The sequence below is a fragment of the Rhamphochromis sp. 'chilingali' genome, assembly GCF_963969265.1.
Source record: "Rhamphochromis sp. 'chilingali' genome assembly, chromosome: 19".
Lineage (NCBI taxonomy): Eukaryota > Metazoa > Chordata > Actinopteri > Cichliformes > Cichlidae > Rhamphochromis > Rhamphochromis sp. 'chilingali'.
In genome coordinates, this window is record NC_137946.1 from 30,149,717 (window position 1) to 30,283,538 (window position 133,822).

Below are 133,822 nucleotides of genomic sequence, written 5' to 3' on the forward strand. Positions count from 1 at the left end.
GCGACACACAGTTGTATCCGTGTCTGTCTGCTCGTGCCGTACTGTAACTCTGCTGGTTTGTGTGACTGATTGACTATATTCTAATCACAGCTGAGAGCTTTCACATCTGTCTGTCAATACATCTGGCAGTGAAAAGGACACTCTTCATTAGAAAGTGGTGTGTGTGTGTGTGTGTGTGTGTGTGTGTGTGTGTGTGTGTGTGTGTGTGTGTGTGTGTGTGTGTGTGTGAGTGAGAGAGAGAGAGTGTGTCTGTGCTCTGCACTAAATTAAATGTGTCACGTCCTCACTATGACTGCATGTCTGTAATGAATCACATGCGTGGAAATATTGCTAACCAGGAGCTCGTTGTCTTCTTTTTCTGAAAAAAAAGAAAAAAAGAATTGATCTCCTTAGTCCAGCAACCTCTAATCACACACACATATCAATCACATAAACTGTCCAGTGGGTTGATACTATAAAGAACAATACAATATAGCACACAGACTATTTATATACTGGTTCTGTTGTTAAATTGTAAATGAAAACTGTTCATGTTATTCAGGAAATATGTTAAATTATCTACTGAGGACTTTATGTTTTAAAGAATTGAATTGACATTTCAGAACTTGTTGTTCTGTAAAGGATATTCCTAAAAAAAACTTCAATAAAGTTTAAAGCCTGATTATTGGCTAAAAAGAGAAGAATATACAATGAAAAAGTCCAAATTTTAAGATAAAATAGGATTTTGGAACTCAAACTAAGTTCTAAATATAAAAGAAATGTCAGATTCAGGTGACTAAAATATCAGGTTAAAAATGTCTGCACACCTGAATGAACGACAAGTCTTTAGGATGAAGGAAAAAACAGAAACTGATAAATTATACACTGTAATAAAGAGTTCAGTAGAAAAAATTTTATTTTGTTTTTTTGTGGCAGTTGACAGACTTTTCCATAAATGATAAAACGGAAAATTCTGTAGATTTACAGTATACTCTCTGTACTATTTATGGACATTTCCTTCAGCTAAAAAAAACAGAAAACTAAATTTTCTGTATCACTAACTGATATTTTCCTTTAATAGAAAAATTGAAAGTTCTGTTTATATACCATTCTCAGGCACTTCTTTTCACTGTAACTCATTAAATGTACTTCTTTATATCCTATATTTCTATACAATTACAACCTAATACACCACTTGCGCAAAATTTTGTAAATTAAAACCTTTTACATTAATCTGTGCTTAGTACACAATAACATTGGTACAATTAATGTTAACTATTCTTCACTCTCCTCAACTCAAAAACTATACTAAAATATAATGACAGCACCCAACTTGTCATTAAATGACTCACAAACTTTCAAATTTGAGCATTTTTATTTCCTTGAAATCAGTTTGCCCAAATGTAAACGTGTTTATATACATTCATTCAAGTGGCTCCAAAGTGTTTTATTCAAACAGAACACCTGACAAACAAAAAATGTAATATTTAACGATATGTTTACATTTAATAATATCCAGAGTACCTTTAAGTTAGAATCACTGCCTTGTGGTTATTTTGCCTCAGCCAAACAGTTATGGTGTGGTTTTCATCCATGTCTGTCCACTCATGATACAGTATACACATGTAGTCAGTTATAGCCACTCACTTTTGATTACTGAATTGCATTTACTTCATCAACAAAGTGAATTTTTGTGAACATTTGTCCTGGATCAACTCTGTGGGGTCTTTACCTTACAATATAACAAACTTTGAGTCAAGATTTGTTGACTGTTGACGCCACACCAGAGTCTATTTAAAGAAGTTTAAAGTTTACAGTGGAACACCTATATCAATGATCGGATTTTCAAACACTATCTTTAACAAAGAGAGAGTAAATGATCAGGAAACAAATACAGATTAAAACACAATGGGAAATAAAACATCTAAGAGTAATCCTGAAAATGTCAGGAGTGAAGTCACAGCAAATGATATGAGGCTATTCCTAGACGAATTGCAGTGTTACACAGGAGCAGTGGCAGCAGTTTCTATCAGGTCACGCAGATTAAGCCACCACAGAAACGATTTGTAATTTTGTTGAGAACATCATCAATGTGCTCGCAGTCGGCAGGTGTGGAACTGACGTTTTGCCAGGACATCCCCTTCACTAAGAGAAAGTGGTCCCAAAAGAGACAGAGACAGCCCCAGAACTTGACTCTAGGTGCAAGAAAAAATGCAAAAAACTATATGCATGCTTGTGCATGTTCTGCATGCAGACTCCGAACACAGATGAAAGACAGTGAGGGGCAAAGTACAATAATAAGCGCTTGTCCGGATGAAGACAAACTGTAAACAGCGGCTAAGTGAAAAAAGATCATCTGTGTCCACAAATCCTCAGCAGTGACAACACTTAAACAGCATAGTTCAAAATCCTCAATGCACACCTTTTTTTGTTTTTTGTTTGTTTTCAAATTGTCTTAGCTGTTTAACTTTAAGTAGAGGAAAAAGTACATATTTGCACAACCACTAAATGTTAGAGAAGCCTCTGAAAACGAGGTCACAGTTACTTCCCAAGCAAAAACCTCTGCTTATGTGCACAGACCCTAAACTGCAACAAATAAGACCATAATAAGACAAGTGATTACAAAGTGACACCAGAGGGTAGAGGAAGAGCAAGCACAAAGTGACACGTTGTGTGTGCACACTTTCTCTTGGTACGACTTCATATGCCAGTGTGAGAAAGTCCTGAATGCAGCCTGCATCTTAGTCCATCAAGTTCCATCTGAGCTTTAAATAAAATACACAAATAAGCTTTTTCTTAGATTTTCTGAGTTGTTCAGTTCATACAGGAACTTATTCAGAGGAAAAAAAGAGAAACAAAAAGACATTTTAAAAAGTTGTTTTTTGTTGCTGTTGTTTATGTTTAAGCTAAAAAATGAATAAAAATACAAAGGATTATAATACACGTAGAGTTGCATACAAATAACATGCTGTTGCAACATAAGCAGTTTATAAATAAATTAAGATACATACCTTGAAAAACTAAACAACCACAACATTAAACTCACCTTGTATTTGTAGAGAAGGTGATCAGGCTTTTTCTTCATTTCCTGAGACCAGCTTGATCATCACCAGATTTTCTTGGCCATTTCTCTGACCTGGAAAACCAAAGTGTGTGTTCACAGACTAAATAAGGAACATTTTTCCACTGCAGGTTTTAGAGTGGTTCAATTAGTGATAGGTGTTGATCCACTTCTCAAATAATCTCTAAGGACTTGAATTTTTAAGAAAGACACATATATCTCTGCATATATTAGCCTAAAAGCTTGATACAGACATTACAGTTTATAATATGACAGCATCCCCCACAAGGCATATAACACCCCTGCACACCAGCACTGTGCTTATATTATACTTCAATCAAGATATAGTTATTATTTATTTATTTAGTTATAATTATTATTATTTAATCATATTAGCACAATCACATTAGCACAAGTACAAAAATATTCAACATACTTGAAATGCTGCTCAGCGTTACATAAATTACATTTTCAACAAATCTTGGAGTAAAGATACAGTTACAAGGAAAATGTGTCTATTTGCAAATATTAATTAAACATTTCTATGTGCTACAGAATGGACATAATGATAAATGTGCTGAGGTGAAAATAAACTTTTAATAATATTACCACTCTAGTCTGTTAATCGCCAAATTAATCTATGCTGGTCAGCTAGCTAAAAGCCTTTACTTTAGCAGCCCAAATAAGAGGCTAACATTAGCTTTTGTTAGCGTCAACCAGGAAGGTCTGAGGCTTAAACTAGGGTTAGTATAAGTTTTCCTGAAACCATTTAAAGTTTAAAGTAGAGGCAACCATAAAGCATATGTATTATTATAGTATTTGTTAGAGTCCTAAAATAATTTCTTCCTCTCTATACATTAGTAGAACCATGAAGTTTTCACTTTTCCTAGTTATCTACATAGACCCCGAGATACTTGAACTCCTCCACTTGGGGCAGGAACTCATCCCCGACCCGGAGTGGGCACTCCACCCTTTTCCGGCTGAGAACCATGGCCTCAGATTTGGAGGTGCTAATCCTCATTCCCGCTGCTTCACACTCAGCTGCAAACCGTTCCAGTGCGAGCTGGAGGCCTTCGCCCGATGAAGCCAACAGAACCACATCATCCGTGAAAAGCAGAGACGAGATTCTGAGGCCACCGAAGTGAAAGCCCTCCGCCACTTGGCTGCGCCTAGAAATCCTGTCCATAAAAATTATGAACAGAATCGGTGACAAAGGGCAGCCCTGGCGGAGCCCATCACCCACCGGGAACGAGTCAGACTTATTGCCGGTGTCGTGGCAAACTAGGTATCCCCGACAGAATTTGTTTCCCCTTGCGTCGTGAGCATACGCTGGACTGTCCAAATCACGGACAAACAGTATCCCACATTGTTGATTTTTAGTTTACAAACACTTCTTATAATGACTAACTACTCCTGACATTTTTGAGATGTTAGCTCTTTATACAACAAAGTTATAGTGGGATACAAATAATATCAGGCTGATCCTGCCACAATTTGTTCCCCCTGTGTAAATCACGGACAAACAGTATCCCACATTGCTGATTTTTCATTCACAAACACTTCTTATTATGACGCATTACTCCTGAAACTTTGGAGGATTTAGCTCTTTATATAGTAAAGTTACAGGAGAATAAAAATAGTTATTAGCCAAAATGTTTATGGTTTATTAAAATAATCCCATCTGATACCCCCTGGGGAATAAATATATAATTTTCTGTTGTAACCCTCTAACTGAATGGTAATGTAATGATACTAATTTTTCACTTTTTCACAAAATGAAAACATCAGTACTTCCTGCGTGCTCCCAGCACAGGGGAAACAAATTCTGTCGGGGATACCTACTTTGGCACGACAAAAGTCTCCGTTTCCCCTTCTGTCTGTCTGTGGGCGTGGCTCCTTCAGCTCGTTTTAGGCTCTGAACTGCACACCTGTCCCCATTCGAGTACTCATCAGCTGCAGTGTATATATACAGCAATCCTGTCATTCACTGATTACTCTGTCACACAATGCAGTTAAAAGTCAAGGCCAATAGTTTTAGCGTTTGTTCTCAAGTTCAGTTTACTCGAGCTACTAACGCAGCTTTCCAGTGCCTCAGATTTTCCATGTGTGCCAAGTAAAACCTCTTATTCCATGTCAAGAAGCCTTCCTTTCCTCTCTCCATCTGTTCCTCGAATGACTTCTGACGCTCACTTTTTCCATGAGATTGTTTTCAATAAGCTCTTTAGGTGAGCCTCCGGTCATGTTCTTGTCTCAGAATTTGAAGAATGCCAGTTGTTAAAGGTGCGGATATCTTTACTTTGAATGTTTTTGAAAAGAAATCTAAGTAGTGGTGGGCGTGAAACAGTATCAAAGTGATGCAACAGTGCGCTTTCATGTCCTCTTACCCAATTAAATACGTTTTTTATCAGGTTTCATTAAATCTTATCTTATCTTAAACTGTGAATCAAATAAACAAGACTGATTTAAATATATTTTGGACTACAATATTTATGTATACATTGTGTTAAATGTAAATAAAGCTGCTTTTAAGTGAAACTGGATGTGTACAAGTAGCAGCTGCAGCTTTTTTTGACGTTTTTAAAGGAATTTCAACATTTCTATCACAGGAGGTAATAAAATGGAGCTCATCTGGACAAATCCAGCATTGACATCATTGCACAAACCCTGAACATTTGCAGCTAATTGAAAAGACCGCATTTAGACCATATTTAGAGGAGTATTTGTGTCGTTCTAAAATTTAGTTGTAAAACTTAAGATATTTTAACAGCCAAACATAAATTTTAACTACTAATGTTTAAGCATCAGTTGGTTTTTCCTTCATTTGATTATGTACGCTGTTAATTTCTTTTTGACCCAGGATGATCAACACTACAGGATTTATTTAAATTAGCGCATTTATGAACAGTCATCTGTGAAGCAGTGAAAAAAGGTGATCCTTCTATGATCCCTCTGAATCAACTATGGGCCTAGAAATGAACTCTGAGCAACACCATATGCAAGAACTGTGACGGGGTTTGGGTTTTTAAAAGGTTGAGAGGTTTAAATCAGACCAGAGATTCTAAGATTCAGAGATGACTGAATATCACACTCACACTTTAGTGCAGAGCTATGTAGGCTGTAAACTAAATTCAATCTGATACAGCAGAACAAACCTGTTAGCAACTAATTTAGCAGTGAGATTGACAATATAATAACATTAGTTCTAGACTTTCTGGGAACTCTAAGTAGGTCTTTGTATTAAACCAGTGGTATTATTCCACATTTTGATTTTGCATGCATGTCATCCCCTTTAGTCCTTCATCTATGATAATTTGTCAAATGAACCAAAAACAAACTCTTTACTCATAAAGCATCCCAAGAAGAATGAATAACCAGTTTTCATGTTTCTGGGTTTGTCAGCACATACCAACAAAAGTTAAGTGTTCAAGAGAAAACTTTAACCTCACGAAGTAGTAGTTATCAAACATAACTCTGGTTCTATGCTTACATTTCAACATGTTTTGTTGTTATTTGCTGTATTTAGACTTTATTATTATTATTATTATTTGTTATGTTATATTAGCTTTGCAACATTTAATTTAAAGATCGGAAAATAAAAGATACTGCTCTAAAACAGTATCAGTGAGTAATAGCTTACGTTTTGTGGATCCAAGCCTTAATGTGGCACTGTGCTTACATGGAACCACAGTTATGTATGATTTGCTGGTGGATCGTGTGCCCCATGTCATTCATAGAGTACATCACCTAATGTCCTGCATCATCCTGTATCCACAGTTTCAGACACAGTACACTATGTTTTCTCCTGAAGGATGAAAGAGGAGCCTTTACGGGGTGAGGCCAAGGGTCGAGGCAGGAGCAGCCCCCGTGTCCTTTTTCATTACAGCTGGCAGAGGATTTTACTGCCTTGAAGTATACCGGAATGTCCATGGCTTGGTTTCCTGAAGGACATAATATTTTATTGCACCACGGACGCCATTTTTCCCATTCCTTCTTTGGCAGCTATGCCATGTGGCAACAAGTGGTTGTGTTGCTTTGGTGGGGCGTGGAATAGTGGCCCAAGGAAGCTAAAGAAGAGGACGATAAGTTGCTTGAACAGACCTGCAAGAGCCCAAAAAGCAGATAGAAGAGAAGCAGAAGACTCCACAGCTTCAATTCCAAATACAGGTAAGCAGATAGATCACTATCACTAAACACTGCAAAATCTGTTGTAACCAGTTAACTGTTTTGCAAATTGTTACAAATGTTGCTTTTTAAAGTAGTTTATTATTGACTTCAAACAATAATGTATGGTTCTTATTATATGATATATATTATTATATTTTATTTCGATTTGATTTTTTTTCTTAAATTGTTACTTTTATAGCTAAATGAGTTTGTACAGTCGAGGAATTTTTCTTATTGCTTCAGTGACAAACATCCAATGGGGGCGTGGGGTGAAAAAAAAAAGCAAAAAAATTTTAAAATACCAACTTTTAAAATATAAAAATAATCTATAAAAGATTTTCTGTTTATAAACTGATGGAGATATGCAGTAGGCTGCAATGCAAGTAAAAAATATGAACCGTGCACCAAATGTTTAAAATGAAAATTATAAGAACTATGTCCACTACTGTGAAAAGGATAAATGCACAGAAAAAAAAAACATCAATATAACTTACAGAGTTGGATGCAGTGGTTTTATTTTTAACTTGGAATAAGTGAAGCAGTACATTGGTACTTAGCACCCAGGTAAGATGTGGTTCTTCACAGTTACACTGGAATTTGAACTTGTTTACATGTAGTTATTCCTGAACTCTGCTGAAGTAACTCGGCATGAGTTGCAGTTAATAATAATCCTTTTGTATCTTATACTGGGCATTGGAATGGTTTATCCTTTTACCCCCTTTAAGATAAGCCAGCTTCATTCTGATTGGATGCTCTTTGTAAACAACAGATTTGAAGGGGGGTGGGTTTCCTGTGCTTACAGAGCCAATAATGATAATAATAATAATGATAATGATAATAATAATCAGTCTGGAAGGAGCATTTAGAGCCAATGTAAGTCTGAGCTTTTTTCATTATTTGAAGCTTAGTTCACATTTAATATAAACATCCAGCATTTTAGCAATACTCTATATGACGCACAATAATAAGCTAACCAGCCAACCAGAATTTTTATTTATTTTTTTCATAGCCATGGTGTTGTGACATTTCACTTTGCTGCTTTATTTAACCTGTGGTGTGAAAAGACAGAATCTCATTCTGTCCTGCAGTATTCTTAGTGTGTCGCATGCATGGACTGTACACAGCAGCAGTGTGTTAGCAGACACAGTGCTGATTGTTGGAGCTCTGTGGTCTGGACAGCTTTCAGAGCACAGTTAGAGCTGTTGTTAGATTTCATCTAAGTGTATTTTCAGCTGTATCAGATGACCTGTTAAACTACAACTGAACTGAACTAAATAATCCCCTCCAATTAAAGTAGTCACTCACCTATCTCAACCATCCAGATTGAAATTTATCCTATTACGTAATATAGAAAAAGGGTACAAAGGAATAGAACTTAAAGGAACACAGTAAAAGTCAACTTTAGCAACTTTGGCTGTTTCAGCAGTTGTCCAGAGAGCATTTTATGGTAATTTTCAAATGACAAAGACTCTTGAGGTTATGAAATTGTTATTAGAAGTAAAGAAGAAAGCAGGCTGATGTCACAAAGCAGCCCTCTGCAGAGATCTTAAATCTTCAGACTGCTGACTGCCTCCTGATTTATATCCAGTCAACAGCTGTTTCTTTTAATCATTCCTGAAGGAAGTAGCTTCCCTTTTACTTACAGTAACAAGGTACCATAACTCTGACCTGATTTTAATCCAAACAGCATTTCCTTTCCCCAGTTTGTATTTGCACAAGAACACTTCAAGATAATAACTCAAAAACAAAAAAGCTTTTAAAAAAATATTTTGCCATTGTGTTTTGTTAGGAAGTTATTGTGTTTCAAGAAGTGTTATTTGCACCTCATAACCCAACTGTCACGAGCTGAAAGCAGGGACTCAAGCGCAGAGCAGGTTGATGTCTCAGAACACGATTTATTTACACACCCGTGCAATAATATATACAGTGACGGGAAATTCAGGGTTCCAGGGGATTAGGGGAAGGCTCTCTCTCTCTCACGCTCGCTCACGTCCTCACACACGTTCGTACCGCGGGGAGGTCACAGGTCCGGGAAGATAAGCTGGAACAGGGAAAGGGAGACATCAATCACAAATCACGAAGGCATAAAGGTGTAAGACCACGGGAGCTGGAAAGGTAGACTAACGTCAGTAGCGCAATCATCCCGCGATGAGAGGATCTGTGACCCAGCCTCAAATAGAAGACGGATAATCAGCTGATCGCCAACAGCTGTGAGAGCCAAGGGCGGGAGCCAGCTGTGAGCTCCGCCCAGGCAGAGAGATAGGGGGAGAAAGAGAGAAAAAACACAAGTGTAGCCTTGTGAGGCCGGCTGGGCAGGCACGGGGACCATGACACCAACGGTGTTGTCAGTCTGAGGCCTCCATGGTTGACCTCCTAACATCAGTCAGGTGTTAACCATATTCGGTCAGGGTTAAGTTATTGTCCAAATTTTTTAACATCAAAATGTGCGCAATATAATTTGAAATCCTTTCCTAGCTTGTAAAAATGTGGCATATGGCTAAAACAAGACCCACACTGTCAGCACATCCGATCAGGAACACCTTGTACTTTGTTCTAGATTTAAAATTTAGGCAGTGAATTTTGTTTGGAGCAGTAAGAGAAGATCTTCTAAGAAGAAGATTTTGTTTTTCATGTCCAAAAATAGAGTTAAATTAGTTTTGTTAGAGAAAATAAGCAATTGGGTAATAATAAAATCACTGCCTAGCCAAAAATAATCAATCCCTATACAGATGACTACAGGCACAAATGACTGGCATTGCCTTTATGTAAACCAGCATGTTTTAAATAGATCATGTCTTGGTGGCTGCACTTTTACTGGGCCCTATCCTTCAGCTGTATTGGTTTCTTATTCTGCCTATCAGTAATTAGGAGTGGCGTACTCTGTGCTCCTGGCAGTGGCTGGTGAGTGAGTGTTGGATATTCTTAAGTGAGTGACAACGGTCCTACATGTTGTCAGTGAGAGTGAGCCATCCTCACTGCTGATTTACAGTCGATCAGAGACAGCCGACCCAGACGGGCACAGAGAGACAGATCTATGTCTCAGGAGGGAGGAAGAGAACCCTGCAAAGGAACACCTAAAAGCCCCTCAAGAGCAAAACTCCTCAACGTCTCATATGCGAAACCAAAATGCAGTTATTTCATGACGCAGTTCAAAAACACACTGCAGTAGTTTTGACTATTAGAAGTTTCACTTATTCTGAGTGACTGAATAAGCTTGGGGCTTCTACTACTCTTAGTTGACTAAGAAACTGCATATTTTGACAAGCATGAAGGATTTGTCTTTCAGTTTATATGTTTAAACAGCTGGTCACAATCTCCCATGGACCATTATGCTATCATGCTACCTACACATCCCTAACTTCACCTTCTGCACAGAACATCCTAATATAGGGTTTTCTAAAAGGTCAGTGATAAAGAACCAAAACCCTTGAGACTGTGTGCTATACCTCATGTTCTTAAAGTTAAGAATATGAGGTATAGCACGGAGAGCAACTATATTATTCCAAAAAACAGAGAAGAGTTTCTCCACTTCACTCTTAAGAGTGAAATTTCTCATTCAGGTGCAGCAACAGTAAATTATAATGCTCCTGACTATTTTTAGAAGCACTTTATGTTTACCAGCACAGAAAAGCATGTTGTCTGTGTTATATTCTACTCATGGAAAGCATTTTTAATGTTGTTCGCTACTTTGGTGATATAAATGTTAATCTATATTCACGAACAAAGTAGTCTATTCAAAGTACCAGAGATTTTTGGTTTTTTAATAAAAGCTACATCACTCAAGTTTCCACTGCTGCCGTTAGCCATTTTACATAAATAAAAACAGTTCATAAAATCATGAATATAGATATGCATAAATAACATATATATTACATGAGTGCAAGATTACATTCCCACTGCCTCGTGGGAATTTGTACTGGCCTCATGTAAGAGTAAAAGATCCTAAGCTTAAAATGCTGATAATGTGCCAGTAAAGAATTTCTATATTTGTATCGATAATGTTTGTACCGGTTTGTTTGGCACCTGTCATTCCTAAATTCTAGTACGATAACGCTGCCTCACACGTGTGTGTAAAGTTTAATGCTAAAGTGTGCGATTCACTCCTTAGTCTGTGAAGCTAAATGCGAAATGTCCTTTTTGCTTTTTAAAGCTTTCACAAAGCCTTTTTTGAAAATAAGTTCTCCTTACATTTGCAGACACTACCAGAGTGTGGAGAAGAGGCCTGAGTCAGGTAGAGTGTTGATAACACTGCAATGGGCAGAAAGGATGACAACTCCGAGTACTGGAGAGGTAACGCTATTTCCTCTTAGGTTTTGGCCTTTAATAATATCTGTTACTGTGATCCTCATACAGGTTAATTATTGTCTGTGTTTCCTGGAACTGTTTTGAAGTCTTTCTCTCTCTGTCCTTTGGTAGATGGCGATGACTCCAAACCTGATCTACAAACGGATACAAAGACTGGAAGTTTCAACCAGTGCATCCACCGCACCACCTCAGAAACTCATAACTTGGTTGGATAATCTTCTTTCTGCTCAGTCCCCCTAAGTTTGCCTGAGGCTTTTTTTCCTTATTGTTAAGTACATTAACATTAGTTAATTAATTACATTATATACAGTGCATTACATTATATTATTTGTTGCTAATTCAGATGAAAAATAACAGGTGTGAATGAGTAACCCATCAAAACTAGGAGCATCATCTAATATGGCAACAGCAGGGTCTTGTGTAATATGATTACCCCAAATAATCCACTGTGATTCAGTCGATGAAATAGGATCTGTATATAAAATATATTTTTGTAGTTGAACTTTCGTCTTATTTTGAATGGGAACACATCCCAGAACATCGGCAATTAAATTGCTGTTTGGAAAACTTTAGCTTGCTAGACATTTCTTATATAATCTAATGGCTTCTCAACACTTCTATGATTTTATCTTAATATATAAAAAAGGACAGAACTGAGTCTTTTATGATTTCAAACTATCCCATTATTGGAATTAAATTCTATGAAAAAATGGACATTTTTCAAATTGACACTCTGTTTTTCTCTTTTGCTTCTTATCCATATATCTGACTGAAACACAACCAACGCTCAGGCTGATGACAACGCTGGCAGCGCCAATGATGATGAAGTGGAGGAGGGTCAGAGGGGAAAGAGCTGTGAGGATGATGAAGAGGGCCACCTGGCCTATCACATCGGCCTCGTGATGAAAGAAAGATGTACTTATCACATTCCCCCCCCCCCCCCCCCCCCCCCCCTTCCCCTTATGCTTTTTTTCTTCTAAAAGGGCAACTGACACCAGAATAGCAACTCTAGAAATAGTTTCCTGTTACCGTGATCACCTGACTACTTTCACTGGTACAGAGGAACTGGCTTATTATTTAATTCAATTCCTCTTTTGTACAATAAATGTACTCTCAGGCACTTAGTCCAGGATGCTAAACCTTTCACTTTTTAATTTGCTGGAATGCATTACTGAAAATTAACCAAATGGTTTGTGATTAAACTTGAACTGAACCTTATGCCATAATTTGGAAGCATCACACAATCGTCTGGCTGTGGAAGAAGAATGAAAGGAAAGCGACTAGTTGACTTTTCAAATGTGTTTGTGACAAGTCAGAAGCTGCAGGAAGTGTGTTTTAGAGTGTTTTAAAAGTGCTCTGCTCTGGACTGCACTGGTGATCCAAATAAATATCTGTCTGTCCTTTCCAGATGAAGTTGTCTCTGCACTTGGAGAAGGAGCATTTGGAAAAGTAGTGAAGTGTATAGACAGAGAGAAGTAAGCACGCATGCTGAAAAATCCTTGGAATTGATGGGTATTTCTAGTGCTTCGAGGTTATATGTTTTTTTTGTTTTCAACATTCAGAGGTCCATATCAGCTTTAAACCTCATATACACCTCTGCATGTCGTGTGTCTGTTCAACAGAGATGAGCACGTAGCTGTGAAGATAGTGAGGAACATTGAGTGTTTCTGTGAAGTAGCAAGGTCTGAGATCGCTGTGCTGGAGGAAATCAACTGCCTGGATGATGATAACAGATTGTAAGTGTAGCTTACATGAAATCCAGGGGGTTACATTTTTCCTTGACAGCATTCAGTTAAATCTTTTTTCTTCTTGTTTAACTGATGGGCTGCAGGAAAGAATAGCTGTGTTATTGCTGTTTGCATTCATTTCTCATTCTAATCTCCAGCGATTGCGTTATTAAAGTGATTTATCGTGTCTTCTGACAGCGCCTGCGTGAGGATGCTGGACTGGTTCGAGCATGAAGGCCACGTCTGCATCGTGTTCGAGCTGCTCGGCCTCAGTATCTTTGAGTTTCTTCGACAGAATGAGTTCCTGCCGTTCAGCGTGGAGCAGATTAGACGCATGGCCTTCCAGATCTTCAAAGCTGTGTGCTGTGAGTCGGGTGTTTACTTCTGTGAGACTGGGCGTTGTAGGTGACTGTTTACGTTGGCAATCTTGGGACTGAAACATCTCTTAGTTTCTAAAGACTTTTTTATTGTTTGTGGGTTTTTACATCATTTTAGGAGAGAAATCAAAACTAATGTAGTGTAACAAAGCGTAACCCTGTTAGCTTGTCTGCCACTATTTTGATCAACAGTAGCTGACAAACAGGCAAAATTACTGATTCATTTAAAAAAAAGGTTTTTTTTGCCTTCTAAATCAAATCAAAATCACTTTTTATTGTCACATCACATGTGCAGGCACACTGGCACAGCACATGCGAGTGAAATTCTTGTGTGCGAGCCCCACAAGCAACAGAGATGTGCAAACACAACAACACAAACGAGCAAAATACAAGAATGGCCAACCTGAAACTAATAAATATATGTACAATATATAATAGTGTATGCATTTCTGGATGTGTATACTAAATATTTTCCTACGTGTGTGTGTGTGTGTGTGTGTGTGTGTGTGTGTGTGTATACACATTTTTACAAATTAAATAGTAAAAAAATAAAATAATAATAATAATAATAATAATAATAAAATATATAAAATATACAGAGTTGAATATGTGCAAAACAAGTGGCATTTATATACAGTGTGGAGTGCATAATGTTGAAGTTCCAGTAGTGAAGCTGAGGTGTCTATGACGTGTTCAGCAGTCTGATGGCCTGATGGAAAAAGCTGTCTCTCAGTCTGCTGGTACGGGACCGGATGCTGCAGAACCTCCTTCCTGATGGAAGCAGTCTGAACAGTTTATGGCTGGGGTGACTGGAGTCCTTCTACAGGGACAGTCGAACACTGTGTTGCTCAGTTAAAAAAATTGTTGATTTCATGCACAATTGTATTGTGTATTTTTGTGTGTTTTGCAGTTCTGCACCGTAACAAACTGACCCACACAGACCTGAAGCCAGAGAACATCCTGTTTGTGCGCTCTGACTATGACCTGGAGTATAATGAGGACTTGGTAAGAGTGCAATATCACGTCATGGTTTTATTTTAAGGTTTGCTATGTGATGAAGGATGTTTACTAGAGAGTGTGTGTGTGTGTTCCTGTTTGTGTGTATGCGTCCATTTTTATGTCAGGAGTGTAAGGAGAAGAGGCTGAGGAGTCTTGATGTGAAGGTTGTGGACTTTGGCAATGCCACATTTGACCACGAACCCCATGAATCCCTGGTTTCAACGCGTTACTACCGAGCTCCAGAAGTCATACTTGGTACACAAACAACTGACACATGCACACACACTCCTACATGAACACTCAGAGAATTAAGCTCAGTTATCTACATTTCAGGTCTGGGCTGGAACCAGTCATGTGACGTTTGGAGTCTGGGCTGTGTCATGATGGAGTTTTACCTAGGACGCGCACTCTTCCTGGTACACACACACACACACAGACACACACACGTGCACGCACACAGACACACACATGTGCACGCACACACAGTAGTATAACTGCTGGTTTTGTTTCAGACCCATGACAGTAAAGAACATCTGGCCATGATGGAGAAAGTCCTCGGACCGGTCCCTCCACATCTGCTCAAACAGACCAGGTAGCTACACAAATAGCTACACACACACACACACACACACACACACACACACACACACACACACACACACACACACACACACACACACACACACACACACACGTGTGAATCAATTGTTCTTGTATTTTGATGTCAAAGACAAATGAAATCAAGAAGCTGGAGGACTGTGGTTGTTGAAAAGTCATACTTACAACTTACAAGAGAAAACACAGAACTAATAATAGGAGAGCGAATAAAGAAGAGCAACAAATGATAACTAAGGACATTTGAGAACATGGCATGAAACCATGACTAGACAAAAGGGCTCATAGAGCAGTCTAATTATGCATTGCCCCTACAAAGATCCTTCCCAAAGGGTTTTCTGCACCATTCTCAGGGTCTCATAGGTCGTTCGTACCCATGGAGGCTGCATAAAAGCATCCCTAATTGAGTCCCAGTTAAGTGCAGGAGTGCCTTAACTGGCACTCCTGCACTCAGCCTGCACTGCATACTGAAAGAGCACTTCATTACATACATCTGAACACTGAGGTGAATACTCTGAATGTAACTTTTCATATAGCACAAAGTTCAGCTGAATTTCCCCATAGTCTGCAAATGAATGCATATTTGCACCCACAGATGCAGATGATGACAGAGACACTTTCAGTGAAATCCAAAAGAAATCATATTAAACATGGCAGAAATGCTGCATTTCATTTGTGCAAACAGACACTGTGCATGTGCCAATAAACAACTCTTATATGCAGCATTTTTCTAAAGAACTGTCCAAGGAACTGTGCACAAAGAACAAAAAATATATAAAATAACACTTTGATTAAAAAGATTGTGCATCTGCAGGAAAATGAAATTTAGCAGCAAGGGTCTCCAAATGGTGATATAGAGCTTATCCATGATCTCTTTTGTGAATATGCTCTCCTCAGCTCCAGGTGTAATTTGAAGTAGTGTGTTGTGTGTGTTGACAGAGTGTTTTTGTCTGCAACTGAATATAAACACTGTGCATGTAATCTGTGTAGGAAGAAGCATTATGTGCACAGCGAGTGTCTGAACTGGGACGATGAATACATCAGGAAACACTGTCGACCTCTCAAGGTACCCGGCACTCACATCAACCAGTCAGCTTCAGCTGTGAGCTGGGACTGGTAGCTGTAGGAAATCTGATTATTTCTGTCTCTCAGCTGTACATGCAGACGCAGAACGAGGAGGAGAGGCAGTTGTTCGATCTGCTCAGCTGCATGTTGGAATATGATGTGTCCAGACGGATCACCCTGGAGGAGGCACTGTGGCACCCGTTCTTCAGCCCACTGAGGACGTAGAGGCAGCAGCAGTGCAGCTAGCTAATGCATGCATACACACACACGCACATACACACACATGCACACATGTTTTCATATCTTAGTGAGGACCAGTGTCACGTCAGTGGGAGGATCCGGGGGTTTCTCTGTGAATTTCACGTTCCCGTGGCAGCGTGCTCGGTGCTTGCTCAGATTTGAAGTTCAAGTTTTTGCTGTGGAAAGTAGCTTTCTTCCCACACAGACTGTACAGCAGACACTAATGTTTTTGTCACTTTTTACGGAATAAAACTTAAAGTAATGTAAGTACGTCCATGCTTTAAATGCTGCATGGTCAAACTCTCTCCTGCACTCCATATTATCCATTGTTGATCTACACACGTCTGTTGCTGCCACGGATGTCGCTCGTAAATCATTGTCATGTGACACTCTAACAAACAAAATCACGACAGTTTAGTAATGCAGTAATGCAGCGTGCTTACGGGAAAGTAACAGTAATCTCATTACTTTTTTACAATAGTAATCCCTTACTTTACCCGTTACTTTAAAAAAGTAATCGGATTACTTTGGAGGACTTTAGAGGTCCTCACTCTCATTGGCATAATGCTTTCCCTAGCCTTACCATCAAAAATGAATACCATACTATAACCCGTAGCCTAAACCTAACCATGACCTAATAGTAACCCTGACACTTTAACCACACTTTGAGCCTCAAAAATACCTTCAAACTTGTGTGAACAGGCATTTTGTCTCCATAAGTGACTGTTCGTCCTCACAAGTACAGTGGCATGCCAATTTTCTGTCCTCACAAAGATCTTTTAACATGTACACACACACACACACACACACACACACACACACACACACACACACACACACACACACACACACACACACACACACACACACACACACACACAAACATACAAAGAGGCACTAAACATCTACCTCAGGCTCTAACTAAAGAGTGCAGATTATTTGATTGCTTGGTTTTTAATTCTGAATTGAATTTTCAGCTGTATTTATAGATTCAAAGAGCATTCCTGTTTGAAATAATCCCACCATGATGTTATAATCCACACAGTATTTAATTCCATGTTTTTGATTTTTTTTTTTTGTCAGCTGTTTGTAATAAAGATTTCAGATTTGATGTGTCCGAAATTTATTCTGTCCCTGATTGCTGATCCCATTCAGGGTTGCAGGAATGGGCGGAGAATATCTGTGTAAACCCCGGAGAGGTCCCCAGTATAGAATTGCTGTTTTATATGATTAATTAATATTCTTTTTGTAAAAGTACTTTCTGCTCATGTGAAATCATGTTAATGTCTAAAGAAAAAAACAACACAAAATGTTGTTTTTTCAGAGTTTTTCAGATGCAAACTTGCATACTACAGTGTGTATACACACTGAAAGGATTGCATTTTTTTGCAGCAACTTCATCCTCAAAAGACAAAAAATAAAGTCATCGAGCTATATTAATATAAATAATATAATAATAATATAGAAAGAGTATTTTTACTCAGTTGTATATAGAATTTGTATTCTATTTTTATCCTATTGTATATTCTATTCTATTTTATTCTACTGTATATAGTATTTTATTTTATTCCATTCTATTCTGTACAGTTGTGTACAGTATATTATTTGTATTGTATTCTAATTTTTGCTATATAACTTTTGCACTGTCCACTTTCTGCTGTGTCAAAACAAATTTCCCACGTGTGGGACTAATAAAGGTTATCTTATCTTATCTTATAAGTTGGTCATAATGTCTAAACAAAAAAACGAAGAATGTGGAGATTCCTATTTCATCAAGAAGTTCATGTTTGGGTGTGTAAGTACGTAACACGATAAATTCGCATTTGAAAAACACACTCGGTATGTAAAGAACAAAAACTTAAAAAAGTGGGAATTTTATGTGTTTTGAACAGAAGGAGGGTGAACTAAAGTTTGTGGTAGTTGAGATTTGGGCCTTAGAGCTACTAAAAAAGGACGTTGACAGAGTCTCTCAGAGTCAGCCACCAATGACCATTTTTAACATTCACTGTAACTATAATGAGTGATGTCTACGGCAAAAGTAATCTGAGTGACCATGCTGGCACAGAGCAGCATGATGTAATGACAAATATTTGTTCCGATTTTTAGCTGAGCTTATTATGCTTAATGTAGATGCTGCAGCCTATCAGTCTAAAGTAAATGTCAGCTATCTAAGCTCATGCTGAAATCTCTGACATTTGCTGGTGTAACTGCCTTGTTGATACAGACTGCTGACATGTAAAGTGGACGGTAATTTCAAGATTTAAGTAGACAAGGAAGTCTCCATGACTGAACAGTTATCCAGGTATGAAATGTTACATGTGCAATAGCTGCTACTCCGAAAAACAGCCGGCTCATCGGCTATCTGAGAGTCATCAGCTGAAATTACATGGATGTAATAAAACAGGATGAAAACAAAATGTGTCCGAGAGAATTGATAACGTTATCAGTTCCGCCTGTTTCCAGACATGCAGCTGCATGTTGTTTATGATCCGTATGACTTCAGTTTACTTTTCACCAAAGAGACGCTGCATATCTAAAGCCATAGGCTGTAATTTTAAATGCAAGATAAGGTTGTCAATTTTGTTTTTTCCTGTGATAAATCTGGAAATTTCCATCTTTATCCAGTTGAAGATTTTGTCAGTAAAATTATCAAAATGATGGTTAAAAGGATTTTATAGCAACTAAGAGTATTTAGGTCCTAAAAAGATGAGAATTCTTCAGACTCTTGTGAATGTTGCCAGTTTAATAATCACTTAAGAGCTAACTGCACTACTTGTGTAATAACAGTGGCAGCACTTCAGCTCATTAACTGACTGTGTGGTCACTGTAACTGAAGACTGCTACATGTTCTGGTTGTAAATGGACCTGTTCTTATATAGCGCTTTTGTGCTGTACATTCAACTTGTACATTCACCCAAGAACTTTTTTCTACGCTGTTTCTAAGTGCTTCCTATCTAACATTCACACATATTCATACTCCGATGGATGCATCGGAGAGCAACGTGTGGTTAGTATCTTGCCCGAGACATACAGACTGGGATCGATCACCTGAGCCCCACTACACAACACTGTTGTGTTATCCCAAGTTCTGTAGTGAAGTTTTGATGTAAAAAGCTAATGTCCTTTTGGTACAGCTGCTTTGTGTGAAAGGTAAAGTGTAAACACTGTATCACTGGTCGACCTCTTGACCTTGGTTGTATCACAGGGCCAACTAACAGAGACATACAACCATTCATAATCACATTTACATCAAGGGCCAGTTGATGGAAGGAAGCCTGAGTACACCACAAGAACCCACACCGATATAGGGAGAACAGGACCTTCTTGCTGTGAGGTGGTAGTGCTAGCTACTGCACACATGTCCCTCCTGCCAGGACCTACCTGTGGGACAACTGTTTGTGTAATACTAAGGTCTGCTCTGTAGTTTTCTGTGCTGCAGTTTCATCCATCCACCTTCTTTTGCCCATCCAATTCAAGAAGCTTATTAAGGCACAGGAAAGCATGCAAACTCGAAACAGAAGGGCCCCAGCTACAAGGTGGATTTGAACCCAGGACCTAACCAGACCACTGTGATGTGCTCCAGAGTTTGTGAGTGAAATTCCAGTATTTTATCAGCATTTTGACAAATTATCAGTTAGTCTGATAACTTAGCACTCCACCCCGTCATCTAAATATGAACACTTCTGGCTAAAGAAACTGACATGGATGTTGGCAGAAATTATCAAAGTAAAAACATGGCTCCACAAACCACGGTGTGACATCAAAGTCATTTATAGAGAGCCAGGAGATTCCAGAGACTTCTATACTGACTTTCTAACAGGCTTCTCATCCCACGTCCTTGTGGGATTTCTCCAGGCTGTACACAGACAATGTCCTCTGTGAGTCTCTGTGGAATATCAGGCTTGCAGTAAGTGGGCATAAAGGGCGTAAATATTCGGTAATTATAGTCATTCTAATCTTGGGACTGGTCTGAACCCCTCCAGACTTATCAGGAGTGCACGTCAAAGTCTGTGAACTGAAGCACTGAACTTCCTGCCCCCTGCTATCACTGACCTCTGACCCCTCGTTTCACATGGAGCAACGGAATAAATATCCAAGTTATACATAAATGTTGTTGTGCTCACATTTCTCCCTCCTACAGTCATTCAGCACAGGGAGTACCAAAGAGAAGTACTGGCCTCACTCCTAAATATTTCAGGAATTACCCTGGTTTTTCATAATTTATCATAACTAATAAATATATGGTTAAAACCGATGACATAATAAACCTGATTTCCCCTTTACTGTCAGATGATATTTGTGATTTTTTTCCCTGCCAAAATATTATACAGATTAAGCAGATCAAATATGCATCAGAACTATAGCATAATTCAAATAATTAAATTAGACAAACAAAGAAAGCAAAAGTTTTGACTTGAACTTTATTAGCTCCGTGGCCTGTTCGTAGTCAGGCTTGAAGGAATTGGGTGAAATCACATTGAAGCCTGAGGTGTAAATATGGTACTTAAAAAAAGCATCATATTTAGTGATAATAATAATAATAATGTACTTCAGGGGTTACAAAGCCTATTAATCAATGCTTTATCCCTCAGAGAATCATTCACATGTGTTTTTGTAGTATATCTCGAGTTTCCCAGTTTATTTCACAGACTTGTTGTGGCCGTTTGTGGTCCTGCATGAGCTTCATCATTGGTGATTGGTTGCAAGAGTGCAGGGTTTAGTGTGTCTCTTCTAGAAGCAGAGGCTTGAGTCTGCACATTTGGTTGTGGGTCGCCTCTCTCTGTGACAGTTGCTCTGGCTGCCAATGAGCTGCCTGTAATGCAGGAAAACATGGCTACCAACTGCAGCCGCACTTCCCTTTGCCAAATGGCATACACTATAGGGTTGATTAGTGAGTTGGAGAGTCCCAGCAGCCATATATGATTCTCAATCACAGCTTTGAGAGCACAGCTTTTACAAAGAATGTGCACTATGGACACCACAAAGAAGGGGCACCAGAGGACTAAGAAGCAGCCCACGAGCACCGCCACCGTCCTCAGGGCCTTGACGTGACTCCAGTAACTGATCCTCAGATATGAATGGTGAGGCTGATGCTGGCTATGTTGCCTGTGGTGGTCACCGTTCCAGGAGCTTGCTTGCCTGACACGGCAGATCTGCTTCTGGTGGTTGCTGGCGATCTTCAGGATATCCAGGTAGATGTAGATGAAGATGGCGAGCACTGGGAAAAAGACGACGCTGAGGAAAATGACGATGGCCACATTGTGAATCACAGAGAAGAAGGCACAGAAGCCATCATAGCTTGATTCCACCTGCAGCTGCCGCACCATAACTGAGGACAAGAGGACATGAGGTGTTTTTTTAATATATTCTTTATATATTGATATGCTCAGATTACAAATCAAACAATGCAAAAACTTCATACATTTTAGAAATAACAAGGTGACTGTAATAACTCATTTCCTTTCTTTTTATAGTATTGCAGCGTATCTTGACCCTGGAGACAACACTACACTGGCTCCAAGAAAATAGTGACTGTTTTGAAGGGAAAAATATATGTGCAGTACAATGAGTCTGCACTTTTTCTATGAAAAAGTATCCTCTATAAAAATACTTCAACCCTGCATTGCCTACATTTGTTGAGTCTTTTTTTTTCTCCCTTTAACAGCACATAATTGCATTTCTTGGTGCATTACCTCCAAACGTAGGCCGGCTGAATGTAATGCAATAGAATGTAAAAGCCTTTGGCAGGGTTTTGCATCACATTAACTTTGTGTATTTGCATCAGGTTGATTGATCTGGCCAGTACAAACCCTTACATGCAGGTCCGCACCAGCCAGGGCCTTAATTAGGCATTCATCTAATTGGTATTCCTTAAGCTATCTGTTCAAAACAACACTAGCAGTGTTAAAAGATGGGTAGAAAAACAGTATTTAAGGGCTCATACTAAAAAATTAGGTACTTAGCACCGCACCAGGAGTACAAACAACCAGGTCACAAGCCAGTGTAATCCCAGTGCCGATCCCATGCCAGGGTAAATGTGGAGGGTTGTGTCAGGAAGAGCATCGGGCATAAGATCTTGGTCAAATCAAGCATGCAAATCATTCAGAATGAGATTTCCACAAATCGGTCAGGACTTGGATTAATAACTGCCTCTGGTGCTGTTGTGTGTGCAGGAGACCAGGTGAATTAGAAGCAAAGAGAGTGGTGGAAAAAAGAAAGTAAAAGGCTTAAATGAGTTGAGACTTGACCTCAAGGAAGGAAAAAAATGGCTTCCATTGATTCTCTGGAGAGATTCATCAAGCTGCAAAGGACGTGTAACAGGTTAGTGTGGTTAAGAATAGAGATAAACTTGCTAACAAGTAAAGAGAGTGTGTTGAGAAAATAGAAGGCTCGTTTCTGATGAATGAAAGAGTGGATGATGGATGGAGGAGTTAATGAATCAGGAAGTGCAAAGGACTGCTAAGGAGAAATTCTGGGAAGAGAAGGTGGTAAGGAAAGGTCAGTGGTGCAGGAGGAAAGGAGGAGGAGGCTTCAGAGGAGGCTCATGGATGTAGTGATGGAGGACATTCAGAGAGATGATCCACTGTGGCGACCATAAAGGCCCGAAGAAGAAGAAGACACGAGGAGAACATGCAGAAACAAAAGCTTGGACTGAGAGTTTCATATTAAGCAGTGACATCAGTTTTTGTTGCTTTTGCAGTTTAGATGAATGGAACACTTGCAAGAGGCCACTTATTAGATTTGCCATTGGAGAGGAATGAAACAATGGAGTTACATGATCTGTCTCACTGGACTGCAGCTGTTCAAATTTTACCGTGCATGCTTGTAGGCCTCTCATTACGGGAGTAAAACACCCTGAATACTCATATGATAGAAACGTATCGGTCAAAAGGAAGCCACACTCAAAAGTGCACACAGGCAATCTCAATGTGATCTGCAACATCCTGAAAAAGCCTTCCTCGAGGACTCTCGAGGTGAATACAAAGTAAATTTGTGATTTGTGTTTCTCATCCGTAAAGTCCAGTGGTATATAATTTGAACTTACAGTTTTGGAGCAGTGACTAAATCTGGGCCTTTTCTTTTCCAGGTAGAAATTTCAAAGAGGAGCATTTGAACTCTTAGGTCAAATCCAGAGTCTAAACCTTGTATAGCCCCTTCTTACATATGCCTTTAGATTACATAAAAGCACAGTCCTCTGCATATTTCAACACACTGATTGATCATTTCTGTTTCTCACCTGGCATGAATCCCATGGTGAGTGAAATGATCCACAGAACCAGCAAGGCTCCAGCTGCCGTCCCCTTCCCAGACAGCAGCGAGTATCGCAGGGGTATCTTGATGGCAGCATAGCGGTCCAGTGAGATGAGAAACATGGACATGATGGATGCTATGCAGGGTGATATCACAAATGCCATTCGCAGCAGGCAGCGGGTCTTGTCCTGGCCAGTGGAAGGCGTAGTGTTTGAGGGACGATCAGCAAGACTGACATTCCTGCTGAGGTCTTCTGTGGCCAGGCCAGTGATGGCTACGCCAACCAGACTGTCAGCGAGTGCCAAGTTGAGGACAAAGCACCAGCTCTGGCTACACTTCTTGAGGAGTAGCTTAAGTAAAGCAGCTGCCACGAGCAGGTTTGTGGAGATGATGAGGGAAGAGGCGACGCTGAGCATCATACCCATCACCCAAGGGGAGTGGCCAAAGGAGGTCACTGTGGGTTGGTTGGAGCCTATGTTGTCAGGAGTCATCCTAAAAGGCGCTAAGACGTATGCTTGTCCGGTTAAATTCACAAAGCCAGTGTATAGCTGCAATGGGCCAATATTGTTGTGATCACAATCAGAGATTTAACTCTTACAGTCATTGTACGTCAAAACACAAAACGTGAATCTAGCAAAAAAAAAAAAAAATTCGCAAAGATCCTTAAAAACAAGTTTTGAACTTTTTTTAGGCTGTTTAACGTACCAAATGAAACATCAGATATCACAGTACTCAGTCCAGTGGCTAAAAATGTGACTAAACTGAAGAAGCGTGCGTTCAATCACCGCAAGCAGAAGAATCTTCTCAACAATTCCCCATTAAATGAATCTAGCTTGCAGTAAAGAACTTTAAGAGAGTTAGCTTGTTCTGAAAAGCATCCATTGGATCTCGGCAAACTCGGCTGTATCCTTAAAATCCTTTCAACTAATGGAAGGAGGACAGAAATGCAACAATATCAGCAGGTCTCTCTTATCCCCTCCCCTCTCACACACAGTCTGCAGACACACACACACACCATCGTAGAGAGCACATATATCCCCTTCACTGCTCATCCGCTGCTGCTGTTGCCTCTTTGTGGTTGAACCTTGTCCCAGCTTTCCCCTCTTCTCTCATTCTCTCTCTTCCATGCCGGAAGATTCCTACTTTCATAATCACTTTATTGTATTTATCATCTTTAATCGAGAGGGTTGTTTTTTTTAACTAGGGCAGGTTAGCACTAAAGCTTCCTTTTAGGGAAGACATAAATCATTTACAGTGGGTGAGTAACTAATAATAGTAAACCACCAAATAAGATTTAGCTTTTTAGTTCGACTGTGAGAAACATGTAAGAAGAGGCTGTGTAATACAGTCTTTTAACTCAACTTTAAACTATATATATCACTATTTATAGCAAAAAACAACTAAAGGAAAAACACACATCCTAGTAACTGTGCTTTCCCACCTTATCGCTACTTGTGAAGCACATTTGTCAAAGCTAAGCTAAGGTTTAAAACTTCTGTACTTCTGTAAATTTGTTGGCTCGGGTATTAGTACTATTGCTCACTATTACTTGTGGTTATTGGAGGAGTGGAGCCAGACTTGGTGCCAACCTAAATAACTAATACAACGGCCTGTAGCCGGACAAACATTAATGGAATTAAATTAAATGCTCAATCACTTGCCAAAAGCAGAGAGTTTCTAAGACTTGGTTTCATACAGATGTTCTCTGCCTATGACTTCCAAACATGAACAAGAGGAACACACATTACTGGTTGTTGCACATATTTTTGGCACTGCCCTCTGGTGACAGCAAACAGCTACATTTTGTAGCACATGCCGGAACTGGAGTTACATCAAATAACTATTATTTTGCTACAGCGCTTTTTCAGAAACAAAATCTTAAAGTATGGAAACTTTTCATGGGTGGAAAAGAAAACATTTATTGGGGCATCTACCAGACAAATTTTGGGCTTAACATCTGTAAATCAGTGTAGATAATTTTGACAATATTGAGGGAAAAATGAGGTGCAAAAAACAAAAACAAGGTTGGGGTTTTTTTGGCAGAGGAAACGAGCTTCCACCTAAAACAGACCCTTAAAAGTTCCCATAAATTTGAACAATTTAACTGTAACTATAGATATCATAGGTATGTAAAAATGCTAATATTCCTAACATATTTATAATGAAACTTTCTACCACATAAAATGGTAAATATCTTTCCTATTTTAATAAATGAATGTGTTGTTTTGCTGAGCACCTGGGGTGTTTTTCCCTTTTGGTGATAGTGTTACAGAGAGTAAAAGGATGCACATGTGGAAATTAACTGTGAGCAACATTAATAAAACAAAACAAACCACATAAAGTAGATATTTACTTTTCAGTTAAAATGTAAGCAAAACAATGGTTTGGATTATGTTGATTCATCCAGTTTGCTCCTCCATAAAAAAGCCAGCAGCATACATTATATTACATTTCAGAGTACTGTGATAGCATATTATCACCACATGTATCCAAGCAAATTTTGCCCTGTGGACTGCCGGTTTATTGTTTGAGTGTCCAGAAGTGCAATAACACGGGGACGTGTGACAGCGGAGCTGAAAAGAGACACATTTTCAGACTTTTGTGTTAAGAATTAAGCTGTTGTTTTTTTCTGTTGATCATTACCTGTGACGCGGTAACATTAAAAGCAGAAGCAGCTAATGTGCAGTGCTGAATGGGCTTAGTTGAACTCCAACCCTGCTGGCTAGCATCCTATTTTGGCTCCAGAGTCCCCAGGAGAGACATCTGGCTTGATGGGACAATTTTCCACTAGGATTCACACACAAATAGATCAGACTAATGATGCTTTCTCTCTGCACACACTTCAAACAGTACCTGGCATCACACCAGCTTCTAAAACCTGCAAATGGCAGCTATATCCAGCTGAAGAAAAATATCACTATAATGCGATCAAATCTTATCAAAATATGGTAATGATTAGCTTCATAGTCTGTTTACCTGTTACCCATGCTTAATGTGTAACAGGCTTCATGTTTTTAATAAAGTACTGCCAAAAAGGCACATTTCCTTAATGATTATTATTATTTTTAAATATATTAACGTTAGATTTTATATATTTCAGCTGTGTTTAATCAAAGTTATTGCTGCATGTTTATTGAGGGTGCAGAATCATATTTTTGAGTGTAGAAGTGTAGAAGTTATCACTTTTAAGTTTGCAGCTGAGTTCAGTGTGACTCACATATATATACATATATATATAAAAGTCTACATTTTCAGATGTGCTGATGAGAGTTTTCATTAAATAATGCTTCATTTTTCACAATGCAGTGATTTTGAAAGCAGGCACTGTACGCATTAAAGGTTCTGGAGACGAGAGGTGTAAGTGACTCAGCTGCAGACTTGCAGTTAGCATCAGAATTTGCAGGAGCTTTTAGATATATAGAAAGACTGGATAGAAAGGTTCAGTGTACAATGATATGTCCAAATCACATTCATTAGTCATTTTGTTTATTGAAAATTTATTAGTGCAACTTAAATGTTAAGTTAGGCAAATTTATTTTCACATTCATTCAGTCCAATCTCCTCCTTATGGGGTGATCTTATGGTACTTTTGTTCCCAAGATTCAAAGAGTCATAGATTTATACATATAAACAAATAATGTTTAATGAAAAACAAGTCACAGTGTCATGATGATAAACTAGCACAGCCTGTTCCATGATACGTTCAGGTTTTACTTCTTCTTCTTCTTCTCCCCTATCTGTCTCCATAAATGCCTTACTAAGCTGCATTCACTCACTTTTGTTCATACATTGCTTGTGCTTTGCGTTTCGCTCTGTCTCAGCGAATATGCAGAACATATTATTACCTAATAGAAGAGAATAAATTTGAAAGGTTCTTGAAAAACAAAAAGAAGATGGGCATCAGTGTTTTCTTGATTGGAATGAAGTGGATAATCTATGTCGCCAATGTGCCTCTGCATCTCCGTGTGTGTCAGGGGCTCATGTGTCATTTTTGGTCATGCGTCAGGTTCATGTGTTTGTTGGTGTGATATGCTCCTGGTCCCTCGTTTCCCTGTGTAAACGTTTGTGTGTGTGTGTTGTGGTGTGTTAGTTTAGCTGCAACGCCAGGCCTGTAGAGTCTCCTGCCTTTGAGCCAGCCACACCTGGGATTAATCACTCACCTGTTGACGATCTGCCTAATCAAGGAGGCCTACTTAAGAGAACAGTGGAGTGGCAGTTGGGATTGTTATGCAGTTAGTTCTCAAACTCATATCACTGTGTTTTCATCTCCTGTTGGAATGGTTAGAGTGTTTTTTGTCAGCCGGTGGATGGGACTGTACTCACTGCGGCATCTCTTGTTTCTAGGTAGATTGCGGAAATGTGTGGTGGGAGCAGCACACTGTTGTACATAGGCACCAAGGAGGACAAAGCATCACCACGTATCAACGAGAAGAATCATGGCATCCAGATTAGGAACGCATGCACTGTGGATTATTGGCACTGTTTCATAGTTTCTTTTCATGGTAAACACGGTTTTTCCATTCAGAAAGTCATGCATTTGAGTCCTCCTTCAACCAACCCTGACAGTGCCAGAATATATGGATGGAATAAATCTTGTCTCCTTACGCAAAAAAAACAAAACAAAACAAAAAAACAATTACTGACATATTATCAGTCACCAGAAACAGCACCCCACTTGAGCTTTCACCTTACTCAGAGTTTTTAGAGAGGGAAAACATCAAAATAAAAAAGTGACTCCATAGTTTATTTTTCACAACTGTGCAGTATTTGCTAGTATGCAAGTATTTGCTTCTTTGTTTGTCCACCAAGGGCCATGCATGTTTTTGGGGTGTGGGATGAAGGGGGGGTACCGTGCATGCAATGAAATATTTACATCAGCTGATCCATCCACCCCTTCGGTCTAGACTACAACAAGGTGACTGTTGGATAGATTGCAATGAAATTTTTAGTACAGAGTTTTACATTCAGCCTGTCTTGTAACACTTCAAACTATTTTTATTACTTTTTCTTGCAATTTTTTACAACTTTAGCACCAAAGACTTTTCAAGTCAGATTTTGTTTATGGTTTTTGCAAAACTAATCAAATTCCTTTTATACTGATGAGTACCCTGTGTTTTCTGCTAACAGGAAAATGTTGCTGTGACTTGGGAAAACTGGGAACCGGACAGGAGGCAACAGCCAATCAGATAAGAGGCACAAACTGAGAAGTAGGTTGATTGCCAGCAGGTGTGAAGACTGCTGCTGGGCTTCATTCTGCAGATTATTAGTTTGGTTTATTGGAGTTCTGGCTGGAAAACAAAGGACTTTGATAACTCTTAAGAAATAAGAAAGTTAAGTGTTTAATATACATTTTATTAATTATAATCAGTTAACCTACAATCTGTTGTGGCCTCTTTATTGAAGCTCCTGTTTTATCTATTGCATGTTACATTTGCATGCTGACATTCATATCCAGGAAGATGAAAATTAATGTTTGGTTAAGCTTCAGGGATAAAGGGATCTGTCCAGCTAGGGAGCATAAACCAGTATGAATCCACTTCACCTGCTTTTAATGTAAATGAAATTAATGACAGGTGTGCCACAGAAGCAACAAGAAGCCAACCCCCAAAAGGGGGAATGGTTTCACAAGCAGTGACCAAAGACCATTGCTCTTTTCTTATTCCTAGTGATTTTTTTTTCTTTCTAATTTTGCTTTTTGCTTGTGGCCTCGTCATTGTATAGCAGGCAATGAGTTTCAGACAGTTTTAATGAAAAAAAGCACGTTATTGATGACAAAAGAGAAAATAAACAAAGTCTAAGAAAAAGATGGGAATGGGGCAAGAAAGAATTAAATTGTGGGATCAAGGAAGACAGAACAAGGGCATACACAGTAAAAACAAAGAGAAAGGGGAGACTCAAACAATAAATACACAAGGCAACAAGGCTAGGCCTAGACCCATATCTGCTCTTATGTGCAAGGAAGAACATAGGCACACTGTCAGAGGCCTACAAAATGACCGGCAGTGGGCTACTCATGGGAATGTTTCTAACCAAACTGTAGGAAACTAACTGCATAAGCTTGGCTTGTGGTCCCAGCATCCTTTAGCGGGACCTTTGCATCATACTGGTCTGTGAGCAGCTTGTCTGGCATCAACCAGAGAACACCAGAACTGGCAGGTGTGCCACTGGCACCTTGTTCTCTTCACAGATGAGCGCATATTTACACTAAGTACATGTGACAGACATAAGAGCCCGTAGACACAGTTGCAAACCTCCTGCAGGATCAGAACAGAGAACCAATAGCAGTGCAGAGTTCCTAATGTGACACAATCACTGGGTCTATACTGTTTTGTTATCCTCAAAAGCCTCTGTTGATACTTCCAAGGCCGACAAATCAGTGATTCTAAAATCATCATCTTACAACTTCCATATGTCCAGTGTGAACAGTCTCATGTTATACATGACAAATGAAGCTAACAGAGAGATCAGGACAGGAATCCTGTAAAACTATTTATATGTACTCTGCAAAACCTGATTTGAATATGTCAGTCCAGCCTGATTGCTGTCACACCTCGTCTGTGAGCCCACACCAGCAGGACACAGGTTCAACTAGCTTAGTCCACAGCAACCTGAGGGGAAAGAATCTCTCTTTTATCACATGCAACCCTCCCTCTCAACACACTAAAATAGCTCCAACACACACACAATGTGAGAATGTTATTCACTCCTGCTAGACCTTTCAGGACCGTTCAAAAACAAAGCGTGGGTCAGCAGTAATTGTGCCCAGTGCCCAGCAGCCCTCCCGCCCAGGGAGCTCTGATTGTGTTTATACTCCTACAGTCACAGCGAGGGATTTTCTCCATCTGGGGTTTGATTTGAAGGAGTTTCAGAGTTTTTTTTGTTTTCAACCAAAGCAAGGATTTTCTAAATTTTGGAATATCAGTCTGTCAGTAAAGATTTCTTCTGAGAACAACTCTTAAGGTTAGGATGGTGTTGTGTGAGTGATGCTGTCAGGATGATGGAGGACAGGGGATTTTGGGCTAATACACAACAGTGTGACCTTCAGTAGACTTTGAATTCCTGCATTAAGCTCATGATATAACATTTGTCACATATATTTTTTCACACTCCCTCCATCATTTAATATTTATTTATTTATTTTTATTTATTTATTTATTTATTGTCATTGTCAGAGAACAATGAAATTGCATTTGGGGCTTCCGTACAACCCGTAATACGTGAATGAATTATAGAATGTAGCATTCAAGATTAGATATTTGAACAGGTTTTACAAGCTTAGAGTCTCTAAAGAAGAAACACTTTATAATGTAATAATAATAATAATGTTACTTTTTTTGTTGCAATTTTTAACCCCGTGTGTAAACAGCATATTGGAGGTGAATGCCAAGTTTTCAAGTGTTACCTGTTGCTTCTGTGTTTTGCCAGACTGAAGATGTCTTTAAAGAGGCGCCTGCTGTCCATGTTGTTGTGCTGTGTTTACTGCGTGGCCTCGCTCTTCTGCCTCCATCCAAACCGCAACAACTGCTTCTCTGCCGGAGCTCGGTAAGTCTGCGTTTTCATATAGATCAGGGGTCGGCAACCTGTGGCTCCGGAGCCGCATGCGGCTCTTTAGTCCTTTTAGTGCGGCTCTGCGTGGTTTGGGAAAATAATAATTTTTTTTTTTAAGTAAGTAGCTGAAGTGTATTTTATTTCTGTTAGTACTTTTTTAACTTGTAGTTCTAAACTGGAAGATTATTGTGATATTGAAATATAAATATAAAATTATATTCTATTATTTTTTTTGATCGCTCAAAATAAGCGTCACACTTGCGGAAGCCGATATACCCACCGAAACGCCGTGCATTTATCGAGACTTTCAACCCCAGGTAAGACAATTCTGGATGTTCGGATCCACATTATGTCAGCAGCTGTTCTCCTCCGTGAACTATGTTAAAAACAAACACCGCTCACGCCTCACAGACGACAGCTTACAGTTCTGCGTAAAGATGAAAGTGACTTCGTACAGCCCCGATTTGCAGACGCTGTGCGCAGAGGTTCAGGAGCAGAAGTCCCGTTGTAAACATATCACGGCAGACCCGACGATGTTTCCATGAACATGCTTTTCAGCATCTCTTTATTGACTACTTTTCACACACGGTTGCTGTATGTATATTCAATTCAATTCAATTAAATTTTATTTAGATAGCTCCAAATCACAACAAAAGTCGCCTCAAGGCGCTTCATAGATACAGAGAAAAACCCAACAATCATATGACCCCCGATGAGCAAGCACTTTGGCGACAGTGGGAAGGAAAAACTCCCTTTTAACAGGAAGAAACCTCCAGCAGAACCAGGCTCAGGGAGGGGCGGGGCCATCTGCTGCGACTGCTTGGGGTGAGAGAAGGAAGACAGGATAGAAGACATGCTATGGAAGAGAGACAGAGGTTAATAACAGATATGATTCAATGCAGAGAGGTCTATTAACACATAGTGAGTGAGAAAGGTGACTGGAAAGGAAAAACTCAATGCATCATGGGAATCCCCCGGCAGCCTACGTCTATTGCAGCATAACTAAGGGAGGATTCAGGGTCACCTGGTCCAGCCCTAACTATATGCTTTAGCAAAAAGGACATTTTTAAGCCTAATCTTAAAAGTAGAGATAGTGTCTGTCTCCCGAATCCAAACTGGAAGCTGGTTCCACAGAAGAGGGGCCTGAAAACTGAAGGCTCTGCCTCCCATTCTACTTTTAAATACTCTAGGTAACAACAAGTAGGCCTGCAGAGCGAGAGCGAAGTGCTCTAATAGGGTGATATGGTACTACAAGGTCATTACAATAAGATGGGGCCTGATTATTTAAGACCTTGTATGTGAGGAGCAAGATTTTGAATTCAATTCTGGATTTAACAGGAAACCAGTGAAGGGAAGCCAAAACAGGAGAAATATGCTCTCTCTATACAGAGAGAGCATATTTACAGCCGGTATATATACAGCCGGTGTTAAAGCGCACAGCCCAATACATACCAACACAACAGCATAGATAACACAGACGTTAAGGCGACAAGGCGCCTTAACGTCTGTGCTAATTATTCCCAATCATTTTTTTAAAAGTCAAGTCAAGGCTCCAAAAGCCCAAAGGCGATATAAGGGTGGCGGCTCACAACAGTTTTTGTTTCCTACATGGATTATTTTAGTTCAGCTGGGTGTCTTTCCTTTTGTTATATTTCTTTAAGAGTTCAAAATGTGTTAATTACATAAATAAAATGTAATTTTCTCTGTACTTCATGGATTTAAGCAACACACCTTAATTGTTTACACAAAGCATAAAGGTAAAAAAACAATATATACAGTGTTATCTTCATTTTAGATGTCAAAAAGTATTTGCGGCTCCCAGTGTTTTCTTTTGCATGGAAATCGCGTCCAAATGGCTCTTTGGGTGTTAAAGGTTGCTGACCCCTGATATAGATGAAAAACAGCGGAGTAACCTCATACATATTTTTTTAAATAATGTTTTTAATCATGTTTATGGCTTTACAACAACCAGACAGTAGCTAAATGACAGGAAATGAGGGAGAGGAATGCAATTAAAAGTTCAAGCTTTACATATTAATCATTATGTCAAAGGATTTTGCTTAATCTTTGATTCACCCCTTATAGCCTGTGCTAGAAGCAGCTAAGCTGTAGGCTCAGTTTCTAATCCAGACTAATCTCTAAAGAAACACACAAAAAAGTAAATAAGTAATCTTCACTCCACTGTGGGTCTGAATAAAATAGTTGCTTAAGCTATAAACTGCCTTCATGCTGGACTGCTAAAGGAAGGGGGGGAATAAGGCAAAGGAAAGACAAAGACGCTTGGTGGTCCGCAGGATTGCATCAGTGAGTATCCATAAAACATACACTCACTGTTTACTCACTGCTCATCACTGCAAATATTTGATCGCCCAATCACATAGTAGCAGCATTCTGCGCACAGTAAAATGGAGACAAAAGGTGATTTAAGTCACTCTGAAGGTGAATGATATGGTTGCTGCTGTCAGACTATTTCAGAAACTACTGATCCACTGGGATTTTAACTCAAAACCGTGTCTAGACTTTACAGAGAATGGTCTGAAAAAGCAGGGGTAAATGCCTTGTTGATATCAGACAGAGGAAAAGGCCAGACTGCTACAAGCTGATTGGGAGGCAACAGTAACGTGACTAACTACTCATCACAACAAAGGTTTGCAAAGCATCCCGAAAGGCACAACACTTTGAATCTTGAAGCAGCAGAAGATGAAAAATGTTGCCTGGTCTGATGAGTCTAAATATCTGTGACATTCAGATGGTATCGTTAGAATTTTGTTAACAACTATGCTCAATCATCCAGGTAAGGAAATCACAAAAGGTTGATTCTGTTGATCTGGACGTAGCGGTTTCAGTAGGAAAACGTTTCGTCACTCATCCATGTGACTTCTTCAGTCTCTGCTGACTGCAGGTTTCCAACCTTATAAACTACATTTGCATAATGACTGAAACCAGCCCACTGACTAGCAATGCACTGTGAGGTCAGTGTCATGATAATTAATATGCAAATTGTAAACCGTGTTTTATACATCGAGGAAACCAAACTACCTCTGGCTAAGCGGATAGCAGAACACAGAAGAGCTACCTCGTCAGGCCAGGACTCTGCAGTCTATTTACATCTACAGGGCAGTGGACACTCTTTCAGTGGTGAGGATGTGCACATCCTGGACAGGGAGGAACGCTGGTTTGAGCGGACAGTCAAGGAGGCCATTTACGTGAAAAGGGAAAGACCATCTCTGAATCGAGGAGGGGGCCAAAGGGTACATCTTTCACCATCCTACAATGGTGTGATTGCAGCCAACTCTCTGTGAATGGTACTCGTGACTACTGATCAGTGGTCACTGGTCATGACAATTTGTATATCTATTTAAAAATCACACAGATGTTCAGATGGTAGATCTGAAAGAGCAGCACAGGTCACCAGTATGTACGACGTAGTGTTAAAGAAGTGAATCTACACTAAATTTTGGAGCGATTCTCTCTCCATCCTGTTTTTTTTTTTTCAAACTCAGTCTTTTCTCCTTTAGGAATCTGGTGTCAGTTGTCCAACAGCTTTACCAGCGAGCCATTCGGCTGCTGCGCACCACTCTGTGATTCCACACCACTTCCTGTGCCTGAACAAGTAAGGCTGGATTTCATCAAGAATGCCCTCTAGAAGAAGAAACAGAGGAAATGCATCCCTAAACTTTCGGACTGCAGAGTTTCCATTCACTCAGTTTCCCTTGAATTTGGCTCCAACTGCCCGTTTTTGTTTATTATTGATATTTTCCAACTATATTTTAAATGTAGAGGAGAAGAATACCTAGCCAATGTATATTTTTCTACTGATGAAGTTTAGCATTGTGGATATTTGCTGTTTGACATGTGAGTGATGTGGAAAGGACATCAGCAGTCCTCTTTTAAAAGCATTTAAGGGGTTTACTGCAGTTTTTTTTTTTATTTACATAAAAGAATCTGGGTAGCCAAAAATTTGCTGATTTAAATTCCGGGAGGCTCTGTGAGTTGTAATGTTTGAAATGCAAGCGCAAACTTTCTTCCCTCTGCTAATAACTACCAAAGAGCTGTTTTTGTGTTCTGTTTCTACTGTATCCTGTGATGTAAGTGCTGTCTTCACAGGTTCAAAATGCAGGAAAATCCACAAGAAACAGAGGAGCATGATGCTCCTGAAAAGGAAAGAGAATGATAAAAACAAGACAGTAGATCATAATCAAAACCCAGTGAATGCAACCTGGACTAACTACTAAAGCTTAAACACTGCAGTAACACTTGGCTCATTCATTGCAAATATGTGCCACGGTTGTACAAGAAACATAAGCCTTAGACATGTTAGCTGAACCATGTTGCCCTTATGCCCTTTACTCCTATTACATAAGTGAAACTGTAGATCAACATTTCATCATATGAAAAATTTCAGGTGTCATATTTTGAAAGGTAATGTCATTTGTGCACAGCATTTTTATTTGTGTCCCTAATGGAAGTATGTTTTCATGCTGTGCAGCTACCTGATGAGCAACTCTCAGGTGCTTAAAGCACCAAACAGATGCAGTTTGAGGGGGGTGGGTACTTTTTTTTAATGCTAAAGTAATGGGAGTGAATTTATTTTGTAACACTTGCAGGTAGTGAAGGTAGTTAGGTTGCATGGGTAAGTTTAAATACAACGGGTCAACCATGCAAACCAACAGCCATTAGACAATGCACAAGAGAGGTGAGGAAGAGAGCACAGGCAGAGTCGAGGAGGTGGGCGTAGATGACTGTCAGGGGTGATTTTTGGCTAAAGGATAGCAAAAAGAGTGAAAGGGAAGGTTTACAAGATGGTAGTGAGGCCTACTCTGATGTACAGTTTTGAAATGGTAGCACTGCCCGGAGGCAGAGCTGAAGATTTACATCAGGAATGAAAGGATTAGAAATGAGTAAATCAGAGTGACAGCTCAGACAAAGTTACAAAGAGAAGGCTGAGATGGTTTGGACATGTACAGAGGAGGGATAGTGCAAGTACTGGACAAAGGATGTTGAATATGGAGCTGCCAGGCAGGAGGGAAATAAGACTGCAGAGGAGGTAGTGAAGGCGGACGTGTAGAGGGTTGGCGTCAAAGACGAGGATATGGATTAGGTGAGATGGGGGCAGATGATCTGATATGTCAACCTCAAGCTGCTTCTTCTGGAGCAGCCAGAAGAAGAAGAAAACAAACACTTTAGCATTAGAGCAGTTAGGTGTGAAAGAATCCAACAGGAAATCATAATAAAATAAGAAAGAAAACTTTGCATCGTATGTAAAATCAATTTCATTAAGAAATCGGAAAAAAATAAAAACTTGGATTGTTTCAAGTTGCCGATTTTATGTTTTATTGAGAATGGAGTCTCTCATCTGTTGCAAACACGCAAGAAAAAAAAAAATGCCGAATATGTGTTGCCATACAACTGAGAGCACAAAGATAAAGGAGTAAGGGTTCATTAAAGAAATATGATGATGAAAACGCTAGGGTGTGATTAAATATATCACAGTTTGAATGCTGTGGATGGATTTTAATTTAATGTGCTACCTGAAAAGATATTAGAAAACTATGTACTTTTCTTACTTTTGTATGACTGCGTGTTTCACACTGTTCAGGGGAAGACCTGTTCCACAGTACAACTCCAATAAAACAAATTCAGCTTTCCTGAAGATCTATCAGCTGTGGTGGTTAATTATATATTTGTATAGATGAACACCCAATAAACATTTAGAAATAAGTGCAACAACAGTAAACCATCAGTAGCCTAGCTAAATCACTAGTTTAAAATTGTTTATTCCATGAAACTTTATTTTAAGATCACTGTTTTCATTTTTAGCCACCTGAAATTACATTTAGCATTACTTTGTTTATTTATGTTTTATTTGTGTAAACACTGCTTTAACCGTAACGACATAAATTACATTGCTTGATTACTTTAGTTAGACAAAAGGCGTTTTATTTTGAAAGTGTTAACGGAAATCCTGTTTTTACAAATTCTGCCACAGTTGGCGCTAGCGTAAATGGGAAGCTAACGAAAGGTGAGAAGTTTTCCGCTGGCATTTTATTAAAGTCAATGCATAGTTATTCTCTGACACATGGGAAACCAAGCTGCATAGAAGGTCGCGGACTTTATCTACAGCACAGGTACGTTCAGTTTGACAGTAACTGGTTGCCAGTTGGTAAATTTGCTAACAGACCGGCTAGTAATTTTTTAGAAGTAGCATTTAGCCTAGCAGCAGCCATCTGTTTCGAGGCGGAACGCTGGAAGCAGGTGGGCGATCATCTCTGTAAAAAAAAAAAGAAAAAAAAAGACCATTTTATAAAATGATTAAAACTGTATATATCATCATATGATTTAGATTTCATTAATAAAATAGCTTCTTTGTCATTCTATGACTAGTAGTAATAATAAATAACTTCATTTATTTCTCTTGGCACTGTTGCTATCGGTAACGCATTCCGTGCCCGCCTCTTGCACCCCAGCCAATCAAGACGCCGAAAATGTTATTGACTTTATTATAAGCCAATAGTAGGGTCACAACAAATATGACGGCTCTCCTCACCGCGTTCGATACTGCGGGGCGTCTCTTTCCGGCGCAGTATGCTGGGATGCTGATGCTGAGGCACTTCGTTGATCTGTAGCATCCTCTTTTACCTCAATGTTTGTCGACATGTTGTATTGTCTGAGGTGGCAGCACTGCGTTGACCTCTGTCTGGGTGGTCTTCTTCTATTTTTAGCGGGGCTGCAGCAGGTGGAAGCAGCAGCCGCCGCCACGGAGATGGCCAACTTGAACTGGAAGCCGTTTATCTACGGAGGGATGGCCTCGATTGTCGCAGAATTCGGTACGTGGTGCGCCGCAATATCCACACATTGACCATCAGGTGTATTTTTGGGGGTTTTTTTGTATATATTTTTTTGGGAGTCGGGGGTATATGCTTTAATGTAACACGAGTAGAGCGCGTTGTATGCAAATGGTTAACCGCCAGTATTGTAGGAAAATGCATCACTACAGATAACACTGGCTCCAAAAAGGGAAATGGTGCATGTAGCAGAGAAAATGTCAAAGCCATTTGGTGATAATTGTGTTCCCCATTCTGCAATCGCAGGTGTGTGGCATTCACAAAGTTCAGTCCAGATTGTTGAGTGCTGACAAAAGTCTGGTGTTTAGCCTCAGTTTGTGTCTCTCACACAATCATCACATTCAAAATCATATTTAGATTTTTTGCTCCATGCAAAAGCCCATTTAAATCACTCTTCATCAGCTACTCTTTGCTATTTAATCCTATTGTCTACTATTTATATATTTTGTTCCGGTACAGTTGGTGTGGAGCACCTCCAATTTCATTGTACATGTACAGTGACAATAAAGGGCTATTCTATTTTTTTTCCCCCCAGAGAACATGAGACAAAATTAAAACATTTCATCTGTTGCTCTATTTAGAGTCTTAAAGAATGAAGAAAAATACATTTCCTGTGTTTAAATACATGTTGCTTAGAATTGGGTTGTAAAACTAATAACACAATGACATTCTAAGAGCAAGTAACCAGTAGCAAGAGCCATGGAGGCATTCAAACTTAAATTTTAACAACACTTTGGCTTTCAGCCCATCATATTCTTTCACTCAAGTGTCTCCATAAAAGTTCAGATTTACTCTCTGCTCGGTTCTGGCAGGGTTAGTCCATTTTACATGGACCTGTTTGTTTATTTTTTTGCAACTGAATGAGAAGTTCTGCAACTAAAAAATACATGCTTCTTTTTAATATAAACAATAAGTAAATGTTTAATTCTGTTGAATAATCTGTGGTTTGAGTGCTGATTAAAGTAACTGTTAATAATAGTTTTGTCATAATCAATATGTAATTTTGAGGCGTTCATTTCAGACTAATCTTTTTTTGTTTGTTTGTTTTTGTTTGTTTTTTTAAACGCCAAAAATAAACTTTCTGGAAGTTATGCTTCTACCACTATCTTTCCTCTTGTAGAACTCATCTATTGACTTCAGTAGAAGATTTCTCTTTTAACATGATTGATGTTTACTGTATATGATATGAACATAGAGCTACATGATATACATTTGTTTCTGTATTCTGAGTCTTTTTAAAATAATAAAATAAATAAAATAAAATAATAAACCACATAAAATGTGTTTTTAATCCCTATTTATCATTATTTTTCATTCTCAGGCACATTTCCCATTGACCTTACTAAGACCAGACTACAGGTCCAAGGTCAGTCTCAGTACACAGAGGTGCGCTACAGAGGCATGTTCCATGCTCTGTTCAGGATCGGGAAGGAGGAGGGCATTCGGGCGCTCTACTCTGGGTATGGAATATTATCTTTTAGGCCACTCATTTGATCTGCATAACATGTCATAGTTTCACTGTAGAAAGGTTTTCCGTGATGCATCTCTCTAGTTTACATGAATGCTATTGCTTGATCAAGATTAAAAATTCCTGTCTTTGCTTAATACGTTTTTGTTTTCTGACTCAGCTGAGCCTTTGTAGGCTGACTGTGCACATAAGCAGTGTTGGCAAAGAGCCGGTGTTGCTTTACCTAACGGATGTCTTAGCATTTCCTGTATTTTCTGGGCCATTTGATGTACAGAAAAGTCTTAATAAATTTAACTCTGTAGCAACAATGTTAAAAAATCTGGTTTATATCTCTTTGGTGGAATGCCAAAACCTCATTGATTGGCTCCATCATTTCTTATATGTAGGAAAGTCCATTTGTATTTAATATTTTCTCTAATGTTATAAATAATTCTGCTATCTCCCTGTCTACATTGCTTGTGCTGCAGAGAAGCGACTGCCCCCCTCGCCAGTGTTTTTCATTTGAGCTTTACTGAGAGCTAATACACTTTGAAATAAGACTCCGCTGTAAGTTTAAGTGGGGGTTATTTGAATAAAGATTTCCTTAGAATTTCAGTTCTACCAGCTCTTATTTCCAGGGAGTGTGCATACAGTCCCAGGTAAATTATTGTTCCTAGAAGACAGGGAGATCTCATTTTCTTTTCTCTCATTGTGCAGTCAAATAGTCTTACTTGCTACTCACTTCTGATATCATATATGGGTGACGCAGGCTGCTGCTGGCTGCTCTGTTAAAGCAGTTTAGTATTCTATTTTAGCTTCATGATATTTTGTGGAAGGGGGGTAGAAGGGAGTCGGGTCACGTATGGTTAGAGTGGTCAGCAGCTTAGGTTGGTCGGGATATGAACCTCAGTAAATATGAATGCACTCCACTGGTTAAAAATAAACTCACCACTGTCAGTGTTTCTCACATTGAAGTTTCAAAGTGTTATTGTCATATGCACAAAATATCTGCATATAACAAAATATTTCCCAACATGTTTCCCTGTACAACTAAATTTTTCCTTTGCTGTCCACAACAGATGCAAAAAATGCTCATATAAAATGGAGAAATAGAATAAGTGATCATTTAAAGGAATAATAAATGTATAAAGACAGCATATGAGAAATATAGTAAAAATATATGATATGCAAAAAAATATAACTATATGAGCTGCAAGGGGTCTGTACACAGGGCTATGCAATAAATGAATTTGAATTTCAGCCTAAACAATATTTGTGCTGCTTCTACTTTGAAATAATTTTCTCTTTTGGCCTTCAACACATCTCTTTCCTTGATTTTTACCCCTTAATAAAAATCCCTGCCATGCTGCAGTATGTTTGGTTTAGTTTATTTAGCTTTTGTTAGGTAAGGTATAATAAAAGTTTAAGAAAGATGAAGATAAAATATTTTATTTGCCACTTGTACACATGCACGAGGTCCGGGTTCATAGGAAATCTAGTTAAACAACTCTTTTCTTATTCAATAAATCCCTTCCTTTTGAGTGATCGTGATGAATATCTATAGTCTTACTGACCAAAAAAACCCATAATTAAGCAACCCTGTGTTCACATTTGTGACTCCTTTCTTTGCACACATTTTCTTAAATGAGTTATTGAATAACACAGTTAATAAATTCTCCAGTGGAAATATTTGTGAAGTACTTTGTGGCCATAAATACCTGAACAATGTAGTCAGCTGTCTCTCACCCTGTGGATGAACTCCAACTCCACTATCTTGGATTGGAGCTGGTGGAAGGTCAGTAATATCATGGATTGCCAGAGTAGCTAGCTGGCGAGCTGTTAGGGAAACCACAAGGCGGGAAGAATTAATAATATACTTGGGTTGGCTGCCCAAGTAAAGCCTAAAGTCCTCTGAGTTCTCTAAATTATGCCTCCTTGTCTCTTCTGTCCTCTATCCTCCTGCCAGTGACCAGGAAATCGGTCTTTTTCCACCATACTGAAAAATGTTTGAATTCTTAAAATTCGTGTGGAGAGCATAGAGAACAGGCATACAGGGGAAGCTGCTAATCAGACTTTTTGCTCTTGTGTGTATGATTTCACATTTGGTCATGTTGCACCCTTCTCAATTTAACTAAGTCCTAAATGGTACCATGTCATGAGCGCTGTTACATCTGAGATCGTAGCATACATCAGTAGGTGGGCAGTAACAAACCAATTTATGATGAAGCTGCACCACATGCCCTCTTTAACTGAGGCGCAGAGGCAAATATGTTCTCATTCTGTTAAATTCATATTGCCTCCACTCCTCTGCTCACATTTCTCGTGGGTGGAATAAGACACAAGTTGAGGATGTTGCAGTCTGAGAAAAGCAAAAAGTGTGGGAAAGTGTGGGACTCATTCGCTTCTCATTTATCAGCCACACTCATCTTCAGCCCTTTGGTACTCACCTTCTGAAGGAGAAAAGCTGGATGGTTGTTCACCATGTGGTTTTTCTTAACTGTTTGCAATCATCAGAACAAATAGTTTAGAATGTGCCACAGCAACAACTTCATGACAAGTAAAGGCTGATTATTTGAACATGATAAGACACTGTGAATACTCTTTTACGTTTACTGATGTGGGGAGGGAAAAAAATTGAACATTAGTCTGGAGCCTTGATGTGCTCTACAATATGCAGTAATAAAGACTGAACGCAGAGCTGCTACACTTTGTGGGCGGCTGAGCTGAATTCAGCTGACAGCCCCGTGGGGAAAGTAATGCAATCCATTCTGAAAAAGATTTAAAAACAAGCTTCTCTTTGTTTTTAGAGCATTCAGGTGTTTTCAGAGCACTTTCTGTGTAACAGACAATAGCTAGAATTTCACAATCCTTAATAAGGCCGAAATGGTATTGACTTGCATTCATAGCCACGCAAGTAAGTTCTTGATATATATACTCGCTTTAGGAACTGACTTGAATCAAACTTTTTTTTTTTAATCTTCTCCTCACAGAATTTCCCCGGCTCTTTTGAGACAGGCTTCTTATGGGACAATCAAGATAGGAACCTACAATTCTCTGAAGAGGCTATTTGTCAGTCAGCCAGAAGGTTGGTACCACTATTTCTAACTCTAATATTCTTTTTTTTTTTTTTTTTTTTTTTTTTTTTGTGTCCCTTTACTAAGTTCTCCTTAAAAGGCAAATTTTAGACTGTCTTTAATTCACAGGGTTTCATTAGTTAGTTACACAGAACCCAGCTGAAAACTTGATAGTATTCTCACATTTACTCTAATCAGCTAAACCAGACAACTGGCCAACCATGTAGGTGTTTTAATACGGCATAAAATTTAGAATAACAATTATTCTGTCCTCACAGTAAACTGATACAATGTCCTTTAACATGCATTTGATTTGTAAGATTTTAGTTTGGGCTCAGCCAAAACCAGAGATTACAGTAAGCAAATGCTTTTTAAGCTATCTTGGATCTTCCATAATAAAAACAGAACGGACAGAGAGTCATTTTCTTACATTTGCATTTTAGCTGGTTAACTGATGCTGCTATTCAGAGTCATATCTTTGACCCCTTTAACATATGAAATGGAAAAACTATGTAAAGCATTTTAGTTAATGTGTTAATATAAAGACACTGGGCTGTGCAATAAATAGAACTTTGACTTTTTGGGAGGGGAATAAAAAAGAAAACCCAAGCAGTTATGTGGCACTTTGGTCATCTCTTTACAGCACTGATAGGCAACTCCAGTCCTTGAGGGCCGGTGTCCTGCAGGTTTTAGATGTGTCCTTGATCCAACACAGCTGATTCAAATGGCTAAATTAACTCCTCACCATGTCTTGTAGTTCTCCAGAGGCCTGGTAAGAACTAATCATGTGATTCAGGTGTGTTGACCCAGGGTGATATCTAAAACCTGCAGGACACTGGCCCTCGAGGCCTGGAGTTGCCTACCCCTGCTTTACACAGAGGTGCATTTGTATTGTGACGTCTGTTGTGATTTTTTTTTTTTTCTTTTTCTAAATTTCTCCAAATATCTAAACACCCTCCAAACTGTACTAATGAGAAAGTCTAAAACTACCACTGAAACAATAGAAAACTAAAACTAAACATTTTCAAATAATTAAAAGCTGAACACAGACAAGTAAACTAACTGAAAATAAAGTGAAATAAAAACAAAAAGTCTAAATCTGGGATTGTTGTGGAGGCTAAAAAGCTGAACTGGGTTCTGTTTATGGTGCAGCCCTCCCCTTCTTATGTTACCCACCCCTGCTGTAAAGGGTTTTCTTTTTTGTTGTTGTTGTTGTTGTTTTTTTTGTTTTGTTTTTTTAAAGGACCATCTTCCATTCAGCATACCCAGTAATGATGACTAAATGGATATTTCGGCTGCTCCTTTTCTACAAGGATTCACCATAACAAGTAGCTCATGGTTTGATCTGGCAGAGTTTTGAGCCCGATGCCCTTTCTGACACCCCTCCAAAGGGGATTTGTGTTTCCAACTGGAATCAAATCACCGTTGGAATACTTGAAGTAATATTGCATTGCATCTTGAGGATCAGTAAGCTTACAAAATGAACTCCAAATGGTTTAAACATACTATGTTATTGGCTTATATAGTACAGGAGAGGAAAGGGATCTGTCACAAAGGTAAAGGCCAAACATAGATGAGGTTGAAATAGAGATGCTCCAGAAAAACTGTTTTTAAACAGACTCCCTTTGCTTATTTTCTGCTCACGCAGGTTCTGTGCTGGACTTTATCAGCACAGTTAAAATGTAGGCAGCTCTGCATATGCACAGCAACAGGGAACCAAGTAAGGCAAAGATAATGTGTTACAACTACACTCATTAAGATGTTTGATCATTTTTTTCCCAGCAACGGCATCATTATTATTGACGATCCTTCTTCGTCGTCGTCTTCTTCGCTAGTATTCACTGTCTGACAATATCTAATTTAGTGGTGCGGGCACGGATGTAACAGAGGTTTGTGGTGTTAGCACTAGAAGCATGATGGAATTAGACAGGAGAAAGGGGAAAAGATTAATATTGCTGTTTATTTATTTATTTTTTAAATGGTAAAAACTCTGCTACACAAAGCGAGCTCTTTACAAGCCTGCCATGATCTTTAAGGCGAACTTTGAAGCTCAGTTAAACAGTCCAGAGTGAATATCAATAAATGTCCTTCTCTAACGGCTCCCTGAGACACAACAGCCATTTCTTCTTTCTTGCCAAGTGTTGAGTTGATCATTAAGATATACTGACATTGAAAAGGAATAGAGCATAACCAAAGCTGCAGTGCACTGATTTACCTCAATTTGACTTAAAGCCAGTATTTTTTTATTTTTTTATTTTTTTTATTACTATGCAAGTCATATTTCTAGGACAGCAAACCAAACAGCAGAATATCAGAGTCATTTAACATTGTAGTGTGGAATAATTAACACAAAATTCGGCTTCTAAAATGCTCTTGGCCTTCGATAAATCTGGGGCTGGTGCAGTTTCATAACTATAAAAGTCTCCATGGCAGGTGAACCAAAAATTGATTGTGCATGACCGTGCTTCTCTTGCTTTTCATTTTTTCATGCTCATTCTTTTTCTTTGTTTGCAATCAATGCTAGTTTTGTGCATCAAACATGAAAAAACCCCTTGCAAATCTTTTCTTCCTTGTTTGGATTGCAAAATATTGGATGTTGTGTTGTCACTTGTTTGAGATTAAGTGGATGAAAAGAGGTTAATGATGTTTGTATGTTTGTTGGAAATGGTTGAAAGTAAAGCAGTTATATGATAATTTGCCCCTGGTAATGAATAAAATACATTCACCTTAGCTGAGCGGATGTCCTTTATTTGTTAAAAATCAAAATCAGCCTTGATAAACACACACTGAGGTCCCAACATTTTACCCAGGTTAAGTTGGACATTTCTTTTTTCCAACATATTTCCTCTGAATAGAGCGACAGTACAACACCTGTGTTGACCCATCTGGAAGTGAGTGAGTTAACATCCCGGCAGTAATTTGCAAGCTAAACAACAGGCAAAGTGCGTCCAGTAAGGAAGGAAGGAAGGGACAGAAAGATGAGTGGGGATGGAAAAGGCAGGAAACTATGAAAGAGGCTGTTTTGATACTGATACTCTGATAAGCCTTTATCCATTTGTCAAACATATATTTGATATTAAGTGTGCACAGCACAAAATTGCATAATTTTTTTTTTTTTTTTTTTTTTTTTTTTGCCAGAAAAGGAAAGTGATGTTGTTTGAGACTGAAATTGGCTTCCTTTTTATATACTGTGGTATGCAAAAGTTTGGGCACCCCTGATAATTTTCACGTTTTTCCTTCATAAATCATTGGTTGTTTGGATCAGCAATTTCATTTAAATATATCTTATAGCAGACAAACACAATGATATTTGAGAAGTGAAATGAAGTTTATAGGATTTACAGAAAGTGTGCAATAGTTACTTAAACTAAATTAGGCAGGTGCATAAATTTGGGCACCCTTGTTGTTTTATTGATTTGAATACCTTTAGCACTAATTATTGAAACATAAAATTTGTTTGGTAAGCTCATTGACCCTTGACCTACATACACAGGTAAATCCAGTCACGAGAAAGGGTATTTAGGGTGGCCAATTGCAAGTTTTTCTCCTCTTTGCATCTTCTCTTGAGAGTGGCTACATGGGAGCCTCAAAACAACTCTCAAAGAGATTGTTCAACATCATGGTTTAGGGGAAGTATACAAAAAACTATCTCGGAGATTTCAGCTGTCAGTTTCCACTGTGAGGAACATAGTGAGGAAATGGAAGACCACAATTGTAATTGAGGCTGGAAGTGACAGGTCAAGGAAAATCTTAGATAAGCAGAGGGAAAGGATGGTGAGAACGGTCATAGTCAACCCACACACCAGCTCCAAAGACCTACAACATCATCTTCCTGCAGATGGTGTCACTGTCCATCGTTCAACTATTCAGCGCACTTTGCACAAGGAGATGCTGTATGGGAGACGAATGCAGGAGGAACAAGTACAATGTTCTGGAATGGCCATCTCAGTCCCCAGACCTGAATATTATTGAAAATCTATGGTGTGACTTAAAGCGGGCTGTCCATGCTCTGAAACCATCAACCCGACTGAACTGGAGATGTTTTGTAAAGACAAAAGGTCCAAAATACCTTCAACCAGAATCCAGACTCTCATTGGAAGCTATAAGAAGTGTTTGGAGGTGTTATTTCTGTAAAAGGAGGATCTACTAAATATTGATGTAATTTTTCTGTTGGGGTGTCCAAATTTATGCACCTGCCTAATTTAGTTTAAGTAACTGTCATCCAAAGACATAAGTGGGAGGGGGGGGGAAGGCACCATCCCAGCCACCTTGGCAATAGTTGTTGTGGTTTGATGCTAAATAACAAAAGTCAGTATAAAATATAATAAAATTGAATTTAGATGGCATTTGTCAGCACACTTGCCAGCTTGTACTTGCACTGACCTTATTTGAGACCACAAATCACAGGGAAATGTGTACATTTCTGTCCTTAATAAGCAACACAGCGATTACACTGTTGTACTGCTAATGTCAGATTTCTATTCCTTGATCCAGTGTAGACACCACATTTGGTTACTACAAATGAGATCAACCATCTGAATGTTTTTAAGCCAGTATGCACAATGTAGATTATAGAAAATATGAGAAAATTAGATAAGCCAAACAATGGTTACGCCTTTGATTTTCTCCTTCTCTCTTCTCTTAAAACTGACTGTGAAGTACTGTGTGCTTGATAAGAGCTCTGAATAGGAATCTGTAATTTCAACTTGGTGCCTTTTAGCATATTTTTAACCTTTCCACCTTCCAGAAATAGCTATCCTAATTTTGTAGCTTTTACTCAAAATTAAGAGAACTTCATTTCAGACAGGCTCTAGTTAAGAGACAGGCTAACGGCTAATGTTTCTTTTTGAGGCTAATAATGATTTCTGTGGAGTTCAAATAATTCCAGTGTATCATTTGCTACTGTTGATACACAATATTCTGTAGTATGCATTTAAAGAGAAAAATAGTCAGAGGTTGGGTAGGTTCTCACCTACTAGCAAAAGATCTTACAAGTTAGTTAGCAACTTGCCATTAAGGTGTCACTTGACTATGCATTGTCTGCTTAGCCGTGTTGCCTACTCCATTCTGCTTTATGTTGTTGTTTTCAGGCCATTTCCTTTTTTTAATTTAAATTTATTTTTGGCAACTTTGGGTTTCGTTTCTTTTTAGCGCATGCTCAGACTTTAATGGCTAGTACTGTTGGACTGCAAGAAAACTCTCATATCTGTCTAGAAACAGCTGTAAACACTGAACTGTGATAATACCATTTATACATTTTCATGAGGATTATTTTCAGCATTATAAGAAATGTAAAAAAGTGTGAACAACAACATCAACATTTACACTAATGCTGAAATGAGAGAGACTGATATATCAGTTGAGCTCTACTCTTGATTTGTCATTTTTTAAGGATGTAAGATATTTAAAAGGGTTGATTCTTTGATATGTCGATTTTTCTCATTGTGATCAGACGTTGATGTGAGATGTTGAAAGTACAAGGTGCAAAAACAATTGAACTTTTCTTCCTCAACAGATGTTTCAAAACAGGCCCTAAAATAATGCCAATATGTGGGGTTTTTTTTTTTTTTTGTTAATGTCACAAAAAGTCAACACTTTAAGTTAGTTTGCATTAAAGAAATTGTATTTATATTTTAAACTGTATACACTATACAGTAACTGGATCCTTGCAAAATTAACACTTTGTTCTGTAATCTACAGACATTAAGAAGAATAATAATAATTGTACTGAGTTGTCTCGGTTGCTGTTCTAAATAATTACACTGATGTTTAGACCCAGATAAGATGCAATAGTGTACCAAAACTGATACACAAAGCAAGAATTAAGTGTTCATAAAATTTACGTTATCTCTAGAAATAACCCTTTAGACATCAATTCATAGTTAATTATAGGATGATCTAGTATTTGCTAGTTTGCTGGTTGGTTTTGGCTCTGCCTTGACTCAATTTGTGTAATTTTGTGACAGATGAGACGATGGTCATCAACGTCTTCTGCGGTGTCGTGTCTGGAGTCCTGTCGTCCTCTTTGGCCAACCCTACAGATGTTCTCAAGGTGACTACTAATGTTGGCAGTAAGCCCTAGGATATTGGAATGTGTGTGCTGTCAATATCAAAGCACTGCTTTATTATTTATTAAACAGCAGTTGTGACACTGATATGCTGAGAAATACTCACTCATGAAACATAATACTAGTAACTTTATAGTTGAACCTTTTTCTGTTTTTAAACCTAATCCATGAGCCAAAAGTTTAGCAACTGTTTTGTGTTTCCATTTGTTTTAGATCAGAATGCAGGCACAGGGCAGCCTGCTCCAAGGCAGCATGATGTCCAACTTCATCAACATCTACCAGACAGAGGGCACCAGAGGGCTGTGGAGAGTGAGTGCTGCATTTCGCTGTATAGCTAGGTCAAGGTGTTTTTGACCATAAAAGTTACAGTAAGGTCTGGTCTAGCTCTTCACGTGATTTCTTTACAAATTAATCTGGTCCAATCTATCCACAGTTTAGCACAAAGCCTAAAAGCAACTTTTCTATGCCCCCAAGGAAAATAGGCACCCATCTTGCTTCATTCTGTTCACTGAGTTGCACTGTAAGTGTGTTACGGTCTGATTCATTTTCTCCATCCTTCACGTCTTCAGGGTGTCATCCCCACAGCACAGCGAGCAGCTATTGTTGTCGGAGTGGAACTTCCTGTCTATGACATAACAAAGAAGCACCTCCTTCGTTCCGGCCTCATGGGAGACACTATTTTAGCACATTTCATGTAAGTTTAAACTATTCTTAAAGTCTGTCTTTAGCTGTGCAGTGGCAACAGCTGTAGTTAATCTGCATTCTGTGTTTTTCTGCAGTTCAAGTTTTGCATGTGGCTTGGCGGGGGCACTGGCCTCCAATCCTGTAGATGTGGTCAGAACTCGAATGATGAACCAGCGAGTTTTGTCTGGAAACCCCATTTACAAAGGAACATTGGATGGACTGATGCAGACGTGGAGGAATGAAGGCTTCTTTGCTCTCTACAAGGGATTTTGGCCTAACTGGCTACGACTGGGACCTTGGAACATCATTGTATCCTTTAAAGTAAACAAAACTTGAACTTGGATCATTTCTAGTTCTTAGAAAAATAATTAATTCCATAAAAGACCTGGAATAGGATCAGAAATAGTAAATCTAGATATATAATATGGAAAAAAACTGCTAGTACTTTAAAATTTAGCATTTGGCCATCCCTATTAGACTCGGGCTATATCATGGTGTTATGGTATACCAGGGTAGTTATAAATCCCAGTGGACATGACTTCCAGTTTTTAGGCCTGCCACTTCTTATTTTGTCCATCCATCCATTTTCTTCCACTTATCCGGGGCTGGGTCGCGAGGGCAGCAGCCCAAGCAGAGAAGCCCAGACCTCCCTCTCCATAGTCACCTCCTCCAGCTTATCTGGGGGAACACCCAGGCGTTCCCAGGCCAGCCGAGAGATATAATCTCTCCAGCATGATCTGGGTCTGCCCCGGGGCCTCTTCCCAGTGGGACATGCCTGGAAAACCTTGCCCAGGAGGCATCCTTTTCAGATACCCGAACCACCTCAACTGTCTCCTTTTGATGTGGAGGAGCAGTGGCTCTACTCTGAGCCCCTCCCAAATGGCCGAACTTATCACCCTATCTCTAAGGGAGAGGCCAGCCACCCTTCGGAGGAAGCCCATTTCCGCAGCTTGTGTTCGCGATCTCGTTCTTTCGGTCACTACCCACAGCTCATGACCATAGGTGAGGGGAGGGACGTGGATCGACCGGTAAATTGAGAGCTTCGCTTTTACACTCAGCTCTCTCTTCACCACAACAGACCGGTACAGCGTCCGCATCATTGCAACCGCTACACCAATCCGTCTGTCGATCTCCGGCTCCCTTCTCCCGTCACTCATGAACAAGACCCCTCCAGGTCAGGGACGAGACCCTGACCCGGAGTGGGCACTCCACCCTTTTCCGGCTGAGGACCATGGCCTCAGATTTGGAGGTGCTGATTCTCATTCCCACAACTTCACACTTGGCTGCAAACCGTTCCAAGGCGAGCTGGATGCCATCACCTGATGAAGCCAACAGAACCACATCCTCTGCAAAAAGCAGAGATGAGATCCTGAGACCACTGAAGTGAAAGCCTTCCGCCACTTGCTACACCTAGAAATTCTGTCCATAAAAATTATGAACAGAACCGGAGACAAAGGGCAGCCCTGGCGGAGCCCATCACCCACCAGGAACGAGTCAGACTTATTGCCGGCTATGCGGACCAAGCTCTTGCAACGGTCGTATAAGGACTGAATGGCCCATAGCAATGGGCCAGACACCCCATACTGCCAGAGCACCCTCCACAGGACCCCCCGAGGGACACGGTCGAATGCCTTCTCCAAGTCCACAAAACACATGTAGACCGGTTGGGCAAACTCCCATGTGCCCTCGAGTATCCTCGAGAGGATAAAGAGCTGGTCCAGTGTTCCACGACCAGGACGAAAACTGCATCGCTCCTCCTGTATTCAAGGTTCAAATGTATAGAAAGCTTATTTTATCCTCAACTTAATTAATTTCACTGCCTCCATGTCACATAAATGCCTATGAGTTCTCCTCTCCTCGACCTTTGCATTCCATTACTCCATTAAGCAGAAGGATGATGTCCATCTCAGCCACTGTTCAAAACCAGTGCCCACTCCTATGTATTTTTATTGGATTCATTTTATGCATTTATGAGAATGCATCAGTTTCTTAGAGAACATAATTACACACTAATCAGTTTATATTTATGAGTGAAGTATGTTTCTTTTTGTTTGTTTTGTATTGCTAAATAACTTTTTTTTTTTTTTTTTTTGGTAACGGCTGGCCACTGGCTGTACTTTTAAAGAAAGTCTGGCTCCTTGAACGAAAAATATAAAGAAATTAAAGGAGGCTTGAGACTTTTGCACAGTACAAATTAAATTGACTTGTATGGCAATCAAGTAATGGACTTGGTGAGTTTGTTCAGCCTACCCCATGAACCATCGTAGTGCTGGCAATGATGCTCTCTGTCAGTGTTTTCATTGGTGCAATTTGAATACCAACTTTTTTTGCAAGGTAAATGCATTGAAGTATTTGTATCTGCCAATCCACTGTCTGTTTCCTTAACATACTTCTCAGTTCTTCATCACCTTTGAGCAGCTGAAGAAGCTCCCATTTTAACAAGAGCCGGTAGTGCGACTGTGTGGGTCGGTTGGACTGTGTCAGAGATAAGTGGGGCATGAGCATGGCACCAGGCGATTTGGCAAATCTATATTCACACTCCCTTTGAACGAAAACCAGTTTCATTTCAAGGTTGTTTTTTTTGTTTGTTTGTGGGTTTTTTTTGTTTGTTTGTTTGTTTGTTTTTTATTGTTACTGATTCTGTTTTAAAGACTGCTGTGGTTAATGATTTCGCTCACCATTTCACACTCCTCAGGCAGCTAAATGCGTAGTTCTAGCAAAAGAGGGAAAGCTTAGAGGACAATGTGTTTTGTTTTGTTTTTCTCAGCTGATGAGAAATAGATTAGTGTGGATTGCATGACTGGATTTTTAAACTTGGGCTTTCCGAGGACAGAGTGAAAATTTCTAATTATTTGCTCAGGATTCTTAGACACAGCTGATGCACGTACGGAGGAAAAAGGGTGTTAGATTTTAAAAAGAATGTGTAGAAAGCTTTGTATTAGGGGAAAGATGGTGCATGAAATTTGCTCAGAAAATCTCATTTTAACTGCTGAACAGAGGAATGGCGCGAATGAGTGGTACACGTGACAAAGTGACTGTTACTGGTAGTCACAGTAATAAGAGAGATGAAGGTACAACAGAGTTGACACTGTTACAGAGAGATGATGGCTCTTCCAGTGAGCTTTGTGTTCATCTAAAGGTTTTTGTTATTCATTTGTTCTGTTGTTTTACAGTCAGAAATCTGAACCATCTGAGCCTGTGAAGAGTAAATAGCACATCAGCTCTTATTAAGAAGTACTTGATTCAAAGCAGCAGCCAATCCTTAACAAAAAGGTTGTTTTGTTTATTTTTTTCAGTTCTGTTCACATCCATCTGAATCAGTATTAGGATGTAGTCGGTGGTGGGCAGAGAGCTTGCTGCCACACAAACAAGAGAACAATCAGTACATAGTGTAAATGTATGTACAGACACATTCACACTCAGAGGTGGATGTATTTTACCTGAGGCATGTTCCTGTACATACAAGGCATATTTGGTTCCTCTTTTAACCTCAGTTCCTGTGCCAAATTGCGTCCCGTCCCGAACTTGCACTTGGTCTTTGTAATAAGTCACTGTAGTTGATGTAGATTACTCGGTGACATGTGCACATTTGTAAATCACATTCTCTGAACTCCACCCATGTAAAACAGACCAGACATATTTACATTTATTTTTAACTGCTTGTTTAAATTTTATTTAAAATAAACATTTTTTTCTTCCTCATTTTGTGTCTGGGTGCTGGTCAAATTCAGTTTTTATTTATTTATTTATTTATTTTTTGCTTAATTTATCAAAATCCTTTAACAGCACTGTTATAGGCAGCCGTGCTCTTTAGGTTATATTTGACTAATATTTCATAAACCAGCACCACGTTGGTCATACTCATCCACATAGCTGTGCCATCTTTCTCTCAAATGCTAAAAAAAAACCTGATTGGATTTTGTGAATCTGTTTCTTCTTCTAATTGCATCACCCAGTCTCCTCTAGTTTTGATTAAAAGACGCACACGGTGTCCACTGGTACTGAATCATTGCGGCTGCAGAAATGTCTGGGTTTTGTTTTTTGTTTGTTTGTTTTTTTAGGCTGCATTTGCACTACGTACAGTAGTCCTCCTTTCCTGCCCTTTAATTACATGTGCTTAATAATCTGCCCCTGAGAGCGCTTTACTTTGTCTCAGCATCTCAACTCTTCTCTATCATGCTTGCTTGTCTCTTTCAAACACCTTTGGGCAGCACTCTTCCATAGGAGCATTAGGATCATAATTTTATGCATCTTGTAGTTTAATTGGAACAATTTGTTAACTGCGTAACACAATTTTCATAAAGGCAGCTGTTTAAGTACCCTGCTTAAGCCTGGGTCTCTGTGTACTCTAATGATGCTAATCAAACAAACGGGGCACATGGTACCCACTGAGTTCTCCTTAATTGAGCCTGACTTTAAAATCCTAAGTAAAACAGACAGTCTTCCAGTGTAAATGCTGTCGTCCTGTGCACAGTTTTTAAAGTGACTAATGGTGAATAAAGTTTTCCGAGGAGGAGTTGGTAGGTTTTACCTGTCCTCAAACTGCTGTAGCGTTTAATTTCTTTTCCAGTTTGTGCTCCAGAGTTTGTAGTGAGCCGTTTCACTTTGCGTCTTTGTACGTCTAAGTGTGACGTGCTGCTTTCAGAGGTCACTTTAAAATAGGTTTTCCTGGAGTCCTGGGAGCGTTGTGCTGTTACAGCCTTACACTGTACATCAATCACCTGTTAGAGATGATATTCTGTAATTATATTCTTCCAGTCCTGTTCTGACAGCTCATCACTGCACTGAGTGTACGGAGTACTGATTTTTGCACTTCAGTTTTATTTTTTGTCTGCACACTGGTAATCTGAGTACAAGGTTTAATCCACGGAGTGGGTTAAAGACTCAGGTGGAGATGCAGCTACACAGGGATGTTTTTCATAACATGGGTACATCTGAAAACAAAGATGTGTCTTCAGTTTTGGCTTCAGTCCACACTTAAGTAACAATGCTGCAGTTCTAAGTCTGTTTAATAATTTCTTTTATTAAAAAATATCAGCAGGGAATTCTAGGCAGAAGGAAAAAGTGCAGACCTGCCTGATTTCAAACTTGGGTTTTTGTTTTGTTTGTTAAATTAAATTGTTTTGTTTCCTCCTCAATAACTTCCATTAATATACTGAAGTACTATAAACATATGCTGCAGTATATGTTTATAATGCTTTTCTTGGATGGAAACCTTTGATGTGCAAACAGCATTTTCAGATGTATCCATGTAAATGTGGATAATATTGAACATTTAGTTAATATACAATTGTCTTCGATTCATTCAACATGATACATGTAAACTAATATTTTTTTTAAAATGATGAAATTACTGGAAAACCAAATTGTCATTTGGACTGAAGAACTTTAACTTTAATTCTCTTTGGACAAACCTTTTCAAGCTGTTAACTTGGGTAAAGGATGGTACACAAAAACATAATTATTTATTAAATCTGAGTATAACGGCTACTTTTTGCACATTGTTGTGAATGTAAATGTGATTGTGATACTCGGACAGGTAAATGATGAGGCTTTCTGTCGTGTACTTGTTCAGTTCAGCTCTGTTCATAAATAACAGTTGAAGGTCAGCTCATTTAAATTTACAGAACACGTTTTCATCTCACTCCTTCTAATGTTCTGTAAAACCAGGAGTGCTGACTGACATTCGCTCTCATATTTCATGTTTCCACAAATGTATGTCACAGTGGGGTAATTCACTTACTGCTCAACCTGTTTTTCTGCTTTCCAGTTTCCCCTGTGATATGTCTACAGTTCAGATGATGAATGCTCATAATAAACATCAGCAACATAGAAATAATCCCTGTAATTCAAAACCCCAGGCTTCAGATTGCTCTAAACAGCAAGTTTCAAGTCTTTTTTTTTTTTTTTTTTTTGGGGGGGGGTGTTCTCCTCAAATTTAAATGAATGATGTCAATCAGGGTGGATACCCCAAATATGGTCATCTTAGGTACAGGGCTCTGGCTGTGATCACAGAGGCCCCACCCACATGCTGCGTGTGTGTCAGGGACAGCCAATTTAGAGGGTTTGATTCAGACACAGGATGAATTGAGGGGCTGAGCAAGTGTCCAGTCTAAGATAAATGGGATCATTTGAAATTGAGAACTGTGTAAATCCACTCTAGTACAGTCCAACGGTAAAACCACGGAGCTGGAAATTCACTGTAATGTTCTGTGAACTGTTCAGCTTTTAAATGTCCAAAGGTTTCTCTTCTTTTCTGATTGTCAAATATTTAGAATCATGATTGTACAGGGTCATTTTATGTTTGAAGATGACATTTCAATTTTTTTATTTTTTTTTATTTTTTATTTTGGCTGATCTTATGTGACAATCTGTAGATTTGTCTATTTATTCGACTGTCTTCAGTTAACTTGAAGTCAAGACATGTTTATTTTATTTGTTTGGGTGATTTTATTTAGACTGTTCAGGTGCTATGTGTCAACCACATTATTTCACATTTTCGGGCCTAGTAATTTTTCCCACCGGTGTGTGCCATGTTGTTATTTATTTTTACTCTTATTAACAAAACTAAAACACTGTTACACTGACTTAACGGCCAATAATTTAGTGTTAAATTTTGAGCATTTGGCATCAATGATCTTTGTGATGCAGGGGAAATGGGTTTTTCTGGACACGTAGTGTATTGTTTTTATTGTTTAGTCATACTTCATGAAAACATGTAATTGAAGGCTGGATTTCATCTATTAAAGGCAATGTTTCTTGTCCTGATGGGTCCGGACACACTTAAATTTCATCATTTTACTGTTTAAAGTAACTTAATTATGAAACTTTGTAACTGCCAAATTTTCGTCTTCTTTTAAAGTCTGAAAGCAGAAGAAAATCTTTATTTTGTAAGTGTTCTCTTCACTCCCACTGATCATTTGCACATTTATTTGTGATTAGCTTGTATCATTGCTGTATAAAGACATCTTTCTTTCTTCTTTCCTTTCTTTCTTTTTTTTGACAGAATATAAACTCACTGTTCACTTATTATTAAAATATAAGCTGTGATTATTAATTTTGTGTGTTTGTCAGTTGATAAAATCTATTTCATGGATTTTTAAAAAAATTTATGATGAATAAAAATGTATGTAAAAGTAGATGATATAAGTAAATAACAGTAACTTTTTATTAGTATTGGTAAATATCATTTGTTCTCTTGGGGGAGAAAAGTTATGTGCTGTCACATTAATACCACATCTAAGAGTTAAAAATTATATAGAGAGATTTTTTTTAGATATTTAAAGTTTTAGGCAGGTGAGGGAAAAATGCTGTAAACAAAGAATGCTTTCAAAAATGGAAGTGTTAATCATTTATTTTCATTAATCAACAAAATGCAGTGAAGGAACAAAAGAGAAATCTACATCAAATCTATATTTGGTGTGACCACCCTTTGCATTCTTCTAGGTACACTTGCACACCGTTTTTGAAGAAACTTGTTTGGTAGATTGTTACAAACATCTTGGAGAACTAAACACAGATCTTCTGTGGATGTAGGCTTCCTTGCATCCTTCTGTCTCTTCATGTAATCCCAGACACACTCGATGATGAGATCAGGGCTCTGTGGGGGCCGTACCATCACTTCCAGTACTTCTTGTTCTTCTTTATGCTGAAGATAGTTCTTAATGGCTTTGGGTGTTTGTTTGGAGTTGTCATCCTACTGCAGAATACATTTGGGGCCAATAAACAATCATTTATATTTCTTAAAGCATTCTTTGTTCACAGCATTTTTTCACACCTTCCTAAAACTTTTGCACATATGAGAAGAGATATTTATATAGCGAGCAAGAGAGCAATATCAAAGGATCAGCAACATGGAAAAGACTAAACCCCAATGGTGATGCACACAACTGTGAAGCTTACTTAGGTCCCCAGTGATACATCTTCAAGGTTCAAGGACTGGATGAGGGATGGGGTAAGTGAAGCAGAAAAAAACTAACAAGGAGACAATCCCTGTTTTATTAGTGAGGTTAAAAGGAAAAGCAAAAATGTGTGTTTGAAGTAGATTGCATGACTATTTGTCATGTTGAAACCTGAAAAAAAAAAAAAAACAGATTTCCTTGTTAATAGGATAGTTGACCGATTAATCAGTTTATCAAGAGAATAATTTCCAGGCCTACTTAGAGGAAGGTTTCACTTGCGTGTACAAAAAAAGGATCTGTTTGTTTCACTCATTTTCCCCAAATTGAGGCAACAACCTTGGACCTGTCTGATAAACTGTTTGGAAAACTTACATTGGTATCTCACAGCTGTGTTCCCCGCCTCTGGCTTTCTGTGCACTGTAATGGTTTTTGCCAGGCCTGTGGCACAATTGCTTCGCTCATGTATGAAAAGACATGACGTGGCAGACGTGTTAATTTATCACGTTATTCCTTTCATCTTCATCATATCACCGTATATAGTCAGGTGACAAAATAGGCTGTTCGTGAACGCCAAACAGATGAATAACAAAAATATATGTATTGTTCTTTTTCCTTGCAAGCTACATATTTATTGTATAAAAGTAAATAATCAATTACAAGCATGATTAGAGTCACATTTAAAATACAAAATAGGCTCGATGTAATCACTGACTAACAACTCCAGAGGTAAATATCTTGCTAGGATTATGATGAGCTGCTAGTCTATCATGCATATTTCTAGAATCACTCTAGAAACATGTATGTCTCTGGACTGTGGGAGGAACCACGGAGAACACGTGCAGGTATAGAACATCCAAGCTCCACAGAGAACGGCCCCAGAACCGTCTTGCACAACAGTATCACCATAAATAAGTGAAAGTGATTTTAAATGAAACTGACTCAACAAAATAAATATAAGTTGTAAAAACAACTTTTTCAGTCTTGCACCATCATCAGAAATGCCTCTCTTCTTATGTGCTGATGAGCTGAGAAATGTAAATATTCTCTCTGCTTGGGCTTTATGGACAGATTTAATGTAGAAGTCTGTTCCTGCTGCACAGAACTGTTCACACATTTCATTGAATTTGGGGCATTTTAACATTGAAGAAGTGCAGACAGGGCGTTGTTTACATTTTAACCCTGAGAGGAGTCATTAAGTAAATCAGCATCAGCTGTGGCAGCTGGTCGCACAGCTGAACGGTGGTTTTATTAAAAACTCTTTTAGAATTTGATTTGAGTGAGGTTTCACTGCTGAGAAGGGTGCTGCTGCGTTTGCACATTTAGATGCATGTGGATATATTTGTGTTTTGGTGTCTTTGATGAAGCTGCCTTACAATTCAAGCTGAGTTCTCTGTTGAGCTTCAGCAGCAAATATGTTTGCTTGAATTGTTTGGTTTGGTTTCCAGTTTGCTCTGGATGTTTTTATTTTCTGTGGTACTAGGATCCCTACATGCGTTTTATCTGAAGAGATAATTTTTTTAAAATTACGGTTTCAGTTTGCTGTGCTCGGTAAGTGTGTCGCCATGAAGGAGGAAATTGCTGCCGCTGTGTTCTTTTTGGCTCGGCTGGTGAAGAGATACGGATGTCTGGACAATGACAGCAGAGAGCGCTTTGCTGCTTCCCTCACCTCCCTTCTGTTTGAGAACTACAAGAACCACTGGCACCCAAGTGCACCCGCCAGGGGTCAGGCCTACAGGTCAGTAATCCAAAAGCAATTTTTTTTTTTTTCTTTTTTTTTTGGTTGTTTCAAAATGGCTGAAGGTCCTGCTTCCCTTTTAAAAATGAAAAGTTAACCAAACATAATATTAAAAATTAAAACTCAATTAAATTTAAGAGGAAAAACTTTGTTTCAAAGCTTGAATGTGTATCCATTTGGCACTCTCCTTTTAAGTTGTATGGATTTACTATAAGACAAGTTGGTTGGGGACCCACAGGAAATCAGATTATTTGATCAGAAATAAATGGTTAAAAATAAAATGATTTAAGTATTTTTCAGACTGGTGGCTTATGTACATGTACTGCATCCAGAGTGTTATTGCAGGCATGTTAACTTTGAACATAAACTGCCTTGAGGTGACTGTTGTTGTGATTTGGTGCTGTATAGATAAAAATGAAGTGGCTGAGTTGGAGCCTGAGAACCTTTTTGTAGTGAACAGCTGTTTTGTAAAGTATCTATCCTTAGGTAAAGGTCTCGCTGCTGAAATAATGTTAAATGTTTCTCAGTCAAAATTCTTAATGAATATGTTTGCTTTAGTAACTTTATGTTATTTTGTATATTTTGATACAATTACTGATTTTATTTTTAATGAATGTCACTTTAATGTTGCAGCTGCTGATTGTATTAAATGTACTTGGCTATAAAGTATCCAAATCTTTAAAATTGTAAGGTTATGAAACTCTTTCTGCCTTCAGAAATGCAACAAATATTATGAACCCACTTTGTAATTGAAAGTATTGATTCTTTACTTAAAATACCAACTGTTATACTTGAGTTATTTAACCTTGTAAATGATCAAAACACCTGGAAAAACACTTGTAATGCTCCACTCTACTGGCCTCAGTAAGAAGCAGGACTGCAGCTCTCAGGTTTATTCACAGGAATATAATGGATATCAATCTAAATGTTGGCGGGTTAATTTTAAGCTTTGCTCAGCTGCTCAGAAAAATGCTTGACTTAGAATCTGCTCACTTTATCTGAGCAACCAAAGGAGAGGTCTGAAGACTCAAAGTACAAGACTCCTTACGGTGGTGCAGGGAGTAGAAACCAGCACAATAGAAATACATTTGCATTGCAGCTGTGCTTAAGTAAAGTACTGGAGTAAATGCACAAAGTTGCGTTCCACTGCTCACTTTGAGTGGTGCTAGACCCTGTAATATTAGGTGTTGTTGTGGGAAATACCCCCCCCCCCCCCTCTTTTTGTGCTCTAATTAAAATAAATGGGGCTTGCATTGCACACTACAGGCGACTCTATAGTTCAATATTCTGCATTTTCTCATTTGATTCGGGACATAAAGAAATCGTACAATTTTAGGATTCATGAAAGAGATCTTCAGTTTGTTTTTGTACCATTTAAAGAACTAATGTGCTGATGCTATTCCTAATTGTCTGGCTTTAAACCACCTTTAACTGGCACCAACTACTACTCTTCCATCTATATTTTAATTGGATTTTTACTGGACTTGATATCTTGGTGACATGTGAAATTGCAACACTATTAAAAAAAAAAAAAAAAAAAACCTTTCTTTGAGCTGCCCGGTGTTTTTCAGGTGTCTGCGTATGAACAGTGTTCGGCTACAGGACCCGGTGCTGGAGCAGGTCTGCGAGCGGAGCGGGGTGAGGTACGAGGACCTGGGCCTGCCCCAGGAGCTGACAGTGTGGGTCGACCCTGGAGAGGTGTCCTGCAGGTTTGCTTTAATCATTAGTCACCTTGCATTTGTGCGACGCTGCAGGTTACATTGTTTCAAAGTCCTCAGTCCTTTTTGGTTTCACATCTAACTTACTAACCAGATGGTGATATCATTAAGACATGAATAACCATTTATTTTAATGTCAGTTTAAAAGCAGAGTTTGAAGTAAATGCTTAATTATAATCTAATTATTGATCATCCACACAGTGACAAGACTTGAGGAACAGTGCAAATAAATTGGTCTAATCAACTTTTTTTTATATGGCTCAAACAGGTGGTGATATGATTAGTTAGCAGTGTCTTCATGCCAAAGCTAGAGCTAACAAGTGGTTCAGCGAGTTACAAACCTAATGTTGAATCAATAAAACGAGTGTCTTTCTATAATACACAAAATCTTTATCTCAACTTCTCCTAGACCACCAGGAGTTAACAGCCAAACTGAAGGTTCTTATCTATATCAATATACCATTGCATTGGCTGACAACCATTTAGCACGAAGATAAAATGACCTGTTTTTTGTTAACTATTTTACCTTGTGCATCTACCACACCTATAGTTGTAATTTCATTTTTACAAATAAGCATCGGATTACTTGTAATTAAGTTTGTCATGGGCATGTACTAATATATTCATAGTTGTGTACTTGATCATTGCTGCTAAGGGAAGGAATGGATTGTGACTGAAAAGGGCTGATTTGGCTTCCTTACTGGAGCTTTTTTTTTGTCCTGATTTCCTGCCACTAAACTAAAGATATGTGAAGCACATGAGTCGGGCTGATGTTGTCACAGCTCTGGCAGGTTTCTAGAACATTAGGACAAGGAGTGGTGGGGGAACAAATGTTTAGAGCAGTGTTAAGGTGGAACTTCTGGCCTCATAATGGAAAAGCCCTTTATTGTCATTGTACATGTACAAAGAAATCGTGAAACCTGAATTTGCCGTCAGTTTCTAATTTTCTTTTGAATCCCTGCAGGTATGGTGAACACAGCAGTCCATTCTGCGTCTCAGTGGTGGACAACTGTCGGCGCGGTGATGGGGAATTATCCCGCCGCATCCATGAAGCTGTGGAACGGGCGAGTCTCGAGGTCCCATCAGGAAGCTCATCAGATGAGGATGAAGATGGAGGTGGAGACAACAGCATGAGCATGAGTACCAGCAGCAGCAGCCTTTCAACCCTCTGCCCTCAAATCCCACCCATGAACAGTGAACCCAAAACCATTCCGACTGTTAGCAACCCCAACAGTGTTTACAGGGTGAGTTCAATATATGAAATGCAGGACAATTTAAAGCCTCCCAAGCTTGTTTTATGACGATGATGATGGTAGTGTTTTATATCTTAACATATTCATTCTCTGTAAGCTCATTAACATGAGACTTGGAAAAAGTAGGCTTCCTGAAAGTGCAAGTTGATTGACCATCTTCAGGAGCAGGTTTTTAGCCAAAAAAATAAATAAAATGTAATTCTGCTGAATAACATTTTTAAAGCTAGAGCTTTGCAAAGTATTTTTAGTAACTTCTCTAAGAGATCTCAGGTTTTCTAAATGACTTTGTTGTACCTGTCTTCAGTTCAGCGAGTTCTCTCCAGGTGCCCCTCAGAGCTGGCTGAGGGAGAAGCGGAAAGGCTTTCCAGGAGACATGTTCCCACCTCATGGCGCTCCTGCTGGAGCCCACTTCTCAAGCCAGAAAGGCTTCAGATCCTATCGAGCCACGTTCACCTTCACTGGGCCTCGTGTTGACAAGTACCACTGGGTCAGCAAATCGCGATCCTAGCCTTAAAGCTACAAACCAGAATCTGGTTCCTGCTGATGTCGGATTTAGGCCACACACTTTGTACATCTTTTAAAGGATAAGCTTATTTGTACCTGATTTAAAGTAATGCTGTTTAAGTATGTTTTTAAGATGTGAAAATTGATATTTTAAATAATTCTTCACTCTAATTGTCTTTTTTAAATTAAAGTGTGAATAAAGTAACATTGACCTGTCATTGAAAAGAAATAAATAGATTCATGCCAGCTCTACTGGCCATAACATGTCTTGTTTTGGTTTTTTCTCCCTCTCTTAAACAGTTTTAGTTGACCTAACATTTAGGACTTTTAGATAAAACATCCAAAAGTTCTTTGAAAAACACTGAATCTATATTTACCTGTAAAGCGGGTCAGTCTGGAAGGAAATACAGCTGCGCTGGTGTGTGTGGTGGTTGTACTGGTAGTGTAGTTAGTGATTAGCGTGTAAGAACAATCAGCTAACGACACTGCCTATACAGCCACCCCAATCACACTGACCATCAGAAACTTGTAATCTTGCAGTAAATGCTTGTTGTAATAAAATGTATATTTTTGTCCCCTTTAGCTTGCCTTTTGTCAGTTTCATTTTTACTCTTCATTGAAGGCCCTTGTGCAGTGTCTGGTCCTGGTGTCACACCTGCAATATTTTTAGCAGAAGTGCAGGAGACCCTTTTCTTGCATAAACCTTGTTTCTGATACCTTACGAGATTGCCCATCTGCATCACTGAACGGCACAGGAAATCATTCCTGAATTCGGCCATCTCTCTCTGCAACCCATCCAACTAAGCAGAGCGTGCAATAGATGCACAACCTTAACATTTGCACATCCTCTACAGTGAAAATAGTTATATAGTTACAATTCCAATGTCAATCATATATATATATATATATATATATATATATATATATATAATCTGCGTAATATTCTGAGATTTTTATAATTTTTGTTATATTTTGTAACTTTGTATTTAATTTAGTTCAGTCAGTTAACTGGAACCACATGTGATTTTCCCACTTCTTAAAAAACAAAACCCCCCACTCACACCTTCCTTCAGGTAACATCAATAAAGCACATCGTGGGATGGGGCAAAGTCTCACAGTGGTTTCACCTTTAACCCCCAGTGACGGTAATGACTCGTTTTTGTTTTGTTTGTTGATTTTGTTTTTTCCCCCCAGACCTTGGCTCATGTGATGACTCGCATGATGAATAGCAGGTCAACGAGCTGCCAATACCTGGGACTGTCTGCCTTTTATTTTTAGAACAGAAGTGTTTTGGATACAAAGTGAAATGTCTTCACAATCTCAAGCAGCCAGCTGCCCACTTTTTTCAAGCTCTTATAATAACCAATGCTTCCTCTGACAGGATTTTTTTTTCATAAATCCTCCAATGGTGTGCAGTGGTTATCCCAGAAAGCAGATTATGTTTATCTGGAAGTTGTTCTGGTGGTTAACATGTTTTACAATTAAACTGTTGCTGGTTCAATTCCGGCCAAAGACAAAAATGTCTTCATTATTCATTATGAAGCGTATCTGGCATAAAACTATTTGAATCAAACTTGCAGAGCTCCTGTAGTGAACCTTTGGGCAAAGGAGCAGCCAGAAGTAGCTTAAATATGTTGTTTAGGGCAAATGAGTACATGCAAATTACAACACAGTTTTACAATGTAATAGTGTGTGTCAAAAATAGCTTGAAGCATTAGCAAATGCCATTTTCATGTTTAGTAAATGTAAGGGTACAGGGAGCAGATTACTCAGACTGGAAAAACAGGGAATCTGTAACCCTGTTCTGACCAGAAGGTGCCGGATCTGTTTATCAAAACATCCAAAATCCACCACTTAATCCATACGCACTTTATAAATCCCGACAAGCAGAAGTGCAAAAAGCCTTTTTTTCATGTGATTAGCTCTGAGCAGTTACCAGGCAACCTTCAGACACTCCAGGAGGGAGCTCAATAAACTAGTCCTATACTTCTGTAAAAGAGTGAAGTCACCACTTTGCAAAGCCACGTCTATGCCTTCTAATGCATTTTTGCCGTGGAAAAAAAAGTTTGAATGAGTCACATGCAGTAAGAGATCATTATTAGAACAACAAAAGCAGTCACACTGTCTAAGACAACTTTTCTCACTCTTATACTTGGTCTTTGATAACAACGTATGGGCCTTAGCACCACAACCATACTTTTTGTGTGTGCGTATGTGCAAGAAACAGGTTGTGTCATGTTTTAATCTGTTTCTATAAAGCAATGACTTCTTAAAAAGTTAATATTTGATGTAAAGACAAAGTCTAATACGTAATTTTAGTTAAAATTAAATAACAATACCCACTCCAGTTAAGGATTTTTAACTTTTTTATTTATCCACATCTACAAATCTGGAAAATCCACATTGCAGGGAAAAGGAAGACAGGGACATAAAGCTCTAATTAGATTATTATTGCTGAGTGAAGATCCAAAAAGGGTTGAGGTTTGAGCCTGATGGCCTTTCCATCCTCCATTTCCAAAACAAACTCTTCAACTGGCATGTCAGTCATGTTACACATTTAGTATAGTGCATAATCATTACTTTGACACAACTGGATGGATTAAGTAAACTTGGAAAATATTTTTACTGAAAAAAAGTAGAAAAAGAAAGAATTTAGTCATGTTTAAAATGTGCTGCGTTCTTACCTGTCGTTGCTGCAGTTCTCGTTCTGTTTACAAGTGACCACTGCTGAAACATAACTGTCTCCACAGATACCCTTTACTGTGTGTGTGTGTATGAGTGTGTGTGTGCCCATGTTGTACGTGCCTCAACTTGCCCGATAAAGCAGTAAACAGTCGTCCTGACCACCAGGACTGGCACGTTTTGCCCTATTTACAAATCCCCAGCACTCTTGTGTTTTAAGTACATTTGTTTCTACCCCACATTATTTGGCTCTGGTGTAAATGAAGAATCACTCTCTGGCCTGTAACTATAGTTTAAACCTACTTTCCCTCAATTTCCTACAGATTACAAATCCTGAATGGAAAGATTTTCTTTAACACAGGGGTGGTGTTGCATGAGAACCTGGGGCTGTTGTGGAGGTTCTGCAAGAATAAGTTGACCTGAGTCCTGTTCACTATTATTTTTCTCTGTATGTGAGCTTTTTTGTGTGGGATGTGTCAAATGCTGAAAAGTGTGCTTTGTTGTATTAATGAATTATTGTGGGGGAAATTGACAGTGATACAGTAGTCATTAAAATTTGTTCAGAATTTGCTAATTTAATCAAATCAAATCACTTTTATTGTCACATCACATGTGCAGGTACACTGGTACAGGACATGCGAGTGAAATTCTTGTGTGCGAGCTTCACAAGCAACAGAGGTGTGCAAAAATACAATACCATAAGAACAAGCAAAATATAAGAATGGCTAAATCTGAGAGTTATATGAATAAATATATGTACAATATAAGAGTGTATGCATTACTGAATGTGTATACTAAATATGTTTTTCTACGTGTGTGTATATATAATAATAGTGTATACTTTATTGATCCCCGTGGGGAAATTATTTGTTTTTCTCTGCATTTGACCCAACCCCCAACCACTCTACCTACTGAACTATCCCTGCCCTCCTCGATTGGGCACCGTTCCCGGAGGCGCCAGTGGGTCAGTGCGCTGATCTCCTCCCTGTAAGCCGTCTCATCACCGTTGGTGATAAGACCCACCACTGTAGTGTCGTCCGCAAACTTCACAATGATGTTGGAATTGTTAGTGGCCGTGCAGTCATAGGTGTAGAGTGAGTACAGGAGAGGGCTCAGTACACACCCCTGTGGAGCACCAGTGTTCAGTGTGATGGGGGATGAGGTGATGCTGCCCAGTCTGACCACCTGGCGTCTGTCAGACAGGAAGTTAAGGATCCAGCTGCAGAGGGAGCTGCTCAGTCCTAGATCCTGCAGTTTCCTGTCCGGCTTCGAGGGAACGATGGTATTGAATGCTGAGCTGTAATCTACAAACAGCATCCTCACATACGTGTCTAATTAATGATGATTCATCTCATAAATCATGACACACTGCTCTCCTCTACATATGCTGCCTTTATAGGGTAAAAGTATTGGCATCAGCAATATTAGACCTATATTTGTATACGGATCAATGCTAAAATTTGCATTAGTGTAACACATCAATAAGTAACAGCCATGATCCACAAATGAAAAAACCTTCCCAGGAAGTGGACGGACAGTCCACCAAAATTATTGCAAGAGAGCATCAACAAGTCATCGAGGAGGTCACAAAAGAACCAAGAATAACCTCTAAAGAACTGAAGGCCTCACTTCCCCCAGTTAAGGTCAGGTCGTCATTCACCAATAAGAAAGAGACTGGGGGCAAAAATGCTATCCATGGCAGAGTTCCAAGACGAAACCACTGCAAAAGAACACAAAGGCTCGTCTCACATTTGCCAAAAACATCTTGATGATCCCTAAAACGTTTGGGAAAACATTCTGTGGATTGAGGAGACAGAAGATGAACTTTTTGGAAGGTTTAAGACCTGTTACATCTGGTGTAAAATTAACAGATTTCAGAAAAAGAATATCATACCAATAATCAAACATCGTGGTGGTAGTGTGATTGTTTAGGGTCACTTTGCTGCTTCAGCACCTGGAAGACTTGCCATAAAAAACCTATAGTTTGTATATATTCTGCATGTACTGTCTATTTGTGTGTGTGTGTGTGTGTGTGTGTGTGTGTGTGTGTGTGTGTGTGTGTGTGTGTGTGTGTGTGTGTGTGTGTGTGTGTGTGTGTGTGTGCACAAACTTGGCCAAAGACAGATGATTCTGATTCTCAGCAAGTCCACCTCTAAAAGGCTAAAAAAGAAGGAGAAGAAGAAGAAGAAGGCAAAGAGTGTGTAGTCAAAGTTCAGACTTAAACCAGATTCAGGTGCTTTGGCATGACCGTAAACAGGACATTCAGGTTCAAAAACCCTCCAATCTGACTACATTAAAACAATTCTGTAAACCAGCGGTCCCCAACCTTTTTTGCGCCACGGACCAATTTACGCCCGACAATATTTTCACGGACCGGCCTTTAAGGTGTCGCGGATAAATACAACAAAATAAAACTAGTACCGTACCGAAAAAAAGAAAATTTATTCATAACACACGTGAAAAGACCCAGGAAAACCGAGTAAACGATAAAAACGATAACAAAATAACGCTGAAAACCGATAAAAACCCTGAAAACTATACATTTCACACCTGAGCCTCAACTCTCGCGGCCCGGTGCCAAACGACTCAAGGACCGGTACCGGTCCAAGGCCCGGGGGTTGGGGACCGCTGCTGTAAACTGCTTGCTTTTATGTTGCTTTTATTCTGCTGTGTACAGCAGGGGCGTCAAACTCAAATACACAGTGGGCCAAAATTCAAAACTGGAACAGGGCTAACGTTAATATTTATTGAAATATATTTATTCCTCCAGATATAAGAATGAATCTTTTCTTATGGACTCAAACACGTTTTGCTGAAAAACTGAATATGGAACATGCAAAGCTTAATACTAAACAATATATATATTAGCTGTATAATACCAGTAGGCCAGCTCTAATAGTAATTTGGTATGGCTTCGCGGGCCAAATGTAATTAGGTTGCGGGCCAAATTTGGCCCACGGGCCAGAGTTTGACACCTATGGTGTACGTGACCTTGAGTGTTTTTGAAAGGCGCTTTCAAATAAAATGTATTATTATTATTAATTCTACAAATAATAATTGGCAAAAAAAACCCTCCACAGCAATGTGAAAGACTTATTAGTTCTCGCTACCATGGGTTGTACAACCAGTTATTAGGTTTAGGGGGCGATTACTAATTCTCATAGGGGCATTTTTCCCATTAATAAATAAAATCACCATTTAAAAACGGTATTTTTGTTTTTTCGTAGGTTATCTTTGTCTAATATTAAAATATTATTGATGATCTGAAACATGTTAGTGTGACAAATATGAACAGTACAAAATGTCTTCTTTAATCCCTGATGTCGCAGAGGATCGTAACAATGTAGCGAAGCTACAGTACAAACATCGGTTTCACTTTTAAAGCTATTTGTAGCCGACTAAAATGAAGCTACGGAAACACACATTAGTATTATTCACGCTTTTAAGCCTAGCATGTTTAAAACGTTTCTTTTGAGACGCCACTCTAAAAAGAAAGCAGAACACAGGAAGCAGGAAGGACGTTTGGCTACTGAATGTGGCTTTTGTCACAGCGGGCGAACAGTCAACCAATGATCCAACGCTTTTAACTTCAAAAGGGTCGCTTTCGTCCAATCACGCATGTCGACATTACGACGTGGTTGTTTCTTGGTCACATCCGGTCATATATATGTTGCCACGAGTTAGCGGCGAATTTGGAGCGTGTCCATTTTGAACAGCCACTCGGCGTCCCCGGTATTTTCAGTCAAAGTAAGAACACGTTTTTATTGTTATTTTGGGTAATAGCAAATATAAGAGTAGTAAATAGAAACTGTAGGAGTTCCGGTTTATATCGTGCTTATTTCCATCGTGATTCTTCTGCGGCGACCATTTTGTTCGTGTGCGGTGTTTTCTTGTTAGCCTGTAAGCATGGCTAGTTCGTTAGCTGCAGCGTGCTAATGTGCGTTAGCGCGGCTTTTGCACGCTATGAGTCTCTTGTTCTCTTAATGATTCTCATCCGTTGTGCATAATGGCAGTTTTTAAGTGCACTTTATATCATCTAAACGGTTTTTGTGTTTGGTTGGTTGCCCATCTGATAGCCGGGCCTGCTGTCTGCCCCGAGCGGTAACGGAGCAAAGCGCGGTCCGCTTAAACGTTTGGACAACATGGAAGACTCACGCTCTTTCTTTCCTTTCAACCGCGGCTGTGGGGTCACTGGTGCACGCACAACTGCGTGTAACTGTCTTATTACTGATGATGGTCGGTGGTGTGTAAATAATAAATAACCTGCCGATATATGGCGCCATTGCAATGATCGGACTAACGCTTTAACTTAAAATTAGCATTCAGTTAGCATTATGTATGAGGCTCTTTATTAGCATTCCGATTTATGCTCAATATTCTCTGAAAATAGGGACGAATAGAAATATCTTTAGGCCGTGTTTCGGCTCTCCTTATACAGTAATTTCCAAACTCTGGGAAAAAATAGTTTCTATTGCTACTTGAATTTAAATGAGTACACTCTTTGTGTGTATCTGTTTAGAGTTAATTAGTTTTTATCCCGGGTGTTTTTAAAGCCATGTGCCTATTCTGTTGTTTTGTTATGATGCTATTGGTTATGTTTAACTATTTTAACAAAGGACCTTTAAAACTATACATTTTAAAATGTAGGATCCTAAAAATCACTAGAAATTAAGATGTAAAGTAACAAATGTTTAAAATACTACACACTATTAGTTGATCACAGAAGATCAACTAATAATATAGGACTAAAACCATACATTTATTATACGCTAGTAAAAGCCATTCTGTAGTTTAAACGTCAGTATTTTCAGATGGGAAGTGCTGCCTCGTTTTTTGTTTTGGTTAAACTTTGCAGTTAATAGATCATAGAGGATCCTTTTGGTAAATAAATCAACAGCATTTTAGAAGTTCTGCCTGTTGCAGAGTATGTAATGTACATTTAAGTATGAGTGAGTTTAAAACCAATGTGAGAGCGACTTAAAGTCAGCATAAGTGTGGCTGAATTTTAAGCAGTCTTATTTGAACAAATTAGCAAGTGAGAGCAAAGATGGGATCAGGTAGTGATATGAACAAAAGGTTTCTTGTCCTTGTTGAAGAGTATTTATAAAGCATCAAAAACGTAAAGAAAACAATACCGCTTCCAGTTAGTGTTGTGCGTGAATTGATAAATGTTGGTTTAATGTAGTCTGCTACCTACTTCTCCAATCTCTCAAACTTTGTCCTGTCCCATCTCAGTCATTTGAAGATCCCACCGTCAGAATGGCAGACGCTGACAACCTGCTCATGGAGACATCAGAGCAGAACGGCAACGAGGGAGAGGAGGAGCAGAATGGAGCTGAGCTGGAGCAGATGGCCGGGGACGAGGAGCAGGACAACAACACAGATGGCGGAAAGATCGACGCTAGCAAAGGAGAGGAGGATGCTGGGTGAGTGTCTGGTTGGACTGTGGTTGGCCACATGTGATGTGTGCGAGGATCTCGTGCTGGCATGATGAGCCTTGGGAAAATAAACTGTGAAACCTTGTAAATGAAGAAATGTTAGCAATGTCTACATGTAATTTTACAGGAAAATGTTCGTGGGCGGCCTCAGCTGGGATACGAGTAAAAAGGACCTGAAGGATTACTTCAGTAAGTTCGGTGAGGTGTCAGACTGCACCATCAAGATGGACTCAAACACTGGCCGATCCCGAGGCTTTGGTTTCGTTCTCTTCAAAGACTCTGCCAGCGTGGATAAGGTGACTCCCCTCGTAACTGAGCATAATTTCATCCCGAACGGGCTCCAGAAGCTTTTATGGGAGAACGGTTCTTAGTAATATAAATGAATCATATGCTAATCAGCCACACTGCCTTGTCTGCATTATTAGTCATCTCTGTGATGATGACTCTAATCTCTGTGCTGTTATTGTCTGTTAATGGTAATATATCTGTATCCACAGGTACTCGAGCAGAAGGAACACAGACTGGATGGACGCAATATCGACCCTAAGAGGGCGATGGCTATGAAGAAGGATCCTGTCAAGAAGATCTTTGTTGGGGGTTTGAACCCAGAAGCAACTGAGGAAACCATCAGGGAATACTTCGGCGCCTTTGGAGAGGTTGGTTTCAAATAAAATGTATTTTAAATATCTGCGGTTAGAATGCAGCAACCACTGCATCTCTCTTGTATGTTGAGTCTTCTTGGTTAAGTGTTTCCAGAGTTAAACTTGGGTAGATGGCAGTATCATTTTTATTCTCCTGTACAAACTCCGTGGATATGTTTGAGAGCCACTGACTTGCCCAACTTTGTACACTCATGCAATTCAACACATTATTTACAGTTTTAATCCTGTTCTTACCAGCTAAACTGGTCTAAGCCATAAATTAACCACATGTACATCACCACTGGCCAGTAAACAACAAAGTTGTAGATTAATTTGAGGAAGTCATCCTGTTAAGGATAAATAATAACTGAGATATTCTGGCACTTGTTTGTGTGTTTGAAGTTTGACTAAATGATGTGGCCGACATTTTTAAAGCAGAGATAATTTACTCCTCAGACTGTCATACTACATGCACCGTATTTGTTGTTTCTGATCAAAATCTTTTCTCCAATCCTCCCTTTTTTTTCAGATCGAAACCATTGAGCTCCCAATTGACCCCAAATCAAAGAAAAGGAGGGGATTCATCTTCATCACATACAAAGAGGAAACCAGCGTAAAGAAGTGTCTGGAGAAGAAATACCACAACATCCAGGGTGGCCGGGTAAGCAGTTATTCCAGAAGTGCTGATGTACAGCTGGAAATCAGCTTAAATTCTTCTAATCAGCTACCTGGTGGACAGTGCAGCCTCACCTGTGATCTGCTTTGGTGAAGAGTGACAAAGATTAAGCCACTACAGATTAACTTGTTGCAAACTGATGTTTGACCAAGTCAGTAGTTAAACCCTGAGTTAATGCTTGAGATGTTTTTGAAATTTACAACTTTGAGTTTTCTCTGTATACACATGGGAAGTGGGTCACTCTTTAATTGCAAATGTTTTTTATAAATATCGCAAGGCGGTTTTAACGTTAGTTTTGTTTTAAAGGCCACATAAAGGAGAGAATGGATTTTTCAGTATGTATATCTCTTTTAGTGTGAGCTGAAAATTGCTCAGCCAAAGGAGGTGTACCAGCAGCAGCAGTACGGAACAGTGCGTGGAGGTGGCTATGGAGGAGGCCGAGGAGGCAGGGGCCGTGGAGGTAAATGACGATGATCACCCTCTTCCTTTCTGGATTTTCTTGTTTGTTTTGAATCTGTATGATCGGGTAAATGCTAAGAGGCTAGGTCACTGTTGACAGCACGTTTTAGTGGTAATGGGTATTAATATGTAATTTGGAACTTCTCGTGTACTTCTCGAGTTGGATGATATTGAAGTTTAGACCAAACTCATGTGCACTTTGTGTTTCAGGTCAGAGCCAGGGCTGGAACCAGGGCTATGGAAACTACTGGAACCAAGGATATGGCAACCAAGGCTATGGCTATGGTGGATATGGCAACTACAGCAACTATGACTACTCTTCTGGTTACTACGGATATGGTCCTGGATACGATTACAGTAAGTGCAAACATGCAGACGAGTTGTAACTTGGAGTAACAGTTAACACATCGAAGCCCAAACCTGAGGTGTACGCGTCAGTACTGATTGTGATTGTTTCCCCTTACCCCGCCCCCACTACAGCCACAGTACAAGAGTAAACTGCTTGATGTAGCCATGCCAGTACTTCTAGACCTTTGAGCTGTTCCACTTGCTCTGATAAACTTGCTAACATAACGTTTAAGATGTTCATTTTTCCCTCAGTTATATTCCTATAGATGCATAAAGTTGGTGCTGCATTAACCCTTTAAGACCTACCATAGAACCAAGTCCGCCAGAGCTTATATTATATTTTTACATGGTGTAGTGCCATTTTTGGGAGCATTTCAAGTTGCTATACATCAATACAACTGTTATAGCCCAGATTTTAATAATATGTATTCATTAAGTGCATAGTAATTACATAAATTGCAAAAAAGTGCAATAAACTACAAAAAAATTGAAAATCGTTTTTGCTTTTTTAACATATTTCTAGTTAGAGAAATTTAAGAGGTTTATCCCTCAAAACTGTAAATACAAAAAAGTTGCACAAAATAGTTTCCCACCACAGGAAATTTATTTTGAGTGTCTTCATAGTTTTATTTTTGAAATACACCAATTTTTATACACTGCAGGAAAAACGAAAATAAATATTATACTGCAAATTTGCAAAAAAGCAGCATATGCATCAAAATAAACTATTTCCAGCAGTGCAATATGAGTCCTAAGCATCCCAGAAACGACACAGAAAGTCATAAAGTCAAAGATAACTTTTAAAAACAGTATAGGCCCTGTGGCCCTGATGGTAAAAAAAAAAAAACCCACGAAAATGACGTCGCTTCCGGTTTCGGGCAGGTAATGGCGGACATGCAAAAGTTCGTGCTGACGTATATTCCAACATAGGAAGTGTTATGAACAGCTGATCGGCAAAGCGTGTTTCTGGAATATTATGTTTTTGTTGCTGCAAGTGCTTTTTATGCAGTTTTTGTAAAGCTATATGTGGGAGGAAACTGTGACCGAGGACAAGCTGATGGCATAAGATGTAAGTACAACTCCTCCGGTTTCATATGCAAAACAAATTATTGCGCTAGCTTACGTGGTTGCAGAGCTACCGGGATTTAAAAATAGTTATGCAAAACAGAGCGTGCCCGCTCCGACCGGCTCTAAAGGGTTAACAACCTAAAATTTGCCAAAACACATCTGGCTCGCGTTTCCTGGTTTGACTCTTGGAGTTTGCCTCGTTCCTGCCACCCATCTTTAGTGTTTAAGACATCATTGAGTGCCATGTTTTCTTCTCAAGCCTCTAGAGTGTAGTTTGGGGAGCCGGAGAACTGGGTTCCTGTCCTGCTCTTTACTTAACACTCAAACATCATCTGTCAGATGTTGAGCTCTTGCTTTAATACTGCGTCTCCTTCACAGACCAGGGCAATGCCAGCTATGGAAAAACCCCAAGGCGGGGGGGACACCAGGCCAACTACAAGCCATACTGATGGTCACTTGGCAGTGCAAGGTATGACATTGCTACAACGCAACATGTGCGACTGTGTCCTAGTGCTACGTATTCCAGTTTAAACAGTGGATAGACTTATTAGACCCCCACTCACACCTTGCTGTTGTAATTTCAAGTTCGCATGAGTTCCCCTTTGATTTGACCTGTCATTGTCCCAAACATAGCTGTGGGGTCAGTCCTGGCTTTCACCAAATGGGAAAACATTCCTTTCCAATCGTCACCAGAAATGCCAGGCAGTTGGATTAAATATTGTGTTTTAATAATAGAACACAGGTCCCCAAAATGTTAGCTGTTAGGCAGCCACCTGCTGCTGACTGACTGCAGTTAGCATAAATATCATTGTTCAGGATTGTTTTACTGCTGGACACAGATGCCTGCAGACATAACTGATGACTAGTTGCTCTTTTGTTTTTATTTTTGGTTTCTTTTTAATGCAACTCCATTTGAACACCTGGAGGACACATTTACAGTTGGCGCTGTGTCTCAGCTGAGTATTTGATCATAGTAAACTGGCGAACATGTGGACGTCCTCCTGTAGCCTCATGCTCGTGTTAGTTCCTGCATCTGTTTGGGTCAGAGTCTAACTATTTGTACTTGAGTAAATTGGCTGCCAGGAGCATCTCTGCTGTTGAAAGTGAAATAGAGAGCACTTAGATGTTTCACTTGGCACTGAGCTACTAATAGCTGCTGTAAGTGGAGAACAGATTGAAGTTTTCAAGTTAAAATACTCATAGAAAGCTGTCTTTTTAAAAGTTTAATTTCCCTTTGAAAAGATTAGACTTTGAATGGTTTGTTCCAGCTGTGTCATTAATGTGTTTCACCCCTCAGTGATCCAGTGAGACGGACGGCTGGACGGACACACACTGGGCCAGACTCGACCTCTTTTATGACAGAAGACCATTTGTACAGAAAACACCAGAAATGTAACTTTTTTCTTTTCTTTTTTTGTTTTTTAAACCCTATCAGTTTTAGTTTTTATTTTTCCCTCGTGTTTTTGTTTTTGTTTTGTTTCCTCGTCCCCTTCCACATTTCCACCGGAAGTGTAATTTTTACTGTACTTTTTGGTACCTGTTTTGATTCTATTGTATTGTAAGGGTTGTATTTTACATGTTTGATGGCTTTACAGGTTGAAAATCTTGGCGCTGTAAAGGAGCTTTTTTGACAAATAAATACAGTTTTCAGTAAATTTTGTTCTGATGCTTCCAGGTTTTGGGGAGGAATATGAAACATTGAGTGGGTTTAGGATTAAAGTTCAAATGTCAAGGATAATGTTGATTATGGAATTCTTTTTCCCCCCCTCCCCCCCCTTTCTTTCCTCTTTGTCCCTCCTTACATGGATTCCAGTGTACCTAAGAAGGATTTTTAACTTGCCAGATTTCATCAGTTGTAAAACACAGGTTAAAAGACTGTTCCAGGCTGTTTGAACCCAACATCTGGAAGCCTGCGGGGTGTGTGGGATGTGCTGGGAGGGGAAATGTTTTGTCACTTTAGATCGTGTTCTTCATACGCCGTTGGTTTTAGAAATGACCGTTTCTGAAGTTAAATGTCTTTTTTTCTTTTTCTTCTTTTCTTGACGGACTTGAGGGCCAGTGTCGTCGTCTCAGCCAGTGTCTCTGGCATTTATTAGTAATAAACATTCTGGTTTGTAATGATCTTTGTATTTTTAATTCTTAATGTTACTGTTAATGGTCCAAGTCATTAGATAAAACTGTTTCAATAGAAACTGTCCAAAAAGGAAAAGGAAGTTTCCTACTGAACTACAATTGAGCCCCTGCGGTTTTTATTTTTCAGTCATTTGTGATTGATCCCAGTTTGACCTCAGCATGCCAATTCCAGGGAATCCCAAATCCAAACGTCTGTGTTCCCTGGATGTCACCTGGACCTCTGTCCGCACCATTATGTGCACGTAGATGCTTCATGCGTTACTTTTTTTTTTTTTTTTTTTTTTTTTTAATTCATCACTATTGATGCTTGGTGCATTAGGTGGCATTCTGTGATGATGATGAAGGATGCACCTTGCGTTTCTGCAGTTGTCTCTGTAGTTTGGTGTTGGGGCTTTGAACTGAAATGTGGCTGTGCGCAAACAAAATAAATGCGTTTTTAAAAAAAAAAAAAAAAAAAAAAATCAGGCCTGTCCCAATGATCGCTCAGATGTGGCTGAAGTTGAAGGAAAAACTGCCATGTTTTGTGGACTCCAGGTAAGAAAAGTAATACCTGACGTTCTCTTTGAAGCCTGAATGAAGAGACTAGAGTGCAAGTACACTACGGTAAAATGACGTCTTCCATGAGCTACAACTAAACAACGATGGCAAAGGCAGGGTGGTGCTTTTTGCACTTCAGCTGATAACTCCCTTCCCCCCCAAAGCTGGTATATTTTGTCTGTTTGTTTTTCCCGTGTTCATTCTTTGTTATACCTGGAAAAAAAATGAGCCATAATGAGCGTCTTGCAGGTAATAATTGTAGTTAGAATAATAACCACATTTTTATTGGAGACAGCTGGGCAACACCCAGAGCTATCGACTTTATTTTTCTCATCTTTGCTTAAATACCTAAAATGAAACAGTAAAATAAGCACAGTTTACTAAAATCAAATCCTATCCTTTTGGGAAGTGTTGTTAATGAAGTTGCTGTTTCCACTAAAAGCCACTAGATGGCGCTGCTGTTAAACTCAGCTCACACCATAGCGTGTTTCTCAGTCACAGGCGAGTTTAGACCCTTTCATCAGAGCACCCTTAAAAACAACTAATTAATAGTGTTAATAACACCGTATCTTAGTTTATTTTCTGGAATTATCTTTGTTCTCTAAATGGCGTTCAAAACATTAGCTAATGTAGCTTAAATCACCAGAGATTATTAGCTAACCTTCTGTTTCACTAGTCTGCTGGTATATCGGGAGTTGCCAGTTAGGGAGCTGATGTACTTATGAATTATTATAGTTTATTTTAAAGAAAAATCCTTTTCTGGTCGATTTTGTCTTCAGTGTTCAGATTTTGCGAGATGTATAGTCGTGTAACTTTTGCAGACACTGTCAACAGTGGAAAGTCCATTTTAGAATTACTCTGGTGTTTTAAGAGCATCTTGATTGTGGATAATTCCAGTTGAATGAAGAACAAAAACAAAGGTTTTCATCTGTAAAACTCCTGAACTGATGGCAAATGAAATTACTTATATGAAGCGAAAACAAACTCACAGGTACTTTAGCACTTTTTAATCCAAGTTTACAATCACCATTAACCCTGTACTTCATACACCTGTAGATTCAATTACAGGTCTTCTTTTAAACTTCGACTTCAGCAATGGCTGGTAGCACCGGGGCCTTGAATCTTCTGGTCTGTCTGCATGTGATGCGACAACTAGACTTCCAAACATAGACTACACCTGTCTGTCTTTCTTCTGGTCTGTTTGGTGAGGCTGCACCTTCCGATGTCTCTTTGGCTTTATCATCTTTTTCAAAGCCTGTCTTTCCATCCAGGGATGTCTCCCCACTGCTCATATCAAGAGTCCAACTTCTCATGGGGTCCTTACGGCAAATCCTAACCCTGACTAGAGTCTTATGCCCCTCTGAACTGGTGAAAATGGGTTGACGTGCTGAACCATCAGATTGTGAAAGCTGCCTGTTTGTTTTGGTCCCTTCATTGGGCCATCCTCTGCGGACGAGTCGGGCTGCCATGAGGAAGGAGTCAGCCTGGCTGTGCAGCATCTCAGAGCAGTATGACAGCGGCGGCCCGGGCACGGCCGACTTAGTGTCCCGGTCAGAAGGTGCTGGCTTACTGCTGCCTACCATCCTTCTGTTGTTACAAGTCGCCACCTCTGTTGCTGTAATACAGAAGGTATAGATGCACCAAAACATTATGAGTAGCCTCTTCCACAAAGACATAAACACTGACTCTCAGCCAAGAGTGACCTCAGCATTCTTTCAGTTTATTCGTAACTTTCTTTGAATTATGTTCACACTGCATGATAAATTATGGAGTGAACACATGGGAGACTGAAAAAGACAAAAAAAAAAAACCCACATTAAATAACAAAAGTCATATTTATCACCTCTATTTACGTCCAATATAGACATGTCCAAATATTAGCAATAGTGTCAGAAATCTGACACTCCACAATTCACAAGCTATTTTATAACACTGTCATTAAGTGTCCAGTAAGGTTTTTGTAATTAACTAAAAGTAAACTAAAACTAGATGTGAAAAAACATTTCAGTAAACTTAAATAAAAATAAAAACTGGACTTGAAAAACATTAAAAACAAACTGAAGCAATTTTGTGAACTTGGAAAACTAAACTAATAAAAACTAAACTAAAGCTGTGATTAGACAAATATTTTCAAAGTGATTGGCTGAAAGAATCTTTGTTGGTGCTGAAGGAAACTGCAGATACTTTTTACTCCGTCTCACTTTAACATCACAAAAGGGATGTAGGTATTAATCTGGAGGTAAAAAAAAGGGTGCTGGTGGTAGCACAACTTTTCTACTTGTGCAGCATTCAGATGAATCTTAGCTGAAATTTCTCTTCAATCAAAAAGAACATTTGTAGTTAGAAACATGTCAAATGCATTGTGGTGCTCGAACTTAAAAGCCATATGGTTCCCTTTCCCCCTGTTGAGCAGATATTATGTGGGGTAAAAGCTCTGGTTTGCTGCTGAACTCGGTCACCTTGGACAATACAGTTTTGTATTGCTGATAAAGAAAAGCCAGTGTTACATTGACAGTGGCTGGTCTGTAACCTGGATTGTGTCCAGGGCTTCTTCCTTCCTTGCTGTTTGCACTGATTGCACTGATATTTGGTCCCTGGTCTTTACTTTTGGAGTTCAGCAGGTTTATCTGCTGTGAACACGATTTCATGTTAGTGTCTGCTGAGCAAGCAAATTTTAAAAAACGGTTCTTGTACCAAACTAGCAGGGCTCAGAGCATCTCTGTCTGCCAACTCGACCCAGTTAAACATGTTTTTATCTGAACTTGTCTGGCTCTTATCTAGGGTGCATCTTATAGCTTTAATGCAGCTGCTGCTGAAGCAGTTTGTTTTCATTAATTCTCCAAGAGGTGGAGGCAGACGTCTGTAAGAGCAGCTGCAAGTGAGACCATGACAATAACAATGGCACATTGAAGCAGCCTTTCCTAGAATGTGGGGAACTTTACTTGAAGTTGTGAAGCTCACCTTACTGGAGGCTACTGAAGCTGGATGGATCTGCCCTGGAGATGCTGACAGCAGCCACACCGCCCAGGCGGAGGAGGGTACAGGGTGTGCAAGCTAAAAGATGGACCCCCAGGACCTCTGGTGAAAAAAGTCTTGGAAGAAAAAAAACAAAATAATAGAACTTAAAGATTAACTGAAAACAAGATTTAAGGCTTGATGCCAGCAAAGAACCACTTTTTAAGCACGACTGATACAAATTCCTGTACCTTCAGTAGATATTTAATGTCATAATCAAATATAATATTAAATGATATATGGTATAATGATCAACAAGCACATGCTGTCACTTTGGGAGCATCACCACAGTTCTGTCAATATTGGCAATAATAGCTAACTCCACACTGACAGTGTCACCTCCGGACTCTCTGCTAAGCGACCTATGGACACTGGCTGGATCTGCACTGTCACTGAAAGCAGAGGTTCTCTGTACTTTGCAGTTTTTACTTTGCAGTTAATTCAGGGGTTATTTTTCTTCTGCTTTACGCTTTTTAGTCAATATAATCCTTAAAATTCATTCACAGTGGTCGCAAAGAAAAAACACTTTAAAAGTTTTGGACTCAAATGTTCCCTTCAGACCAACTAACCTGCAACATTGGTCTGTGTTTGCAATCCTGTAAGCCTCGGTATATTTGTTTATTATTCAATACATGTATGCAACTCAATCAAAGTTGAGTTGATATCAAACATTGGATAAGACATTGGAATTTTTCAGTAAGACTGAATTATGCAGCCAAAAGTAATAAATTACTTCAGAGGTTTTCAGTATTTGACTCACCGTAGACAACAAATATATTTAGGTACATTTATGTAAAGACCCTTGATTTTTCCAGCCGTAAAGAAACTTAAAATAAAAACATGCTGTTAAGTAGACTGTTTCAGTCCAGACTGTGCCATTTTTTTCAGCCTCACTTTTGACGTAAACACAGTGTGAAAATCATACAGCAAGGTTATTATTAATCATGAGAAAAATATAAAATTTCAATAGAAAATCTGGGAAATTAATATTAATAATGCAAAAGTCAAATTCAACTTTAACTCTGAGTATTGTTTTTTTAACCACATTAATGAAACTCAGACTACAAGAAATGCATGATGATGATCAGCTCTAGCCAGACCTGTACAAAAGCATGCTGCTTTAAAGGTGATAATTCATCTTTAAATATTTAGATTATCGACAGTTATGTAGTTATCATAGAAGCACACTAATGCAAACTATGACGTGGGTGTGGGTTCAAGTTATACCAGATTTCAGTCGAAGATCCTCATTTTTCTCTGTGCTCTTCTTCGTCTTCTCAGGACTGACTGATCCACTTCTGCGTAATCTCGATCTGAACGCTTTTTCACCTCTCTCTCTCTCTCTCTCTCTCTCTCTCTCTCTCTCTCTCTCTCGCTGACTCCCACTCGTTCTCTCCTCCTCTCTGCAGCTCAACTACCACTAACAGAATTTAAATAAGAGGAAATGTGGCACTATAAACAGTTTCGTTAAAAAGTAACAGTGCATGAGGTGTTTACATACATACATATTGACTGTGCAAAAGAACAGCCCTGAAAAAACAAAAACTAATAAACACACAGTTTGCATTCTACATTAAAACCTGAAAGTTGCAGAAAATGATCTGAAAACCAGGACTCAAGGTTACGTCGTGTCCTTGCTCAGGTGCTAAACCTGCACGTATCTGTATTTTTAGCACAGCAATGCACAAAACCACGTAGCCCTGTCACACTGCAGCTCAGTGTTGCAAATAGTAAAAGTGAAAGTAAGTCTGTTGGCAACTCGTAAAAACAAAAACAAATGCTCTTTAGGCTATGTCCCAAAAAACAGATGTCATAAGCATATAACCACTTAATAGGATGTGTAAGCACATTAAATACTTGGAGTGCTTTCTTATTTTCACCAGTCAGATTAGTCCACTCAGCACCATAACTTAGTTCAGATTATGTAAAATGCATATTTCTCACCTTATTTACATTCAATATAGCATTAGCGTCAGAATTCAAAATCCATAATTCACAAGCTGTTTGCTAAAACTTTCTGTCTGCTGGGAAGGAGGACACAGTTTGAAAAGAGCTGCCTGCTGTGACTGGAAATAAGGTTTTCAGAGTAGCACAACATGTGATTGGCAGAAAGAATCTAAAAACCTAAGATGGAGTTGAGAAAAGTGCAGATATTCTTTTACTCTGTACCACTGGAAGTGCAGACGGCTTTAGTAACTGGGAACATCTTATATGCTTTGCGGTTTTTAAACATAGAAGTTTTTATTTCTCCTCGTTGAGCAGAGGCTGTTTACACTGGTTGCCAGTGAAAGCCATAAAGAACCGTTCACAGAGAGCATCTTTAGAGGCATGTTACATTTCTTTCACAACAGATTGCCTGTTTGAAAATTATAACCAAAGATGCTTGAGGATTTGACTTCTGCTTAACTCAGCAACCTTGGAAAGACTGTTTGGCATTGCTGATTAAAAAGAAAAAGAAAAGTCAGCATTATGTGACGGTGGCTGAACTTTAATCTCAGTGTGCAGGACTTCTGTCTTCTTCTCTGTTTGCACTAATGCAACATAACAACATGCCAGAGTGAACACGGTAGCAGGACCGCTGGAAATCAGGATGTTGGTTTCTGTTGAGCAACGGCATTTTGTAAAACCCGTTCTTGCGCCAGTCTGGCTTGGCCCAGAGCATCTGTGCCCGCATGAGACATGCTTTTCGATTGCCTCTTGTCTCTTATCTTGATTTTGAGTGAGTTGTGCCAGTTTTGCTAACATCCCAGACAGCAGTGTTTCTCAGAGAGTCGGATTTGATCTCAGACATTTTTTTTTTTTTTTTTGCGTTTGTTTTGAAAAAACTAAATAATACTATATGTTTTGTGACTTGAATCCATCATGTTGGACTGCAGCTGATAGTGGTCCTTGTTCTGCTCTGCTGCTTTGATGAGCTCAGCAAACTGGCAACACCTGCTGCAGGTTCAGATTAGATTAGAACTGCAGATCAAGGACAAGATAGACTGCAGAATAAAGGACTCGTGACAGTTGACTGACATCAAGAATTGACAAAATGGTAATCTGGGCAGGCTGTCACCAGGACAGCAGGAAAACCACCAGACTTTAAGGACTTGAGGAATCTGATTAGCTACAACCAAACCTTCAAAGGGAAAGCTTTGCCAAAACTACACCGACTGCATTATCAAATCTGATGATGAAAACAAAATCGTTAAATATTGTTAAGTACATGTCCATGTAAAGTCTGGTGGAAGAAGATGGACGTTTTGATGTTTCATTTGCTTTGCAGCCATCATGTAGCTTGTAGCTCTATCATGGATTGGCTGCTTAGACTAGTCTATTGTTTCTGAGTCGTACCACATAGTTTAAAGGACCAGCCTGTCTTCCAAGTCCCACCAAATCAGTTATGGCCTAATAAGTAAAACCTGTGGATGTTTTACAAGGGTGCACAAGAAATGCATTTCTGCAAAGGACAATCTGATCTACAGAGAGAATCACCGGCACTGGTCTTCCATCCATCCAGAACCTGTACTTTTCAGGGTTAGGAAACAGACATCTCTGCAGAGCCCTTACATCCCAGACATAAACTATTTAACCCTGCTGCCCTCAGGCAGGCGCTACAGAGCACTGTTTACTAAAACCAGCCATCACAGAGATGGTTTCCTCCCTCAGGGTGTCTCTCTGATGAACACTGTGAAATAACCCACTGCTCTATCATTCAGGTCATATGTACAGTGCACTTCTTAGTTTTGCACATATAGTTTCTTAAGACTTTCTGCAATTTGTCTTTTCTTAATAAAACCTTTCTTTTTTTGAACCGGAACTGAAATTAGATTTTTTGTTTGTGTGCACAAACTTGTCCAAATAAAGACAATTCTGATTATCTTTAATGTCTGGTTGCTACAGAGGCTGTATTTATTTCTTGTCACACAATAGCTGCTTTGGCAGATTTGGATTTGAACGCTTCTTTGCTTTAGCAATCTTACTCTCACTATTCCCTTACGTTGTGAACCCCATTTTAGACAGTGTTTGTAGGTTTACCACAAATTTGAAGTTGTATTGTTTCAGTCTCATCATTTAGTATGTTGTGACTGTAAGTACACATGATCAGCTGGGTAACTCTCATGTGCTAGTGTGAAGGTGGAATTCAGAAACTTGAAAGCAGCAAGGCTGACAAGTCTGTACAGTTCAGAAAAGGCTACTAAAACAAAGAAGAAACATCTTGTTTATGTTGGGCATTAAACATACAGCCCATAGCTTTTTATTCTTTTCCCTCTGCTGCATGCACTTGGCCTGTTTCCAGGTGTTGAACAAGTCGAGAACAAAGAGGGTGTTGAAACTGCTCCGAACTACTTAGTGAAGTGATTGCTGGCATCTGAAATCTGCATTTGCACACTCTGAAACCTTGTACCCCACTCATTATATTCGCAGAATCAAAGTTCAGAGTGGGATGGAAGAGACCCATGATTGAAGTCCATCAGGGTCAGTTTGCTGGGTTTGCACTGGCTCAGAGCGGCCATCAGTCTAGGCGAAAGGTAATGACAATGCTGCAAAACAGTCATTGAACAGCAAAGTAGTTGCTCTGCAGACCTTACTGTGTCTATTGTTCATCTACATCTACCTTGGTATTATCTTTGACTTTGTACAATTTTATTCAATTGTACAGAGATTTATGTCACATTCATTTTCTGCGTGTGGGGGAAAAAAGAAAGTAGACCACCATCAACACATCTATTTCAGGATCTCTCAGTCTGTGGAGAAAGAGAAAGGAGAAAAGGGCTTTTGTGTGTTGCAGGTGTGTAAAATCTAACGTTCGTTGACGTTAACATGATTAGTAGCTACTGTCATACAAATATGTGACCAAAATGAAACTGGGGCATCTGATGACGTTTGTTTTTGATGGACCAGGCGGCTATGAACCGGCTCTAAATTCCTATCAAGCATTCCTTCTTTTTGTTGGACATGTTTATTGTGACAAAGTCACGCATACGTTACTTTCTGCAGGAAGCACCCACAAGAACACCAGATGTACACCAGCTATTTAATAAATGCAAATGTAAAATTTGACACCTCTTGTTGTGTTTGTAATACATTTTTTCTGATAATAAATAGTTTAGATCAGGGGTGGGCAACTCCAGGTCTCGAGGGCCAGTGTCCTGCAGGTTTTAGATGTGTCCTTGATCCAACACAGCTGATTTAAATGGCTGAACGACCTCTTCAACATGTCTTGAAGGTCTCCAGAGGCCTGGTAATGAACTAATCGTTTGATTTCGGTGTGTTGACCCAGGGTGAGATCTAAAACCTGCAGGACACCGGCCCTCGAGGCCTGGAGTTGCCCATCCCTGGTTTAGATGATGCAGAACAAAATTCAGCAAACTCTAAATAGGTTAAAAAAATATTTAGAAATTCTAGTAGAAGTTTAAAAGCATAACTTTTCAACTTTTCAAATTCTCACTCAATAATGTAAAATGTAATAGTAATAATGTAATGCCTTATCAAAAAGTTAACTAGCTGATAGTTATACTGAAGAAAGATGGAAGTACTGATGCTGATTGTCGACCTTAAGCAAACAACATCTATGCAGACATCTATGTAGACAGTGATGTACAAAACTCTGACTAAACCTGTCATTGTGTTTGAGAAAACAGCGACAGTGGTATTCAAGTGCAACAGGAATGCAGGGCTATGCAGGAAGGGTAGAAGGACAGATGATTGTCAAAACCTTTTCCATTCCTTTGTTTGTTGTTTTGGATTTCTCAAGCTATTTAGGTTGATCTGCATTTACAGGCAGGCATTTGTATGTTGGCAAAGAGCAAAGTCGTAAAGCACCAATCATTTCTTTAGTGTCTGTCTTGCTAAAATTTTATTTAAAAATTTTCGCAACAGTGTTTTGGTCTGGACACCATTCCCTAACATTCACGGTACATTCTTTAGTGTTCCTTTAATGTGGTTTGTTGTTTAAAGATGATGATGTGTATCATTAAATGGAAAGTTAATGGTGATTGTTATACTGAATAGAGTCTGGGAGAGGTTTATGTACTTATGTTCCTTGGAAGGAACAAAGAGGTGACCTTTTGATGCCAAAGCCAACTTTTTGTGTCATGTTTGTTTGTCTAGTTATTGAAGATGAACATTCATGGTCTTGTGCCCTGACATACACAGGAAACAAAGTGAAGGAAACTTCTTCTAGAAACTTTTAATTAAATTAGACTTTTGCAATCCAGCTAATCCAGCTGTTGAAAGACAAACTTTTCTTTATAATCAAAATGCAACGAAACCTTAATCACAGGTTAATCCAAGGTTTCAATTTTCTTCCAGGTCTAATGAAAATACTGTTTTGGTTTGTGGTCATTTTCACCAATTGTTCCTTTAACTAAGTCTACCTTCTGTTGGAACAAGAAAGTTGAATTATTTAAAAAATAACCTACATTACATCTGTATCAGTTTTTAAAATGTTCTTGTAGGAATTGGTCTCTACCTACAAACAGCGTAAATATTCTTGCAGGAAAATGAGAAATATGTCATCCTGTTATTATTATTATTATAAAGTCCACTAACGTTTATACTTTTCTTTTCAGTAAAATTAAAGAACTAAAGCAGTGTTACATATTCTTTTCCGTGGTTTTCTTTTAATCCACTGCGCATTCCAGTGGAAAATACAACTATATCAAAAAAATTTTTTAAATGGTGAACCGGTGTGTCCGGATTGTCCTGTCAGGTGATCGCTTGTGTAAAAGGGCTTAAAAGAGCTGCGGAAAGCAAACATCACCTGTGCCTGCACAACATTGAACTCAGAGCTTTCTTATCTTCAAACACAAAAGGTAAGGCATTTTATTTTATTTTGCTTATATCCTCATAAGGTCATTTTCATGCATTAATGATGCAATTATTGACGTGAAAAGTGTATGATTTTAATTTGAAAAAGTATTGTGTGTCATCAGTCTGTTAGAGTTTTGGGTTGGCATGTGGTTTCTGAATTGTGTAAAAGTTTCCAGTGCAGTGATGTGTGCTGTCATAGCTGTAGCAGTGTGCAGTTAGATAACTGAGCACTGAAACTTTTATTCCTTTGCAGCCATATTAAATATGTGTACAGTTATTCACTGGCCACTTCATTAAGTACATCTGCCTAGTACTGGATTTGACCCACCTTTATTTTTACAACTGCCTACAGTCTTTATGGCATCGATTCAACAAGGTGTTGGCAACATTTCTCAGATATTTTGGTTCATATTGACATGATAGCATCACCGAGCTGCTGCAGATTTGTCAGCTGCACATTCATGATAGGACTCTTCTGTTCTACCAGATCCTAAAGATGCTATGTTGCATTGAGATCTGGTTGCTGTGGATAGCATTTGGGTGGAGGGAACTCATTGAGAAGTTCTAGAAACAAGTTTGAGATGATTAGAAATTCGTGACATGGTGCGTTATCTTGCTAGAAATAGCCATCAGAGGACGGGCGCACTGTGGTCATAAAGGGATGGACATGGTCAGCACTCAGCTAGGCTGTAGTGGTTAACCCTTTCATACATGAACTATTACAACTGCAATTAGGAATTTTTTCTTAAGTATTCTTATTCATCTTTAGGCATTAAAAAACAATTTGAGGTTCACTTTTTTAAACACGTACTTAAGTACACTTTGACAACACTGACTGACCAGTGGATGGCAGGGTATGGAGTGACAAATCAGTGTCCAATTTAGTGGTTTATGTGCCATTTATGTATACCATCAACACTGACACAAATACAAGAAAACAGCCTTTGAATAGCTGTCCACTGCAGTGACCACTATGCATGAAAGGGTTAAATGATGCCCAGTTGGTACTAAGGGATGCAAAAGGTGCCAAGAAAATATCCCCCAGACCATCACAGCACCAGCAGCCTGAACCATTAGTACAATGGTTTTCTTTCACTTTCTTTATGCCAGATTCTGATCATACCATCTGAATGCCTCAGCAAAAATTAGGACTCATCAGACCAGGCAACATTTTTCCAATCTTCTATCGTCCTGTTTCGGTATGCCGCCTCTTTGCTGATACGGGTGGCAACTAGTGTGGTCTCCTTGCTGTTGTAGTCCATCTGCTTATAGGTTCGACATTTTGTGTATTCAGAGATCCTCTTACATAGTTTTAGTTGTAATAAGTGGTTATTTGACTTACTGTTGCTTTTTAAATCAACTCAAAGCAGTCTGGCCTTTCTCCTCTGAACTCTGATATCAACAAGGCATTTTCACCCAGATAACTGCTGCTCACTAGATATTTTCTCTCGTTTTTTGCAATCCAGCAGATCAGCAGTTTCTGAAACACTCAGGCTGTGTCGCACTGCTGGCACGGTCTCTGCACAGAAAAAATCTGCGTTGCGCACAAAAAAAATCTAACCTGAATTGAAATTAAAGTAAATATGTTAACAATTCTGTTTTCCAGTGTTAGTCAGTTATTGACTGGCTGCTCCAGTATGGGATTAGAACGATGCCACCTTATCCCATAGTCCAGCCACTGATGCGATTCACATTCGTATATACGCAGCTAATCAACGTCGTTGACAGGCTATGACAATGTGCCGACACCAGTGTTTTAGCGAACAAAGCAGCCTGGCTGATGTGGAGTGAAGCCACGTTAATGACAAAGTGTACAACCATTGGAGATGTGAGCAGGACAGACGGAACAACTGATGGAAAAAGTGTGGACTTTATACCAGTTTTTAAATTGTGTTGATCGGCTACATAAAACCAGAGTTACGATAAAAATATCTGCAATGTTTGGTTTTCTTCCTGAATACTATCGTTGTTTATATTTACTGCTGGAAGAAAACGCTGGAAAGCCTGTGAGCAAAACCAAAACACCCCTCACCCTTTCCCATTGGTCGAAAAATGTACTATGTCGACCAATCAAAAAATGATATGGCAACATGGCATTTAGCTGTTTAGGAAGGGGGAGGTTTTAGGAGTGACGGAGGTGTTTTGAGATGTGAGAGATTTGCCACGTTTAGCGCAAATCTTGTGTAGTTAGTGTGTAGTGTAGTCAATAGTTTTGTTGTGTGTGTCAGAACAAAGAGGCGACTGCTGAATGTTACAGGTGTTACAGGAGTGATACATCTCCTGTTGTCAGGCCTGCAGGTATCAGGCTGTTGTTCTCCTTTATCTCATAGTGGACAGAAATGATTATTTGGAGTGCCACAAATAATTTGTGTGGCATCAGATTTGATGCAGAACAGCTGATTGTTCTGTAAATAGTTTGAAATGTTTATTTAAAAAAACGCCTTGGCTGCATTTTTAGGTAAACAGCTGCAAAAAACTTTGTTGTTTGCAAAACTCAGTTACTTTTTTTTGAAGAACTATATAATTAATTGCCCAACATTGGTCATTATTTACTGTATTTTGCAGAGAGAGAGAGAGTTACAGGACCCAGACCACAGACTCATAATACAAGTCAGAGCTTTATATTTGTTTAAAAAATAAAGTTGTGTTTTCAAAATTGGAGTTCAAGTTATTTTTACTTCCAATAGTGTTAACATACTGCACAGGTCATGAACAAGATTTTTTTATTTTTTTCATTGTAAATGGGCTAAAGCAGTTAATTAAAAGTAGTCTAACATAAATGTAAACGCTGTAATTTGATTATTTTAATAAACCATGTAACTTGGATGGATTCGATGCTGGCGTGACCACAGTGCACACATCTAATGTCGCTCACAGTGATCCAAGGGTGTGTTTGCTCAGACACATGAAAAATTAAAGGGAACATTGGTGCAAAGCCTCACAGATGATGTGCAGCAGTGGGTCCCTCAGTCTGTCCTCACTCTGGACACTTGCAGTTGTCACACATGGTAATCAAATGTATGATAAGCTGCAGGATTCAAACACAAGCGTAACTTATAAATACATGTTTATACTTTTATTACACAGTCAGAGAGAAAGACAAAGAGAGAGAGTGCAGGACAGACAGGTGACAGTCTCAGGTGTACACACTGCTACAAAACAGCACAAGAGAAGGAGGATTTAGTGTTTGTGTTATTACGAAACAAGAAGAGTTCCCAGATGGTACAGTGGACACATGTGACTCCTGTGATTAAAGCATCTTTCTTTCAGCTTAACGAGTGAACCGTCAGCTCGTTCAAACACACGTTAAAGTCCGTTTGGCTCGACACCACCGAACAGAGGCAGCAATATAACATAGCTGACTTTAATTATCCATGAAATCATCACATTCTCTGTAGGATTAATGTCAACTACTGAACGGTGTATATTTTTAAAGGCTTTAAAACCAAGTTAGTACAAACGTCACTAATGTCACATAACTTTACCGATATGTGGCCAACAGTAATGTTTTAATGTTCTTCATTATTAAACATTTGCACATAAATAAGTGACATAATATTCAGTACTTACTTTTGAAAGTTTATTTTTCGGCCGTTCCGCTTCAGCCGTCTGCCATATTTTTCGGCAAAATTATCCACACCATTCGCCGCGCTATGAATATTTCATTTGAGCAAACAAAATTTCTGTTTTTAAATTTGCCATTGTGATTATCTGTATAAGTGAAATATCTGATTATATTGTCAAGTTTTGAATGCACTGGTTAGGTGTGGTTAATAAAGGGTTGTGGCTGCTCTCTTCCACAACAGCCTTTTGTAGTGCTTAACCTTGTGATCTTATGAACTTTCAACCTGGTTCCTCCTTTAGACTCCATCATGACTGATACGATGGTCGTCACGCAGCCTCAGCCTGTGATATATGTTCAAGGGTCGGATGAATGGTCATCTGGGTTATTTGACTTCTGTGAAAATGTGCCAGAGTGTAAGTGTCTCTGATTTATATCTATACCACAGCAAGTACTAATTCACTGCCAATGCACTGTGCTTATCATTTCTCCTTTTTAAGGCCTTTTTGCTTACTTTTGCTTACCCTGCTTCGCCTGTAAAACTTCGAGAGACTACGGGGAAAATCTCTGTCTCCCTCTGGCCGACTGGGTGAGCGGCATGATCCCGCCGGCCACCATGTCCATGAGGGTCTCCATGCGACACCGCTATGGCATCACCGTAAGGCCAAAATTTGATTTTCTTTTTAATGTATCTATATTTCACTCACTTAGCCTTCAGCCACTCTGTTGCACTAATACTTTTGAGAGGAGTTTGTTTCAACTTTTTAAAAGTTGCTTTTATTTGTGTTAACTATTTCTTTGCCTACTGCGCGTTTGCCTACTGCGCGTTTTAAGGCTGTCAGTAGGCTACTGACAGCCTTAAAACGCGCAGCCTTGTAAAACAACCTTTATAACATGACCAAATTATAACAAAAGAAAGATTGTATATCACCATATTTCGGATTTTTAAAGGAAGAAACTGTATTTTCTTAAATCATTCTGTGTCTGAATAATTTTTATAGATCAACATGTATTCTGTCAACATTATGCAATCTGCTCTTTATCTATAAAACTGTGCTTAAGACTATTTCTTACCTAAGCCATTGGGGTCTTTCAGCTCTTACATATTAACATAAAAAACTGGCCTGGTTAGCCACTTGCTGACCAAACGTCACTGTGTTTTGTTTTTAGGGCACCATGTGTAACGACTGTGTGCTTTCGACATTCTGTATGTCCTGTGTCTGGTGTCAGATGTCCAGAGAGATGAAGAAACGAGCACTCCCAGTCGTTATGGTTGCTACTAAAAACGTGTAACCTCTTCCTTCTTCATCATGTCTGGGGCCACCATCCTCATGGAGTCTTAGCAGCACAATACACTTTAAACAGAAATCCAACTGTAGCCATCCAAGCTTATTGAAGTTAGGAAACTGAAATGAAGTAAAAGGAAACTGTTTTTAATGTAATTAAACTATCATTAACTATCTAAAATAGTGCCTTTTAAATTTTATTTTACATTTTTCCCTTTGAGAACAAAAATTCTTCACCGAGGGGTTTATAATGACCACTTATTAACCAAAGAATACTTTAACTTGAGTTTAAAGGGGGTGTTAAAAGTGTGTTTTTGTGTAATCTCACATACTTTAGTCAGGTTTGTATTTTATTTTTATCTGGCATAATGAAAATTTTAAACAGATAAACTTAAATGACATAAAAATCCAAACACTGTTCTTTCATTTTTTGTCAATAAAATTAAGTGAAAGGCACATGACTCTTATTTTTCTGTGTTCATACAGCACGCTGTTAACAGATGGTAAACATACAAGTGTATGAAAGTGAATTTCAAAAATACATAAAAGAAAAAGGGTTTGGTTACCTTTAATAAGTGCTTTAAAAGTGTAACACCTCAGAACACAACACTGGATGCCACTTCTTTTATTGTTTTCTTCTTTTTTTAATAATTAATTTTGATAGTAGTAGTAGCAAAAGTAGTAATGGCAGAAATTAGTTGGGTGCCAGTCCTTCAAACTAGCATGTGCTAATTTACTGATATTGATATTTTTGGTAAATTCAGCTGTTTTCTGTTTGAAGGAAGCTGACATTTTATCAGTGATGTATGATCCTGACAGAAGGTTCTTCCACAGTGCGATGTTTTTTTTTTTTTTTTTTAAATCCTGTCCCTTCTGGCAGGTTTCAATCAGAATTATAACAAAAGGATAAAGCACAGATGGAAAAGCACAATGTATCACAAACTGATGCACCTGTAAGAAAAAACAAAGGGAAAAAAAACTGTTCATTCAGTATATGAGGACATGCATTGATGTATATAAGATGCAGAGAGTATTGTAGTCTCTTATGTTATGTAGCGCAGTTTCTGATACTATAATCAATTTTAACTGTAAGTTCTTAAGAGACTATGAGCTGTCAATGTCACACATCGGGAGTCAATTCTGAAAATTGATAAAGTGTTTAAAATGTAAAGTGTGTGTGTGTGTGTGTTTCTATTAAGGATTTCACTCACTCTTTGAACGAATATCAAAGTCTTGGCCCTTTAACAGAGATGTGATACAGCGCCATCTGGTGGTTGACTTTCATTGGAGATTTTTTCCCTTTAATTTAGCTTGAGGCAGGTGCATGGTTGCTGATTGTTCTTGAGAGGATTTGTGTCTCTGATATATCTGGGGAAGTTAAAAGATGATTTTTCTTGATCGCCTCCATCTATAGCAAAGAGCAAAGTACATACTGTAATCTTGCATGTAGTGTTTTCAATTTTCAGTGCCAGGACTATCCATTATGGGGTCCAGCAGAGCATTAAAGTCACCTATTGTCATTTTTGAGCTATAAATATACTTGCGAGTGATTCTTTGGCATGATTTATTTCGTCTTCTGGTTATTATCTTTTATTCATTTTCATTCCTTGTGCTGTTTTATATGTGAATGGTTGTCTGTCTCTCTGTGGTAGACAGACTGATGGCCTGTCCAGGGTCTACCCTGGTTCTCACTCCATGGCAGCTGAGATAGGCACCAGCACCCCCGCGACGCTGAATTGGAAAAGTAGGTTATTTGGAGTGCGGCATCATGTCTAGTATTTCTGACCCTAAAAGTCTTATTGATGATTTCAGGATACATGCAACAGCTGTTTGTATTGTAAGTTAGAAGGGGAGAATATCAGAAAATGCTATCTTATGCTAACTAAGACCCAGTGGAACCCCATTTCCACTTAACAGAAACCGTACTCATACGTCAGGATTGTTAGATGTTCAGTTTAATGTATGGACTTGAAATTCACTTTAAAGTGAGTTCGTTTTACTTCATGCCATCCAGATTTCATAAAATTTCATTTTCAGGTTTAAAATGAAATGCAGTGTGGTCATATTTTTATGGAAGGAACTGGAGTTTTGGTAAAGCCACAAATCCAGTCAACACTGTCTAAGGAGCTTGGGCACAAAGCAACTAGACTTCTTCAGAATATGTTTCACGTCTCATCTAAGAAGGTTCTTCAGTTCTAAAAGCAAATAGTCCCAGGTATTTTAAACCTAGTGCTAGGGGGGTGTCCCCCTACTAGAGGATTGTTGACCCATTATTAATAATATGCCTAATCAAATGAACCAAGATTATCATCAGAGGTTTCATGTGAAACCACTGTGAAACTTTGACTCACCCTATCATTTGACCTATTGAGGTCCCCTGAGGCAAGATGTGAGTGGGGGTTGAGGCACCTGGGAAGAGACATCAAGATTGCATTGTAGGTAGCAGACAGTTGGTGTCGTAAGCCACCCAGTCTGACTGCCGTTCACAGTGCACGTAGACGGCTTCTTTCACTACTCTTTCAAACCACCTGTCTTCTCATTCCAAAATGTGAACACTGGCTTCCTCGAAAGAGTGACCTTTATCTGGTACTGTACACAGACATCCAGTCATCACAAAAACGCACTTATGTGAGTGGAGAGTTCTGTAGATAACCTACTAACAATGCACTGATCTACAAAGAAAGATGCAGTCAGTTCATTCCAGTAACAATCATTCCAGCAAGAGCAGCACAAATATTAGGTCATAACAAACGGCTTCAATGCAGGTATCCCACCAATCTACTTACCAAATAGCACAAGTTTTATGTTCCTAACCGAATCGATATGTTTTTTTTAAAACGTTTTTGCAGCTGTTCTCTGGACAAAACTGATAGGGACTCATCCTCCCTTAATACAAATTGTGCCAAGGTGTGATGTCGCAATCTGAAAACAGCTGATCTATCTGGCATAAGGAAGAAAAAACACAGCTTACCATCAGATCTTGACGCAAACATGTTTGATTAAAGTTACCGTTCTATCGTGTGCCACGTGAGTACCTCGGAGGTTGTAGTTACTTATTAAAGTAAATATTACTCAGACACACTTCAGATCGAAGCCTGAGTATTTGCTGCATTTTGAGAGACATCGCTACTTGGTTTGAAACAGATGGATGAGAAAACCAGTCTGTCGTGTTTTAATTCTTTACCAATCTTTGTGTGGAAATGGGGTTAAAACCCGAAATGCCAGATTTCAGTCAACTTCCTGGAAAACACAAGATGTCTGCCTGCACAGGTTTAACAACTCTGTGACAGGCCCAGGGGCAGATGTTTCGCTGTCTTTTTTTCACCTACCACCAAAGTAAACAAGAGTACATAGCTAAGTCTCTCTTTCTCTCTCACACATACATGCACACAGTTCATGCTAAGATGATAGTGAATAGTAATAATCAACTATATTAATAACATGATTCCAGCTTTTGATCAACACCAGTGGTGGATCTGCCAATTCTGGTATTCTATGGCAAATGCCAACTGGGCTCCATGGTGCTAGGCAGTGAGCACAGGGCCAAGTAGAAGATGTTCGGCCCTCAAGCCACCCTCACAAAGTCTGCGTTTTACTGTTTGGTCAGAGACATTTACACCAGTGGTCATTTAGTAACTCTGGTAATGTTCCTGTTCCTACTTGGACAAAGGAGCAGATACCAGTCCTGCTGATGGGTTAAGGGCCTTCTACGGCCCAGTCTAGCTCTCCTACTGTATTTGTCTGTGCTGGGAGGCACAGCAAACCTTCTGGCAATGGCATGTATTTATGTGCCATCCTGGAGGAGTTGGATTCCCTGTGCAACCTCTGTCGTATCTAAGTATCATCTCATGTTACAAGTAGTGACACTGACCCTAGCCAAATGCAAAATTAGTGAAAAAACAATCAGTAAAGATGAAAAACCATTCCTGTTTTGGGGGTTGTATCCTCTAGTGCACCTGCTATTAACTTCATCAGCACCAGAGCAGCTGGAACTGATTAATGACCCCCTCTGCTACTTAGCCGACCAAATCAATATCCCAGAAGTTTAGAAGTGTCTCTTGAATTTTTTTGAGCAGTGTATTTCCTCTGACATCAAACCTTTTCATAAATTTTTAATCCACTCTTTTAATCATTTGAGTGTAAAATGACTGAGAAAATACAGAACAAGTTTATTTGACCACCACCAAATATAAGGTTTATGTCACAGCTGGCCTACATTAACAGTATTGATCATTACCAAAATATTTCTCATATTTCATTGAAGGTTAATTTACCAGTATGGACAATTATATTTGTAATGCTAAAATGTAATCATTATTGTTATCGATGACTTTTCATAACTACTTTTCTACAAAAAAGCAGACAAAAAGAAAAAGCACATTATTATTGTAAGGTGCCAAATTACAGTTGAAATCCTAACAGAAAAAATTGTTTTAGTTTTTGACTTCCCAGATAAGTCCAATGTTCCGGCTCACCCAGTCCAGCCGCCCAGTCAGATGTTACGCCCTTGGCGCCTGTCATAACCCATATAAGGCGTATCTTTGCATCTTATATTAAGATCCTCTTCCCGCCTCCTTCACAGCGATGCTCATCGCTGTTTCATCAGAATGTCAGTGTTACTGAAAATCAGAAAGATGTGGAGCTCTGATTCCAAAGGTTTCGGTGAGGACAGAGCCAACGCTTTGGCGTCACGCCCGCAACGTTGACTCATCCACGCACGCCAGTTCCTCACTTCATCTCACAATAGCACATTCCAAATGCATGACCACTCCTAATGGAAATCATAACAATCACATAAAGGAACATAAAACCTCTATTGTTACTGTTGTTGTTTTTTCGGTGTTAATTACAGTGAATTGCCTGGCGCGAACTTTGGGTTAGGGCAACTTGACCTGTCGTTTTTCTGCCCACAGCTTTTTAGTTCAGAGGGCACGAGGTCACTGGAGAATGCAAACAACAACAACAACAACAACAACAACAAAACAAACAAACAAACAAACAAACAAACAAAAAACCCCAACACGCTCACTTTAAAGAAAAAACACACACACTTGAGACATGTATATGAATATGAAATACATGCATATGAATAGAGAAAGCTTCCGTTCCGTCAGTAATGGGAGTCCTCAGTATGCAGCAATACCACATATATTTCCCCGGTGAAGTGAAAGCAGTGTGGGATCATTTTTTTCCGCATTAGACAATGACCTTTCCAGTTGCCGCACCTTCACTTCAATATTAACACAAAGTTGTGGAGTGAACCGGTGCGTCCGGATTCTTCTGTCAGGTGATCTCATGTTTTCTAAAAGGATTTAAGACATGAGAGCTTCTCGGAGCTTTCAGAGATCAGCTGTGACCGAACATCCACCTCAGAGCTTTCTAATCGTCAAACACAAAAGGTAAGACATTTTATTTATTCGTTTAGTTTCGTTCCCATCCACATGAGCTCAGACTTTATATATTAACCACAGTAAAATTATAAATATAACGAGCAGCAGTTTACTGTTTTAATTTAAGAAAGTAATGATATTATAGGCCTATTAATAACCAACATGTTGACAAGTAACAATTTAAAAGCAGAGGAGCTCTTTAATGGTTATTGAGAAAGGCTGGGAGTATAGTGAACATTTACCAGCTTTCCTGAAATACACACCTGATTGTAAGAGGACTTGCAGTTGGAATTTTTCACCTTGCTCTTTCTTTTAGGCGCCATCATGACTTCTAAAATGGTTGTTCGGCAACCTCAGCCTATGATGTATACCCAAGAGTCTGATGAGTGGTCAAGTGGGATCTGTGACTGCTGTCAAGATGTGCCAGGGTGTAAGAGTCTCTTAATTATCTTCAAAGTTTATAGAGGACTTTTGCTCTGCAGTGATCGTCACACATGTGACAAAGGAACTTATTTTGCTCACTCGAAGGGAAAATATTTATTCCTAATAATCAAATTTTTAAAACAGTAGGAAACAAAATCAAAACAAACAACAAACAAACAAAAATGCTGTTTTCGTATTTCATTATCTATAAATAACATAAAAATGAATCAAAGAGTGTTTTTTGTTTTCTGGACCTGAACCTCCTGATGAAATCCAGGAAGCCACACCTACATAAGAATTAAGGCCGTAGTATGTTTTTTTTTAATGTGGTGAGAAAGGCATTGGTCCAAGAAAGAAAAAAAGGATTTATTAACATCCTCATATTTTCATTTGTATTTTCAAACACGTGGTGTACGTCATGTGATTGGTTGTTTTAATCAGACAAAAAAAGGACAAAAGATAATTGTACTTCCGTCATACTTAGGTGTTATTTTCAAATTTAACTCATAACTTGTACATACCCACATGCACAACTATAGCACTCACACTTATTTTTTCCAAAGACATAATAACCCCGTTTACACTATTTTCAAAGATCTGATTTGTTTGGCATTCATTTTCATTTCATTCTCTACAAAAGGGAATTTCTATTCTAATAATGATTAGCGTCTTTTAAGAGCACATGCTCGCCTTTTTTTCTTTTCTACATTAACTCACTGTGTCCTTGTATAATTTCAGCATCATAATGATGTTAGATCTTATTTCTTCTGAGTTATTACTTAAATGGCCAAACCGAAATGATGATAGGACAACTATAAGACATTTTATTTTCAGTTTAAATCAATAATAATGCTACTTCCTTAAATAGATTTAAATCAGACGTCTTTCTAACACATTCTACATAAATAGCGCGGCTTATTGTCCTGTTTTCTTTATTAAGCATTTCAGGGTTTTACGTGAGTGTGTGTAGTTGAGTGTTTTCCTGGTTTCGCAGTCCATATCATTTGCTTTTCTCTGTATCTTTGCCTCTTTCAGGCTGTTGTGCTTTCTGGTGCTTGCCCTGCTTTGCCTGCATAACTTCGAGAGATTATGGTGAGCCTCTCTGCCTCCCCCTGCTGGAGATTTTCAGTGGTTTTATCCCGGGAATCACCATGTCCATGAGGGTCAACATGCGACAGCGCTATCGCATCAGGGTAAGGCCAATGTTTTCAGCTTTATACAGTTAGTTCCCGAGATGTTTGGACCAATATAATTAAATACATCAGACCCTGAGCTTTCATTTGAGAGATTTTTTTTCTTTAAGCAGGTAACAGCAGGTGACCTATTAATAGTCATTAAGTCAATGGTAATGGTCTTATAGCTAGAACTGAGCCAAATAAGCAGAGTTTTAGAAACTAGAATATATTTGCTTTCAAATCAAGTCTGAAACCTGCATTTGTCCTTCTAGTATCAGATTTCGGTTTGGGTATGATCTTGAAAAGGTCAGTGCTGACCTGGTGGATGTTAATAGGTAAAGCTACAAAAACAAAACAAATCCATCTGACAGATAGCAAGAACATTAGAAGGAAAGATGATCCTGAGCAGAATGACTAGAAAATAAAAAGCATGAAATAGTCTCGGAAGAGCTCATGATCCCATTAAACAGCTGGATGTTGAAATGTGCAGAGTTACAAAGTAGATTGGATGGTGCTCAACCCTAAAGATGGGTGTAGCCGGTCTGGCCTTAAACTCTTATTGCCGTTAGTTCTCTGCGTTGTGTTGTGCGAATGACCAGAGGAGTCAGCTCTCACTTTGCCAGCTGGGTGGATTTATTCTCCCAGAACTGTTTAAAATAAAAACAAAACAGTACAGCAACTTCACTTTACTGGACTTCTGCATGAACACCTCTCCTCAGCGGGGCCTCTAGGCGACTGAGGTGCAACATTACAACAAATCCAATTACCAAATAATACTGCTAAAATGTATTTATATTCATATATAACAAACAAAAATGCACTGCATCGTGAACATATAGTGACAATTACCTCATCAACAAAATTATACTTTAGGGAGACTTCATTTACCAGTGGCAATTTTACATATTTACAGTAAGTTGAAACAGTGAACATGAATCACAAACAAACAGAAGATATAACCAGTTCACATGACACAAAAATAAAAGAGGGAGCTCACATACCTGTTTAAAATAAAAACAAAACAGTACAGCAACTTCACTTTACTGGACTTCTGCATGAACACCTTCAAGGGAGAGAGAAGGATAGCGGACCACATGAGAAGCCACGTGCATGCTCCTATGCTCTCATCTGAGACATGCTAACTAGCATGTTACAATAAAGTGCTGTACTCGACAGAGAAACAATAATTCACACTAAAACATCTAACAGAACTATGAGACAAAATGCACAAAGGGAACGAGCAGTGTTTGAATTACTTTTAGTTACTTTAACTGTGTTTATTTGCTCTGTAACTGAGAACACTAGCGTACGCTCACCTCTCCTCAGCGGGGCCTCTAGGCGACTGAGGAAAATAGCGCAGGAAGTGACTTCGTGGGAAGTCAAAGGTCACACAAACAAAATAAAAGCTCCCAAAATATAAATACAGAAAATAAACATATATAAATAAACACATATACATAACCAATACTGACAAAGCGAGATAACACTGCAGGATGGATCTTTGGTGAAATATAAATTATTTTTTAATACACCCGTTACATCGGCACTGTTTTTCTTTTTTTTTTTTTTTAGGTCAGAAAGTGGAATATTGTACAATTGCTGGCCAATTCAATGAAACTTTTTGAGTTTTGATGACTTTTGTTGGTCAGTCTGGTAAAGGTAAACAGTGTATTGCAGCATAATAATCAGGAACTGTAGAAAACTCACCTTAAGGAACAATAACTCCAAAACCAATTCAACAGAGTGAAAAGCAAAAGGTTAAAAATGCAAGACTTTTCAGTCCAAACTGCTAAAACACAACCAAACTGTAACCGCACATCAAAAAACCTGATTCATCTCTTTTCACAGGAAAAATCATTTCCATATTAATGTAAAAACTGATCAGATTGACTGTTTATTACCAAACGTGTCTGTATTTTATCTGCAGGGCACCATGTGTCGGGATTGTGTGCTTTCGACTTTCTGTTGCGCCTGCAGCTGGTGTCAGATGTCCAGAGAAATGAAGAGTAGGAATGTTTCAGTTGTTATGGTTGGTGCCAAAAACACATAACCTCTTCGCTCTTCATCATCACCACCTGGGCTGCTGGTTACTTAATACAACACCATCTGCGTGGAATGTCAGTAACATTTTACACTGATGACTTCTTTGAGGAAGAGTAGTGTTCACGTCACTGACAGAAACGTGTCTGTAAATATGACTTTATTAAAGGGAGACGGGATCATGGCTTGCTGACTAAAACATTATAGAAATCTCTTAATAAATGTTAAAAATATATAATGACCTTTGTCTTGAATTTTAATCTTTTTTTTTCTTGTGAGTTTGCTTACATACACAACACTAATGGTTGCATTTAACAAGTCACAATCTACGTTCACAATAAGCACTGGGATTCAAAAATTTGTATAAAAAACTGAAGAATGTATTTTTTTTATCCTGCTTGCAATTAAATAAACAAATAGCACAGAAATAAAAAGAGAGCATGGAGGTTTTATTTATTTATTTATTTGCGTTTATCACCAATAAAAAATAACCACAGTATGTTCAGAAAGCAGTTAATTCTGTGAATGTCCTCTGCGCCTGGGTAAGACTCCACCTCAGGCTAAAGACACACTGCACAGGAAGGTGACGCGGGCTCCTTTAAACACTTGTAAAAAAGTGACACGGCCACTAGAGGGAGTCAAACTCTTTACAATGAGTCCAACAGCTCGTTAAGGCTGAGGTCAAAGTGGGTCACACAGGATCAGACTGACTACAGCATCGCCACTCATGTTTCACCTTACAAGCTGTGCCACCTGTGTGTTCAGGAGGAGAAACACGTCATAAAAACACCACACAATGTAAGATATTTCAGTGTAGTTGATAAATCTTTGTTTTACCTCTGCAAAGTTGTGGAAGTCAGAAATGAAGCTGCAAGCAATTTCATCACTGTCAGTAAGTCAATGTAGAATAAAGATAAAGTTTAGAATAGAATAATTTTGCTTGTCTACAGGAAAAGATGCAATATTACAAGTTTAAACTAAACTGTTACTTTCCTTGAAAATGATCCTTGCCTCAAGATTTCTTCAGGTAACAGAAAAATAACACAAATACAAGTTTTTAGTGATTTTTTTTCACTCCTGTATGTTACAGATATGATATAATTTTAATTTACTTGATCAAAAATTGTATTTATAAATGATCTCATACCCACGACTTTGAGTTGGATAAGCGGATTAAAATGGATGGTTGGAATTATCTCGGAATTTTGTCTTCCCAAAGTCTCAGTGTAATTTTTCCCTTCTGAAGCCTGATAATGGGTTTCTGCATTGTCATAGTTAACACCATTAACAAGTTAGCATTTTGTTTTAAATGTTAAATGTAGGCTTTCTCTGCCTTGAGCTGAGCATGAACAGGTGTTTCATGGATCCAGAAAACCTTTTAGTCTCTTTAATCCTGTTATTTTGGCTTTAAAAGCACCATTTTTGTTGTTGTGTTATCCATTTAAAGGCCTTATGGATAAACCACCTGACTTTAGCAGGTCATAGATCTGTGCTACTACTTTCTGTACATGGTAAAGAAAAAATTTAGCTGCTTTGTATTTTTCTTTAGTCTTTATTTATGGCTCCTGGAATCATTAGCGAGTGTTTTAGTCTCCTTTAGCTTGTTGTTTGGTTTTAATTTCACAGGACAAGCCGGACAATTTAGCAGCCAAAGAGACAGATGATTTTTCTCAAAGGTCGATAAACACAGCTGAATCAGAATCAGAATCAGAATCAGAATGGGGTTTATTGCCAGATGTTGAGGTTTACAACATTAGGAAATTGCTGCGGTGCTTCAGTGCAAACATAGTGTCATAAATAGCACTTAAATAGACATGAAAAAAAAATAAAAGTAAGAATAAGAATTAAAAGTGCTATGTAGAAAGATATGTGCATGGGATATACATGAGATATATACATGAGAATAAGAATTATGAGTGCTACGTAGAAAGATATATACATGAGTGCAGGTGGTGATCAGTGCCAAACATGAAATGATGCAGTGACACAGCGTAGGGTCATGTGTTAGTGGCGGGGACAGTCATATGGTTATTGTTCATGTGTCCAACAGCAGAGGGGAAGAAACTGTTCTTATGGCGAGAGGTTCTGGTGCGAATGGACCGGAGCCTCCTGCCTGAGGGGAGCAGGCAGGAGGAACAATGACAGCAGTAAAACAGAGAGGATGCTGGACCTAAAATGCATCACAAGGGCATTTTAGCTTGTATTTAGCAGCTTGTTTTGGTCTTTTTCTGCTCTAAACGTGTCCAAATTGATTGATTCAGCTTTAAACTTGTGACATCTGCACTGCATGGTCACCTCGGTGTTTGCCAAGACCAATTACATTCAAAGGAGGATGAAGAAATAGCGCTTTAGCCCCTTTTGCTTCAGTTGTGGAGTCTATCATGTCATATTTTGTCAAATTACTCCCAATAAACTTTCCCACTTGTTTAGTCCCATTTGTGTTCCAGCAGGGACAATCCTTCCCCACTCCTGGCAAACGTGGCCCTGGTGTTCACTGTAAATTGCTCAGTGGTTTGTTTTTAATGGGATTATAATGACAGTTATGGTTTGCAAGAATTGATGTTTGTGACTTTTATGAGGTGTGAGTGAAGGGGCGGGTCCAGGCGGCTCATAAAGGCTGCAGGAATGTTAATTGGTCGAGGGCAGTGCTGCCCTCTTTGTTCTGCTCTCTCATACTGGGCTTCTGTTGCGCCCGTTAAAGGCCAAAGAACTGATTTAAAATCTGTGACTTTAACCCCACACACCCTATACTTCCCCCTACACACACACACACACACACACACATGTAGACAACTTATCCCACTTACAACTCCCCTCTGTTCATCCCCTCCCATTCTTTCTTCCAAGTTTTCCCCTCCCACTCCTGAAGAGAATGGACCTCTTTGCTTCTCTTATTTCCTCGGTGTTCCCTAATCAGGTGGCTGGTGCTCCCCTTTCTGCAGGGTTTGATCCAGTGTTGGGGAAGTAATTTTATCACAGTTTTTTCCCCTTCTTCTCTTAAGGCCACACGGATGGTTGCACATCCAGTTGTGACGAGCCAGATGACTTGGCGCTGTAGCGAGGGAGAGGTTTCTGAGCCCCAGAAGGGGATTTATGTCAGAGAGTCATTGTTTATGTTACGAAATATTGAATAAATGAGCAAAACTAAAGAAAATTACTTTTATTTTAGCATGCACTGGTTTCTATTTTAACCAAATGCCTTCGGGCCCTCACATGCTGATGATTATCTTTTGCTTTGCAAAGTTTTTTTTGGATTTGGTCTTTTCTTATATTATACAAAATTCCTGGAACTGCTGGTTTTTTAAATTTTTATTGGGAACAGACTGAAATATTTTTGTTGCACCGGCACTTGGGCCGGACGAGTGAAAATCCTCTGAGAAGTTTAACTACACATTTATTCCCTCACATATCTTCTTCATCTCATAAGATGAAGAAGTGCAATTTGAACAGCTTACACTATAAAGAAGTCATGCTGTAGTAAATGAAAGAAATGGGACTCTTTTGGACTTACACTGTAAGAAATAAAGGTGTGAAATTACAGGAGAAAAGGTCCTGGTAGCTCATTGCTCAGATGGTCATGTAAGGTTTTTTTTAGGTCACAGAAACTTTTATTGTGAGCTCATTAAACAAACAAACATTTCACTAGCAAATCAAGAAAAAAACAGGAATTTTTACTGTCATTTAATTTTTATCTATTAATTAATTTATTCTAATTGTTTACTTAATTACTTTGGTGCAGTATGACTGTAATTTTGTGGCTTGACAAATTGGTCTCACGTCCTCCTTTTCTGGTCACTGTGGAAAATAGAGGGTGCTGTCACAATGAAATCCAAGTATGGGCTGTAATAATCTGTCTGCCCGAGCAACCAGCAGGGCTGGACAGGCTACTTGTTAGGTTATCTATAAAAAACCGAGGCTACAGATAATCTCCAGTTATGCTCAATCAGTGACAGAACCTGAGATGACAATCAGAGGTCATGAGACGGATTTGAACCTGGACAAACTGGAATCAGCCCGAAGCTGCCGAGTGTCATCCAGTTTGTCCCGGGGTTTCCACCATAAGAGATAGAGACCTAGTCTATCTGCCCGGGTCTCTCTATAATTTCCTGGGGAAGTGTTCCTTTTAAAAGACAAGGTTGGAGTTGCCCGGGGAGTCGGCTGATAACAGCTAAGGTTAAGATGAGGCAGGAGGGGGAGGCGTAGTCCGACGTGCTATCAGACGATGGGCCTCCGAGCAAACAAACAGCTCTGACCTCTCAAAACAACGGCAGCAGGGAGCAGCTGATAGGGAGAGACGGATAGGTAGAGGCTGGTGATGATGCGGCGGGAGTGTGTGTCTCGGAGTGTGTGTAGGGGAGGTAACAGGGGGCAAAGGGGCTTGCAGGGCAAGAATTATCTCAATGTCTCAGTGTCCATTAAAATCAGAGGGCTGTGTATGTGTGTGTGGTGGTTTTCACGGTGTCTTAAATGTCCCAAGATAATTTCAACTCGGGTTTTGGTGGAGACTCGATGCTCCAGCAGTTCCCCTGATAGCTACACAGGAAGCCACATCTTTTATGCTTTTATACTACTTTCTTATTTTAAAATAGCTTTTGTATCTTCAGAGCATGTGCCATCTGTCGTGAAATGTGAGTTTACATCCTTTTCAAAGTAAAAGAGTACACCAGCAAAATGTCACCTGTTTATGACCAAAAAGCAAAAAAGATGAGTGTTTTCTCCTGATACTAATGTCTGAACACGGCATCAGTTACATTTTACATAAATCTACAAAAAAACAAAAAACACAATTTTGTTGTACATGTACAGTGATAATAAAGGGCTATTCTATGCTATTAAATAATACAGCACATCATTATATTTGCTGTTTGTACTGGAGTCTGTAGACACACACAGACAGATGAAAAAAATTGAACTATTAATTGTGGAGTAATGATTAACACAAGGAACAGAAACTGTGAAACAATATAAATAAAAAAATATAAAATAAAAAAAATATAAACAAAAAAAGCAGACTTTTTTGTGTGAAACCAGATCACCTGTGTAATCAGGATACAGATTTTTTTTAAATTGTATTGAATTACATTTTGTATTATAACATCATAGGATTTAAATTTTGGATCAGTGTCTTTCACCAACATCATCTCTTACAGAAAATCAATAAATTTGAAAGAAGTTTTAGTCACACCGATCCCTCGAGCTCATTATCTGTGCACATCTTTTGGTTTGTTTGTATAATCATAATTTAAGTAAGTTCATCTACACGACTCAAAGTAACATGAAACTCGACAACTGTCTCCAGTGTTTAAGTAACTCGTTGCACCTGATCGGCCACCCTGACCTCCTCCCTTAACCATTCAGAGTGAAAACAGCAGTGTGTTAAATCAACGGTCGGGGCTACATTGGTGGGGTGGGCTGGCTTTGGGTATTGTTCATATTACGATTCATAGAATAGCAGCTAAGTAAGAGATATATGTGTTTTAAATAAATCTAATCATGCAACAGGTGATTGTACTAGCAGATAAAAATGACAAATGATTAAGTAAAGAAAGAAGAAGCCATAAAATATTCAATATTAACCTTCTGCCTGCTATATCAATCTTCCAGATTTTCTCATCTAATGCAAAGTTGTTTGAATTCATTTTAGAAGTGTGGCGGTGCTGTGCACGTACATGTAGATGCACGCGTTTGCCTGTGACACAGAGATAAATGAGAGAAGGCAGAGGTGGGAGGTGTAGCAGCAGAGGAGAGTTCAATGAAAGGGAGGTAAGGTTAACTAATTCTTTGATTACTGAACCTTGTCATTCAGATTGGGCGAGGGCTTTAACACTCAGTGAACACAGAAAGGTAATGCTGAGGGCTGAAGACTACAGGATAGGTCTACTGAATGGTAACAGAATCTGTTTTCAATTAAAACATTTTTCTTTTCTAACTGTTTTGTTACCAAATAAACAAAATACATTATTCCAAAAAAAAGAAGAGTTTTTAATTCCAGATTTATTAATGTTTTTGTCATTAAACAGTAGCACTAAATTTACTGAAGCAAACTTTGGCCTTCTTTTTCATTTATACCGAATCTGTCGTCCACTAGTGGGCAGCAGTGGGAGTCAAGCTCATGCACTGAAGAGGATCTACTGTTGTTAGCCTTGATATATAGCCGCTGCAAACAACCTCTAAGTGCATCTCAAGGTTCATTGAAGAAGTGAATAAGATCTATAACTCTTGTGTAGATGTCTGTCTCTCTCTCTTTTGGTGCGTCTGACAGCATTTCTTAAAGTCTTGTTTCATCCCAGGGATGGTTAATTAATTAATTTAGTTTAAAAAGACAATAAACACATTTTAATATTAGCTTGAGCTGCACTCTTTTTGAATGTCACAGGCTCATAAAATTGTAATTAAAATGTTTGATATTCACTGGATTTCTCTTGATTGTAATATGGTTTTATTTGGTTTGGTTTAAATTTTTGTTTAAAAGTAAATTTATATTCAAATAGCTTAAATCAACTCATGTTATTATTCATTGATTTGATAGCAACTCAACCTACAAACCTAGAAAATTATTAACATTTATCTATAATTTCTCCATTTACATTTCTTTTTCTATTTGATTCTCAGAAGACTGATCAGCATTTATATATACATAAATGTCTCTGGCCTCAAGTTTTGTATATCGAGTGCACCAATCAGACTTGATGAAGGTCATGTTCAATGCATCACAGTGTAACGACTGATTATTATGCAGATTTCTAGTAAGTTTTCAAAGTTTGAGCTTCAATCAGTCAATCAATACTTTATTTATATAGCACATTTAAAGACCAGAGGTACACCAAAGTGCTTGAAATATGAAATAAAATTAATTACATATGAGTACGATAGTAGAGTACAAATATATTTCCAGACAAAACAAAGCACTAATTAACCCGGGAGTAAAAGAAATATTTCACTCCTAGTGTAAAAGTTAGGCAGTCTCAAATCCCTCTGAAGCTGTGAGATTCCATATTTGCCATTATTCTCTTTGACAATAAGTGTCTATATTCAGGTTAATATAATACAAATCAAAAGTAGTAATTCAAACCAAATCCAGGCTTTGGTTACATGTGTATTACATCCAATACATCTCTAATGTTTCCAGAGATCTGAGAGTTAATGTCCGTTACCGTGAGAGTGCAGGCTCACCAGAATTACCTTTCTGAGTCTGCAGGAGTTAAAACTGTCCAGAGCAGCTCTGCGGGTGCTAATGTGTGTGTGCGTGTGTGTGTGTGCATTTATAGAGGGCTTTCGTTGGAGTCGCACAGTCCACATTGTCCTCGGTGAAGTGATATTTTGTACATAACATAACCGAGCCCATTGTTGTGTTTTCTGAAGTTTCCTGAACTCCACATCAGTTTTAAAGACTCCATGTTGCATTGCTGGTTTGTTAGAGGATATTCATGCCTTAATCGTGTTTTAACATCTTAAAAACAAATTTCAAAAACACCCTCTCAGCCTTAACAATTTAATCAGCTGTTAAAAAACAGCTAAAGTAGCTTGAAAATTTTGCACAAACATCTATCGTGTTTGTATTTCTTATACCTTGATATAGGATGAAAGGATACACTGAATAAGCCTATTTCTAAGTCCTTTGGTTCATAAACAGGTCTTTATGCCGTCATCATTAAATTTAATGTAATGTCACTTACTGTGGACGGAGAAGTGAAAAAGCAAACTTACAACGTCGCAATTGGAGGACAACTTCTCTCTGCTGCTGCATATTGGGTGTATTTTTATATATGTGAGTACGCTTCCTGAACCACAACACCACTTACCACCCCCACCTACCAGCCCCCACCTTCAGTCACCTCCACCTCCAACCCCCAAACCTAGACTCTTTGTCACCGTGGTGATTGGTAGACTAAACAGCGTGCAATGTTCACCAGATCCACATCCCACTGGATCATTACAAACATTAAGACGATACAAAAGGAAACAAAACTCGTGACCCCACCCCACCCATGTGTCCCCCTGGCCTCCTCACGCTCTTTATTTTAAGTGCACGGTCACATGGACATGCTTTTGCACACTCACATGCATACAAGGCTGAAGCCTATATTCTTAACATTCTTTGGCCAGTAAACAAACGGGCCGGACAGATGCATCACCCCCAGCAGACAGACAGATTTTGAGGGCTGGGAATGTTTACATTGGTCCTGTCGCCCTCTGAGGCCTCAACCAGATTCAGGACGAACTTAAATAGAGAGGAGCAAAAGAACACCAAGAGCCAATGTTTATCAGGTCACACACTGGAAATGATACTGCTTCTGATCGCATAGATTCTCATATTTTATTCATAACTTGAGTGATATGAGTTTGAATTGGGCCAAATGAAGGTCTTATATCTGCGGACGGTCACTGAAAAACCCTTTTATCTCATAACAGAAAAGATTTGCACTGTGATTTTAAGTTGATGCAAATTCAAAAAAGATCCTATTCACAGGACGTTTTATCCTTTGGCTCGAGGCAGGTTAGAATATGATATAGGGAAGATGAAACTAGGAATATTATCATGCACAGGGATTAAAAGAGAATAAACACACTAGAGTATATTACTGCAAGTATTTCCAAAGTAATGCATGATGTTTTAAAGTCTGAACTAAAGATTACGGGTTTGTCTGTTCTTAATTTTCAGCCAGACACATAAGTGGACACGCTGAGTCACTGGCATTTTCAAAATGAACATGGCGACTAACCTGAATATGGAATATCTTTCCTTAAATAATCACCAAAGTCTGAGGTAAGTATGACAGAAAATGATTGGTTTGGTTGAGAGTAACATTTTACTATTTGAGTCCCACATAATGCCCATAAAGCGGAACTAAATCAGGCTCTCTGTGGACACAGGCTTTCTTAGAGTTTGGCGGTGGATCCTGAACTGGTCTCAACCTTGCACCTCTGTTTCTTGTACAGATTCTGAGAAAAAGAACTATGAATGAAAACAATGAAATACCTTTCCCTGAAATATACATTTTATTTCTCAGATGGCCTAAAAACTATCAAGATTTACCAGGCTGGATGTTGTTTTTTAACAAAACAAAAAAACCTTCTAAAACTCCTGTTTCTCAGAATTTTCTTAAGTATTTTAGGATCCGTATTTTTCTCCCATTTTACCAGATTGTTTACAAAATCAAGTGCACATACACAAATCCACACAATTCCAAAAATGTTAACCAATCAGTCTGATTCAAGGGACGTAAACAGCTAATCACTGTGCAGGAAGATCCGTTAGATACCAAATTAATTGGCTTGCTAGGTTAGCTTGCTTCAATTCTCCTCACGTTCGCCCATAGTTGTTTTTTACCCTTCTTTCCTCTCACCCCCAGTCAGTTTAGACACGTTTGCCCCTCCCTGAAACTGGTTGTGTTGGAGTTTTCTTCCTGTTAATAGGAGGTTCTTCTTTCCCACTTTCGCTTAGTGCTCATATACAGGATTGATCATCTGATTATTGGGTTTTCTCTCTAATACTGTTGGATGTTTACCTTACAGTATAAAGCACTACAGTGCTATTACATTATATGAATAAAACTGAACTGAACTGTGAAGATAGTTAAAAAGAGATGATAAAGCATACCAAAATACATCCTGGTGAGTTCAGTAAACTATGCGACTGATGTGTAACTGGTATTTGTTGACTTCAGTAAAGATGGAAAACTAGTCAGGGATATGAGCTTCAAAGCTTTGTTTTAAAAACCAAAACTATACCTTTTTCTAATCATATTAAATTAGACAAGCTATATACTCGGGTGTTTTACAGTAAGTGAGAAATGGAGATTTTCACAGTGCAGTTTCACCAGTTTACACATAACGTCCCCATCGCTGATGTTTGTATCATATAACATCTGTAGTATAAAGTAAATCTAAAACAAATACAACAGCATTAACTTGACTGTTTGAAACTAGGGGGCTCCCGTGATGAAGTAACAGCTGTTGTTTCCTACACACACAGACGGTAGTTGGTATGACATCGTTAAACCATCATTTAATCTTCTAGGGAGGGTGTTGAACTGGATGGCTGGGCATAAACGATGTAAAAGTATTTTTATTTGTCCAAACCCAACCAAAATTTACATGAAATGTTTTTTACGAAGGTAATGAGAAATGATCTTGTCTGCCGTGGACCTATCTGGACACCTTGCTTTAGAATGAATAGTTTTGCTCCCCCACTCTGAATGAGATAAGATAAAATAACACTTAACTGATTGTCATGGAGAAATTCAATAAGAGGACTCTTACAGCCTTAAAGTGGGCATTTGCATCTATTATGAACTTCCTTTTTCTTTTCTAAATATTCTTTTAAATAAACAAAAAAAAGCCTGTGACCCTGAGCAAAATATAAAGTTTTTTTGTGATCAGCACTAAAGTCATGACCGAATGAGAACCAGCCAGCAGACATGTTGGAGTCCCTGCGGTCCCGGATACGAATGAGCTGACCACATTTTACCTAGGCTCCACATCAGTCAAAAAGATATACGCCATTTCCTCCACACAGACATGCTCAGAAAAAGCCTCCATCCCAGTCTCCATCAGTCAAGCCCTGCGGCCGATGAACTTCCATCGTCTCCAAAGTTGATAACAAGCCTCTTAAGCTTGGCGGCTAATCAAGCTCAAAGGAGGGAAAGAAGAAGAGATAGTGAAGGAGAACAAGAGGTCTGCCTGTGGATACAGAGATGTCTCCCTCTCTTTCCTCTTCATTTTCAATTTTCTCTTATCACCCTCTCTCCACAGGGGGAGGTGGAGGGAGGCCTAATAGCTTGTGAGGGGGGCTCCCGTTACTCTCCGGGGTCTTTCTACATACCAGTCATTCACTTTAACTGGAGGGGGAAAAAAAGAGAAATGTCTTGATAAATCATTCAGGGTCACCCAGCTTCCATGTTCCTCTGAGTTAAAGAGATAGGCAAGGAAGAAAAAAATGAAAGAAAGAAAGAAAAATGAAAGAAAAACAACAACGCTCTGTCTCAGACGCTGGTTCCCTCTTTGATGTCTGGCCCATCAGACAAACAACATGAAGCTGAAATAAATGGAAACAAGTGGCTGCTGCTGCTCTCTGTGGTTTGCACTCGAGTTCAACTCTTTCTGCTAACAGCCTTCCTTGACCTGCTCCCGACATCTGCTTGGCATGAAAAAATGTTTTCACATTTAATTTAGCTACTGTATTTTTACGTACAATCTTTTTTTTTGTCTTTTTTAAAAAGCTACCTGTCTTTTAACGTGTTTGCAGTCATTTCAAGTCATCTTCTGAGAAATTTTCTTTTTCTTTGCAATTTTAAACTTGAAGATTAATAAACTCTTTGGTGTACATGCTTGGCTACTCATTTTCCACCTGACTAATGCCTCAGCTCCATGACTGCAGTCTTGTTAAGGACATAACTTATTTCTCTGGAATGTCCTATTATTTCACAACTATTTTCAGACAGATTATTTATTCATTCATATGAGTGTACAATATTATTACATGAAAGTGATGTAATGGGGAAAATCCAGGAGCTCAGCAGTAGTAATAAGTAGAATATGAGTGAATCAAACAGTGAAGAAAATGAAAGCCTCTGCAGTGATCGTCAGGTCAGCCTGTGTAGATGCTTAAAATTAATTCAGTTTTATTCATATAACACCAAATCACAACAGTTACCTTAAAGTGATTTAGATTGTCAGGTAAACAACTTAACAATAAGAGGGAGAAAACTCCAACTATCAAATGACCTTCTATTAGTAAGCACTTGGCAACAGTGGGAAGGAAAAACTCGCTTTTAACAGGAAGAAAACTCGGGCAGGACCAAGCTCAGGGACGGGCAAACATCTGCCGTGACTGGTTGGGAGGGAGGGGAGGAACAAATGAGAAAATTAGTTTTAGTGTTCACTGTCTTAATTTAGCGTGGTAGCATGCAATCTGTGATGGTCCCAGTTTTGTTGGGTTACCATTTTGGTTCCAGGTTTGATTTTATTTTTACTTTTTCTGTTTCTGGATCATCAGTGTTTCCTTATCCTGCCTCCCCTCCCTTCCTTCTGCATGGTCAATGTGCTAGTCCCATCTGTGTTCCCCTGTCTAAATTCAGTTATATTTAATTTTTAGCGCCTTCTTTTACCAGTATGTTTTGGTTACTTCCTGTTTTACTTTGATGGATTAGTTTTCTCTTGGTTTTACTTCCTGTTTTTGGTTCTCACCTGAATGATTGCCTGTTCTGCCCTTGCTGTTTTCACCAGCGGTTGACTGTGTCTGCCTTTGTCTTGTGCTGTAATGAGTCCTTTAGTCTGGTCTTGCCTCTTGCCATTTGGTGTTGAGCTTTCCTGTTTGCAGTCTTATCATTTTTATGGTTTTGGGTTCTTGTTTTTTTCCCCTGCCCAAAGGGAGTTGTGCTTCTTTGTTATTTGTGTCAGCCAAATAACTGGTTGCCTTGTTCTGTGTTGGCTGCCCCCCATGTCTTGCACTGCTCTCAATGATGTCATTTGCACAAGAAGTCTAGCTGGGGCTGAGGAGTGTGTGACTGGTTTTGTAGTGATATGACCAAAAACCAAAGTACTTGACAAATATAACCTGATTAACCTTTGCTTAATGAAAAGAAATTCTGTATATAGCAGATGATTCTGCACTTATTAATGTTTTTTTTTAATGCCACTTTTTTTCCATTGGCGTGATGGATAACAAAAATGTTGAAGTCAGAGTGGTGGTCAGGCTTGTACTGTGTAGCATGTGTGACTTACACTGATGAAATTTTCAGCTCATTACTTGCTGTTTATTTTTTAACTTTTCACTTATTGTTATTTCTACTAAGTTATCTAACCTTTACCATAAATCTGAAAAATGTTACTTGGGACTGAATCAGAACCCACATTAAATCCAGGCTGTGGCCCCTTTTTTAAATTCTTATTTCTGATTTGATCATAAAATTAAAAAATAACAAAAGGGTAAGTGTTGTGCAGTGACACAGAGGATGCTTTTCAGATATGAATTAAGCCTAACCTTAAAAGAAAAATCAAAACACTTTACAGTAACACTTTACAATACAATAATAATACAATAACTAAGGGACTAAGGGCACAATTCCCCTGTAATTAAATTGAATTTCAATGTATTTATACAATGTGTTTAATTTATACAATTTATATTACATTATTATTTGTATGTATATTATAGTTATATTTGAACAAATACTTAAGGGTACTTTCAGTAGAATGAGGGGGTAACAAGTCAGGTTTTTACCAGAGGCGTTGTTTTGGTACATTCACCTGCTGCCCTGTTGAGGCGCACTGATATGCATATATACACATCCAAAGATTCCTACACTCAGTCTCATGACTCATTCTCAGCCATTTGCTCTCATCTTATTCCCACAACTCTCTTACTTCATCTCCTCTCCCTGTGGTGCCCCTCCTCATTCCTCCTGCCCTTGTCATCTCTCCGTCCTACATCACCTCCACTAACCCTCATATCATTCAGCCTCTCCACAACCTCTGCTCTGTCCTTGTTTGCTCCACAGCTATTTTTCCTATATTGTGAATGGCTGGTATTATACATACAACCATGCAGCAGGTACAATAATAAGGCCCTCTTATGTTTGAATACTTGCCGTCTTTTCCACATAGACAGAACTTACATTTGAATTTTTTTTTTCCTCTCAGAACATTAAACATCGCCAAAGCTAGAGCTGAAAGGATACAAACGTCAGACTTTCTTATATCTTAATGACGGAGTTGTGATATTGATAAATCTTTTAACTTAGACAGTCATCAGTTTTACTGGCTTTGTCTTCAGGCTTCAAACAGACTAAACTTTGTTAACATTGTAGCTCTTTTCCAGTCTTATCGACCAAAATGCTTTCTTCTCATACGCTTCTTTGTGTGCCACAGCTTTGTTACTTCTTGTCTGTATTAATGTCTTTAACCTCTTCGTATTTTTCTAATGTTATGGTTTTCTCTTTCTTTGTAAATCAGACCCTCTGTTGCCAGTACACTTGCCCATAATTGTGATTGGTCACATGCTGCCAGTGCCACACCTTTCATGTGAAGGTGCAAGGGAAACCCTGGGTTAACTTATCGAGTTGATAACCAGCTTCACGTGATTGCTTATCCACTTAGAGTTAGTGAATCCAGATAACAGGAAGATACCCGGGGTATGTGGAATTCACTTTGTAGTACAGATCCCAAGCTAATGCAGAAGTGTCAACAGCTTGATCAGTTCCTCTGATGGTTGCTTGAGGTTGGCCCCAAAAGTGAGACAATACCTTCTGATGTCCAAGTAAACTTTACAGCCTGGTATAAAGAATGGTTTTTCACCTTTAAGGATAGTTCTCCCTTCAACACCTGGCCTATACATCGCATGAGTCTCTTTGCTAGCTCTTACCTCTGCTAATGTCATGGCACTAAACTCTCAACCGCATGTGTGTTGTCATTGCCCTTTCGGGTGTTTTAATGGAGTTGTGTGATTATTTCTATGGCTTTCTGTGCAGACAATCCAGCATTTAGCAATATGCTACTTAGTACTGCTACTAAGTACTGCTACTACAGTTTGTGAATGCAGCTTAGTAACCAAGTTAGCATCAGCTGAATACTTAGCAAAACATCCTCTCATTTGTTTGATCACGCCTGGGCCAAAATCAAATATTTAGGGGGGTTTTTTGTGGTCCCACAGGCTGTGCCCATCTTTCATATACAGTTTATGTTTAGGACACATTAACAGACACCTCATTCACTCCAGGAGGAAACCACTTGATTTTGTCATTTCAGTTTTTAGGCTACTTAATAAAATGCTTCTTCTAAAATTACTGTGATTGCCGCTTCCCAGAGTTGGCTTTAATCTCTAAGTCTCTTGGCTTCTGACTACATTCTTGTTTGTGTTGGGAAGAAAAATTCCAAGAAATATTTTGTGAATAAATGTGCTCTTATCTTTTTAGGTGCTTTACACTTTATTTTATGGCAGCTCAACTGAGCGTTTTCCCCAGTATTGTAGTAATGTTGGTTTAAAAACAGCGAAGATTTGAAGGGGTCACAGTGTCAGAAAGAGGCCGGGCCTCATAAGAGGAGAAATAAAAGTGAAGTACGCTGTTAAGAGTGTGCGTTGAAAAGAGAAACACACACACCTCTACAGTGCCTCTCTATCTGGCCCCTGTCCCCCTCCCTTCTACCCCCCTCTTGGTTCTCTAATGTCACTCCTGCAGAGCAGATAAGGCCGAGCTGGGCTGTCAGCGGACGCCATGTCTGTCACTGTTCTCCCACACACACCCATACAGAGAGAAAACCTGGGCCTGACAGTGGAGGAGTAATGCTTGGGTTAATATATTAGTCCATCAATTATGGGTCAAATATTGTCCTTTTGATTGGAACGTAATCAGATAGCTCTTACCAGCATGGTTGGAAATGCCCTCAAGATGCACTTAGGCAGGACTGTAGTTTGATTGTCCGAACCACCAACGACTACTTCAGCTATGGACAGTAAATGTAATGCATCTTCACTTGAGTCATCAGGGAGGCAAAGCAAAACCAAATCAGGCAGCTCAGACAGTAACACACAGCCACATTTTACACTAAAGTCAGATTAAAAGCAGCATTGTCTCATAAAAAATCTGATAGTTTGTTTTCTAAAATTTGAGGCAGATGTAAATTTATGTCTTTTTGCAATGAAGGTGTGCATGAAGGCGCTTAACTGTGAGACCAGAGTTCACATTATGAATCTCTGGTTAGGTTTATTCTACAGAATCTCTTTGGTTAAAGTAAGGCACCATGTTTAACGATTCTTGGTTTAAATATAATAGGAGTAGTCTGTTTTTGCTGTTTTCTCCACATCTCACTTCTGCTTCCCACTCAAGAGCGATGCAAGTTACATGTTTGGAAATTTTGGAAAGCATTTCAGATGAAATCCAGGAGGCGTACTGTAGTTGCACAGCACAGAAAGAACAAGACCAGAAGAGCAGAGGGTGATTAAATGGATGGTACGTGTGGTCACATGTGGTAAGGAGTATTATGCTAACCAGAGAAACACAGACAGAAACAAATAGCTCTGAAAGGATCCTGAACTGAAGCTGGATGTTAATTTATTATTCATCATTTAACTGGTGATTCTATACATGCAAGTTTTATGCCCAGTGGCCTTCTTCTTCTTTCATTTGCTCCCTTTAGGGGTCACCACAGTGGATCATCTACACCTTACCCTGTGTCTAGCATCCTGTCTTATGAATCTTCTCCGTGCTTTCCCTCTTTTCCTGATATAATGAACGCAACTCATCATATCAGCTTTTACCATATCAACCTTATAATTCTGTCTTTATTGGTCATAGTTCCTACATTCCTACTTCCTTCTCTCTTGCTCCCCCCCTCTTCCTTTGACTTTGGCCAATAGTGGCACAGTTTCCACTTTGAGCTTGTTGGATAACATCATGTCAAATTTGGCCAAGATTTTACGCCAGATACTAATCCTGACTCAATTTCCCAGGGTTGGGACCAGCACTAGGAGTACACTGGCGTATGCCACCCACCAAAGCTGGGTTTTATGTCCCAGTTATCACTGAAAGTTATGGATAATGTGGATAATGCTTCATAATAACCGCCTAAATAAGTATCTAGAGACATTTGAAAACACAAGGTTATCCTGCCAGATGTTGTGGGGTGTTTTATACATCACGGAAGGCCTTGTGGTAATGCTAATTTATGTGAGTAGAGATTTAAGCTGTATCTACATTAAAGCCCTAAATGTTACTCAGCTTTTGCTGTAGCACCATCCACAGGCTATGTCAGTCACTAAAAAACTTAAATACACTTCACCTTGATTATTACTAATTAAAACCTAAATTCTATGGAGTTTACTATTTATCTAATAACTTATATCCAGTTTCACAGCGCTACTAAAGCTGCTACTTTTAAAAAAAATATAATGTAATGTAAACTAATGTAAAAATCTTAACCGTAACTCCTAAAAAGGTTTACCAATGGGAAACTGAGGCAAATATTTTTTTTACAAGGTACCAATCAGTATGAATTAGATGTAAGCTCTCACTCTCTTCCACTCTGTCTCTCTCGGAAGACTGAAAATAGGCACATTATACCATTAAGGCAGCCACTAATCACGCTTTACCCTTTTCCTCCATGTCTTAATGTGTCTCAGCTCAACCCCCATTAGTGGAACCTCCACACACACACCCACATTATCTTACCCATCACTTGTATTCTGTATATAGCAAACATATCACTGTCAAGAGCTTTTGCCAAATCTAGTTAATTTTTTTGACCACATCTCCTCCACCAAACCCCGTGTTTGAACCCAAGCGGAGTCGAGGAAAGCCATGTGTCCCCTCACTTACAAACACACCTCAGCACTTAATATCCTGCAGTGACTCTGGAGTAGTTTCTTTGAAATTGCTGGTCCTTAAGAAGCTCAAGGTGTTGCATATTATCAAGGCTTAACAGTGGAGGTAGAGTGGAGTAAAAAAAAAAAAAGCCAAAAAGGGGGGAAGTGAACAGAGACAAATGAGGGGGAGCGAAGCAAGAATGTTTAAAAAAGGAGACGAAAGAAGCAATAAAATGGCCAAGAAGGAGTGAAGAATCTCAGAAGGAGGACATAAAAGGGTGAAGGTTCAGGACGAGTGGGGAGATGTTCATTTATTTACTTACTGTCCTAAAGCATAAACTGATAATAAGTCACCCAGCGGGGGCTTTTGGATCTCCTTCCAGCCATTTTACAGTAAAGGATTATGGGTCATTAAAAAGAGGAACTGGATCAAAACAATGTGTTGCGATGAAAAATTGAGACAGACAGAGTAGCAGTGGAACTGAACGCAATGCACTTCCGTGAATTAACTTCCAAAAATACTAAAACGCCTTCAGATACACTGACAGTCAACCAAAGCCTCGTCTCCCATGATTCCTCGGGTGCCATCACAACTTGCTTGCCTTGTAAACGTCAGTGAGGGGGGGGGGGGGGGGGGGGGGTAGATGGTGCTAAGTCCTGCAGAGATTGAAACCTGCAGAGAGACATTTTTCTTCTCAGCTTCACCTTGTGCTGAAAAGTAAATGTTTAAGCTAGCAGCGATAAACAGCCCTAAATCATCATTGCGAGCCATGAGTGCACACCTTATGGGGAAATGAAGGAATTCTGGAAAATGAAACTTGTCCCTTGGCTGTATCGCAGGGTCTATCACAAGTGTGACAGAGCGTAGTTGCGTGTGTCGAAAGGAAAAGCACGAGGACACAATTTTACTTTGTTTTCCCAAAATATATTTGGTTTAAGATCGGGGTTGCCAACCTCCTGGCTGTCATCCCTGTCATTGTTTCTGATCCTGTCAAGATATGACGGAGGGTCAACTCATCCCTAATCCCAGCGACATAGATAGAGTTGCGGAAAAAATTCCTCGGGCTTCATTTTATAAAAGCACGCTTAAGGGAAACACTATCTTGTTTGATTCATAATGGAAACAAATGCCTGTCTTTCCTTCAGATATAAACAGGGTTTGGAGTTTTTATGTAACAGTATATTTGCTTCACTTTCTCCCTCTGTCTTCCTGAAACCCAAACAAATCATTAATGTAATCACAATTTTCCAGTAGGACGGTGGTGTGTGGCCGAGAGGTTACATGCCACAGTTACAGTAGAAGATAGAGCACTGCTGTAGAGGTTGAAGTCTTATTTTGGTCAATTAAGTTTCCACAAACAAAAGATCTGACCTGGTGGTTATAGTAAACAAGCCATGATATGGACTTTACTCAGTAATTTAGCAGGAAGGCAGAAAACCTATAAACAAATAACCGGCTGGTGGGAAGCTGCAGCTCGTATAGTTACAAATAAGCAGCTATAGAGAATATTAGAGATACTGTTTCTTCCATCCCTGTCTTTATGGCAAAAGCCACCGTTTAAAATTCTGTATTTAAATATTTGCTTTCTGTGTGGTTATTGTGGGTAAAAAAACCCAGGATAGTCACACCATGAGGGCACGTCATTCTCCCAAATTATGTTGCTGTTAGTCAGATTGGAGGGCAACAACCACTTGCAAGTAAAACCTTGTAGGACTTCATATTTATTTACTTATGTATAATCGATGGTAAAGGCAGAATTGTGCATTATGGTACTGTGAGGGAATAATGTGAAAGTTTAAGGGTCTACGGGTGTGAAAGGTTCCAGGCCCTACAGTTCTGTGCAAACATCTTCAGTCAGCCCTCATTTCTTTATATTTTGCTTCCAAGGAGTGAGACTTTCTTGCAATTTTTTAAGTGGTCTCAATGAAAACAGCCTGACGGACATCAAATAATATTTTTTTACACTAATGACATGCTTATCAAAGACCTGTTAGTTGAAAACTTGGCATATCCCAGCATGGCATGGACCATCTTCTTAAACAATTTGAGGAAATTAAAATCAAATCAAATCAAATCAAGCTGCCATTCTTAAAAAAAGAGAAACAGGGAGAAAAGGCAGCACAAGAACTGGACTTCTGGAGTTTTCTGGAGTGATGTGGCTCAAATAATTCTCAGTATGTACGGAGGAGGTCAGGACAGAAGTGATTAACACAAACTGACAGTTTGGTGCTTTATTTCAGTCTGTGTTTTTGGAGATTTGGTTAAAATTGATGGAATTATGAATGCAGAAAAGTACTGTCTGATTTTGATCCTCCATGTAATACCACGTGGAAAGCAAAAAGTTATAAAAAATATGATGTAGTAAAAGTTAACCCATCATTTTAGAAGAAACTTTCCCCAACAGAGTATATTTTATTGCTTCATAAGCAGACAAGAGGAGCCATGTTAAATGATTACGAGGAGGAGTCTTATTAAAAAATGTACACAAGTATCACTTATCAGTATAAATGTGGTGCAGAGTCCCAGGTGGTCCACTCTTAAGACTACCATGACCTGGATGACTGAGAACTTCCACAGTCTCTAGCTTTGTGTTGGGATGCTGTTTATGCAGATGCCTGGAAGGAGCTGAAGTTGTGTTGGCAATACAGTATGTTTGTCTCCTGGCTGCAGTCTGCACTTTACCATCATGTTATAATCTATATCTCCTTTCCTGAAAACTGAAACCGAACTGAAATCAGCTGATTTACGCAGGAAGGAAAATAAATACTTTTTTTTCCCTTTCTTTGCATCCATCATGCAAATAATTGAAGACCCAGTTACCTAGGTAACTGTAATGTAATAAATGAATCTAGTACAGAAAGTCATCACATTACTGCATTATATACAAATAGAATACGATTACAGTTATGCATTATTTTGAAATGTGTTACACTAACACATAAGTTGATGCCCTTATGCTGAGCGAACTGACACTTTCTTGAATTGCTTCCATTCTTAAAATATCAATTTATTCAAAAAGTCTTTTGTGTCCCCAGCGGCATGTTTACATTGCTGGTGAAGAAGCAACAGACGAACGAAGCTGATGAAGCTACAAACCGACACCCGATCAGTTCAGCCTGCCTCATCATTATCAGCCAGTTATATGCTTCCGTGTTTACAGACACATAATATACGAGTGTAGATATGATATCTACAATTCTACAACAGTGGGGGTGGTCACATTCTTCTTCTTCCACACAATAGGAAGTTCACTTCATTCACATGCATATTTAAAACTAACTGTAAAAAGGGAGTTTCCCATTTTTTTAGCCCCCTCAGAAAATTTTTGATGAATGATTTTTAAGATAAAAAATGAGAACCTTTGAATGGTATTACTGAAGAAATTCTGGTGTCTGGGAGCATGGAGAGGTGCTCCAAGACACCTTTTGAGCCCCAAAAGTGAGCAGAAAACACAAAATTGCACAAAAGTCAGAAGTATTTTTCATTAAGTATGCAGCACTTATTTGCTTCTATTGTTTTTTGTTTTTTACTAGAGATCACCACACTCTGGTTCAGAATCAGGCGGTGAGGTAGAGGTAATAAGGCTGATCCTCCTGGCCGCTTTAACCTCGTCGATAGCCACTAATCTGAAAACAAGCGAAAGACACACCCTGTATGGTATTATTTCCTTTGGGAGTATTACCATATGGACAGCACAGGGCACAGCCAAGCAACTCACTCCCCCCCCCCCCCACCTTCGCTGCTCCCCGACTCCCTGCCCAACACAGTCCCCTCCACCTCCCACTCAGTATCTCTCAGCTCCCAGGAAGCTGCTGGGCTTGGCTGGAGCCAGAGTTCTGCCCCATCCATCATCCTTATCAGGGAGAGTCTGGCTGTACTGAGGAGCAGAGAGGAGAAAAAGAAAAGAAGAGGAAAAGATCAGTTTTGGCTTCAAACAAAATTCAGTATTTTTAATGGATGAAACAACATGCAAAAAAAGAAGTGCTTCAGCCTTTCACAACCTTCGTGATGCACGCAAGGTGGCGGTGGCGGTGGTGGGGTGTCCAGTGGTGATAAGCCCTGATACAAACAATAACAACAGGCACCATCCAGCCACATCAAAGCCCCCATTTAGATTTGGGCTTTTGGCTTTTTCAGAGAGTCCATAGCTGGGGATTGGGGGCTGTATAAGGGCGGTCTGCAGTTACAGTTGCTCATCAAAGCCTCTGCAGCAGTCTGACCCGCACCAGGTCGGTTTGGAACATCTTTTACAACTCTGTTTCAAATAAACAAAACACAGCTAGTCGGAGCAGAGGAATGTCCAAGCCCGCCGCTTTGGTCTTGATAAAGAGTTTATGGTCCACGCAGACGGACCTGTTGCTTACTGCTGTGGATAAAGAACTGAATGCCATAACTGTCAGCGTGTCCTCAGATGTCCGAGGGAGCGTTAAACAGACTGGAAACACTTTCACTATCAAAGCAGGGACTGAGGAAGAGGATGTGTTGTCTTTGTCATAGTTAGTCAGGGCTACTATGAGTAATCAGAGACTCCCAGGTTAGAAATTATAGAAGAGGACTTTTTTTTTTTCATTCAATCATTGCACCAATGACATCATTAGTAGTTATGTACAGATTGTTTATATGTATAGGAGTTAATCATTATCAGTTCATTCATTTTCTTATTAAGCAAAGATGATTTTGAAAAAAGCAAACACCACTGTGCAGGTGTAGATTTTTATATTTACATTTTTTTGATCTACTCAGTGGGACTGTGCAGAAGTCTGTTTTTATTTCATATTTCCTGCTATGCTTTTGCTCTTGCTGAGAACATAACTATATAATTCAATATCGTAAGAATAGGTTCAAAACACATCTTTAATTGAACATGATCTCAATTTGTATAAAGTCACCTCATATGCTACAGAACACTGCAGAATCAGAAGGAACAAAGCCTTTATTCTCACTGTATATGGCAAAACAATCAAATTAGGAGTTCTACTTCAATGTGCTGCTTTAAAATAAATGAACACAAGATTAAAAACTCTTTAATGTAACACAGATTCATATACATAAAAGCATGAGGTAGCATCAAGTGCAAGATAAAGTTGTCAGATATACTGACACATGGATTCAAAGTCGTATTCTTCCAAAATCTATAAAAAAAAAAAAAAAGAGGCTGAGATTAGGAAAGATTTGCATCAAATCTGAGATGGGCAAAAGATGTTCCTCGAGGTAAATGCAGTAAAAAGTCTTTTATTGCAATTTCTTTGACAAATATATGAAAGATAATCTGTGTTTTATGCTTTTCTGATTCTGCAGAGACGCTCAGCAGGCCCCATCAACGCCAAGGGGAAACAAAAACACATTCATCTTGATGATCACAAAAAACAAGAGCAATCCATCTCGCTGGAGATGAATGGGCTTCTCCAGAGCTGGAAACGTAATAAAAGTGGCTCTCTAATGGTGTATAGTTGTATTAGGGCCCGCTTTATAAAAGCCATAAGGCCATTGTCAGCCAGGCAGGGAAATACAGCATCATTACAGCGCTGTACAGACGTGGATCAGTCTCTGATAACATTAAAGCAAAGCTTCCTTTGTGTGGCAGAGGTCTGCTCTCCACCACTGTAACTGGTTTTGGCGTGCGCCAGACGAGCAGCAGCTTTGAAGCTGCAGCACGTCACAGCGGCCCGAGGCTCTGCTGATGTCGCAGACCTGTGCAGCTGACAGGATGAGCGTGCGCCGTTTGAACTGGAGGTGCTGCTCGTTGCACAATGTGGATAAAGCTAAATCCTTAAGTTTTGCATGTTTTACAGATTCACTAGGAGAGGTATATGGTGATATGGGTGGGGTAGCTGTAGCTAAGGAGGTAAAAACGGTCATCTACTAATCAGAAGGTTGGTTTCATGCCTGTCTGCATACCAAGTATCCTCAGGCAAGATACTAACCCCAAGCTGCTCTTGGATGCATCCACTGGAGTTTGAAAGTGTTTGAATGTTAGATAGAAAGCACTAAAACATGGAAAAAAGTGCTGGTGTGAATGAGGTATGTTGTATAAAGCGCTATGTAAGAACCAGCCCGATTACACTGCCAGATATTACACTGCAAAACAAGAATGTCGGGTATGTTAAAGACAGAGAACCTCACTAGTCCTTTCCTTATGAAAGAAAGTATCTAGTTTACACTAAGTTGGACGTATGCTAATGTTTAGCTTGCTTCCACCTGGAGACCATCGTTGTCTATGAGCCAGTTGTATCCTGACTGGGAAAGGGAAGAAGCAACTTTTGGACAATTAAGACTTCAGGAAGATACATAAGTAAGTACATTTAAGTAAACTATGTAAATGCCATTTTATTCAACATTGCTTGATTTTACTAACTTAGTTTTTAAAGAAAAGTGGAAACATTGTACCCCAAAAAAGATTTTATCCATTCCTGACAGAAAGTTAAACCATCTGCATGACTTTGTAAAGAGTGTTTTTATGCTGAACCAGCCATAAGGCTTTGGTAATACCCTGTCACAGTCTGGGTGAGCAGCTGGAAATTTCCACTGAGCTGCAGATTCACCTGTATCCACCCCTGAACAGAGCTTTCATTTCCTCACCTGTGCAACTCACCTGGAGCTGGTCTGAAGCAATGAGCCTCAGACATTTAAGACCCGCGTCTTCACACCTCAAATACACCGGCCTGCGTGGCTGTGACATACCCTGCTTTAAGATCATTCACCACTAATGACATACTGACACTTAGTAAGGACCCCTTCTTATAATTTCATTGCACTCCCCCCCCTTAGATTGCTTTTCCAACACAAAGGGTACAATAGCGTATTTTTTCCACATGTTCCTCACTTGCAACAAACATCACAGCTGGAATTAGTCTGGTCTAAAAGATACCTCGCAAAAATGCTTCCAATAAAAACACTTTGGAGCATCTGCACATCCCACCACCCCTGCTCCGCCCCGCCCCAACTAGTCCAATTTAAATCAATGACACTGTTCACCCCAATGGTAAACACTACTTTTAATTATGAAACCTTTCGAAGAACTGGGACGCAAGCCATGTGGCCTCCTCTTATCTCTCCCATGTTTCCTGTCTCTGTACTGTAATCGCATTCCCTCTTTAAAAAAAATCCCACAATTCTAATCTTGAGCCAATTAATATCATTGCCAAAATCATGAGAACAGAACGATAACATCGGTAAATCAACTTGCTGCACTGCTAAGAAAAGAAGTTTTAAAATGTCATAAAGATCCAGAATAAAACAACAAGCTTTAGAGTCAATGCAACTTTATTAAACAATTGAAGCATTAATACAAAAGATCCTTGAGGTCAGTTTTGTGCCTTTTATTGTGTACAGAGACTAGAATAAAGGAATAAAGAGCATACTGACATGAAATGAAACACAGCGACTGAAACAGAGTTAAATCAATCCAGCAAAGGAAATAATCAAAGTTGTGGATGACCTCGACAAAGGTCACAGACATCAGTTTAAGATGTTTGGTGCTTTTAAGTAAGAGTACAAATGTGTTTTTTGTAGGATATAAATCACAGGTAGCCCTGTGATAGACTGGCAGCTGGGATAGGCTCTGGCCCCTCAGGAACCTAAGCTGGATAAGCAGTCAGGAAAATGGGTGGATGAGTGGATAAATCACAGGCAATTGCACTCCGCTGAAACATAAAGACAACTATAGGATTTAAATTTTTAATATATTTACTATGATGCAATTCTAAATTTGCATTTATTTTTCAAGAACACATTTTCTCAATTTCATCATTGCAACATTGGGTTTAAATCATTTAAATAATGAAAATGTTCTATTTTATTGGCATTATACACAGTATAATCCTGTTTCTAAGTTATATTTTTGATGAACTCTACAATGATCAGGAAATGTAGTAAGAAAAGATTTACCTCTGAAATGAAAAATGTTCACAACTGAAAGAACTTTACGCGGCTCTAAAAACACAGGTCAGGGCGTCACTTATTCATATTGGAACGAATTAATGTTTACTAAGCTGGGAAGCTTTTTTACCTAATTTTTGTTTCTTAATGCTGACTGTGCTTGAATCTGTAACTTGTAAAGAAGCCTGCAATAAATCCAGAAATCCAAATTCCCCAAATAGCTTTCCTCTACCTCAATATCTGACAAGTCAGCATCTCACTATTCAGGATATTCCTAATATTACACACAGTGGAAAACCATCAGTCATGGATTGGCCTCAACATTATTTGAGCTGCGTGGGATCGTCTCGAGAAAAGGAAGAAAGGACAGCCAACATCGAAAGAAGAGCTTTGAATGTCCTCCAAGAAACTGTTGAAAAATAAAAGTAGTCCCAACAGATATTGACTTTTATAATTTCATAAGAATTGTACACATTCAGTTTTTTGCTTTAACTACTTTAATTCAATGTGTGTTTGCACGTTTCAATAAACTGCTGCACGTGTAACCCATTCTCCAGCAAAATATGACGAGGTGAACTTTTTCACAGTACTGTAATTTCATATATTCTGTGTATTTAAGTTTTAAATCTCGTTCAGTCAATGCTAAAATATTGTTTCAAAGTCTTTTCCATTACCCATTAAGGTATAAAGTAAAAATAAAAACTGTTTTTATTCTAATCAGGTTTTTAGGGGTCGAGCAGAGAAAAGTTCATTCTCAGGTCATAAAAAAACTCAAAATACCAGGAGTCAGTTCTGAGGACATGACCTCAGTGTCCTTAGTGGTTGCTGTGGTCTTAAGTACTCAATCTTTTAACCTGACACCAAAATTGCAGTTATAAATTAATTTATTTCACTGCCATCCTGTGCAAGTTTGGACTGCAGTAACACACCAGGCTAGAGAAACCAATACAAAATGCTTGCATCTCGTTCATATTAATTAATGGTTAGTGCCTATATCCTGAGATTAATATTTTGAAAATGGAAGTTGAGACAAAATGAGCTGTTGGACACTCAAAAAAAGGTGCTGTGGGCTGTAAACAGACGTATGTATGTCTGCCATCCAGGCCACAGCGTGCTCATAAAGGGCAAAGCTCGGAGGCTCCCTGACAGATACGGAGATGTAATTGGAAGCGTCTGGCGTTGCGTGTTAGCCTGCGGCCTCAGTGCTTCTGTCTACACGTACAGAGAGATTCCGACCTGTACGCACACTTAAAGTTGAGTCACAGTATATCATGACCCGATGTCACAGGTTTGCTTTTACACTGATCTATTGGCTGTGAGAGACCGTGGGAGAAGGGAGTGGATGCCTGTCTGCCCAGAAGGCTAATCTTCATTCGGTTATGAAGTAGTGAAAGAGGAAAAGGGTAAAAAGCCACACAAATACAGAACAAAACCAGGAGAAATACACACACTGTGGTTTGTGTGAGTTTTTAAACGTGTTAAAATTGTAAAAGCTGATTTGATAGTTTTTTTTAGCCCTAATTAGCAAATTTTAATTATGTACTTACAAAATATTTTACACGATAGAAAATCAAGTGGCGTATCCTTTGTGCCAACCAGAAGCAAACAAAGAGGTGTTTTGTCATGCGTTGACCTTAACAGCAGGACATTGTTTGTCTATACCTTCCAAAACTTGTACTTATTTCTCTTGGAAAACTGATGACAGCTGCGTTATTAAGGCTTAAGCACAGGTATGACTCAGGTTTGAGTTAAGCATTTTGGGTTAAGATTTAGGAGATCTTTTCACTGTGCTCACTTCTTACATGTTATCTGTGTGGCGTGTGGGTTTCCGTTGTGTATTTTCGTAGATGAGTCAAATGACGGTCAGTTGGACCTGGGAATCAGCTGGTAATCAGTGATAGTGAAGACAGGTTTGCATGATTAGTAGAGCAGTGAGTAACTGGGGCACAGGAGAAGTTTTTTCTCTAAACAGATGTACAGCTACTTTCAGCTGCCCCCTTATTCACAAACGGTCACCACAGTGGGTAGCTCCAAGTTTGATTTCCTGGAGATTTTTGTCTCCTCCCAGGATCTTTCACATGTTAGGTAAAAGTGTAAACTATGGAGCCACAGATGTACAGAATATATACCCAGGTTTTGGTAGCCCAAGTAAAAGAACACGACTCTATAGCTACTTAATTTTGTAGACTTTGGTTCTCTATTGCAGCGTAACTCCTTCCTGCTACTAGAATGACTAAAAAAATGAAGAGCTTGCTATTGGTTCTTTCTCTTTTACACATCTTGAAGGCATTTTCAAAGTTGCTTGATAAGACACCTGAAGGGACTGTTTCATATCCTGCCCGCACACTCCTCCATAAAAGTGTGATTGACTTCATCTAGTCAGGCCATCTTTAATGCTACCAAGGAGGTAAAATTATTGAAAGTTATACGACCTTTCTTGCACAATTAAAACCTCAGCTAGTTTGAGGTGAGCAGCTTCAAAGATGTCTGTCTGGTGACAGTGTAGAACCATGCAGGTTTCTTCAGACTTCAGAGAGTAAAACCTTAGTAGTACTGTGGTGGATCCTCTTTTTTTCCCCTCCAGAGCTGCCTGAATTCTTAATGGCGTCGCTTGAAAAAGGTGCTGGAAGCATTCCTCAGAAATTTTGGTCCATAGTTATTTGATAGCATCACAAAGTTGCTACAGATTTGACAGCTGCAACTATATGATGTGAATCTGCTGCTCCACCAAAGGTGCTCTATTTGACTTAGATCTGGTGACTGTGTTGGTATAATGCACTCAGAAAGGGATACCAAGAAAAGACCCCCTACACTATTACACCACCACATCATTATAAAATAATTTGTTTAAACTGAGTCATTAAGATCTGAGGTGTGTGTGACAATGTAACTGTAAAAACTGTCATTGGATATGCTGATCTTCATCATCATCATCAAATGGTTTTTCCCCTTCATGAATAACCTTAGCTGAAATAAATTAAAACAGCAAGTAACATATTCAGATATATCTTGCATATATATATATTTTTTCAAAATAAAAGTGTAGCCACGAATCTAGAATCAAACGACCTTATTTTCCCAGTTAACGTGCATTCATGTAGGTTGATTCCTGGTTATCTCAGGAGGAAATCATCCTGGACAGAAGCAGTTAGCACATTCAGCTACACAGCCACTTTACGCACTTTCACGTAGGCAGACTTAGTCTTTCTTGATGCAAAGAGCATTACACTTTGGCAAAAATCCCAAACATTACAAGGGATGGTACTAACATGAGATTGCTGATAGGGAAGCTGGACTAAACAACATGTGACAAAAGCAGAATGAACCATAAATCCCATCCGGGGCTCAGCGAGAATGAGAAACCATGAGTGGCTGAAGCGAATGGCCAGATGTGGATCGGTGCTGCTGAGGAGCGAGACAGATTTATGGCCTCTTCTTTAATGAGGTAACATCCTTTTCACTCATAAGACTTTGAAGAACTATTTTCTGGCTCCCACATACAAGAAAAGGCAATTTTGTTAGAAGTGAATTGAATATGTAGAAGGGACAGTGGCGGATACTGGAAACAAAAGTAAAATTCAACAACTTTTCCTCCATAGTCACTGAAGCAGCTTGAGCAGAAAGAAATTCTGGGAGTAAAAGGGAGGGTGGTGGAAAAAAAATGAAGTTACAGCAAACATAAACAGTGCAAAATGATTTACAATCCTTTTCTTGTGTGAATGGAATTTGCAGTTATGATGTCTGTGAGTGGTGGGAAAAAACTAAATTACACTAAGGGATCAGCATTCTTGAGAAACTTATACATCAGCTGTAGAGATAAAGATTTATTAAGACACAAGCACTTTAATGTTTTCTAACCAAACCTTTTCATACTTAAACATCAATTAGCAAAATTAAGATGCCAGAAGTGGATTTTAATTCAGCTATTACTAAAAAAGCATCCATTATTGTGCTTTGGTTTATTATATTTAGTTATTTAATTTTTTTTTGTTGCATCATAAGTGATGCTGAAGAAATCTGACCTCATTATATTTTCGAAAAATTCAAATTTGAACACAATTTAAGGCAAGAAAATCTCCAGTTACTCTGCTTTGGAAGCATTCACTTCCAAAGACAGCTATCCATTAGTCTTAAAGCCACACCAGGAAAATTAAAAAGTTTCTCATCTCTTCTGAGCATAACTTCCAAGCAGCGACCTTTAGGGCTAAAAGGTGAAGCCAGTGGTACCAGAAACTGCAGTTCCTCTAATGACCATTTGGCTCCAATCAATCTCCGTAGACTCCCATGTTCAAAGGCCTAACTATGTTTACAGCCTTGTACAAAAAACCCATTTGTACACATTTTTAAACTGCCCTATGTCCTTTTCCTGGACCTCCCAGCTGTGTTTGTCCTGTCCAATAACGTGAGGTTAATTTTATTCACCGACCTTCCAACAAGAGTTTGCTTCAGTTTTGATAAGTGCAATTACATATTTAGATTATTTTTAGTGGTTTGCTAGAATAACAAATGGATAACTAATCTTAAAATAGTTTTAAAAAACCCAAAACATTCCATGATTACAAGAATTAATGAGGAATATGCTCATCCACAATGTCATAATTTGCAACGTGTATATCTGTGAAATAGAGCTGAAATTAAAGACTAATGTAAACATAGCATAGCTTTTTTATATATGTTGCTTCTATGTCTTTATGTGAAACAATCTCAGATTAAATCACAAGTAATTAATATTTTTACCTTGATTTTGATTAATGAACAATTAACATTAACACACACACAAGGTTTGCACTGTAAATGTGCTCAACTGCTAAATTTTGGATCATTTTTGATGATATGATGGTGCTCCAAGTTTGACGACATCTTTACCATGAAAAAAAAAACGTCGCCAAACAACAGACACGGCATTTGTGTCTGCTACAAACTGTTCGACTCCATCATGTTTCCATGTTGCAGACGGGACAGGGCGGCGTCATGTGACAGCACACTGTAGTGTTTTTTAAAGGGGACAGTAGATAACAGGGAAGCATTTGCAGAATTTTAAAACAAACAAACAAAAATCACATTACTGACATGGATTTACATGACGATTACATCGATTTGAAGTTGGGAATGTTGGTTTTGATTCATTGATTCATTGCGCAGCCCAATGATAACAAAAGAAAGCAGAACCAGGATAGCAACATAGCTTCCAAATGCTAAATCCAATCACATGTCTTTTCCAGACTTTGGGAACAAAAAATCAGCAGGTGTTTAAAAAAAAAAACAAAATAAAAAAATAAAAACCTGTTTAATTCTGTCTTCATTGGCAAACCAAAACATTCCTGGATTTTTAACTGACATCTCACTAAATATTGATATCTTCAAATGTAATTCACCTTAAGTCCTAATTCTCGTAAGTTTACACAGACTGTCACTCTGCTGAATATTTTGAGAATGTTTAAAATCTTTCAGTTACTGACACATATCACTGAGTCTTTGCTTTCTGCAGACTGAAATACTAATAATAGCCACTTCACCCAGACTCTGGACTGTGGGGCCCTTTGACACTGTTGGGCCCCAGGGCCTATGGCCATTAGACTCTATTTTAATGACGCATGTTTATACTGGCCTAACAAGAAGGATGCTTTCACTTACCATAACAGGAAAACACATCTCTTCATGTCAGTTTTTTACCAATTATGTTCTAAAAGTTGCATACAGCTGTTTTTTTGCCCAATATAGGAACACATTCCTGCCCTCTGTATTACCTCTTATCAAACCTAAGCCTCCTCTATTAAAAATACAGGGAGGTGATTAAGGCCCCACAGCAGATTGCGTCGTATAAAAGTGAAGGGCCTCGGCTTGTTTTTGCTGAGGCTGTGGGCGGCCATTTATGAGCTGCTAACATGAATGAAACAAGGTTTTAAAACAGAGTGGGGAACAGAGGATTTGTGTGGCTGCACTCGAGGGCCTTGGCCTGAAACACTAGTGCAGATTGTGCTCGGGTCCTGAATGGCAGAGTCATCACCCTCTAACTCCTCTGCTCATTATACATCCTCTCCGCCTTCACTCAGCAGTGTTTGAACTGCACTGAAGGACCCTGCGAGAATGAGAAAACACCCCGCCAATTTCATGAATGGGCACAGGACAGGTCGGCTCTCAAAATAAATCAAGGGAAAAAACAAGGTGGGTAAATACTGCTGGTTTCGATGGCGACTGAGAGCGACAAGAGTTGACATTGAATTTCCGTGAAAGTGATGTAATCCGCTGGCCTGGGTCAGACCAAGATGTTATTATCTTAATTTGGGGTTCATTAATCGCCGGTGGAGCGGGCTGATGACAAGGTTTCCACCTTGTCCCAGCTGCACGGAGCTGCCAGCTGATTTAGGACGGCTCCCTGCCTCGGTATGTAAACCATTTTCAGCAGGAATGTATAAGCAAGCCATAAAAATAGGATTTGGCCTGAGACGTACAAGACAGATCGTGCCGTAAAACAACGCTCCCCATCTCCACCGCAGCCTGGCGGGGGAAGTCGAGTTGTTTTGGGGGTGGGGTTGTTGGTCAGTTCTCACAAGCGAACCAAAGCCCACAGGTTCAAGGTTCGGGCGTTTGGACAAAGAGGGGGCATGTTTTAAACTGAGAATGGATTATAAGATCCAGGACACTGTAATCCTCCTTACAAATAAACTATATATAATGTATAACTCTCACGAGAGGGCTCGTAGGGAGGAGACGCTTTCACATCCAGGCAGGAAAACGCACGCCTGCCTTCATGTCTGCACACATATGCACATACCTCAGAACATGATAATAAAGAGACGGCAAGAAAGATACTTGGTTTGAAAGAGGCTCTGCAACCCTGAAAAATATTGATAGCATGATGCGAGGTAGCAGCGCAGCTTAAAGCTTTCACATCCGTCATCTTTCTGGAATCAAAGTCAGTTACGTTTAAAAGCACGAGAGAGAAACCAAACGAGGGTTAATTTCAAGATTCGTCAGTCCTGAAGAGAGAGGCTCAACACAGCAGGAGTCTTTGCCAATGATCTGCCTCTTTAATTTCCAAGCATTAGTCATGACTGAAAAACACATGACTGGGATTGTAATTTATTTCCAATTTAGAGAATACTCGTCCTGAACAAGTCACAGTTATGTCTGCAAAATGTTTTAGAAACATGGATTTACGTTTAATCCTAACCCAAGCAACCCAAAGCAAACTGGCCCTTTTCTGCATTTACAGATTAAAAAGCTGTTTGTCATCGTTTTTTCTTTAGCGTGTTTAACCATCAGAAATAATGCAGATAGCTTTTGGTGAATCTGAGCAGGGCTGGAGATAAGAGAAGATAAGATATTCCTTATTATCTCAAAATTGGGGAAGTTCGTGTTACAACAGTCAAAAGCTTGAAGTGCAGTAGCTCAGTAAAATAGAGTTTGACAAAATCAAATAGCTTAATAATTTCCTGAAAAATGAGCATTTAAACGAGGAAAAGGTAAAGTGGATCCGTGAGTAAAAATCTAAACCTAATGAAATGCAGTCGCTATGTTCAATTTAGATGCAGTTGTTATGTCTGACTAATTTTCTGCCCTCTTTGCAGGAATATGTGATGTAACGGAGTCCACAGTTCGAGAACTAAGTTAATTCTGCGCGTGATTCACTACCACAGACTATGCTGTCATGTGCTGTGTGTTTAGGTGTACTATCATGTGAGCACAAACATGTGCTTTGCACATGTGAAACATGAGTGGTGTTACAATTTTTTTAAAACTTAAAGATCAAATAAGAAATTAAACTTGTCAAACTGTTTTCCCATTAACCTCAAATAAACAAGGAAGCAGTAAAGCCTTAAAATCTAAGAAGCCTTTAGATCATCCATCTAATGGCTTCTTCTATTTGGGTGAATGCATTTTTTTTTAAATTTCTAATGCAAATATTTACCTTTTACTGCTTAGAGACATACATACCCTTTTTTGTTGCCCTCAAAGGTACACATAGTTACCCGATAAATGAGCCAAGAGCCTACATTTGTGTAAATTTCTGTTTTTCTGGGCGTATGTATCTGAGAAATGAGCCACTAGTGCAGTCAAGTCAGTGTTAAATTACCGTAAATGTCATTCATCTATTTATATACCTCTATACAGGTGTATCTGTGTATATATATTCCAGATTACTTTCAATATGCCTGATTTCTTTACCAGGTATATGACTTATTTAGATTTTTCTTTATACAAAGAAACAACCCAAAAAACTAAGATATTAAGTCTACTGTGAAGTTTTGCAACTTTAATAGCTGAATCCAGTCTTCTGTTTTTAGTTGTATTTATGTACTGCAGAATGAAAACAATAGTCATCTTACAGCAAGTTAAATTGCACAGTAAAAGTCGTACAACATTATAGAAACCCCACCAACCCATTAATTCCCAATGGGCAAGCCCT

General features: G+C 39.0%; 7 protein-coding genes and 2 long non-coding RNA genes across 9 annotated transcripts; 6 read left to right on the forward strand and 3 right to left on the reverse strand.

The window, feature by feature from the left end:
- Nucleotides 1–7,070: 7,070 nt before the first annotated feature.
- Nucleotides 7,071–17,565, forward strand: LOC308386836 (dual specificity protein kinase CLK4-like). Its single transcript, XM_080866644.1, has 13 exons — nt 7,071–7,204; nt 11,401–11,494; nt 11,621–11,715; nt 12,301–12,424; nt 12,918–12,984; nt 13,132–13,245; nt 13,435–13,601; nt 14,524–14,618; nt 14,738–14,867; nt 14,946–15,028; nt 15,125–15,204; nt 16,218–16,293; nt 16,380–17,565. The coding sequence occupies exons 2-13, from the start codon at nt 11,458–11,460 to the stop codon at nt 16,515–16,517; spliced, it is 1,206 nt and encodes a 401-aa protein (XP_080722770.1). The 5' UTR covers nt 7,071–7,204; nt 11,401–11,457; the 3' UTR covers nt 16,518–17,565.
- A 3,610-nt stretch (nt 17,566–21,175) lies between these two features.
- Nucleotides 21,176–24,208, reverse strand: gpr119 (G protein-coupled receptor 119; the record flags this gene model as incomplete). The annotated part of the gene is made up of 2 exons (XM_080867246.1): nt 21,176–21,861; nt 23,770–24,208. The coding sequence occupies 2 exons, from the start codon at nt 24,206–24,208 to the stop codon at nt 21,176–21,178; spliced, it is 1,125 nt and encodes a 374-aa protein (XP_080723372.1).
- Nucleotides 24,209–37,320: 13,112 nt separating this feature from the next.
- Nucleotides 37,321–55,377, forward strand: slc25a14 (solute carrier family 25 member 14). Its single transcript, XM_080866739.1, has 9 exons — nt 37,321–37,459; nt 38,054–38,158; nt 39,498–39,636; nt 42,614–42,708; nt 48,664–48,749; nt 48,979–49,074; nt 49,335–49,459; nt 49,545–49,758; nt 51,847–55,377. The coding sequence occupies exons 2-9, from the start codon at nt 38,095–38,097 to the stop codon at nt 51,886–51,888; spliced, it is 861 nt and encodes a 286-aa protein (XP_080722865.1). The 5' UTR covers nt 37,321–37,459; nt 38,054–38,094; the 3' UTR covers nt 51,889–55,377.
- A 3,282-nt stretch (nt 55,378–58,659) lies between these two features.
- btg4 (B-cell translocation gene 4) lies at nt 58,660–63,132 on the forward strand. The gene is made up of 4 exons (XM_080866674.1): nt 58,660–59,085; nt 60,657–60,794; nt 61,768–62,047; nt 62,361–63,132. Exons 1-4 carry the CDS (start codon nt 58,913–58,915, stop codon nt 62,562–62,564), a joined length of 795 nt encoding a protein of 264 aa, XP_080722800.1. The 5' UTR covers nt 58,660–58,912; the 3' UTR covers nt 62,565–63,132.
- A 5,705-nt stretch (nt 63,133–68,837) lies between these two features.
- LOC308387500 (heterogeneous nuclear ribonucleoprotein A/B-like) lies at nt 68,838–75,527 on the forward strand. Its single transcript, XM_080867607.1, has 9 exons — nt 68,838–68,989; nt 70,478–70,668; nt 70,808–70,976; nt 71,178–71,336; nt 71,851–71,982; nt 72,352–72,457; nt 72,667–72,813; nt 74,251–74,341; nt 75,170–75,527. The coding sequence occupies exons 2-8, from the start codon at nt 70,502–70,504 to the stop codon at nt 74,319–74,321; spliced, it is 951 nt and encodes a 316-aa protein (XP_080723733.1). The 5' UTR covers nt 68,838–68,989; nt 70,478–70,501; the 3' UTR covers nt 74,322–74,341; nt 75,170–75,527.
- Nucleotides 75,528–77,542: 2,015 nt separating this feature from the next.
- Nucleotides 77,543–80,905, reverse strand: LOC308386730. The gene is made up of 3 exons (XR_013969846.1): nt 80,785–80,905; nt 79,509–79,634; nt 77,543–78,157 (listed from the first exon to the last, which is right to left on the reverse strand). It is a non-coding gene; the product is annotated as an uncharacterized lncRNA (long non-coding RNA).
- A 3,094-nt stretch (nt 80,906–83,999) lies between these two features.
- Nucleotides 84,000–91,210, forward strand: LOC308387509 (cornifelin homolog B-like; the record flags this gene model as incomplete). The annotated part of the gene is made up of 5 exons (XM_080867615.1): nt 84,000–84,071; nt 86,255–86,357; nt 90,220–90,333; nt 90,418–90,575; nt 91,088–91,210. 5 exons carry the CDS (start codon nt 84,000–84,002, stop codon nt 91,208–91,210), a joined length of 570 nt encoding a protein of 189 aa, XP_080723741.1.
- Nucleotides 91,211–91,777: 567 nt separating this feature from the next.
- LOC308387178 lies at nt 91,778–94,310 on the reverse strand. The gene is made up of 3 exons (XR_013969901.1): nt 94,175–94,310; nt 92,415–92,571; nt 91,778–92,154 (listed from the first exon to the last, which is right to left on the reverse strand). It is a non-coding gene; the product is annotated as an uncharacterized lncRNA (long non-coding RNA).
- Nucleotides 94,311–96,454: 2,144 nt separating this feature from the next.
- Nucleotides 96,455–100,472, forward strand: LOC308386729 (cornifelin-like). Its single transcript, XM_080866471.1, has 4 exons — nt 96,455–96,602; nt 96,910–97,023; nt 98,052–98,209; nt 100,119–100,472. The coding sequence occupies exons 2-4, from the start codon at nt 96,918–96,920 to the stop codon at nt 100,239–100,241; spliced, it is 387 nt and encodes a 128-aa protein (XP_080722597.1). The 5' UTR covers nt 96,455–96,602; nt 96,910–96,917; the 3' UTR covers nt 100,242–100,472.
- The last annotated feature ends 33,350 nt before the right edge of the window (nt 100,473–133,822 follow it).

Excerpts from the sequence above, each read along its gene's own strand:
- LOC308386729 (XM_080866471.1), top strand. The coding sequence starts at position 96,918 with ATGACTTCTAAAATGGTTGTTCGGCAACCTCAGCCTATGATGTATACC. Across the intron at positions 97,024-98,051 it reads CTGTCAAGATGTGCCAGGGT|GCTGTTGTGCTTTCTGGTGC; the intron begins GTAAGAGTCTCT and ends TGCCTCTTTCAG. Across the intron at positions 98,210-100,118 it reads GACAGCGCTATCGCATCAGG|GGCACCATGTGTCGGGATTG; the intron begins GTAAGGCCAATG and ends TTTTATCTGCAG.
- LOC308387500 (XM_080867607.1), top strand. The coding sequence starts at position 70,502 with ATGGCAGACGCTGACAACCTGCTCATGGAGACATCAGAGCAGAACGGC. Across the intron at positions 71,337-71,850 it reads ACTTCGGCGCCTTTGGAGAG|ATCGAAACCATTGAGCTCCC; the intron begins GTTGGTTTCAAA and ends CTTTTTTTTCAG. Across the intron at positions 72,814-74,250 it reads TGGTCCTGGATACGATTACA|ACCAGGGCAATGCCAGCTAT; the intron begins GTAAGTGCAAAC and ends TCTCCTTCACAG.
- slc25a14 (XM_080866739.1), top strand. The coding sequence starts at position 38,095 with ATGGCCAACTTGAACTGGAAGCCGTTTATCTACGGAGGGATGGCCTCG. Across the intron at positions 42,709-48,663 it reads ATTTGTCAGTCAGCCAGAAG|ATGAGACGATGGTCATCAAC; the intron begins GTTGGTACCACT and ends ATTTTGTGACAG. Across the intron at positions 49,075-49,334 it reads GCACCAGAGGGCTGTGGAGA|GGTGTCATCCCCACAGCACA; the intron begins GTGAGTGCTGCA and ends TCACGTCTTCAG.
- LOC308386836 (XM_080866644.1), top strand. The coding sequence starts at position 11,458 with ATGGGCAGAAAGGATGACAACTCCGAGTACTGGAGAG. Across the intron at positions 15,029-15,124 it reads TAGGACGCGCACTCTTCCTG|ACCCATGACAGTAAAGAACA; the intron begins GTACACACACAC and ends GTTTTGTTTCAG. Across the intron at positions 15,205-16,217 it reads CATCTGCTCAAACAGACCAG|GAAGAAGCATTATGTGCACA; the intron begins GTAGCTACACAA and ends TAATCTGTGTAG.
- btg4 (XM_080866674.1), top strand. The coding sequence starts at position 58,913 with ATGAAGGAGGAAATTGCTGCCGCTGTGTTCTTTTTGGCTCGGCTGGTG. Across the intron at positions 59,086-60,656 it reads GCCAGGGGTCAGGCCTACAG|GTGTCTGCGTATGAACAGTG; the intron begins GTCAGTAATCCA and ends GGTGTTTTTCAG. Across the intron at positions 60,795-61,767 it reads CCTGGAGAGGTGTCCTGCAG|GTATGGTGAACACAGCAGTC; the intron begins GTTTGCTTTAAT and ends GAATCCCTGCAG.